At 38.5% G+C, this 144,179-nt stretch overlaps 1 protein-coding gene and 1 long non-coding RNA gene across 10 annotated transcripts; one reads left to right on the forward strand and one right to left on the reverse strand.

Annotated features, from left to right (window-relative positions):
- Nucleotides 1–20,519: 20,519 nt before the first annotated feature.
- On the reverse strand, nucleotides 20,520–83,491 carry CYRIA (CYFIP related Rac1 interactor A). Of its 9 annotated transcripts, none has more exons than XM_062606389.1 (13): nucleotides 83,346–83,491; nucleotides 68,257–68,307; nucleotides 48,149–48,228; nucleotides 47,881–47,960; nucleotides 38,857–38,978; nucleotides 30,247–30,352; nucleotides 29,042–29,178; nucleotides 28,880–28,957; nucleotides 28,498–28,614; nucleotides 28,323–28,402; nucleotides 26,313–26,439; nucleotides 23,725–23,795; nucleotides 20,520–22,575 (listed from the first exon to the last, which is right to left on the reverse strand). In XM_062606389.1, the coding sequence occupies exons 4-13, from the start codon at nucleotides 47,951–47,953 to the stop codon at nucleotides 22,512–22,514; spliced, it is 975 nt and encodes a 324-aa protein (XP_062462373.1). In that variant the 5' UTR covers nucleotides 47,954–47,960; nucleotides 48,149–48,228; nucleotides 68,257–68,307; nucleotides 83,346–83,491; the 3' UTR covers nucleotides 20,520–22,511. The 9 variants fall into 9 exon arrangements, with proteins under 9 accessions (XP_062462373.1, XP_062462371.1, XP_062462375.1 ...); XM_062606387.1 differs by lacking the exon at nucleotides 48,149–48,228 and adding an exon at nucleotides 66,408–66,479; XM_062606391.1 differs by lacking the exon at nucleotides 47,881–47,960 and adding an exon at nucleotides 66,408–66,479.
- Nucleotides 83,492–83,735: 244 nt separating this feature from the next.
- Nucleotides 83,736–87,373, forward strand: LOC134157441 (uncharacterized). The gene is made up of 3 exons (XR_009962328.1): nucleotides 83,736–83,811; nucleotides 83,917–84,078; nucleotides 84,742–87,373. It is a non-coding gene; the product is annotated as an uncharacterized LOC134157441 (long non-coding RNA).
- The last annotated feature ends 56,806 nt before the right edge of the window (nucleotides 87,374–144,179 follow it).

Here is a 144,179-nt window from a genome sequence, read left to right on the forward strand (position 1 = left end):
TGCAAATAGCGTTTGCTTTTTGTACATGCTTATACCAAAGGACCTTTTTTGCAGCCTCACTTTCTGTCCCCAGTTCATGTGTGTTTCTTGGAGCATACAAGAGCCCTGCAATTGCTTGTGCAATGGTCACGCCTGACAAGCGTTTCACTGTTTTACTACCTTCATTGTGTAAAAACTCTTCCTTGTTTCAGATCTGAATTTTCCCTCCTTTAGTTTAAAACCATTACCCCTCGTCCTATCACTACATGCCCTACTAAAAAGTCTGTCCCCATCTTTCTTATAAGGCCCCTTTAAGTTTTGAAAGGCCTCAATAAGGTCTCCCTGGAGCCTTTTCTCCTCCAGGCTGAACAAGCCCAGCTATCTCAGCCTGTCTTCATAGGAGAGGTGCTCCAGCCCCTTGATCATCTTTCTAGCCTCCTCTGGACTCATTCAAATAGGCCCATGTCCTTCTTATATTGGGGGGTCCCAGAGCTGAATGCAGCACCACAGGTGGGGTCTCCTGAGACCAGAGTAGAGGGGCAAAATCACTTCCCTCAACCTCCTGGCTGTGCTCCTTTTGATGCAGACCAGGATGCAGTTGGCTTTCTGTCCTGTGAGTGCATACTGCCAGCTCATATTCAGATTGTCATCCACCAGCATCCCCAAGTTCTCTTCTGCACGGCTGCTCTCAAACCCTTCATCCCCCAGTCTGCACTGATACTGGGGGTTGCCCTGAACAAGCTGTAGGACCTTGCACTTAGCCTTGTTGAACCTCATGAGGTTCAAATGGGCCCTCTTCTCGAGCTTGTCCATTTCCCTCTGGATGACATCCTGTTCCTCAGGTGTGTCAAATTCACCACTCAGCTTGGTGTCATCTGAAAACTTGCTGAGGATGCACTCAATCTGTCTATGTCATCAATCAAGATACTAAACAGCAGTGGTTCCAGTACAGACAACTAGGGGACAACACTTGTCACCACTCTTGGTGCTTCTTAAACAGGTTGCCTATGTACAAATCGCAGCTGGGAGAAGATGCTCTTGCAGAATCAAAGATGCCTCCAGCAGACTCAGAGCTAACTGAACTTCAGTGTTCAGACACAGGTCCTGATGCTTCAGTAGTACATGCATAATAGATCATTTTCAAGTTTATCATCTGCTTGACAGGTAAGAAAAAACTAGTACATCGATATGTATCTGTAACGTAGCTAATGGTAAAAATCTTCATCTGCTGAGAAGTTAAGAAGCAAGAAAAAGCCCTGAACTGTTTACCAAGACACAGGTTAGCATTTATGCAACTACAGCTTCTCCATAACACTGAGCTTTGATTCACCAAAGTTTGAGAGATTATTTCTATTCTTTAATTAAGATTCCCAAGATAAAGTTACCGAGCTCTTAAACATCAGGTAAGGAGGGAAATTGCAAGCCCTAGGAGAAAAAAGATGCTGCAAGGCAGAGTGGGTTTTTCTTTTCTTAAATAAGCATGATAAGAGTGTTTAGTAAAAGTAATAAATGTAAAGAGGGAAATAGACATAAAGAGGGAAACTACATGGGTCATGTAGTAAGGCCATGACGTTCATTTCTCAGCTGTTCCTGCTAAGAAAGGGACCATTTGCTGTAGGTGTAGAGAGTTAAAAGCTGCCCCCTCCTAACCTTGCAGGAAGCCATATGCACGTTTTCACAGCCCATAATTTCACCTACCCCACAGGAGGTGGGGGCTGTGGGCGCATGTGAGTGAGTCCCCATAGCCCTGTTCCTGATGGGAAAAAGATTAGGGCGGCTTGCAAAGGGATGGAGCGACACGATAGGGAAGATAACTCAGTGAAGCGCTGCCCCAAAATGATTTCTTACTGAATTGCCGGCGCGTTGGCCTGACAGCCCCCCAGTTCACTGGGATTAACATCAAGGCTCCGGCGCGGGAGCGGTTCCAGACTGACCGGCGAGAGAGACAATAGACAAAGCTGAGCTCTTTCATCTCGGGGCCGCTGGAGCTGAGCCCTGACAGGTGATGGATGAGCAGAAACCGGCACGACTTCCCCGCGTCCTCCGCAACACTGCGCGGTTTATGGCCTGGCACACTGCGGTCATTATCCCACCCCTCGGCCCCAGCCGGCCCTGAACCCCCTCTCCCCAGGGCCGCTGCGCCCTCAACCCGCGGTCCGCGACGGGGCCGGGGGGTGCGCGCTGGCCTGCTCGGCGCCGCTGCGCGATCGCGGCCGCCGGTGTTGCAGCACCACCTACGGCCCAAGCCGGGGGACGCGCGTGTGGAGGGGACAGACGGACACCGACGGGGCGCTGCGTGGCGCTGCGAGCGGTCCGTGTTCATCACCCCGCCGCGCTTCGCGGCCATGCTCGGACCTCCATCACTTCAGGTGCTATGTGCTTCATGATCGTCACTGCCACCCGACATGACCATGGAGTGTATCCCTTGGGGCTCCTGCAGGGAGACACTTATACAGGAACTAGAGCGTGAGCAGTGGATTCCTCCTGGACCACTGAATTCAGCCTTCCGCATGTCTTGCTTGCCTTTGCAGGATTTTGGTCTGTGCCCATGACGCTTGTCCAAAACCACATAAACGATTCAACTTGGTTTTAGTCTAGTTGCTTCTACATGAGGAAATGCTCACCACATACCTCTTCATGAGCTTGTTTAGCTCTCCAGTGATACAAACAGTCAACTCTATGATTCAACCACTCCCCTCAATATCATCTAAATTCCAAGATGCTCTGAAATATCTAAACTCCTCTTGGATATGTGATTCAAACTCATCGTTTATAACATAGGGGAAAAACAAAAGCAGCTTTAATACTTCTGGTAGCACAACGGTGGTGCTACTTTGTAAGCTAAAACGAAAGATCTCTTACCAGAAAGCAGGAAATTCCCTGCAGATTCACACAGATTTTTTTTTTTTTTCACTCACTTTCTATTTTATTTCAGATAAAGAGATGAGAAGGATCATGAAGGATTAAGTTCAAATATTATAAAAGAGATAATAATGTCATTAATTGGGCTTGGGGGGGGGATAAGGACTGAATGAAGAATGGGTGATCTTTAAAAAGAGATTAATTTAATGAAGGGTTATGTGTATAAAATTTAGAATGCTTACATTGTCATTAAAACTGGTGTAGACATACCACATCAATGGCCTTTTTCAAGCATCAGCATAAGGGTGTGTTTTCTCTGCAAATGCAGTTACTTAGCATAGCTAATTTAGGGGAGGAGGGTATGCTTCCAGGATAAATCAGAGAGGACTAAACTTGATGCGCACATATGGTGGAGTCATTGCACCTGTAGATGATGATGCAGAGACAAAAAGAAGCTTGGGGAAGCAACAAAAAACTGCCTGAGCTTGCTCCTGATAGACTTTGATTGATGTGTATTCCCTACCTTACTAGTCAATACACAAAATCCAATACCTCAGTAAAACACAGCAAAACTGATTAATACAGAGGCCTCTGAGTTACAGTGTTACACAGCTGACAGGTTTATAAATTCAGACTTCAGGTAAGCAATGAAGAATGCATGCCAATAAGCTGAATAATAAAATGAATGAGAAAGCATTAATATAAATGACAGGAAGATGGACTGGAAAAGCAACAAGACAGAACTGTTGAGGTGAACTGCTGCAGCTTTCAAAGGTACAATGGTAAGCTTGATTGTCAGCTTTTGGATTGTTTTGTTTCTTAAGAGTGTCAATTTCCTGACCTCACAAAACACACAGACTTGTTCTGACTAATTTCATGAAGCACTTCCATTGCTGATGAACAGATTTTCTTTAGATTTTGTCAGCACATAAACAGGTCATTTGAAAAGCAATGCAGTAAAGCCATTTTAGGCAGTGACGCTTCTATTTTAAATTATGAAAATTTGGATTTGATACAAAGTTAGAGAGACCTTAAAAAAAATCAAGTCTGGTTGGCATCACATACCAAATGTTACCCTTTGCATCAAATAATCTTGATGCAAGCCATATGAATTTCTCTAAAAAAAACCCAAAACCAAACAAAAAAAGACCAAACCCAATTCTTCTATTTCTATAACTTACAAAAGATGACAGCAGATTGCCAGTAAGGTTCGTGCCTGTTCCCAAACTATTTCTGGAATTTCCACCATGCTGCTTGATGAATTTGGTTGATGCAAATACTCTTTTCTGCTCAGTTTAAGACACAAATTGGTGGTATTTATGAAAATTTTCCTGAGATACTTTACAGAAAGTGAGAGTGGTTCTAATCTCAATGATAAATGGCTTAAGCAGTTTGTAATTTACTGCGATTAACAGATCGTTTTGAGACTCAGGCAAGGTTCCTTAACTGTTACCCTACAGGTTCCCTCCCACACCCCCCTTTAGCTTGCTCACTTCCTTGTGCTGTGATTTCTGCATTCCTGAGACCAGCTTTAATAAGAGTGTAGGGCGGTGGAGCATAACTGTTTGCAAGCACATAAGGTTTGCTTTGAAATCACAGGTGATCTTCACATTTCTAGCAGGCAGAACCTCCATTTGTGTAGAGCTGCTGGATTCAGTGCAAAGAATTTGGCTTGGATGACTGAATACAGCTGAACAGAAGTCCTGGGAGTACCTCTTTTCACCGTGACTCATAGAGGCACTGCTGGGCAGAGTCTAAATCTTACATAACAATTAAGAACCTGCTTGGTTTGTCATACATGATTTTTGATTAAATTTTATTTTTAAACTTTTTCATTAAATTTGATTAAATTTTTGATTATTAGTCATACATGATTAAAATCATACCGTTCTGATGATTTTAATGAAACTATTCACATAGGGGAACTGTGCAACATTTATCACTTTCCTAAGGAACATTACCGTATTATATAACATTGTGCCATTAATGTTTGCCTATTTGAAATGACAAGAATTAGCTGTGTCATAATATTTATTTAAAATTGCCCTGACAATATGTTTCCATAAATTACAGTATCTAATCTTTCTATATATAGTCCCTGTCCATGTGTTGAGGCTTCAACTTGTTCCCTACTGTTCTCACTAATGAAAAACATTGCTATGAGCAATTTTCTATACACATATATTAATTTTGGATTACTGAGATTGCCTAATGAGATTATAATTCTCTGTTAATTATTTCTGATGGAGAATACACAGCACAGAATTTGGAAAACATCTTTATATTGTGATGAAACCAACTTCCAGTAGGTTTTGTCAGAAATATTCCCAAGAAAGCCTTCACAGTTCTGCAAGACATTATCCTGCATAATACCGGTAAAGTGAATTAGTTCAGGTTGCTGCTGACAGCAAAAAACTTTCAATTGTTTCACCCTATCAGGCTCCCACACTTGGAAATTATTACAAGCAATAGCTAGGAACAAGAAAATGAACACAGGAAAAAGCAGAGAGAGAACTTTCTTTTCTCCAAATACTCTTGGCATCTTGAGATGATCATCTTATACTGGATCCTAACTCATTCATCTGGGTGAAATTGCTTCCAGTGGAGCATCTCTTAATGAAGTGGTAAAAATTTTCGATGAATTCCAATTTTTAGGGCACTTCTGGATTATGTTTTATTATGCAGCACTGGAACAATAGGGATTTAAAAGGGAAGGTGAGTTTTCTCCAATTATTTTTGAAATAAGATGTTGCATACCAGTGTGCTTTACTAACTGATGTTCACATGCAGGAGTTCAGCTGGTTGAAGGGAAGGTGGACTTCGCTAGATTTTGGTTTAATTTTCAATTTCATTTTCAGTGAGCCTCTTATTTTTGCTGGTTCCTGTTTGAGGTGCTGCAGCTCTGGTAAGCTTGATACAAATATTTTCTTAAGGTGAATATGGATGCAAGTTACATGTTCTTAAAACTGCTAGGAAATCAGTGAAGATGCTGCACCTTTTACCACCAGCAGTGTTCTGCTGATTATGGTAAACAGTGTTCTGCTGATTATGGTAAACAGCATTGCAATAAGGAAGTGTATACTAAAGCTCTGACTAGCATTAAATGAAAATAAATTTGGCCCTTTCCTACTCAACGTCTGCACTAAAAAGAGCCAAAGCATGAAGTCAAAAAATGTTAACTGATCATTCTTTGGTTATGTTAAACCCTTGGAATAGATGATCTCTCAAGATCCCTTCCCATCCTGTCAATTCTGTGAAATTTAAGAAGTTGTGTGGCTCAATAGGAATGGAGGACCTGAAGAGCTGCCATGATGTCCCTTGTATACGTATGTTGGAGGTTTTACTTAATGCCAGATCTATTCGGGTGAGATGGACTGAAAACTCATTAGCAGCTAGAGCTCTGAAGTGAACTTCTGGAGCACATCTCCTGGTTTAGTATCAGGGGAAAGGAGATGCTTCATATGCTCCAAGACAGCTCTGCCACATGGGCAAGAGAGTTGCTTCAGAAACTCCATTCCTCTGATCTAAATTATAAAACTAATGCAGACACATCCAGATACATTGCTTAATTATTGCAAGAGGGCCTGCTGCATACGGAGGCAAACTCTGCCATGTCACTAGCCCTCATCTTAGACCCAGCTGTGGGCTATTGTGTTTGCAGAAAAAGCCACAACCATCCTGCCCTTACCACACACACAGATCTCAGATGCAAGAGAAGAGGTGGTAAATGCAACTCACATTTCCTCAACTTAATCTGCAGACTGGGTATTAAGGAAGTGAGAAATACATGTCAGATGACCTCAGGTTATGTCTATGCTTGAAAACAACACTTGACAAAGATCATAGCTTGGCTCACACCCACACACCTCAGCTCTCTTCCCTCCAAAAGCAGGGTCTCCTCAGGTAAATGCCTTGCATTGTGTAGCGAAGTTGCACATATTTCTTATCCACTTCCTGCCTTTTTTTGTTGCTGTTTTTTTTTTTTTTTGGGGGGGGGGGTATGTTTTGGGTTGTTTTTTTTTTGTTTACTCTAATTTTTTTAATTTTAGAATTGAGTAAAAACTTCCATCAGAGCGAGGTAAATCCTCTCTCTTCAAAACAGTGGCACTATTACACTCCTACAGCTCTTTTTTATGGTAATCATGACATCATGAAATGGTTTGGGACCTTAAAGATTATCTAGATCCAACCCCTCTGCCTTGGGCAGGGGGAATGACAAAACTATCTGAATTTGTTGTATGCCCTGACAAAGATGCTGAAATGATACTCTGTTTGGGAATTCAGTGCAGATTACCCATCACTTATTTTATCGTTCTTACTCTGAGGACTAGACCTGAGAGCGTGTAAGCACACCTCAAGACTTCAGCACCTAATACTTGGCCTCAGAGACTAATGCACCTAAAATCTTCCACACTTAGCACAAAACTAGTACAATTAAACCTCATACTGCAGATTCTGTATATCTGCAAATTGCTTTTTTTTCATGGCACTGAAGAGGATCCTGCTGATGCCAGGGATCCCAGTCATCAGTGCTTCTAGTGATGGCAGTTCTGTAGGTGCTGTGGCCTCACTGTTAGGCAAAAATTGCCTTCGGTCCTCAGCTTACACTGAAATCTTTCCTGTCTTCTACTATTTTTTTCCTTTTTTTTTTTTTGTTACCATGCTGAAAATAGGAGCCTGTATTTCTACATAGACAATGTAGTTAAACACAGTTCAAAGTATAAACTGCCAGTATTTTGACTCAGAATGCAGTGATTGGAAGGCCACATCATCTACTTGGATAAATTAGAGTTGCTCATTAAATAAAGATATTCTAATTTGTGTCAATTCAGGAGATGTTTTAACATGATGGGAAGAAGTTGTTCCTAAAAAATTAGACACAGAATCCTTGAAGATGGATGGAATAAATTCCTTGCATTTGGTTCAGACAATTTCTTAATTTAAAATCTCTACATCTATGAAACTCTTGTCAATGGACACTCAAATGTCACACCCAGCACTTGTCCATATTAGGAGCATTAATTCCACAAGTATTTATTGTAAATTCATTTGTCTATTAGAGACCTTACAGACTATCAACTTGTCATGAGCATGGCTGCATAGACAAACACACCTATAAAAATGAAAAAAAAAACCAAACCCTACAAAAAAAACCATCCACTACCTAAAACTCCAGGTTAATCCAAAATAATTCACTTCAATTAATCTCATAAAGGAAAAACATACTTACAGTCTACCTTTACAGACAGTACTAATGTGGGAAGGACTGAGAATGCAACAGAAAGCCTTGGGTACAGCTTGCTCGTGAAACATGGTCCCATTTTCCCCAGCCTATTCTTTCCCTCAGACACAATCATTGACATAGCAGTTGAAAATAATGTGACCAAAAAACCCCAAAGGATTAATTTTCAATGCATACTGTAGACTGTGAAGTGATATGACACGTGGCTCAGACCAAAGAACAGGGTGGAAATGCATGAACAGAGCTAGGGGCAGGTGGGGATGACGCCCTTTCAGCCACAGACATTGTAAAGGGACCATGCGATTGCACCCAATAATACACTGAAGGCCAGAAATGGCATTCAAAATAATCTTGGCAAATGGGAAATTCACTGAAAATAGGATTAAATAGGTTAGGAGTGAAGTACTGTACTTAAGTAATATAAATGGCCATTGCAGGTGTATTGCAAAATTGCAAGCTTATTTCTATGCTGACTCTTAGAGAGCACCATCTTGATCCTGTACCTCTATCCTACCTATGTGAATTTTGGGTTGCTGCTCCAGTTTGGTTATGACCAAGTATCAGGGCAAACCAGAGAGATGGCTGTTCTACAAGTCAGGGAACCGATACTCAGCCTGCTGCAAACGCCTACTACAGATAACATCTGTAGTAATCCTTGTGTCCTACAACTGTTTCACCTACAGCCTCCGGTTTCTGCCTTTTCACACAAGGCAGGAGACAAAAAAAAAATCTGTCCTCACAAGTGTAAATCCCAACATACATAACATGGGTAGAAGGCATATGTCTCTCATGTTGCACAGCCACAGCTCAACTGAGGTCCTTCCTCAGTCTTCAAATAATCCTTACTCAGGTGGCAACTCTATGGAAGGGCTCACCTCACCAGAGACCTCAGTTGCATTCCCTAGATAGCATGCTTTCTTATATCTCAGCTTCATATTAATTGGTTTTCACAGACAGGCACCACAAAGATGTACTGTGCTTTTCATACTTCAACAGGGTACAAGGCCTATAGGGTTTCCTATATTGCTCTTGTACCTTCCCACTATGAATGGAACAAGATTATGCAAAGCTAACATGTGAGATTTCTTTTCTTAGGCTTTTACGAGAGGGATAATTTCTTTTCCTAGCATTTAGATTAAAGGAAAGCTTTTTTTTTTTTTTTTTTTTTTCCCTAGAATTACCTTCTGATGTCATTTAAACTAATGGAATTACACTAGAATATAAACAATTTGCAAAAGAAGAGACTCAGGCTCCTAAGCCATGTTTACATAGGCGTCTGAGTGAGGAAAGAAACCCTTTTTCTGAGCTGCACACACATCATTCTCCATGGAGTGTGGTTTGTATAAAGCTGTTATTGTTTCCTCTTCCAACTCACTCAGAGGCCTTTTTGTGTTTTTGCTGCTTCCCCCTCCCCAGTCCAATACACAGCCTATTTTTATCTCTTTATTCTTACTGCTGCTGTGTCCTGCTTCCTTCTTTGGCCTCTTTCAGGATTTAGCAGAGCTCGGACTCTGCACAGGAACAGTATCTCTCTCTGAAACCAGCCTGCACTTTACAGGAACACAGTTAACATTAGCCCAGTTAGGGGCCAGGACCTTCTCTGAACAGATCCTGAGACCCTCGTCTTCTGGCAGCAAAGTGAACCGCAGGATGGGGAAGTCCATGGCTCAGCATTTAGCCTATGTCAGCCATAAATCACACCCCCCTGGTTTTACTCTACAGGTATATATAAAAAACAAAAGAAGAAAACACAAAATGTGTAATACTGGTTTAAGTTTGCTTCCAAAACATCGTTCTGAAGAGCTTATGCTAAAAAGAGAGAAGGGATTTTCTTTCGGCAGGTAAGATCAAGGAGTTATACAACTGACATAAAGAACCACTCACAAACTTCAGTTCTTGCTTGGAACCCATGGTAATTATATCCATCACAGTAACTATTTTTTCTTTTGTTCTTTTCTTACTTATTTTGACTATCTGCTGATAATAATTATATAGCAGGCATAAGGGAGTGAGAGTAACATTTTGCCCACATTCACTTATGCTACGCTTCACCTTTCTCAGATTATATTAATTATAATAAATGGCTTTAGCAAACCACTCTTACAGACAAAGGAAGAAAAACAAATGCAATTTCTGACTCCAGTATACTTATGCAAGCCCTGTTAACCCACTGATTAAATGATCTAGCCTTGCATAATTATTCCTGCTATAAGAACTGGCAAACAAAGGCAAAAACGTGGCTTATCCAGTGAAAAACAGTGCCAGGATATCTTACCCACTAATTTCTATTGAAGCTTTAAAAACATTATTGTTAGAATGTTAGTATTTTGCCTTAATGTTCACAAAATTCAACCAGGATAAATTCTTGTATATGAAATCAATTATGGTGTTTCAGCAGGGGATGAGAGATGATATGTAAATCCCTCATATTTTAGACTGCATGGCAGATTTTGCATTTCACCAGCTGGCTAGTGTTATGTAATACCATTTAATAAAAAGGAATGGTGGCCTTCTATGATGGGGCTACAGAACTGATGGACAGGGATAGAGCAGTTGATGTCATCTACCTGGACTTGTGCAAAGCATTTGACACTGTCCCACATGACATCCTTGTCTCTAAATTGGAGAGACATCAATTTGATGGATGGACCATTTGGTGGATAAAGAACTGGCTGGATGGCCGCACACAAAGAGTTGTGGTCAATGGCTCAATGTCCAGTAATGAGTGGTGTCCCTCAGGGATCGGTGTTGGGACCGGTCTTGTTTAACATCTTTGTTGCTGACATGGACAGTGGGATTGAGTGCGCCCTCAGCAAGTTTGCTGATGACACCAAGCTGTGTGGTTCGGTTGATACCCTGGAGGGAAGGAATGCCATCCAGAGGGACCTCGACACGCTTGTGAGGTGGGCTGATGCCAACCTCATGAAGTTTAACCATGCCAAGTGCAAGGTCCTACACCTGGGTCTGAACAATTCCAGGCACAGCTACAGGTTGGGCAGAGAAGAGATTCAGAGCAGCCCTGTGGAGAAGGACTTGGGGGTATTGGTTGATGAGAAAATGAACATGAGCCAGCAGTTTGCGCTTGCAGCCCAGAAATCCAACCGTATCCTGGGCTGCATCAAAAGGAGCGTGACCAGCAGGTCGAAGGAGGTGATCCTGACCCTTTACTCTGCTCTTGTGAGACCTCACCTGGAGTATTGTGTGCAGTTCTGGTGTCCTCAACATAAAAAGGACATAGAACTATTGGAACAAGTCCAGAGAAGGGCCACGAGAGTGATCAGGGGACTGGAGCACCTCCTGTATGAAGACAGGCTGAGGAAGTTAGGGCTGTTCAGCCTGGAGAAGAGAAGGCTGCGTGGAGACCTCCTAGCAGCCTTCCAGTATCTGAAGGGGGCCTATAGGGATGCTGGAGAGGGACTCTTCATTTGCGGCTGTAGCGACAGGACAAGGGGTAATGGGTTCAAACTTAAACAGGGGAAGTTTAGATTGGATATAAGGAAGAAATTCTTTCCTGTTAGGGTGGTGAGGCACTGGAATAGGTTGCCCAGGGAGGCAATAATTCTATGATTCTATGTTTTCCTTAAAGCATATGAATATGTTCTGGTGTTTGTTTAAAGGACTAACTACACAAAAGGTATAATGGAATACAAACAAATTGACTGATGAACCGTATTTTTTTCTCCACTCAACATCTCTGTCTTCTTGAACCACAGTTACCTGGATTACAATTCAAAGTGCCTACATAAAAATGTTGTAGCACTACTAATAAATTGAACTGGTCTAGTTTCTGGGCAGCGGGTTGACAGGTATGGTTTGGCTATACCCATATCCTTACTCTTTCTCTGCCTTCAGAACTGCATTGTTACACCTGACACAGCAAAGACCTGAGCTGTAGGTGGACCTTCTTGGGTACTGGGGTATGGGGTGCTACTGAAGCATGCCAGGCATCAAGAAACTCGGAACTCACACCCATGCTGTGGCCCCATACAGTTGCACAGTGTCTGTGTTCACGGAAGGGCTTTTATTCACCTTGTAACAGATTTATCTAGACCATATTTCTTTAGCTACTTATAGGCAATCTGTGCAATCTGTGTGGGGTAGTATTAGAAATGCATGGAGGAAAATTGCTGCTTCTCCCCTGCTACTTCTTCCGCTGTATTAAGGAAACTATACTGCTTTGACATGGTCTGACATGTCCCGTTTTCTAACTGGGCTCTTACTTTTAATTCCTGAATTTTAAACTCAGGCACTTGTGTCACTTCTCCTACATGTAAGTACAGTCTGTGCTAAGCCAGCTCACCAAATACCTTATGATGAAGTTCATCAGGCCCAATCTACTCCAAACACTTAGTTAAGGCTGGGGCACTGAAGCACAAACTCAGTATTTAAGGACATTACTTGCAGCACATCTACTACTTGCTATAGGGAAATAGTGAAAAAACACTAGCTGACAGACCAAGCAGCAAGTAACACTGCAAAGGTTTCAATTATGAGGGTTGTTTTCTTGTACCAGTATTATGTGCCATTGAAAGCCTTTCTTTTCCCCCACCATTTTAATGATTCCACAGATTCTTTCTCTAAAAATATCTCCACTACTATCAATCTAGAGTAGAGTAACTCCACTAAGTCAGTGCAGTGGTACCCACAGGAGACAATTTCTGTTTTTAAGTGTTCCAAAGAGCTGAATTCCTTTGCAATACCTCTTGGTTTCACTGACAAGTTCTAGATCCTAAACATTGCCAGTCCTCCTGTCCCTAGTTGTTTGTATTCACCTCTGACGTTCTGATTTCACTGTTTAAAGGGCAAGGAAAGTTTACTGAATAGAAGGACCTTGGAGTCTACAATATCAAACAGCAAAGTGACCTCAAAGGAAAACATATTTCATTAATAAGAAAAAAAGAGTTTCCTTGCAAATCCAGCTTGTTTTACCCACCCAGATCTGTCTTTTTGCTGCCTCTGTGGTAACACATGTTTTATATGAATCTATATTAAGATGAATTTCAACCTACAAATAACTAGATACAGCAATGCAGTAGGAGGGAATTCCTACAAGATGATGTAAAGTTTTTTAAGCAGTAAAATTAAAAATAGCACATACAATCTGACCAGTAGATTTGGATCTGAACCAAGGCAACACATTTGGGAAACATTATCAAGTTTATCAGCGGTAACATATCAGAGAAAATCTGCTTCTGTTTATAAGCCATTTATTATTCATTTTTGACATTTCCCTTTTTTCTTCAACTTTTTTTACCCCTAAGCAAATTTATGTTAGACTTAACTGAAACATGAGATAACAGACTGGTCTTTTATTTCCCTATAAGACAAAAGCAGATCTGACTGGAAGAAAAAAAATAAATACTATGAAATACAAGTACAGAAAAAAAAAAAAGTTTCCAAAGTACCACTGGTAATAAAGGAGAAATCCGCCTTGCAATGAAAACCAAGAAAAATTAAAATGCCTAATAAGATTAAACTAAGGGCCAAATTCGGTCCTTCCCTATGCTGTCTTGCATTTCATGATGTATAAATAGCACATTACGGACTTGTGTCTCATGCAACATACCGTATCTGTGATAAAAAGCTATTTTTTACACCTAGGACACCTGTATTAATAGTGTTGCACCAGCAGAGACTTTTTTGCCCATGGTTGTCAGAATCTCTGCATGTAAGAACAGTTGAGAGTAACTAAGTCTAGCTCAGGGAAAAATATAAATAATTAAAGCAAATTCAGTCTTGGTAAATGACCCAGTCCTATAACTTCACTCAGACAATTCTGACTCCTATAATCACAATAAGCTTTAAATGAAAAAGAGCCATAACTTTACTTGCTTTTAATCTGTCATTGAAATTAAGGTCATCATTAAAAGTCAGTTTAAACCTAGTCCAAAGTCAGCCAAGATTTATGCAGTCTTTACTGAATACAGTTCAAGTTAAAACTCAACAAATTTGAATTCTTTCATGTTAGCTGTTTGCCCATCAGTAGTTTGTAATTTTCTTCAGTGGATTCAAATCCAAAATATCAACATGTCTTTGAAAGCTGTTATTGAACAGTGGTTTGTTCCGATGCTGAAAGCTGTTATTGAACAGTGGTTTGTTCTGATGCTGAGACCTCCAGCTGAGGTGAAGGTTTATTACACTTTGCTTGGATGAGCAAAACTTTTGGAGTGGTTTCAAGAGCAGATTTTCCCTTTGTGTGTTCTAGAATCCACACTTGGACACCATCCTATCAGCAAACATTCTTTGTATCTATCTCAAAAGAAAGCAAACAATAACAGGCCTAAAACAGTGAAGACATTTATTTTATAAGGCAAGGAGACACTTAGAATATAATAAGCATATATTAGTGTTTATTTATTATTTTACTAAATGCTGCAATTTTGTAAGCAAAATTTTTTAGGATCTTTGTGATAATACAGCTCTGGTTTTATCAGTTGTATATTGTTGCTGATGTAAATGCTTTGGAGTACCTATTGAATACTTCCAATTGAACAATTATTCATGGTAATAAAAATTAGCTTTGAAGATTCCTGTAATTACAACAAATTCACGCTCAGATATTACTATGGAAATTTAGTGTAACTCTGCCGTGGCAGAGCACAACCTCATGTTTGGTAAATGTAAGGTAACATGTTTTAAAACATGGTATTTAGAGGGCATTTATTCAAAGTGGATACAGATGGAAGAGACCAGAGACAGCAAGTCAAAAGAGTTCCTAGTAACCCAGTAAGGTTGAACTGCTGAACCCTGTTGTGGAAATTAGCATCGCTAGTGATGCTGTCAGGTAGCTGAGTGCTACTAGACAGAAAAGATGATTTATTAGGGCACACGAAGGAAAAGTTACAACTTGCAGGACTGAAGGAGTTTTGTTTGGGGTTTTTTGTTTGTTGACAATTTGAAGGCTAATGTCTTGAACAGGCTTTGAATTAGATCTTCAGAGATAAACTACATGGAACAAAACCTGAGTCATTTATATTGCTGGATGTGTTGCCTCTATTGCTGTTGCAGAAATCCCAGTACAGGATAGCACAAGACATTGCTCAAAGCAAAAAAACCTGCAGGTGCTGGGAACACTTAGATTCTTAGTGATCAGTGTAAGAGTTGTCCAAGGTAATAACCCAGGATCTCCACCATGGAGAGACAGAGGCATTTTGGGGACTGATTCAGGCCCCCCTGACACAGAAGTTGAAGAAAGAAGGAGGGTTCTTTAGCAGTAGGTCTGTCTGTCTATACTCTCTGGAGGACTGCACATAGGACATATGGCTTTTTCAAGTGATGTCCCTTGAAATGTCAAGTGAAAATTAAGGTTAGAACACCTGCTACCCGTATTTTCTAGATGTCTGTGGTAGGCAGGACTTAAAAGTCTGTGATTTGCACAGTGTATTACGTCAATATGAACAAAGCTGTGAACAGAGAATTCATCTGCTTCAAACAGAGGAAAAAATATATGTTCTGATTTTGAGGAGAAATGCTAAAAACAAATAAAAAATAATGCCATTTAAAGGAAGGGGAGAGAATGTCACTTTTGCAACTCTGATACCAGTACTCTGACCATGAATTTCTTTCTTTGTGCTTTCAAGATCAGTGAGGTAAATGACCCGTCAGTGCAAAGTCTTGAATGCATCCTTCATTTTTATGCTTCTTGACCCATGAAGTCAATAAAGGATGTCTCAGCAAGTTCTTTCAGCAGAAGCTTCTAATACAATTGTGATACAATTGAATGAATGCCCCAGGAGAAATGAACTTTCCAAATAGACACAAAATCCTAGACTGACTTTCCACTAGGCCAAACCCCTGCTATTTCAGGGCCTTTTGTTTTACACAGGAATGGCCCCACTACTACCTGGCATGAAAATAATTGAATTAAATTGAAGCCTGTGCTTCTCAGAGCTAAAAACCACAAATGTTTGCTTGTTAGTCTTTACTAGATGATTTTTATTAAATATGGCATTTCAAATTGTTCTTGGGGTCAGAGAGGACAGACTTTTTACTTTCGGAAGTATGAAAGAACGGAAGAATTTCAAACTTTCCAACATGAACAGTGATCAGCAGCTTGGGTACCTGTGTCAAACTCCATCAAAACTGTTGTCTTCTCTCAGCTCAGTTACACCACACCTCTTGATTCAAAGTACTTGCATATTCAGGTAGTATCTGTAACAGTAAAACCCCAGTTCCTATTTAGGAAATATATATAATGAGGACTACTGATACTTGTTTGAAAAATAATCTCAGATGTAATACTTTTCAACAAAATAACTGAAACTAATTTTCAGATAGCATGTATTTGAGTACTTTTTCTGACTTCATTTAACCTACACTGGATTGTGTTATTTAAAAATCTGGCCAATTAGATCATGAATGACAAAAATAAAGAAAAAAAAAGAGGACCTATTTGCATATCACAAAGTAATTATAGTTTTGTAACATACAATTAGAATAGTGGGTCTCAACGTGAATATGAAACCACTGAACAAAAGGAATCTTCATTAGCTTTTTAAGCCTCCAAATTTAATATAGGAAATGCCACTTTGACAGACTGTGCAAAACAAATGTGACATTCATCCTGTAGTTTTAAAGCACAGCTGCAAATAATTGGCTAAGTCAGTTGTTACAAATAATCTTTCATTGTACAAACATCATATATGCTACTATGAACATATACCTGAGTATGTGGAATCCAAAATAGATCAGAATAAATATGTACATATCATCTGATCCATATTAACAAAAGCCCCTGCAAAATCCTTTAATTAGGTTGGCTAGATAATACAACTGTTCTTCCTCCAAATTAAAAGTTTTTATAGAGATGCAATACCTGTTTCAGTCTTATACTGATATATTCAGTATCTCAGTAATGGGGACCATGTATACCTGTTTGGTGAAGTTCAATTAAGAAACCTAATTCAAGTCCAATGTAATTAATCTGGTTTGGGAAGGTTTCTATTAAAATGCTGCATGCTATTGAAGCCTGAGTTTAATAGTTAAAGTGCCTATAATTAATCACACCCTTGTATGCAATACAAAAAGAAAGCTATGAAATGGATTTTAACATTATTTTTCCCAGACACCCTAAACTAAATCAAGCACAAAAAAAATCATGGAACTAGCATATTTCACACTCAGGCATTTCTTTATTATGAGTTTATTAAAGACACAAATATGAACTGCACAGAAAATTCTAATGGGAGAAAAAATCCAATAAAACTATACCATTCAATTTAGAAATATATCTGAAACTGTCAAATATTAATTACTGTTGAAAAATAATACCACTTTTTTTCAACAACCTTCTCAGAAATATAACCAAAATGAGGTTCAGTTCCCATCTCTCTGAATCTACTGGGAAGACCCCATTAACAAGAGGAGAAGGCAGACGGAGGCTGCATACAGGTGAGCCAAAGTAAGCCACCTTTCATTGTCTCACACCAAAGCACCAAAGAGCAGAGGTTACAGTCTGAGGTGGGCCCTCAGGCAGCAACACTGCACAGTGCTCTACTGCTGCCACAGAAAGGGAGGTAAGGTTAGTAAGAGTCTTTAAGCTTCCTCCTACCATGGCATCCTAAGATTGGGTCTGTACAGAGACAGGGTTCTTCATTTTGGGCAATTTCCTGATCAAAGCACTTCAGAAGTTCCCTGTCTATCTAACATGATCTGACCTTCAGATATTGCCATGTCCCACAACCCCACAGGACAGCGTAGTTTCTGAACTGCATGGTGACTGCACGTCATGTTTCCTGCTTTGTCCTCTTTTCATTATGGATGATCTAAACAAGATGAGGTTGACCACCTTCCACTGCCCTCTTTCAACTTCTTTTGTGTGTCCAGAGGGAACTGACAAACTCTTTCCCAATTTTCAAGCCAGTAAGAGAAAAGCTGTTTGACACATCACAAAAATCCATGGAAAATGTCTTTAAATCCTAGGATTTCACTAAAGTGGGTGCTGAATCAGAATGAGAACAATCATGAGCTGTAACAGCAATTTTGATCCAAGCCACATACAAATATTCTAACCTTTAAGTTTTGTTAGCAATTTTAAACTGTCAACACGTATGCCAAATTCTCACACCCAAGTCTACATATTTAATCATCAATAGCCGAAACATCCAAGACAAGGGAGTTACATTAATGCCAGCTGGATACCAAATTGAGATCTGTTGAAAAATCATGATATATCTGCCTTTTGAACTAGGGATTAGTGCTTGGTTGGCCTATTTAAGTATATACTTACTGATTTTCTAGAACACCTTCTTCACTGTTCAGTTTTAATTTCAAAGCAGTCAAGCAAAAGAGATCCCTGCAAGATCATCATATTATGTCATTGATCTGCACTAGCAGAAGACTCAATTTGCTCAGTAATAAGTAACCTAGGTCAAAGGCCATGACTGATAAAAGACAAAGGGTATCGTTTACACTCATGTCAATCAGAAACAGCTTCAGTGGAATAAACTGAATTAAATTCACTTCAAATCAGTGTGAAAGAATTTTGTGTTTGCAGAATTTGGATTATGTGGCAGTGAGGAATTCACCTTTATTAGTCTGTAGCAGGAAGCATTACAGACTACTAAATTAAAATACTACTAAATTAAAAATCTAGTATCCCTTTTTAACCAAAATGGGGATTATTCTCTTATTGGCAAATCAAATTCATGTCACGGTTTAAATTCACTGGCTTCCACTGCACTATCTAATCTACTTCATGGTGTGAATTCATAGATTCTGTGATTTTGCATTAGATAAGAGAACGGTACTTAGTGTCCTACTTCTTAAAGAAAAAAAGACAAACCCAAACCCCCAAAATGCAACTATTTGCAACAATTAGCAAACTTTGGATATGCAAGATTTTTTATTTCTTGATTTTTGATTTTTGTAGTATCACGCACTTCTAATAGTCCTAAAACACGTGCAATTTTAAAAGCATATACCTACCTACAAGATGCTATACAGGAATAATTTAATTTGGTAATTTAATTTGCCTTGTTTGGGGACCTGGTTGGAAGAATTGCATGGCATACAGCCCCAGAGAGAAGCCCAGGAGAGCTGTCTTATTTTCAAGGAGCATCTCCTCCGAGCTCAAGAAGAGTCCTTTCTGATAAGCACAAACCAAAGAAAGATGGCAAGAGGCCTGCATAGATGAAAACAGAGGTCCTGACTAAGCTTAAACAAAATGTTGCAATTCAGAAGGATCTCAGACCAAGAACTAAATGATTCTCTACTGGTTTTGGCCAAAACCAGATGCAGCATGAAAAAATTATGCAGTATTTCCCGAATGTGCATCCACTTAACTGGCACTGTATTTTTGTAGGAATATGCTGATTCCATTAAACTTCTCCAGAAGTAAATGGGGAGGGTGAAGAGAGATCATTTTGTATGAGGAATTTATGTCCTACTTTGTTTCATTCGGGGTAAATAAAAGAATGCAAACCATCTTATATACTACTTACACTTCAGTTTAAATCTTCTTCTGTGAAATACAACACAAAAAGCAATACAGATGAGACTTTTTGTTGCTTTGTAAATTTTAGTAGACATGGAAAACATCAGATAGTTTATCTGAGTGATGTTACCAGTAAATATAATCTTAGTAACTATCCTTCATGACAGCCACTTAGGAGCAGCAGAGAGTCATAAAATTATGTCATTAAGTCATAAATTATGTCTCAAACCCATTCATTTGTTTGCAGCAGCAAATTCTAGTCTTTCAATTTCATACCATACTGAACCAATATTTTCTTCCACCACAAAACAAGCAAATCTTTAGGTCTATTCTGACCCAAACTAGTCACAGCCATTTATGCACACTCTGAAATGCTGACATTAAGAGGCTTAAATATTGATCATATTACAAATATGTATTCTTACATAATGATGAGTCAAGAAGAAACACTAATAAAATGGAGATCAGTAACTTTGACCATTAGTCTATACAGCTCTTCTTCCTAGAGCAATTAATTTGCACTTATTTTGAAGGTTCAATGAATCATCCTCTGACAACCTTATTGATTATAAATACCTGAGATGGCCACTACAGCCTAGTATGACTGATATGAAGATATAAAAATCACAGAAGGGATTCATGGCCTCTACTCTGTAAAGAGTATCAACGATTTCCCCTGGTCAAGACGACAGACAAGTACAGAATCATCAGAAAAAAGCCAGGAATTACATGATGTGAGGTTATATTGTTGTGGCATAAACTGGATACATAAAGCTGAGCCTACTATATATCAGATCCAAAACTTTAAATGAAATATTTCTCAACCTGTTTATGTTGATTTTAAATATAGACAGCCTCAATACTTAATGTACCAAACTTTTTATTATTTCAAACAAACTTCTGTACAAAAACGTCAGAGCAGGCAAAGAAACTCAGTAACTTTGACTCAGTAACTTCGACTCAGTAACTTCGGCTAACAGCACATGACAACTCACAGAATGCTTTAAGGTTTACATTTTTATTATACAAGTGACAAATGGCTTTCTTCTGGGCTACTTGAAGACTTCACTGTTTGACAAATAATTGCAGGTAAGCATGTATTAACTTCAGTTACCAAAGCTCAACAGAATGAACTGTCATCCACCTAGATTTACCTAACTGTAAATGACTATGAACAAAGCAGGCTTCTCCCCAATATATATTTTTAAATGTCCCCCCATTAAAAATGGAGCTTGTAAACAGTGGATTTACTACCATGAAAAAGCAGTGTAACCACTGCTTCCAGACAAACCCCCCCAAAACCTGGTGTGATTTCTAATTCTGTTCCTGACAACAACATAGTGATCTGCTGCTACAGCTGCAGAAGTGACACGAATGCTGGAGTTGCAGTGCTGTTCAGTATCACAACACATATTAACATTGGCACCTAAGGGTTCTGATTAGGCTTGAGAAACCTCATAGTGGGACTTCTGCTCAGAAATAAACTCTAAGGCAATCTCCAAAGAACTTAGATAGTAATACTGTTTAAGGACTGAGTTCAATGACTCAATCTGTCACAGCACAGACAAGTTTCAGCAGACCAAATGCATCTTCAAAGTTTTAAGGTAATGTTTTTAGAAGTGATATATGCATGGAAATTCCAGTGAGAGCACACAAACCCTGAACTACATACACAGGAATAAGCAAATAAACCTCTGAAACTGTGCACAAGCACTGGAGTTTTCACACATACATGCAAGCAAAGTACACAAAACCAAACACGTTTTCAGAACGTGACCTCTCCAAGAATATTTACAGCAATGGCAGACCACCCAGAAGACACACTGAACAGAGCATGAGCACTCTGCTGCTTTTGGCAAAGTATTTCTATTTCATTTACTGGAAAAATTACTAAAAAGTAAGAACAAACAACTTGGCAAAGTAATTCAAATCCTTGAATTACCAATCACATCCAACTGAAAACCAATGGAGAGCTGTCAGCTGACAAATATTTCTGTGTTAACTCTGAATCATCTAATGAATAATACTATCAAGGAACTTGATGACGTTCCTTAGACAAGCTCAGCTCTTAAAACTTATTTATATCATCCCCATTCTAACACCAATTTGACTCCAGGGAAGTTTGCTGCTACAGAAGAGTATTCCACTTTATACCAGTTTGTATCAGCAAAAGGATTACTTACTAAGTAGACCTGTTTGAGACATAATGTTCACCATTGTATATATACACTGATAAACCATTCCTAGTTAAGTCAAGGCATTAGTATTTTCTCTTTCATTTCTAAATCTAATACAATTACACAGAATTTGCAAAATTTAGGAACAGTCTTAGAACACTTCCTCTGTTTATTTATACTGAACCTGAAAAAGGATATTAATTTCTTCAATTATTGAAAGGTACAAGTTATACTTAATAAAAAAGGAAAAATGACCTCTTTGCAATATGTTTTTTGATGCCAGCCAGCATATAAGCCTTAAAATTAGGTGGATCTCCACTTTTTACAGGAAAGACAAGGTATCTTATGAGAGTGATGAACATTTAGGTATTCTCCTATTCATAAACTGACTAAAAACCTGTGCACGTTCTTAAAACATACCACATGAATTTTACTTTCCTTTACGTTAAATTTCTCTGTTTTTCAAGTTGATTTTCTGTGTTGTCTTTGACATTTCTCTTTATTTGATTTCCACTTTGTCTTCACTACTACTTACTTTGCTAATAGAGAGGTGTTTAAGGATTAAAATGCACAGATAAACTGTAGTAGTTGACGTATCTAAGTAAAAAAGTATTCTAAAAGTCAAAAATAAAGGCTAGCATAAAAACTTAGGCTGTGCTATATAAAGTCAGTCAGGTTATGAATAGATTCATATATTTTAGCAATGTGAAGGAAATGGTTATGTAAATACACACAAGTATTAACATCAAACCGTATTAAATTATGTAAACATACACATCTTCTGTGATCAATACAAACATCTACTTGTCTCAGGACACTACTGCAGCATAGCTCGAATTTGTTTTGAAGTAGATTCATCATTCAGGTGTTTCGTAGTGAACCTAGAAATAACAAGTTAAAACATTTTATAAAATGAACAGGGATTAGAAAAGTCTGAAAACTTCATTTCCTATTTTTGAAATCAATGTATTTCAATTACACAAAAGAAAAACTTACATGTTCCTCTCATCACTGATCACTGGAATTAATAATGGTTAATAGTCTGGTGTTCTTTATCTTCTATATATCCCTTGAAGTAAATTATTGCCTGTTACTAGGTGGAGAACTGCGGCTAAATCCTGCCTAAATGCTGTTTTCCATCCATCTCTGACATTATCATCGTTCTGGGTTGAAATGATCTTTTTTTCCCTCCAGTTAGAAGTCTCAAAAGAAGTAAGATCATGGAAGTACATAAGAAATAGGGTAAATATAAAAGGATTTAGTAATCTAGACTGAATTTTGGCATAGTGTATAAACCTAATTTTAAGCAGCTTTCTTAAATGTCCTGGGAGGACTGGAAAGCTTTAGCGGGGGGGGATTATATTTAAGCCGAAGCATTCTCCACTGCTTATGTTTGTAGGCCGATTGATTACCACACAAACTCAAAACACACCTGATACCTGCAGGATTTAACTCCACATCAATTTTAATTCAAAAACATAGTAAGCAAATATGAAGGTGCAGTCCTCACTCTATTCAAGAATTCAACAGCTAGAGAATTCAGCACAGCTCTCAAAAACCTGGCACTAAGACTTCTGTATCAGCTGAAGAAAAGTCAGACCATTGTGTCTTCCTTCCCAAGATAGCACCTTAAACACCTAGCTACAGGATTGGGATTGCTGCTTTCTCTAATTTCAAAAAACAAACAAACAGGGTCATATTAAAAGGGAAAGAGAAAAGGGTATTATCAAGAATCTGAGAAATAAATTATATACTTCTAAAATGTTCTAGTTGCTTGGGTATTTTATATAACAAAGCATACTTACCTTTTTAGATAAGCTTCAGGCAATAAAGCAAGCTTTAAGTGTCTCTCAAGAAGGACATTATGAGTTCCGTTACTAATAGTGATTGCTTATCAAAGTGAAATGAAATAAACATATTTTCTTAATAAATCAAGCTTCTAAGGTGAAAAGTCTTAAATATAAAGAGATCTGGAAAAAAAGTAAATTGGAATATGCTATGGCTGAATCAAACAATTATTCCATACGTACCTGAGAGCATTCAGAAGCCCTTCCACAGTGTCGGGTGGTTGTTCCTTTAAAACTTTTATGCATCCCTTCATCTGGGAACAGAAGCATGCCACTATTGAACAATAATATATGAATAGCACTAGCTGAAAATAAAGAAACATTTCACCATACACAGGCAGGTTTTTTCACTATTGAATATTAATGCTGCTTTGTATGATACAATAAAATCATAGCTTACTAAAAATTAAGTTAAAATGCTAACTTTTGAGAAAACATAATCTACTTTAACAAGCATTTGTAGATAATAAACATATATTTTATCTTTAACATAATTTCTCCATTTCCAACTTAAATTATCAAGAACAGCTGATATAAGCTAAAAAAAAAAAAAGCAAGCAAGTTCCATGTCATTATTGTTGGCAACTATCAATGAGATGTTTTAACTTTGACTTTTATATATACACTTGCACACAAGAAGGAATTTTCAGTATTCAGTTTTCAGCTGTAAACCTAACTGGTGACAACTTACGATTTTTTTCATAAGTAATGGTTATGAATTTAATCTGAGATAAAAGTCCATGATGTTGATTTTAAACACCACATTGAATGAATATCTTTGTGGAGACGGTACAACAGGCTGAAACTTTGTCCAAATTTGTAGAAATGAAGCAGAAAAACAAGACGTAGAACTCCCTGTCTAGTCAATACAGAGAAATAAGAAATTCCTTTATCCTGTCCAGAATACACTTTCATATATAATGAGTCACACTCCAGAAGTACCTATTCTCTTTCCATTGCTAAGAAGATATCTAATAGCTAATGAGAAATTAGTCTAGATGAATTCCATCTTACTTAAAAGTCTCATTTTCCAAGTCACATTACAGTGCTAAATCTAAAAGCCAGTACGTTCTTTGCAGCTCAAGAGCAACTTGCCTTATAATGGAAGTGGATGATGAAATACATAACTGAAGTCAGGGAATGTTAATTTGCCAATAAAAATTACGTGGAAAATGCAGCTCAGCCTCCTGCACAACGGCCAGCCTAACAGTCCCTGATCCCTGCTCTGTTGGCTCATATCTACCTGGAAGACAAAACCAACTCTGCAACTAATGGAACAGATGAAATTCTCAGGTAGCAGCGCATGTTTTGAAGTGACAGTTACTTTTCCTGAACTAGAAAAACTCAAGACTATATTCACATCACTTGGAACAGGTTTACATGCCCCATCAGACCAGACCAACTCAAAGGGGGTAAAAATTCAAACCATTCTTTTCTGTTTTTTTTAGAATCAGAATCCCTAAAACAGTCAAAAAAGAGAAGTTTTAAATGGAGTCTCCAGTCCTGAAAGAGTAAGGAAAGGGCAATTTGTTCCACTGTTCCTGAAATTCACTTGAAACAGCCCCCCAAGAAGTGACTAGTTTGGAGAAAAAAATTGTTTTTCACAATAAAACAAACTGATCAGCTAAAATATTAAAAGATTTTTTATTAGGAAAGAATCACTAATCTATTGAGGTGAATTACGATTTCTAATCAGTAATCATTTTTAAAAACTGATTCATACATCTCCTGCCTTCTATCTGCACCTAGCTAAGTTTCCTGTAAGGTTACAGGGTTTTAGGATAAATGTGAGAAACAAAGTACACACATTATATACTTGGTCCTATCAAAATTTTACTTGTGCTGTCCCTGTAGGCAAGAGATTGAATTAGCACTCAGGAAGTCTGCATTCAATTCCCAGGCTCTGTCTGCTGCATGACTGAGCAAATCAATTCACCTCTTTGTGACATATCTTTCCCTCTGTAAAACAGAGTCAAAGAGGAGATGCGGTAAAATACTGATATCTTCAGATGAAAAATGGTAACAAAGACTGAATGTCATAACATAGGTATATAACTTATTTTCTTTTGAAGTAGGCTTTCTTGTAAAGGGAAAGAGTGCATCTTGTTTTTCATAACAGCTTATTTCTGCTAAAAGATGAGCTTTAGGTTTCTAAAAACACATAGAAAAGATCAGAATACTTTTTGTGTGTGCTTGCAATATCTGAAATTAAATAATAAGGTTGATTTCCCTGTGACTGCTTATGCCAAAGCTAAACCTGAAGGCTCATTATCAACATTACAACAGTAACATTTCAGTTCTCTTACTTCAGATTTCAGCCAAACAAAGACAGTGTTGAGTATCTGCTTATTTACGGCAGAAATACTGCCACAGATGAGCATTTCAGCGTAAATAAATTACGTAATTAATAAAAAATTATGACCGTAGCACTTACTCCAGGGTAGGTGTATAATACAAAATAATACACAATTATTTTAGTGTAACCATATAGCTGGCAGGAAAACAGAGATAACAGAAAAACAAGTATCTGTGTCTGGAAGAAAATAAAAATAAAAAACAAAACAAAACCAAAAAAAACCCTGATGTTTATTTTAATTTCAAACTAGCTGATATATATATATATATATAAGTATGCAGGTGAAGATAAATTCCAAATTTTGCTACTCAAAAGTAATTAAAATGATTTATACAAAGCCATAAGCTTGTGTTTAAGAAGAGCTGTAGACTAATTTTCTCACATCTACAGAGTATTACCGAAAAGTCATTCTTACATCGATCTTTGACGTCTTTGAGAAAGCTCCCACAGGATGAACGTGGTCATACAGAATAATAACTCCCACCATTACTCGCATGCAGAACATAAGGGTCTCTTCACTGGTGAATCTACTCCTGTACTCTCTGGAAAACAGAACATAAAAAAAGAAATAGTCTTGACTTTGTACTGAACAATTCTACAAATTAAGACTATGAGCACAAGAAATCTGAACTAGAATTATATTTTAAGGTTGAAGATGCATCTTAGTAAGACTTTAAAAATCTCTGAATTGCGTAAGTCCTAGTAAATCTAGAAGAATGGTTAGAAAGAAAGCAAATGAAGATATGTAAACCTCTTCCAATACCCCTTTCACAGTTCAGATCCTCACTTCACCAAGATGTCTGAGATGGCTTCACAGAAGATTTCCACAATTCATGACACATGATGGAGACTGATCGTATTTCTGTTTAACATGAGAAACACAACATACTGGGACCTTAAAGGAAAGCTACTCTTTTTGCTCAAAGTCCTACTTTGATGTGGTTTAGTGGGATCTTATTTCAGCAGCTAGTAAATTCAGGACTTCATCTTGGTGGATCATAGTCATTGATCTCTTTCTAAGTCTAAAAGCAGCTTCAACAATCCAGGTTCACTGAGAATCTGAAATGCAGAGGCCTATGAAACACGACTGTACTGAACTAATTCTAAGGAGTTTTCCTTTGACTTTTCAGTTCCAAAATAAGAATACAGATGGCTCACTGTTAAAAGACCCTTCTGGCTCTAATCCCTGAAACCACCATCAGGAAACAAAAACATTACTTACAGTAGAGAAAAACAGAAATCCTAAAAACCAGAAAATATGACACTTTTTCTAATGAATATTTAGAATATATAATACATAAATTTGTCTACTGTCATTCACTGATTTTCAATATAACACTTGATTGTTTCACTTAAATGTATCATTAAAACACTAAAATCTGCCCTGTACTACCTTTCAGTTTAGAATAACTTCAACTTTTATTCTTACACAGCATCATAACATGAAGAGATTTAAAGGCTACAGACATTTTGATATTGAAAATGCCTGACTAGCCCACAACTAGAACTAAATATCAGATAACCTTCTGGTACATGACTCACAACTTTGTTTCTCTACTTTTGCAAAAAAATGAGCTGACACATAAGGTTACTCTCCAGTTACTAGGATGTCCTGGGATTGAGAGATGAGTCCTACCACCTACATACACTTTTCCAGAACTTTCATAAACAAACACAGTAACCTCAGGAATTCTGTCCTTTATATGGCACCATGAACAAACAATTCAAAGACAAGATTACCTTGACTATCTTGTATGTGTTTTCTACTTAAGTAAACATCTAACCTAAAAAGCACTTGACTAAATGCATAGCTAAACAATAGCAAGCCCACTGGTCCTACCTACACTATTAGATGCAAACACAATTGTACAGTTTCTATACAGATGAACTTCCTCATATCCAGAATAAGACGGCTGCATCCAAACAAATGATCTTTGAAATAGGCTATGTGTATCATTTGTAAAAGCACTACTTGAAAAAGCCAAAATCTTTCCCCTATGCATGCTAGTAAGTGAGCAGCATGGGCAAACAAGAAACAGCAGGCAGCCTAAAGCCCTGTTAGAGAAGACACAGACACTGAAGCCTATTACACTATTTTAGCCTTTTGTTGAAAGGCAGGCTGACCATGTTAAGCTCCCCCTGAGAAAACTGAATTCATTAAAATAATAATACATTAAAATTCATTAAAAATATTATAAGGTGGTTAAAATAGGAGGCAAGGCTTTCTAATACACTTTTATATACAAAGCTTTGCATATAAATGTATATACATGCTATACAATGCTTTGTATATAAAGTTGCTAGCAGCTTAAGGCATACATAAAGGAATTCATTTGGAAGAAACTGTGTTTATCCCAGATGGCTACATAAAATACAATACAAAATTCTCTCACGCAAGAAGAATAAGATTTAATGTAAAACTTACGGTGTTTCCAACATGACTTTACAAACACTAGCCATAGTACTTAGACAGTCCGTCGTATTTTCAATTGGCAATGTTTTGTTCTAGAAGGGTAAAAACCAGCAAAAGTTCAATAAAAGGTCTTGTAAAATTAAAATCAAGCATGTCTGTGATAGACCTTTTCTACCCCATTACTTACTTCTGATACAAAATATGTAGTTGCATTACTCAGTGTTTTCAGCATTGGTGTGGCTTCTGCATAAAACAGGGACATTCTATTGGCCATTTCATTGTTTACTTCATTCTCAATGTCTAGCTGGTGAAAAACGTGAGAAAAAATAGTCAGCAAAACACTTGATGGTAGCAGGAAAAAGACACAGTACATGCTCATGTCAGCAAGCAGATTGTTGCATGAATAGTTCAACTCGATTTGCTTCATGTGAACTGCTGATTAACACTCAGTGTGAAGGACAGAACATGACATCTAGCAAATCAAAAGAAAGACTACTACCACAAACAGTATAAATGCACACTGACAAAATACCTCAGTGTGAGCAGCAGATCAGGTTTTATTTACTTACATGCATGTTGTTTATTCTGTTGCGACTTATTGTCCGTCTGTAGTAACTGAAGTCATTCTGAATTGCTGGGTTTCTCATCTTTGTGAAAGAAAAACAGGAAATAATCAGTTTCAGTCCAAAATACATAGAAAAAAACATCATGTATTACAAGATTTTATTAACCTTAAGTTCATCAAAACGAAGAGTAAAATGTAAGATTTCTGCAAACTCTTTCGCTAGAGCTTGTTCCCGTTCCAGGTGTTGAGTTGGAGTATAAGGTGGGCATGTCAACGACTCCAATAAGCTCTGCAGGGCTTTCTCTGAATAAAAATCAGAAGCACAAATTCTATTCAGTCCAGATTATGACACATTTTAAATATCTAAATATATGTTATTTGAAGGGAATGAACCCTTCAAACATGCAGAACCCTAATGGAAATGCTTTTTCTTACTATTCTGAGAAACATTATTCAGATACCTGACTGTTCAGGCTCTCTGCCATTTCCCCTCCATTTTCTAGCAGTGAGCTCTTTTCTCCTTTTTATCACCCTTTATCTGGGTTCTCTATCAAAAATTCTAGAGAAAGAATTTTTACTGCATTCAGATAGTCAAATCTTTCTCTTTCATCTTTCCCAATTAGCCATCAACTCAGTATAGAGGTTATTCTGGCATCTCTGTTACTAAAAGTGTACTCTTAGGCACTGATAGCAATGTAATTCGGCTCCTGCAGCTATAATTACTAGCATAACTCAAAAAATGAAAGACTTAATAAGCAGAATGTTGTAGAAGAATTTCCTTGCACTGGGAGCTCTCCCACTTCATACATACGTTTTGCATACTGGTTCTCTTCCAGAGTCCTAATTTAAGGAGTAATTACACCATGTTTTGGGTTTGTAGGGATGAAAAAGTCAGTGTAAAACTTTGGGTTTTCACTGTGTGAGAGAGTTTATTAATACCCTTTCTCCCTGAGATAGTTACCCCATTATCCCTGGTTTTAAAATATCTCAAAGTATTATTGTTTTACATTCCTTTTAAAACTCTGAAGTACCCAAATTACAAAAAAATAAATTCCATCAGTACAGTATGGAACAGTGAAACACAGAGAGAGCGACATGCACCAGAGAAAAACTTGACACAATTTTATTGCATTCTTTGCTTGTACTGTAATTAGAGAATACAGACTTATTTTAAGTGTCAAACAAACAAACGACGGTAATTTTGAAATCAAATTAAGATTAAAAATATGCCTTGGTAAATTTAATTGCACTTAAATGTCTGTTCATATTAAACAAATAATAATAACAACCCTTTAAAAGGCTGTGGAAAAAGAAGCTTCCTATTTCTTTATATATAAAGCAACCTAATAGACATAATAAACCAGGACTCACCTAATCTGAGTGAAAACTCATAGAAGCGCTTCAGCCTTACAACCAGGGGACATACTGAATTCCATGCCTTTTCTTGCAACTGGATATCATTGGGGTTTTGTATTGCCTGAAATGAAAATATTACTGTTAAGAACTGTGGTATATAAATAACAAGCAAAAGGTGGTTTGGGATTTTTTAACCATATCATTTTAGAAAGTAAGCATTAAAAAACATAGAACAATGATAAGAAATTACACTGCACAGGAATAGGAAATTACTAAGTTCAACAATTACTATCCTTTCCATCTTTCCTTTTCCCCATAATGAACTGATTTAAGATTATTCATTCCAATACACCACTATATACAGAAATATGTTTTAACATATTCTTTTGGGAGCAAAACTACTGTAGAAGCATCAGGTAACACCTTTTGTCTGATTGCAGAAATAGCCTTTTGTCTGGGTTCAGCAGTAGCAGTCATGTTTCTCCTTAGTGGTAGCTGGTGCAGTGCTGTGTTTTGACTTTCAGCCTGGGAACAGTGCTGGTGATACCGATGTTTTCGGTTGTTGCTAAGTGATGTTTACCCTGACCAAGGACTTTGTGGGGCTCATGCTCTGCCAGGGAGGAGAGAAGGCTGTGAGGAAGCAGAGACGGGGCACCTGACCCAGGCTAGCCAAAGAGGTATTCCATACCACAGCACGTCATGCCTGGGGTGGGGGGTAACTGGGAGTTATCTGGAAGGACACGGGCTTCTGGGTGGGACTCGTTTCTTGGCCGGTGGTATTGTATTCTCTTGCTTTGTTATTTTCTCTTATCATTGTTGTCGTTGGTAGTAGCAGTGGTGATCTGTGTTGTACATTGGTTGCTGGACTGTTCTTGTCTCAACCCATGGGAGTTGCACTCTTCTGATCCTCCTCTCCGTTCCTCTGGGAGCGGGGAAGGGAAGAGCCCTGGGGCGAGGGGGGGGGGGGGGGCGGCTCGATTGCTCTCAGCCTGGCACCACTCACTGGGAGTGAGTGAACAAGCTGTGTGGCTATGGTTTAAACCGTGAGTTCTTTTGGAGCCCACCGTGGGGCACGAGGTGTTGAGATAACGACAGATCTGGCCGGATTAATAGTCATTCGTCACAATGCTGATTTATTGGCTCTCAAGGTTGCTCCTCTTGATCTCACAGTTTCAGTATATCGCATCTTACTTCCATCTGGTATTTGCTGTATTAGTATTTTTCAAGTGTGGGGCTTGGGCTAAGGTTCTTGTCTCATTGTACTTTATGGTAATGACTTGTAATACAATAGAATCATTGATCATGAAACTGATCTGGCTTATGTTCCCAGTGTGGTCACCACCTTTATACTTTGGGAGGAATATAATAGAAGTGCTTAGCAATTACACATCTTTTTTCTCCTTCTCAGGTGCTCAACCTGTGAAGGAGACATCCTTTTACCCTCCCAGTCGTCCCCCAGACCATTTACATTTGAGAGTTTTGAAGTTTTTGAATGGGCTTTTAATGCTGTTGAGACTTGTTTGCTGATCGTGATGGGAATCACCATGCTAGCACGCATACAGAGTGTGTTTTGCCCACGACTGATTTCAAGAGTTAAGCAGAGTCAGGTTTGGGTCTTGTCTGGGGTCAAACGACGATGTAGGAGGACCAAGAGATTTTCCCTGAGGCTGGACAGTCATGAGTGGCAGGGTGTGTGGGATAGTATGGGCAAGTATCTAGGTCAGTGGGCCCCTCCAGTACTTTGGAATTTCACTACCGAACAACTGCAAAATCCAGAAGAATTAGTAAAACACTTAAATGAGGTGTGTGGTCATTCTGGCCATACCAGAGATGGACAAATCATGGCAACGTGCTGGGGCTTGGCCTATGCTTACAGGGCCTTGTTCAACACTATCCAGCACCTTCAACAGGAAAAGAATGTCAGCGGATCTCAGGGCAAAGCAACAGTCAGCGCAGCTACCCCAGCTCCAGGCACAACAGCTTCACCACCCCCAGCGACAAGTACAGTCGCTACTCAAACTTTGGCTGCAATGAACAGCGCAGCTACCCCAGCGGCAAGCACAGCAGCTGCTCAAACTTCAACTGCAACAGACAGCGCGGTTACCCCAGCTCCAAGCACAGCAGCTGCACCACCCCCAGCAACAAGTACAGTTGCTACTCAAACCACAGTGATAATCACTGCAGCCAAACCAGAGGACCAATTCGTACCAATATCGGTTGCCCCTGTGCGCAAGAGAACAAGCAAAAGAGAGGCAAGAAGGGTGAAGCGAGATGAAGAAACAATGAATTCACCACCCGGTCCAGCATCTGATCAGGAGTCATCATCACATGATGAAGAAGAAGAGGAAGAGGTAACTTCTCGTCCTCGGACCTCAACCGAGCTATGGAATATGCGAAAAGATTTTATCCATCAACCAGGGGAGCACATCATCACCTGGTTACTCCGATGCTGGGACAATGGGGCCGATGGTCACGAACTAGAAGGTACAGAAGCCAAGCAGCTGGGATCACTTGCTAGAGAAGGGGGAATTGACAAAGCAATTGCAAGAGAGAAAAAGTCCCTCAGCCTTTGGAGGCGGCTCTTGGCAGCTGTGAAAGAAAGGTTTCCATACAAGGACGACATTATGAGTCGTTCGGCCAAGTGGACTACTACAGACAAAGGCATCCAGTCTCTGAGGGAATCGGCCATCGTAGGGATGATCTATCACATCAAGACGAATAACAGGGATACACCTATAGATCCAGATGAAGTTGAATGTACACGACCCATGTGGCGAAAACTTACATGGAATGCACCGTCATCATATGCCCATTCATTGGCAACAGTAACCTGGAATGACATAGTACCACTAACAGTGGATGAAATGGTTCATAAACTCCGAGAGTTCGAAGACAATCTCACCCCTTCCATCATCTCAGCTGTGAAAAAACTGTCTCAGGACCTCGAACAATTGAAGGACGATCTATCTGATTTATCCAGCTCCTCACGTGTACCAACATACGTCTCAGCTATTAATAAAAGGCGTCCTATTGTTCAAGAGAGGAGATAACAGGAGGTATACGCCACGGGGTACCCTATGGTTTTACCTGCTGGATCACGGAGAAGACATGACAAAGTGGGATGGAAAACCTACTTCAGCTTTGGAGGAACGGGTGAGTGAACTGAAGAGGGGAGCAAGGGCCAAGACTGATTGTCCCATGAGAGCTACGGCTTCAGTCTCTGGTGAGCAGTTTCCCAGATGGAGTGGAAGAGCTGATTTTACTCCAGCTCCTGTGATAACGAAGAATAATCCCTTTCACCACGACATAAGTGTCCAACGCTGTGATGACCATTAGAGGGGCCCTGCCTCCAGCCAGGTGGAGGTAGGGGACAATCGGATTTACTGGACTGTGTGGATCAGATGGCCTGGCACATCAGTCCCACAGAAGTATAAAGCTCTAGTAGATACCGGTGCACAGTGTACCCTGATGCCATCAAGCTGTCAAGGGGTGGAACCCATCTGTATTTCTGGAGTGACAGGAGGATCCCAAGAGTTGACTGTGCTGGAGGCTGATATCAGCCTGACTGGGAGGGAATGGCAAAAGCACCCTATTGTGACTGGTCCAGAAGGCTCCATGCATCCTCAGCATAGACTACCTCAAGAGAGGGTACTTCAAAGACCCAAAAGGGTACCGGTGGGCTTTTGGTATTGCTGCTTTGGAGACTGAGGAAATTGAGCAGCTGTTCACCTTGCCTGGTCTCTCAGAGGATCCTTCTGTTGTGGGGTTGCTGAAAGTTGAAGAACAAGTGCCAATTGTGACCACAACAGTGAACCGGCGGCAATATCGCACCAACCGAGACTCCCTGATTCCCATCCATCAGCTGATCCGTAGACTGGAGAGTCAGGGGGTGATCAGCAGGACCTGCTCGCCCTTTAATAGCCCCATATGGCCAGTGCGAAAGTCTGATGGAGAATGGAGACTAACAGTAGACTATCGTGGCCTGAATGAAGTCACACCACCATTGAGTGCTGCCGTACCGGACATGCTAGAACTTCAGTATGAACTAGAGTCAAAGGCAGCCAAGTGGTATGCCACGATTGATATTGCCAATGCATTTTTCTCAATTCCTTTGGCAGCAGAGTGCAGGCCACAGTTTGCTTTTACTTGGAGGGGTGTCCAGTTCACTTGGAACCGACTGCCCCAGGGGTGGAAACACAGCCCTACCATTTGCCATGGACTGATCCAGACTGCACTGGAACAAGGGCAAGCTCCAGAACACCTGCAATACGTTGATGACATTATTGTGTGGGGCGATAGAGCGGAAGAAGTCTTTGAGAAAGGGAGGAAAATAATCCAAATCCTGCTGAAAGCCGGTTTTGCCATAAAACGGAGTAAGGTCAAGGGACCCGCACAGGAGATTCAATTTTGGGGAATAAAACGGCAAGATGGACGTAGACAGATCCCCACAGATGTGATCAACAAGATAACAGCAATGTCTCCACCAACTAATAAGAAAGAAACGCAAGCTTTCTTGGGTGCAGTGGGGTTCTGGAGAATGCACATCCCAAATTACAGTTCAATTGTAAGCCCTCTCTATCATGTGACCCGGAAGAAGAATGATTTTAAATGGGGCCCTGAGCAACAACAAGCCTTTGAGCAAATTAAACGCGAGATAGTTCATGCTGTAGCCCTTGGACCAGTCCGGACCGGGCCAGATGTAAAAAATGTACTGTACACTGCAGCTGGGGAGAACGGTCCTACCTGGAGCCTCTGGCAGAAAGCTCCAGGGGAGACTCGAGGTCGACCCCTCGGCTTTTGGAGTCGGGGATATAAAGGATCTGAGGCCAGCTATACCCCAGCTGAGAAAGAGATACTGGCAGCCTATGAAGGGGTTCGAGCTGCTTCGGAAGTGATTGGCACTGAAGCACAGCTCCTCCTGGCAGCCCGGCTGCCCGTGCTGGGCTGGATTTTCAAAGGCAGGCTCTCCTCTACACATCATGCAACTGATGCTACATGGAGTAAATGGGCTGCACTAATTACACAACGAACTCGAATAGGAAATCTCAGTCGTCCAGGCATTCTAGAAATCATCATGGACTGGCCAGAGGGCAAAGATTTTGGAATGTCACCAGAGGAGGAGGTGGTGCGTGCTGAAGAGGCCCCACCATATAATAAACTGTCAGAAAGTGAAAAGCAGTATGCCTTGTTTACTGATGGGTCCTGCCGTATTGTGGGAAAGCATCGGAGATGGAAGGCAGCTGTATGGAGTCCTGGACGACAAGTTGCAGAAACTGCTGAAGGAGAGGGTGAATCGAGTCAGTTTGCCGAGGTGAAAGCCATCCAGCTGGACCTGGACATTGCTGAACAAGGACTCATGGATGGTGGCAAATGCCCTGTGGGGGTGGTTGAAGCAATGGAAGCAGAGTAACTGGCAACACAGAGGTAAACCCATCTGGGCTGCTGCACTGTGGAAAGATATTGCTGCCAGGGTGCAGAACCTGGTGGTGAAGGTACGTCATGTAGATGCCCAGTCGGGCCACTGAGGAACACCAGAACAACTAACAAGTGGGTAAAGCGGCTAAGATTGAAGTGGCTCAGATGGACTTAGATTGGTAACATAAAGGTGAATTATTTTTGGCCCGGTGGGCCCGTGACACTTCAGGCCATCAGGGCAGAGATGCAACATATAGATGGGCCCGTGACCGAGGGGTGGACTTAACAATGGACATTATTGCCTAGGTTATTCATGAGTGTGAAACATGCGCTGCAATTAAACAAGCCAAGCGGTTAAAGCCTCTTTGGTATGGAGGACGATGGTTGAAGTATAAACATGGGGAGGCCTGGCAGATTGACTATATCACACTGCCGACAACCCGCCAAGGCAAGCGCCATGTGCTTACCATGGTGGAAGCAACCACCGGGTGGCTGGAAACACATGCTGTGCCCCATGCCACTGCCCGGAGCACTATCCTGGGCCTTGAGAAACAGATTTTGTGGCGACATGGCACCCCAGAGAGAATTGAGTCAGACAATGGGACTCATTTCCGGAATAACCTTATAGATATTTGGGCCAAAGAGCATGGCGTTGAGTGGGTATATCACATCCCCTACCACGCACCAGCCTCTGGGAAAATCGAACAGTACAATGGGCTGTTAAAAACTACACTGAGAGCAATGGGTGGGGGAACTTTCAAGCATTGGGACACACACTTACCAAAGGCCACCTGGTTGGTCAACACCAGAGGATCTGCCAACAGGGCTGGCCCAGCCCAGTCAGAACTTTTACATATTGTAGAGGGGGACAAAGTTCCCGTGGTGCATATGAAGAATTTGCTGGGGAAGACAGTCTGGGTTATTCCTGCTTCAGGTAAAGGCAAACACACTCATGGGATTGCTTTTGCTCAGGGACCTGGATATACTTGGTGGGTAATGCGGGAAGATGGGGAAGTCCGATGTATACCTCAAGGGGATTTGATTTTAGGGGAAAACAGCCAGTGAACTTAATTGTATGCTGTTGCCTGCTGTGTAATACTTTTATAGCTCATCAGCTAGATGTCTCCAGGTCACCAGCGACTAGCCCTGACTTCCCTCCAACCATCATCCCAACAGAGAATGAACTTTGATAGAACTGGATGAGTTCCGCAGTAAAGGAACGACCAGCATCAGCAGGCACCGATCCAATACTGCACACAGCCTTTCCTGCCCTGAAAGATTGTTACAAGAGATGGAACCTGACATCATGGACTGAATGGACTCGGCAGCATTATAGGGATTGGTCCATGCACTAAGAAAATGATCTTTTTCTCTTGGTCTGTGTGTATATGGATGTATATATGTGGGAGAGCGATGGTGGGATCTGAGCATGACGTGAATGGTATGGAATAAGGGGTGGATAATGTCCTGGGTTCAGCAGTAGCAGTCATGTTTCTCCTTAGTGGTAGCTGGTGCAGTGCTGTGTTTTGACTTCCAGCCTGGGAACAGTGCTGGTGATACCGATGTTTTTGGTTGTTGCTAAGTGATGTTTACCCTGACCAAGGACTTTGTGGAGCTCATGCTCTGCCAGGGAGGAGGGGAGGCTGTGAGGAAGCAAGAGATGGGGCGCCTGACCCAGGCTAGCCAAGGAGGTATTCCATACCACAACACATCATGCCCGGGGTGGGGGGTAACGGGGAGTTACCCAGAAGGACACGGGCTTCCGGGTGGGACTTGTTTCTTGGCCGGTGGTATCATATTCTCTTCCCTTTTATTTTCTCTTATCATTGTTGTCGGTGGTAGTAGCGGTGGTGATTTGTGTTGTACATTGGTTGCTGGACTGTTCTTGTCTCAACCCGTAGGAGTTGCACTGGGAGTGAGTGAACAAGCTGTCTGGCTAGGGTTTAAACCATGACAGTTCTTTTATAAAGGGTTTTATGCTTTTGAAATCTTCAACATATTCAGGTTCTCAAGCAACCAACATGTTAACAGTAACTGTGAAGCTGATGCAGAAAAATGTTTGGTTAGCTGAGAAAAAACATAGAATCATAGAACAGTCTGGGTTAAAAGGGACCTTAAAGAACATCTGTCTCCAAGACCAGGATGCTCAAAGCCGCACCCACCATGGCCTTAAATATTTAAAATTTAAGTTAAAAGTTCAAAATTGTACTTTTGGACCAGTTTCACAGAGTAAGATGCCTGTAAAGTGGATGTAAGGTTATAATTTACTGTGGTTCATTATTTCACTTACACAGAATACTATTTTCAACTTCTTCTATAGTGTATTTGACATCTGAATATTTTCTTCCACGTCCTCAACTCTGACTTCTACCATGAGATATATGAAATGAGGCATATGAAACAGTGCTATTAAAAGTGGAAAATTATAGTAATTACTAACAGTAAGCTTAAGAAACAAAAAGAAGTAAAAAATAAAAAAATAATTAGGTCTTTGTATTCAGTGGTACACATAACCTATATTTTCTGAGTTTTCAGATAGACTTGAGAGATGGGCCCATGTGAAGCTCATGAAGTTCAACAAGGAAGTGATTCCCTCCATCTACTCTGCTCTCCTGAGACTACACCTGCAGTACTGCATTCAGCTCTGGGGCCCAAAAGAGGGATGTGGACCTGTTTAAGTGGGTCAAGAGTAGACCACGAAGACAATCAGAGGATGGAGCACCTCTCCTGTGAAGAAAGGCTGAGACAGTTGGGGTTGTTCAGCCTAGAGAAGAGAAGGTTCCAGTGAGATCTTAGAGCAGCCTTCAAGCACCACAAGGGGTCAACAAGAAAGTGGAGAGGGAGTTTTTATGAGTGCATGTATTGATAGAACAAAGGCTACTGCCTTTAGGTTGTAAGAGGGTGGATTTAGCTTAGATATAAGAAGGCAATTCTTCACTAGGAGGGTGGTGAGGCATAGGAACAGGATCTGCTGGGAAGCTGTGGTTGACCCATCCCTGGCAGTGTTACAGGCCAGGTTGGAAGAAGCTTTGAGAAACTTCTGCTAGTGAAAGGTGTCCCTGCCCATGGCAGGGGGCTGGAACTAGATGAGCTTTAATGTCCTCTCCAACCTAAACCATTCTATGATTCTAAATCATAACATTTCATAGAACGTGCTTGTTTTTTTTTCGCTTGATTTTGCTTCCAAAGAACTGTCATTAACAAACATACATCTCTAATTTCTTGTCCAGCTCCTTTGTACGCCTGAAGGTCTGCAAGCATACTTTCCGAGTCCTGTAAAACTGCACTGATCTGATTCCATACCTCCCTTTCTCCATCCGTGGGCTGTGCATCTAAGAAATAGAAAAGCAAAATGTACAAAGTCAAAAGGTAGCTGCAATGCAAATGGCAAGATTACTCGGTTCCACTTAACATTATATCCAGCTTGACTATGTGTAACTCCATTCTGATGTGTTTTTATAAACGATACAATTATACTGCACTGCTATTCTGCTACTTTCAAGTTTCTGCTTTCTACGGTTTTTGTATACTCTGCTTCATAATGACTCTTCTCAAAACGCAGCATTTTAAAGTGAGGCAGTATCATAAAGCAATGTTACTTGGAAATAGATAATGCATCAATCCTTTAGTAAAAACGTTCTTCTTTCATGAGCTCTACAGCTCAATTACAAAGAGTTGTTCACTTCTCTTGCAGCTTGGGGATAAAATCAGCTTTTCACAGGACAGAGCAGGGGGGATATTATGCCACTTTGACTTTCCTCCAGGCTTCCTTAACAACAGTAATTTATTTCTCCTTTTGTATAACACAGATACAGTATTGTTAAAAATAAACATTTTTCTTATGTCAGAGATCATTCCTGTTACAAAAATAAATCCAGCTCTGTCAATGATCAGTTTTCAGGGAGGGAGTGACCTACAGACCTTTATTGTTCAGAGAAATGACATTTGGAAGTAGATCAATTTTCCCATTCAAATCCCATCCAATGGGATTTCCACAGCAGTGTCACACCAGGGAGTGATGTTGTCCCTAGAACATCAACATGCTAGACATCTTCTACCTTCTCTTGCTTTAAAACATCAAGACAACTGGCACTGACTGAAGACTGGATGACCTACATATAGACCTGTAATCAGTATTTGTAGAAACAATCGTTGTCCTGGAAGATTACTATAAAGACACTTTTTTTCTTTCCCTTTAAATGTGTATTTGCATGTAAAAGATAGAACTTTAATTATTATGGAAGAAAAAAGTACTTTGAAGGTGCATCTTAGGACTTAAGGGCTACTTGTCTGAATTAAAGGCAATGAAATACCTTCAGTGCTAAACACACCGATTAAGGGCTACTGTATACATCTCAACATTAAAAGACAAGAAATTTTAGAAGTACTTTTTCTATTTAATCTTCTCACTGTCATCAAGAAATAAGACACAATTTTCCACCCACCTATCATAACTGTGTTCGTTTACCCACCTCCCCTTAGAAAGAAATAAATCACTTCACTTTTGAGTGTATGGAAAGAGCAGCTTTCTCTTCATGACATTTCAGGTTAGGATAATTTGTTTAAATGTCTCAAGTTATCTAGGGACCTCGCATGAATGAGACATATGGGTGAGATTTACATGTCCATGGCTCTGAAGAAACTAACACTTAAAATCTTTCTTATATTCCTACGTCACAGTGAGTCCCATGAGATTGGGCACACGAAACAATCTGATTTCACTTTTGTTTCACTATGGAAGTTTTCTCTAATCTTGTTTAAAAGACAGAACAAGTGAAAGCAAAAGTAAGCCAAGCTTACTCAGCTGGGTTTCACATCCAAAATACTTTACATAACTACAAAAAAACAAAAAATAAAAGGCAAGGGAAAGTAGCACCAAAGGGAAAAACTGTCCCTAACAGGAAAATCCCAGCTGGGACACAGCTGCTGAACCAACCTATTAGCCAGTTTAAGTTTACAGTGTTACTGACTGGTTCTTTCCCCAAGCTGCAAGAAATCTCATTCGTACACAGTAAGGGATCTGTCACCTTGTGATAAACAAAACAGTAAGTACTTCTGAATTTAATGGAGAAAGCAATCTTACTAAGCAGTTACACACCATTCAACAACAGAGTGAGGGAAGACAGGTGTCACCTATAAATCAGTATCTGTATTTTAATAGTTAAATATAAGTTAAATAAAGTAACATTTTCAGTGAATATTAAGACATAAAAGAGTAAGTTATTTATCAGTACAGTTCATAAATGTAAAATTTGCACTTACATCACCTGAAGCAGGGGTTGGTTAACAAGGTGCTTCTAAGGCACTTTTTACAATTTATTTACTTTAAAAAATGTTAGCCTCTAATAAAAAATTTAACACTATAGCCTGCTCAGCATTTTGGAACTTAAAAATTACTTTTATTAACACCCCTATTGTTAGTCTTTTTAAAAATTTCCCAGTTCTATAAGTTGGGGGAAGGTTGAGAATTTGAAACCCACTAAGCTTTCTGTAGGATCCTAGCACGTGGGGAAGTACGAGTAGGAGGAAGGTAGGTGGGTGGAAAAGGGAAAAAAAGGGAAGGGAGAGGAAGAGGGCTGCAAAAGCTACAGAGCAACAGGCTTAGCTTGCACTTGCAGAAGCAGTTTATATTAATGCTGAAAGTGCTGAAAGTGTTTAGCTTACAAATAAGGATTGGGAGGATGATTCAGGCTTTTAAAAAAAAACCATGCATCTTGCTTATGAAATATATGTTATGCAAACAGATGTTCTGATAAGATCACGGCTGTGTTTCAAAAGGGATATATACAAAGATCTCGCCAGAAATGGTCAGCTAAAATACCTGTAATCAATCACTTTGAAAAAGATCTCATTTTGCTGTCAACAACAATAATAGTAATTGCAGCAACAACAACTAAAAAGAATATAGATTTCTTCATGACAGCTTTTGGCTTTTAAAACTGGTTTTCTATTCCAAAAATACCAAAACCTGTTCTGAGTAAAAAAATGCCATTCGTGAATCACAGCATGGAATCAGTGCTTGGCTGTGCTCTCCTCTTACCCCATACCCCATAGAACCAGCATGCATTTAGGCAATTTGAGCCAATTTATAAATAAAACCACAGGCACTGACTAATCCACATTGAATGCAAGTCCTCTCAATAATAAGTTATCAAAATCACCAGACTTACTGCATTTCATGAGTTTTGAGTACTAATGATTAGCATTCAGAGTACACTGTCTTTAATAAGACAAATGGGAAACCCTTTCACCTTTGCCTAAATCTTTCTAAAGCAAATCCTAAACCTGACAACTAAATGAATCCTCTATCAAATTAATTCAAGAGTCAGACCGTGCTTGACTCCACCATATACATTCTACCAGGAAATTTTCACTTAGAAAGCAAAAATTTTATCTCTGGGGAGGAATCCAATTTCATTGGCTCCATCAGAAATAATCAGGATATGACAATTCATCCCTTCCATGAACAAATGCTCTCTTTCCTCTTTACTTATGGTCTATTCCATGTTTTGGATGGGGTTTCAGACTTTCATTAAAAGAAGGTGGAACGCTGGACCCGTCACAATCCATTTGTGGATGCATTAAGTATTTCAGGTGTCTGGTGGGGTACGAATGTGCAATCATCGTTCCTGTTTAGACAAATACCTGTACTTTGTTTTGTTTTCTCCCCTTCAAAAAAAAAAAAACAACAAACCCTAATAGTTTTCTGAACAGCTTTGAGTTTTCGTTCTTCACCAAATGAAGAATTCAAAGAAACTGCAATGAAGGTAATACATTAATACTCATAGGACAAGATTAAATATAAGAAGCATATGAAGCTTTTATCAATGCAAAATCAAGTATAATATCCAAATAATTAATGTGTATGAAAAGGTAAGACAGTGCTAAAAATCGCATCTAATCTACACACCCTTTCTGCATCTGAAATGCAGACCAGACGCATAGAATGTTTTTCTCCCCTCAGGCAAACTGTGCAGATTAGGATTCCCATGGAAGCTGGTTAGTGCTTTCATTTCTGTGAATGTGGAATCATATTTGTCAAAAAAACATCATACCCTCCTGGCCTCGACAGCCTAGCAGAGGAAGAATGAATAAAACAAGATGCTTTCCAGGCTCCACTTTCAGCTCTTCTTCTATCCACTGCTGAAGGTGGCTAAGAATTCCACTAGTCACTGACTAGTTATGAGAGCAGTAAGTCTCTTTTATCATATAATGCTAAAGTCTTATTTCATGTTTGTCACCATGGCAGTGGTTTTTCCTATTCCAATCTGGGAAAAACTAGACAAAAAAGCTAGTTTATGTCCTCAGAAAAGACAAAAGTGACTACAACTACACTGAATAATGCCTTTTAGAGGGTATCAGAACCTGCTACACTCCATACATTAAAGAAGAATAGTATTAGGTAGAAACAGTACCCTACAATGGATTTTTGAATCTAAACTTTCTAAACTAGCTGTAACAAAATGAAGCTCCCTAAATTGTTAATACTTGCTACAGGCATGGTACTGTGCAAGGGATATAAGTGCTAGGCTTCAGCTGTGTGTCAAAGTGGACAAGCCTCTCTCTCTAACTGAGCCATTGCCTCTTGCTTAGGGTACTCCCTACAGCACAGGAGATAAGAGTTTAATCTCCAGCTGGCTGGAAACAGAATCCATCTCTATCCTTGCACCTACAGAGGGAGGGTATTAATACCCTATTATGCAAAAACTGGGCAGTTGCTCTCCTGCCAGACATGTTCTAATAATAAGAAACTTTTAACCATACATGAACAATAACTGAAAAATTCACTAATAATTCTGGGGATGGGAAATCCTAGAAAATAAGTGCCCTTGATTGTTGGAAGTATAAGGGGGATTAAATCAGGATCAGGTAACAAGCCCCCTAATATTTAGGAAAAAAGGGAACTGCTCAGTTTAAGGTTAGAGAGTTTGGTCTTATAAAAGCTGTTTATTATCTGAGGAAAGGATAGTACTGAAGGTGTCATTTGAGAACACCTTCTCCCATAATCTGTAAGCTTTAGTATCCTAAGCTAAAAAATAAAAAAAAAAAAATAATAATTTCACCTCAACCATCAAAGTATTTCCAAGAATTCATGTGGAATTATTTATTTTGCCTGAAATAGGCTCTCTATGGGCAAAAGTAATTTGACAGTAGATTTTCTGAAAAAAAAAGAACACTTGACAAATACTGTGGAAAGAGCTTCAAATATCCAAAATTAATTTACTTGTGTTTTAAACAAGGTTGAAATCAAAAGAACAAAATGGTTCTTGAACTGACAAAATCCATTTCAAGAGAATTTGTCCTATGGGCTCATGAAATGCTGGCATGCACAGACTCTCAAGACTTGCCATCCACTCACTCTTCCTAACATTATTTTTTAGTTGAGAACTAAGAAGGTATTAAGCAAAATAAGAGGCATATAATCAATCCAGTATGTAGCGTTTCAATTAACAATGCCTGTACTAAGATACAAGTCTAAAACAGCAATACAGTCCACTTTCTGGGAATTAAGAGATTCTTTTTCTTTACATTAACCTTTCAGTAGACCCTAAAAAAAAAAAAAAAGTAATTTGGTTGAGTGCAGATAATCTGTATTCACCTCAAGGAAAATGCTTTTTCACCTGCATAGGAAAACACTATTCTCATGTCACTCTCTGAAGTTACCACTGTTCCAATTTGTCACTGTTAGCCTTCAAGGCTGGACTAAATGGATCTTTAAAGTGCGTCTCTTTGCACAGATCCAGAGTAACTGCTTAACTCTGAAATGATTACTGGTGATCATACAGAACTGCTTCTGCTATACTGCATTAACTGAAACTAATGCTGGGTTCAAGCTTTTTCAAGTATGACTATGGAGTTACGAAACATGGTTCCCCATCTGGAATGAAGAATGCTAGCAAAAGATGTCATAAGAATTACAACTAATGTTATAGACAGCTGCAGGAAATGGGGAGAAAAGGAGATAATTGTAAACATTATCTTTTTGGTAGCCTAAACTTTTTGAGGGAAAAATTAAAATAGCTATTAAAAACCCCCCAACAACTGGAAGGTGAAATTTGAAACTTACTTCTTTTTCATGACTTTTGCTCATCCTCAACTATAGCACATGGAAAGTTTTTGAAGAAAAAAAACCACAACTTTGAATTAGTTACGAGAACTTACTTTTCTAAGTTCTGTTTGTACCTTCCCATTTTTCAAGACCTCAAGATTTGCATAGAAGAAATATATTGAAAGGACTAAGGCTAAATATAAAAAACCTCAGGCTGGTGAAAAATATTTAAGGGAAAAGTGAGCATGTGAACAAAGAAAAGCAACTTGTAATTAAGTATATTTTAAAACAAACACAAAAGCCAATAATGGCATTTTTCAAAAGATGCAGTGCCAGTGTCCTCCTGGAGAACAATAACTCACAGTAATTTTTGTTGCAAAGAACAACTCACAACAATTGCCTATGACGTGTATTAGTTAAGGGTAATAAGGGAAAGCAACTGAATAAAAACCTACTACACTAACCTTACTGTGTAGCTTCAGGACTGACCTAAAATATGTAAATCTGTACAAATGTTTGCTATCCTCTCCTGCATTTCTGTTTCCATCCATGTGCCATTGCTGGGGCTCTTCCAACCATACCATCATCCACATCACCCTGATCTGACTGGAAGAGTATTTAGTAAGTGGGGGAGAGAATGTTAAGTTTGGGAGGGGGAGGGGGTGTCTGTTTAATAGCTAGTTCTTAGTACATTCATTTTCCCATGCAGCTAACAGTCACAATGGGTGCAATTGTGTGGTTCTACATTTCAATTCTAGCATAAAGGTATGAGACTATGTGGTAAATCATCACCCATGGGATATCCCCTTTGGAGCAGCACAGAGTAAATCAACTGTTAAATGGAGTTAACACCGTGATGTTTTTCCACTTTCTTTCTATAAACACTTGTATCACTTTTGACCAACACCAACCCATAAAGACTCTGATTTTTGAGGCATGGAAACAGGTTCTATCTTGTCTACTCCTGCAAATGAGGAAAAAGGCTGTGTTTTTAAGCAGTATTTGTGTGGCACATTCTACGCACAGCAGGAAGAAGTATGTTATACACCCTCCTTTTAGGTAGAATACATACCAAATGAAGAGCACAAAAAAACCCCAGCAAAACAGGGCAGGAGTATCCAAAACCTCTGTAAACATCTCAGAAGTAGTAGTGACATATTTGAGATTTCAACTTATGGCTAATGAAAAAGTGCGCAAAAATTAGAAAACACTATGCCAACGCAAGTAACAAAACAGACTAAACAATCAACTCCACATACCCCTTTATGCTCTGAATGGCCAACTGTACTCACCATTTTCATTCATGAACTCAAACTGAAAACTCAGGCCACAGAAAGTCACTCACATCCAGGAAGCATGCAAGCAGGCTCTTATCTATGTCCACTAACTAAAAGCATCCATTCTTTTACACTGTATGATGGCTAATTAAAGGAGATAAAAGCACAAAACTACAGACATCTTCAGTCACATCCCTTCAACACAATACAGATTTCATGCCTTAAAAACCTCCAGAACTTTATTTCACAAGTAAAACATTTTAACCTTTCACTCGCATCAAACTCACTGAAATTTGGAGATGAGTTTTGTTCCTCTCTAGGCAGACATACCTGACTATGTCATGCCCATGTTGCACTAACTACTGGTCACCTCCAGTGGGAGAGGGTGCTTCACCCCATTCAGCTCTTGGCAATGCACTTTCAGGAAATAAACCAAACAACCTCTGCTGCCAAGGCAATAAACAAGATATTTTCCCCTCTCACTACCACCTCCATGCCATAAAGGCTTCCCATTGCCAGACCTCTTGTTCCTGCCAAGTCTGCAGCCTGGGTCAGCAGCACATTCTTACCATCCAGGACATGACGGAGCTCATTAAACCTCGAAGCTCAGAGCAGCTGAAAACCTTAATAATAGCTTGGCAAAGCTACAGAGCACTACCAAAGCCTCCAAATGTTTGAGAGGAAAAAAAAAAATAATGATGTGGTGATTTGGGTAAAGATTTGACACCCTGGGTTTACAATAAAATTCTGAAATGATACAGAAAGAAAAAGGAATACACGGCTCACAGTACCTTCTCTTAAACCCAAACCAACTTATCAAAATTTTTTTTTCGTTCTTCATAATGAGGTAAATAATATCTAAATGAGAAGACTAAGATATGTGCAAAGTTATAGTCATACACTCCAGCTCTCATCCAAGAAAGCATGTCTGAACAACTTCATGAAGTATGTATTTAAATGACTTCTTGAATCAGTGCTTCAGTGTATGTACACACACACAATCTCGCATCATGTCAGTAATTTTCAGAAAAATAATTCAGGAATAAGTGATTCAAGAAAACTTTCAAGGTGATAAAATATGTGTCTATAATCACCTGAAATTGTCTCTTAAACCATACTTCAAAACAAAGTTATTTTAAAAACACTGGCTTCTCACAACATTTTTTGTTGATTTTTTTTTTCCTATAATGAGGCTATTAAGAGACAAAACATCACACACTGTTAGCATTTTAAATAAAAATCATTTCATAGCAGTGGTGAAGTAAGATTAAACCCATATTTAAGGATTTGATAACCAGTTTCCAAGACAATATCTGAAGTACATGCAAGGAAACTGCAACCAGCAAAAGTGAATCAGATATAGATGTGACAAGGGAATTAGAATGTGGAACACTGTTTCGCAAACTGATAACCATGCAATTAAGAGAGATGCAATCAAGCACATACACTTTGACCATTTCCCTTCGTTTCAGAAACTATAATAATCCCACTTAAATCATCACTGAACCAGGCAAAAGTTGTGCCACCTCCACTGCTTATATGTTTTCAGCTTTTTATTTCCAACACATATTTCCATTCAAGGAAGCAACTTAAAGAATTTTTCTTTTTAAACTGATTTGCTAAAGAAAGCTGAGGTCAAGATCATTCATATGTAAATTTAACAATGGCTCGGGTTTTGAAATTAATTCAAGGTAAGATTTTACTTTCATATCTATCTTTCTGTCCCTTCTCAGAATGAATTAAAAGTAATTTTGTATGGTTTATAAATATCAAAAAGCACTTTTCAGTTGAAGTGTAATTTGATTTGTTTGCAAATCCCTTTTGAATTGCTTTATGATGCGTAAGCACATGCAGTTTATTAGGAAATAATAAGCAAAAAAGGCAAGCCAGGCAAGAAGCTTTGCTCACTTTCAAAGTCAAGGAAAAAATTTGGCCCCTGATCAAGCTCTGTGCAAGTGAGAACTTTTAAAAGATTTCCCATTTGGTTCCTGAAAAATAGAAAAGGAAGAGAAAAGGAGTCCTGAGTGAACAAATGGTTTTAAAGACAAGGAACTGGACAGATTGGTTTTGCTGGAAAATACACACTGAAAGCAATCAGATTTTAAAAGTTTTTCCTCAGTTTGCTGTTAAGTCAGAGAAAAGATTCTCTCATGGTCTTGTAATTGTTTGAACTTACTTTCAAAATCCAGGAAAAAATGTGGATAGTTTTCAATTTCCCTGGTAAGGACCTTAAGAAGATTACCCATCCCAGCAAACCTAGTAAATGCAACAAAATCGTCAACAGTTATATATGTAAACTCAGAATACTACAACTAATTACAACTAAGGGCTTGACATGGTCTGCATCGTATATTAAACACTTTGGCAAGTTCTGGACTGTGAGATATATTTTGATGGTTAATTCTGTAATATTTATGCAAGGGGACAGAGAGACTAAGAACTCAGATAAATAAGAGAAATAATTTCTTTAATCAAATTGGAAAGGAAATGTATTGGTATAACAACACAGAGAACAAACAGATATTTATGAGTTTATTAGCCAGAAGAACAAACTCAGAACAATATCTGTATCTGTAAATACTATGAATTCCTGGATTCAAGATTACTGAATACCATTCCAGAGTAAAAAATGAGGTCTTAATCCTTTGTTTGTGTTCTTTAGCAGAAATATATGTTATTTCATGAAAGAAATTCAATTTAAGGGGGAGAAAAATCTGTTTCTAATCAATATGGTTTTATAAAATATTACTGTAAAGATGTATCAGAAATAAAAGCTAAAAAGTTTGTTCCAACTTGTAAAAATGTGCTTATGCATTTTTGGAGGAAAAATAAACAAACAAACAAAACAGAAAAAGGTTCATCCACTATCTTTTTCATCTTTTTTTTGTGTGTTATTCTTATCTTTTATCATCTTGGAACCCTTTGCATTTGAAGTTATGAAAAACAAAAGGAAAAGTGATCAGTTCTTGAAAAGGCAAGTCTCTATGCAAGACAAGAAAGAAGGAGAGTTGAAGTTTTTTTTACCAGTACAGTCCTTAGGAAGAGACATTATTCTGAAACTATGTAAAAGTATATTTTCCTAGGGCAAACTTTTTCTCAGAAGGAAGAAAAATTAAATCATGAAAAGCACATATAAGGATGAAGAGGTCTGCCTGGAGGGATGGAGAAAAATGTAATTTTAGATTTAAAACTCCAACTGAAAACTGATTTTTGCCTCAAAGATAAATATTCTCAGCACTCTTAAACCATGGCTCTTGGGGTTCACATCTGATGCTCATCTATTTTTCAGTTAAACTTTCTTCTCACTTCCGAAGTCAGACCACAAAAAATTATTCTAAGCATGTATATGGCTGATACTCTATATGAGGAGACTAAGGTTTTTTCAAATTCTCCCCCAAGTATGACAAACGTATCATCAACCCTAATGTCTATATGCATGTAAAGGATATATTTCTACAGCAGGAAAACCTAGGAAGGTAATGTAAGTCTTAGAGATTTCAAAGCAGCTCTATTCAGTCCATAAAATGATATAAATTTAATCAATAATCTGTTCGGAGCATGCAGCTTCAGGTAAAACAGTTTTTTGTTAGACAAATGGCTTTTTTTTTTGCATTAAATGCTTCTTCAAAATTTTCTGTCCAGAACAAATCCAGCGAGCAGCCTGTCAAGCCCTTTACAATTAGCAACATCTTGCATATACAATATTGAAACATAAAGAAACATTCTCCATTAGTCATAAAGTTACATCCATTCACACAAAGGAAAAAAAATTTACACTTTTACTTTCAGAAAAAGATCTGCACTGTATGAGCTGCGTCTGACTTTCTGATTAGCCTACAAAGGGAGAAAACATACAAAAGAGCATTGATTTTATACAGCATTAAAACTTCTATCTTCTGTAATTTGAACACTTTCATCACACCGGTGTAATACATTTTATCAGCATCAAGTAAGACAGATAAGATACTGTGCATACATTTATTTTCATTTTCATAACCCTGGAAGAAACAATTTATATTATTATGAAATACAATCACAAGCTAAATTACTGAGTCAGTTTGGATTCTTCACTTACAACTTGTTTTAAGCCGTATCTTACCTCATTGCCTTCAATCTTCGGAGAGTATCCAACCATTTCTTCTACTGCCAAAGTTAGCACTGCATCCAGAGACTGGTTTAGTTGACAGTATGCTTCGAACAGTGAGGAAGCCTTTTTGCAAAAAACTGAGGATATGCTCCCTCATTTGCATCAAGTAGCTTGAGGTTATGCATCCAAGCTCTAGTTTCTGATCCTTCTTACAGAAGTACAGCACATCAGTGCTCTGGAGATTTCTGAGTGCAAGCATTTTTCTTGAACTTTTAGTCTATATTTTAACCTAATTTTATGCCCTTCTCTTTCAATCCCCATGCAGAAACTGATTCAGCCATTTATGTCACAAGTATAAAACAAGAACCCTGCCACAAACTTTATACACTCTCATGGTCAGCCTGAATTTTCCAATGATCTTGAAGGTACTGGTTTGATATCATCCATTTCCAATATACACCATGCCAAAACCCAGTGATACTCAACATCGACATCTAGAAGATATGGTTCAGGTAGCTGCTAAGCACGCTTTACTTCCTTATGATATGAAATAATTTCCTTAGGCTTCCTGAACACCAAAACTAAAAGTAGGATCTAGTTCCAAGAAACTTTCTCTTTAAACTATAACTCATCATTCAATGCTAAGGTTTTAACCCCATATTAAAAGGCCAACCTTCACTTTAATGGAAGTGTTTATAAACGTAATTCCTTGCCCCAAACTGAATTATTTTATTATGTTTAGCTTGCTGCTTCCCAGTACTGGGACCTTCCAAACCATCTTTCCCTGAAAACTCTAGTGATGTATTCCAAATTTCAAGAACTGCGAGTCACTTCCAGGATAATTTTTAATGAGATTTCAAAGTAACTAATGATATAAATTCTGAGCAGATCAGCATTTATACTGTGGCTGCAACAGAAATACAATGAAGCAGCTGATGCACAGAGGCAAACCAGAAAGCCTTCATTTAAGAGCATAAAATTCCATTTCATTAAACCTTGAAAGCATTTTACTTACTGTAAAATCAGTTTAAATGTGGAAATGAGACTCAATGAATATAGAAAAAAAAATATTGCTGCTACAGCACTCTGAAATGATAGCAGCTTCTCTTTAGAGTCCAAATCCCTTAGAATTCCAACTTTTAACAGTATGCTTTAAAAATTACATGTTGACATGACAACGATGTTTGTGTTTTCACGTTTTCCAAACCGTTAAAGCTTATCCTAGGATATTCCATAAGCATACAGAAGAAACTTTCTAAACTAGTTGACAGTTTACTGTTGACAGATAGGAGAACAAATTCCTTCTCCCCCACTAAACCAAACCGCTTACTCTTGAATTGTGATAAATACTACCCCCCAAAAACAAACCCAAATCAGCCATAGATTTTATATATATATAATGAAAATATACTGAGAAGTGCGTATTTATCAGATACTGAAAACCAGTTTTGAAAGTTTGGTAAATGTTCAGAAACTAGGTATTACCAACTAAACATTGCATGCCCAAAGCTAAGCATCACGTTAGTTAACTCTTTGTTTACAAACTGTTTTAAGTAATTACATAGTTTTGAAATGTGGTGTTTTGTACTACTTTTAAATTATAGCTATATTACGACATAAATTGCTAGAGAAATACTAATTTATTTCTTATTCCTTTACGGGACTAATTTAATCAGTACCAACTGAAACTCATCACCAGCACTGTAGCTACACTGAAGGTCTAACAGACAACCTCGTGCTGGTGAAAAAGGACACATTCACCAGCTCACCCCTTTGCTGCTCATCAGTGCTCCTTTACCAGAAACTATTTCCTAACTCTGCCTGCTTACATAAACAGTCTAAAACGCTTTTGTCAAAATGAGCTGGATCAGCAAATACCTACTGCTTAAACTCATTTAGATCATACTAAAAATATGGGGATGGGAGGATTCTCATGAGCAGCTCCAGGTGTTTCAGGGGAAACAGAGGCTCCCAAGTTCAGAGGTGGCAGTGGATGATTAAGAATGGTAACTTCCATAAAAGTTATCATTCTTAGGAGTGATAACAGCAAAGGAATAATAACTTCTAGGAATAATAATGGCACGCCTATGTGGGTAGGGACAGGAATCCAGTCCACAGTCTGAGGAACTGTACTGTACTAAGTGTATTAGCATCTTTAAAGCAGTGGAACTGATCTTACTGCACAAATAATTAGCTGTGGTTTCCAAAAAATACCAACATCTGAATTTAAGATCTCTCAGATCAAAAGCATGACACCGAATTGTTGTGATATTCACCCACAAAGTTTGTTAAGATGCTTGTAAGGAGATATTAGAAGTCCAATATTCAGAAACTGTTTTTGTTCTATTACAGAACAAACCCAAAATGAATGAAGAAACCCTGATTAAAAAACACAGAAATCTCTTAACAACGATAATCCATTTTTTTTTAGAAAACTTGAATCACCCATTGTTTTTTGCTTGGGAGAGAAAGGAAAATAATTTTTAACTGGATTTGCCAACAGTATTACCAACATTTTTGTCTTTTTTTTCCTTCTTTGAAATAAACATATTAAAACAACCTAACCTCTATTTCTGCAAGACTAGCTCCAAGGAAACTGGAATGCTGCAGTGCTCAGAGTCATCCACAGAGCAAAGGTACAAGCATAGACAGCAGCACCTTCCCATAGGTCCCCCCCACACACCTCCCCTACTTCTCACTCATATCATCAGCATGTGAATGGAGTTCTGCAGAGGTCAGGCAACAGAACAGGTTTTATCACTGGTAAGAAACTGGGAATATTATCAACCCTGCCCATGGCAGGAGGGCTGGAACTAGATGATCTTTAAGGTTTCTTCCAATCCTAACCATTCCATGATTACAGCTGTGAAAAGCAGAGTACTGGAGTCAGGAACAGTCAGGGAAGCACTCTAATGTTCACAGCAATGCCATAAAATCACTGGAGTTAGGGGTGGGGTTATCTAGACCCCAAAGCAGGAACAGCAGCAGCTCTGCCATTCTGCACAGATGCTTGTCTAAAGTATTCTTAAAGCTCTTCAGAAAGTAATTTAAGCTCAATCACAATAGCTCATGTTTTATTATACCTGATCAGTCTCACTGTCCTTGTAAATCTCTCCAAAGGGTCCAAATTCCAGTGGGCCACTCAACTCTAGGTACAGTGCTCCAATTATATCCAAGTATGATGCCAAATTATAATGAAGGAATCACATCTTGCAGAAAACTGTGTTTTACACATCCATCACATACCATTTCCCTAAGTTTTATTTTACCCATAGATTTTTTTTTTTGCATTTTGGCATTTCATTAGTCCTGCTTCTATACAGTACTTTATACTGGAGCAGATCATATTGAATGCCATCACACAGCACGTACAGGAGAACCAGATTATCGGGCCTAATCAGCATGAGTCTGTGAAAGGCAGGTCCTGCTTGATTAACCTCATCTCCTTCTATGACAAGGTGACCTGCTTAGTGGCCGAGGGAAAAGCTGTGGACGTTGTCTAACTAGACGTTATTAAAGCCTTTGACACCATTTCTACAGCATTCTCCTGGAGAAACTGGCTGCTCATGGCTTGGATGGGGGTAGTCTTCACTGGATACAAAACCTGACTGGATTTCTGGGCCCAAAAAGTGGTGGTGAAAGGATTAAATCCAGTTGGTGGCTGGTCACAAGTGGTGCTCCTCACAGCTCAGTAGTGGGGCCAGTTGTGTTTAATATCTTTATCAATGACCTGGATGAGGGGATTGGGTGCACCCTCAGTCAATTTGCAGACACCACCAAGTTGGCTGGGAGTGCTGATCTGGTAAAGGACCTGCAGGCTCTGCAGAGGGATCTGGACAGGCTGCACCAATGGGCTGTAGCTAATAGTATGAGGTTCGATGAGACAAAGGGCCAAATCCTGCACTTGGGCCACAACAACCCTATCTAATGCTACAGGCTTTGGGAAGAGTGGCACCAAGAATGAACCTACGCTCAAGTGAAGAAAAAAATGCGCCATACATGTCTTATGCAGGTGAAGCATAAACAGACAAAAAACCAAACCGAAACCAACAAAACTTAAACCCCAAAACAGATGTAAAGAACTGAAAAGTGGAAGACGAGAAGAAAGTTGTTCAAGGTGAAATTAACCCAAGATAAAAGAATCATACCTGCTTTGAACAATTATTACAATTACTAGAAAAGCAACACTTCGAGCCATTTTGCTGTTAACTGATATACAGATTGCAGGACACATAACCTACAAAAAAGGTGAATCAAGTCAAAGGGAGTTAACAAATAGTTTGTAATGACAAATACATTTTTCACTAATCAAAAAATGCTAAAAGAACTGGCCAACAATATTAGTACCAGTAGCCCCAAGGATTAAAGAGCTTGGCTCATGGTTTCACTAAAATCAAAAGGTAAATAAACCCCAAAGGGTTACCTTAGGTGAACTTACAATTTACTCACAGGGGAATTTTTCTATATGCCAACCCTCAAATCTGAACATACTTTGAACAGAACTCTTACATATTTTCAAAATGCGTAACTCAGAAAAGCCATCATGAAAGGATGAAAACCAGGCAAACAAAATATCTGGATTCCAATTCATAGGTCATAATAAATTAAAAATGCCGACAAAAAATGTAGAATGGAAGCCAATTAAGTAATTACAATATAATTATATTTGAAATTGAGAAAACACTGCTGCACTTTGATCCTTCCACCCAAGTGCACAGTAATGTTGACTGAATATGGCATTGCATGCACAAATGCTTGTACACAAAACAGGGACACAATTTCCCTATACACAGTGCATGAAGCATCTATCAATTGATGCTGTTAGGTAACCAAAGCAGGATACTCATGTTTACCAAACTGATACAGAGGAGACAGATATACATTTAACAGGAAAAGAACAGGCCTGGCTAGTTTAAGTGCTTCTTCCTTCAAACCAAAAACACTGTTTGTTTTGGGTTTTGGTTTTTTTTTTTTTTCAGGTGGAGTTTGACCCAGTTCTTCTGAACTCTTCTAAGAGAAGAGCAGCCACATCATCATCTTCCTCTTGAAGTTTCCTCATCCTTATCTTCTCTCACCAAAATCACAGTGAAAAAGGAGATTAACTCCGTTTTTCAAAAAATAAGCTTTCTGGCATTTGAGAAGGTACCTGGTTTCAACGTTTGTGAATATAATGAGTGAAAAATCTTATTCTAGATCATAAACATTCTCAGATACAGAATCAGAAACGGGGCTCTCAGTTGAAAAATCAGAAACAGGGAAAAATATTGCTGGTTCATTCTGCCTATTAATCACTGCCAATTATTCAGCCTTCTGACTATGCTACACAGAATATTTTGTACTATACTCCCAGAAAAGCCAGTGCAAGTGTCCAAGAAGCCAAGATGAAAACTATCATGTTCTAGCTCTTTGTGCAACTATGGGGAAGATATTCCTCCAAGTGAATTTATTTTCAAGTTATTTCTTCTGCCATTTGATAACAGAAATAAGTCTTTGCATGTTAACTTTGTTCTTTATCTATTTTACTTCTCTTTTTAATATATAAATGGTAAAACAGTACATCTAGTATCAGACAAGCCAGACAAGTCCTACAGTGACTGGATTTTTTATTGCATATTTGCTAGTGATCTGATCTGAATGTGTCACTATGTAGGACACAACGCATTCTGCCGTCTAGATCTGATTTTCTGGTTTAAATGGTAATAATCTATAAAATATGGACCTGAAGCAGTCTTTACAAGTATTCTTTTCTGGAAAAGGGGAGAGAAGTCAAACAATAATTTACAATACTTAGGAGACAATTCTGATCAAAGAAACATACTGACATTACTAGAATTAACATAGCTGTGGCTGACTATGTATCAACAGCTCAAGATTTGAGGACGATGAAATGGGGGCCTTTTTCAGGGATTAGTTGCTATCAGTTTAAAACACTTTCATTTGTATGATAATGGTCTTTGCTTACCTCATTACACAGAATATTAAAACTGCTGACCAATTTGTGTTACAATGTTGTTGATGGAAACAGCAAGAGTTTCACATGGAAAAAAATATTCTGAAAACCACTGTGAACAGACAGGAGGAGAGTTTTGTTTTCTTAGGTGTTTATTTAAAATTTCAGGAAAAGGAAAAACTTCCTATGTGTCTCTGGGTAAGGGTACATGATGAAAGAACAGGTACCACCCCAAGACAGCAATTTGAGAGACCGCCTAATCCCAAGAACATGGTAAAAAAGGTGGAGCCATCTCAGTAACAGAATTGCGCAAGAAGCTTCAGGAGGGCTATTTAACCATGTATCTGCACAAGCTCCTGGACAAATGTTCTTTCTAGAACACAGAAGTATTTATCAGAGGAAAGCTATTTTAGACTTGTGTGATATGGGAAGAACCGAGTATGACGATGAAAATACAGGAAAAAATAATTACAACCCACTTAAATTACTAAACAAGGAGAAACCAGCACACTAAAAGACCATGACTTCAAAAAAGCACTTCCAGTAATCTCAGATATCTGAAAGAAAAGGTCTTTTAGAAAGTTGCTTTAAGGGATAAGGGAGCACAGGAAACTCAAAAGTTAAGAAAATACACAGCATGCTATTCAAATGGACAAAATAGAGACTTAGAAATCAATATGCCTGTATAAGCATAGAAGAATTGAAGGAAGAAATATATAAAGATGGAAAACTTGTCAATCTGCTGGAAATGAGAAAAGAGGAAATGTTATTTAATACCATAAATTTCCTGCTGCACTGAAAATCTGAAAGTTATCAGCAGTTTCATGGCAAAAAAAGAGCATGTATTTTCAAACAGCATCTGGTATCTGGGGTATAGATCTGATTTTGTTCAATACTTTTAAAATGTATTTTCTTCTTCTCTGTCACTAATTGAAATAGGCACCAAGATAGAAGGGAAATAAATATTCTGGAAAACAAGATCATAATGCAAAATCACTTTGGTGTACTAGAAATGCTATCCAGAAGAAATTCAGTAAATACAAATGTGAAATAGTCCACTCAAGGAACAAAACAAATCAATCCAGTAATGCAGATGGACTGGTAAGCAGAAAGACTGAGAGAAAAAAAAAATTTAATCATTACAGTGGACAGTAATTTACCATAAGGCAGGTCAGAAAGTTGCTGAACTCCAGAATCTTTCAAAGATTGCTCTCAGTTAAAGTGATGAGGGAACTGAATAATGAGCAAAACCAGATTTTCTCCAAAACACTAATCTGTAATTATGCAGGAGTTACCGAAAGTGTAAATTCTAATGAAACCCCTCCTTTTTTTTAATTAGCTTTTTGTCATTTTTTAAATCCCTTCTGGTATTGTTTTATTAATTCCTATTCTTTCACATTAAACACTGAATTTATTAACATGTACAGGGGCAGACTTGGTCCATGGCATTTTTCAGCATAATAGCCTGTCTTGAAAATTGCATTTGGTTGACAGACAAGCCCATTAGCCCTCTTAATGATGTAAACAAGGAGATTCTTCATTTTTGCAGTGTGCCTAACACTATAAGAAGCACATTCTCTAGTAAATCTATTTACAAACAACGTGGTGTACTTACACAGAATGCCAAACAAGCTTTTGTGCCCTGAGATGAGCTGCTAAAAACCACTGCGACTTTTTTGGCGGGGGTGTATTAACAAGTCTGCTATTTGCAGACCAATAGGACAAATAAGGAAGGAGCACTGCGGATAGTGCTGAATTTAAACTGTCATTGTCATTAAAAATTCGATTTCTTGTAGGTGTAACCGAAGATTACAGTAACACGCTGACCCTGCCGGGCTCCGCAGTAATTAATGGCTCCTGGAAGCCAGTCCTCCCATTGCAGTGCCCTGTGCAGAGCCTGGGTGCGCTCTGCTGCCCCCTGCTGCTCCGGCCCCGCACCGCGCCCCAGAGACCACTCCAGGGGTTCTGACTCCACGCACGGAAAACTCAACGCTTCACGTAGAAACACCTTACTACCCGTGTGCCCAAGTAAAAGGCCACGGCTAGATCCAGTCATTAGTTCAGACTACCAGTCGTTCATCAGGGCTAACCTATGCCTGCAGGCGAATTTTTGCATTCAGACTGAATTTTTGCAGGGGCTGCAGCTCTGATGTCAGGGGATGACTCCACACTTTTAAAACTAAAGCCAAACTAATCTAGGTAGTATTTTAATAACCACATTTCAGAACAAGTACCAACATTAAAGAAGTTACACTGCTTTCTCTTTCCTCCTACTGAAACTCAGAATTTATCATACAATCACAGAATGGCTTGGGTTGGAAGGGATGTTAAAGCTCACCTAGTTCCAACACCCCTACCACAGTCAGGGACACCTTCCACTTGACCACGCTGCTCAAAGCCCCATCCAGCCTGGCCTTGAACACTGCCAGGATGGTGGGGCCACAACTTCTCTGGGCAACCTGTGCCAATGCCTCACCACCCTTAAAGAATTTCTTTCTAATATCTAATATAAATCTACTCTTTAAGTTTAAAGCAATCCCCCCCCCCTTTGTCCTATTCCTACAGACCCTTGTAAAAGGTGCCCCTCCAGATTTCTTGTACCCCCCTGGAAGCTGCTCTAAGGTCTCCCTGGAGCCTTCTCCAGGCATAACTGTCTGCATCTAAAATTAGGAAAATTGTCATTTCTAACAGAATGCTGAACAGCACGTGGGTGACCAGGCTTAGCAGAGAGTGAACAACCAGGGCTGGTGAGTGCTCTTAGCAGGGCATCCAGCCCAGTGTCAAACACATGCTGCACCAGGCCCTGGCAACAGTCCCATGTTCTCCCTCTGAACAGAAATGCCATGTGTATTTGCACTTATTCAAGAAGTTTTGACTAGCATTATTTCTTTTGAGTTAAGAAGAGTAAGATGATAAAAAAAAAATCTGTTTTTTCTTTTATAGTCTCTCACTAAAAACCAGGTTAACATGGGATGAGAGAAGCTAACTTTAACATGCCAGCTATCTGTAATCAAAAATGGAGCTGATTATATCTGCTGGATATAAAAATTAAAATGGAGGTAGTTCTATCCAAGATTTTCTTATTGCATTTGTTGAATACTTCTGATTTGAAAGGCAAATCGTATCTTGTAGAACTAGAAACTACAGAAAAGACACTATACCTAGGTTTAGAGCAAAATTTAGTTAAGTTTTATTTTTGCAAAAAATGATCTAAGAACCCTGTTTTAACTGTAACTAATTAATTGCATTTTAAGTGCAACTAATTCTCCATCCACACTTTCAGGTGGTCTTAGGTCACCTGTAAAGAAAATACAGCCTTGTAAAGGCAACATTCAATAGTTTCTAATAAAATTTCTCAACTAAATAGTTAATTAAAAAATGTTCTTAGAACCTTGTTGAAAAACTGGATTTGTATTAAAAAAAATACACATGCTAACACATAAATATACATATGTACAAACACATGTATACATAGAGTTGCAAATGAGCATGTTTAAGCAAAAATTGATAACTAGTTGCTTGTTACAGGAAAAACAAAAAAGATCAAGACTAAAACTTTAACAAAATCCAGATTTAAATAATCTACTTAACCAAAGCTGTTTGCCAACTCAAAGCCATCTCTTCTAGCTATCCAGAGACATAAACAGTTGCAAAACAGCACAGCATACAGAAAGGAAGAATGCCTCTGTGATTTTGATTTCAGCACTAACAACAGCTGCAAAACACAGGTTCCTCTTAGCTCATGACTTAAATGATGCGAGTTCCCTGGAGGATGGGATAATCCTCAATTATTCACAATTTCACGTCAAACAAATGGAAGATAAAGACTATCTGAAAAATATTGTTACTTAAGCCAATAAATGTCTTTGTATTGTCTTTCAGTCTTCATCATTAATACAATCAGCCTGTAATTCTGCACTGAGACAGGCCTGGAAATTGAATTACATCTTCCTTCTCCTCTGAGCCAATCATTACTTTAATTGCAATTTATTCAACTGACTTTACTAACAAAAATAGTGTAACTGAAAACTTCGGAAAAGCCTGAGAGATTAAGAAAAAAAATGCTTAGTGACTGAAGATTATGAGGGTTGATAGGGCATAATGGGAAGTTACTTAGGGGGAAAAAAGTTCAAAGAACACAGTTTAAAGCTTGAAAAGGAATGTAAAGACCTAAATCAATATATGTCTCAACAGTGCAGAAAACCTCTTCCATAAAAAAGCAAGTAAACTGCGGATGACAGTATTCTCTTATGACAGAACAGATTTTTTTTTAATACAGTGATATTAGAAAAAATACATACATGTACATATCTAAAGAACATATATGTAGATTTATGGTCTCGGGCAAAAAGTTTGAATTTTTATATAGATAAATTTGGTATCAAATACTAACATCCAAAGTACCTAGCAAACAAGAAACTTTATAAATAGAATATATTCAGGAAGTAATAACTGTAAATAACAGTGGTGGAATAGATATCTGGTGTCTATCTTACCTCTCTGATTTTCCAAAGCAGAACTATGCGAAGCCTACAAAGTCCAACTAAAGAAGGACCCAGGCCAGTCCTATAATCCCATTTTGTATATGCCCTTCACACTGCCATGCAAAAAAAGGCATTAACTACTTTCAATCAGGTCCTCTTCAATTCCTGAAGAATCAGCTTGTTCTAGTTCAGAGTTTGCCCAGTCACCAATCTTCCAACTATAAGGGCTAAACCAAAGCGTTGCCTCAACACCAAAATTATCACCTTTCTACGAATTAAATTTCATTAACCTAAAGAACCAGTGCAAGAGGACCAAAATGGTTAACTTTTCCTATCAAATTAAATACAAGCTCCCTATTTTCCTATAAGAAGTTTAAAATTCTGTAATAAATGATTCCTACATTTTAATACACTTCATCCAGAAACTGAACTGGCTATCATAAGATTCCTTTTTAGGAATCTTCTAGCCAGGAGGCCATATTCTAGCCAAGAGGAAAACTCCAATATAAATCCAGATAGCTGTCTGCTACCTGATCTCGTTCTGCAAAAAGGCTGCAGTTAATGCTGTTATCCACTAAGTGGCATTATCAACTCAAACACCTACATCTGACAAAAAGTAATCACAGTACAGTGCATTTTGCCTCCTACAGGCAATTCATTTTATTCAAGTTTGTCATAAATTTAGACATCATTCCAAACAGTCAAATATATTAGTAAATCAGCACTACCAATTTACTTTTCACATCAAGACATTCGCATTCAGCATGATGGTCAGGTTAGAAATAAAACTATTATGACAGACCTACTGAACAAAGCAATCAAAATATTGCAGTAATATGAGCTCAAATCAGACACAGAAAAGTATAATATGGTATTCTGAAAGTAGCTGGGGTTTCAGAAGTGCTGTACATCAACAATTCCAGTATTTCCTGTTGTCAAGTATGAAAGTACAAAAGTCACACCAGATGCCTACTTTACTTCAGATACAGCACTTCAGTAAAAGTAATTCTAATAGATTAGGTAAATTGATGCTACCGATTGCTAGAGGGTATTTTTAAAAATACAATAATTGGGAAAGTAAGTACTATGTTTCACTAATTATTTAAGGATTAGTTTTCAAAATGTTACTTAAGGATTAATAACTGTAAATATAGTTTTTTGAGAAATGTTTACTGGGGGAAAAAAAGCATTTAGGAACAGTATAAATACAAGAAAAAAGTATTAGAACAGAATTCTGATTTTAAAGTAGTTTAACCCCCCAACATTCCTATTGCTTTCTCTGGTCATTTATCACTGTCAATTTGTTCATACTACTGAAAACGAAGCAGAAAAAGACAATTATCAGTATTACTGTATACAAAAATACAGAAAAATGAAATGAACAACTACTTCTGTTTCTCTGTCTCATCAAATCATGTATTATAAGCTTGTGAAATGTCCTATAAAGCACTCAAAATTCTGAGCATGCTTTAATGCTACAACAATCAAGGCATTCCTGGCTTTTTTTCTTCAGTGATTTTTTTTTTTTTTCCCCTTCCTGGCCACAGAGGAATTGCATCAGGACATAGCCCTTTTTCCCTACATCCACCTACGACAAACATTTGCTGCAAGTCAGCGACTCCAAAAACAAATTGTTTACAATTAACTCAAAAAAAGCTATTAAAAAAAAATTGCTTCTTTGTTCCAGTTGGAAAGAGAGACAGCCAGATGTGTGGCTTGTTGATGCTGCTCTTCTCTGACCTCTGAATGTAGGAAGAACTGCAGCTGAGGAAGGAAGTCAGCAAGTTCTGTTAATGAAGGTGAACTTTGTTAAAAAAAAAAAAAAAAAAGAAAATTTCATGACACAAAAATATCTTTTAAAGTGTTTTTTATTTAAAAAATAGTGACATAATTAGTGGTGGACTTGGCAGTCCTTGCACAAAGGTTGGACATGATGATCTTAAGTCAACATAGTTGATTCCATGGTTCTATTCTATGTAAAGATAACAGAAAACCTTACTTTTTGCTATTGGTGGAAAATTAGAACTATCTTTCAGGAGAAGACAACAGAATCTCATCTTTTGCTACTTCTGGAAAACTATACTCTTAATTTCAAGAACTCCAGTAAGTTTCACTGCCTTAAATTAGCAATGCCTCATCAACACCTGCCGGGAAACCATCCTCCTTTGAGAATGCAAAATTCAGGAAAAGCATTTTAATTTTAGGCTCTGAGTCACAGTCTACCACTACAGACCAAAATCAAGCCTGAAGCTGAATTCCAGAATGAGTGTGCCCAGTTCTTTGGAAAACACATCTGGCCAACAATGCAAGGCAACCAACTACAGTTACTATAGTATCTTTCTGCACATTTCTCCCTGAAATATAAATCTGTACAATACCCAGCAATGAATTAACTAGTAACCTGTATTGAAAACTCCTCATTACATGGTACTCCTCATGACAGTAAAGAACACATCTGTATAAGATATTCTGTGAACATAAAAAAAAGAACATTTTTCAAAGTCTGCACAGTAACAGATATGAAACATTACATCTTGTTTCTTGTGAACTTCCAAATATTTTCTGAAAAAATGTCGGAAATGCATTCTGAAGTTCCACAACCACAGTGCTCCTCAATTTATCAAGGTAGACAAGAAGTAGTAGAAGTTAATAGTAGTTAGATATCATGGTCTGCAGTGATATTAAAGAACACAGCGTGGGAAGTGCAAATTCACTCTATAGATTCAGGTTTAGATACTAATTCTGGCACCTAAGCATCAGTCCAGGAATGCAACTTAATTTTGTGAATTAGGCTTAATCTTCAGCGTTTCTGCACTGCTAACTTCATCTTTGCAGCTCACACTGGCTTTAGTAGAAAATTATGCCCAATACTTGTCATCCAGCTACTATTTAAAAAAAAAATGCTTGCCACCCAAAGACCTGAAAAGTATCATCACAGTTCATCTTTCAACTTCTGCTCACTATCATATTGTTTCATTAAGAAACTTTCCTATGTATTCTTAGAAAACAGGGAATTGAAAATGAAAACTAGTTTACTCTCTCTGTTCTCCTGACCCCTAAGGTCATTTAAAAAACAACATTAATAGAACAGCATAGACATGCATATGTACACACAAAACCATTTCTGTGAACAGTTACACATATATTTAACCTAATAAGAAAATTCAAATTATGGAGAATTAAAATAACATTTCATGTCATACTATTCAAAACAGTTGTAAAGGATACTGGTCATTTTAAACACAGCCTATGAGAGTTAATCTTTCTCTTTGCATCAACAGAAATGAAAAACCTCATCATGTAAGACTTTCAACACAGTTCAAACAGCTCACAGCTAAGAGCACAAAGAATTTCTTCTGCTGCGTTAGTATTTAGAAATTATTATTGGCCTGTCAGTGCCACATTAAGTTTTGATTTCCAGAACCTTTTCTTCCAGAAATAAAACCCCTGTTTAGATGCTTCTACGGTCCCCATTTTGTCATAGTCTTCTGAAAGAGTCAAACTTTAAGGTCATTAAAGGCATAACTAAGAGTTTAATTTTGAAAAAAACAATTTGTCTTAGTATCAGTCAAAGGTCTCCAACAGCAAACACTTCAGACTTCAAAAATTTAACAAGAAAAAGAATGCTAAAAAAATTTCCCACCAGTGTTAGCTCCCACCAGTTAATTACTTCCTACGAACTGAATTAATGAAAGCAGTGAACTACACTATGGTAATATTAACTTTGTATAGGTTAAATTTAAAGGAATCCACAATTAATAAATCTCTATTTCCTCCGTTCATACTCATTTCTTATAATTTCCTGTTTCTCTGACATGTTAGAATATCCACTCCTACCATTTTTAACTTTCATTCTTTCCACTCTACTTGTCCTATCTCCACAATCATCCTTCAGTTCATCTTTCTCCCCCCTACAAGGGTGGATATGCCCATGAAGAGCACACATTTTTGAGATCCTCTTCTCTCCAGTTCAGAAAGATCACTCCTCATTTAAGAAGTAGAATGGGCCTTAAACTTTAGTAGAAATGCTATCTTTATAAAATTTAATAGGTGTCATATACATAATTCCTATTTTAAATTCCTTATGATTGTAACAAAATAGAAGGTTGGAAGGCCTTTTAAAAGAGAAAATATAAAATAAAAATAAAATACACAAAGCAGCTTCACTGGTTAAGTATACAGTCCCTACAAGTATCACTCCATTATTTTACAAGGTAAAACAGAATAATCTATACTGCAGAAACTGAAGGCTTTAGCCTTTCATCTTAGTAAGTCTTTCCTTCCACCCCTCACATCCACCTCCTCTCTTGGACTTGGGTTTGTTTGCTCATCCAGTGAAATGAAAAACAGGAATATCACCGTCTTTCAACTATGTTGGTTCCACATTCACCAGAATCCCTTATGGTCTTAAATTAATGAATCTCTGCACCTTCCAAACACCTCCCCAGGCAGTTTTATTTCTTCTGAACAAGCATCCACATGATTAGCAAACACCTTTACTTTGCCAGACTGCCACTGAGATCCCTGGGCTCACTTGGCTACTGCAAACCTGCTTTGACAGTTGGCCTGCTGTCATGGTGGGCTTGGTTTTACCTGCAAAAAAATTAAGTTTTTGTGGTCATTTGCCACAGCACCACTGGTTGGAGGCTTCTCATGGCAGCTGAATTAATAACAGCACTCACTGTTACTGCCCCATCCCTGGAGGTGTTCAAGGCCAGGCTGGATGGGGCTTTGAGCAACTTGGTCTAGTAAAAGGTGTCCCTGACTGTGACAGGGGGTTGGCACTAGATGATCCTTAAAGTCCCTTCCAACTCTAACCATTCGATGATTCTATGACAAAATAGAGTTAGCTTAAGGAGTCCTCTCCATACTCGATGGTTCCCTTCTCTATGAGAAACCACTGGATGGAAGCTACCGTTTTGCATAGCCTTACTTCCAACAGTAAAGTAAGATATCGTTACTTTTCAGATTTTAAGCGTTCCATGCTGCACCCACCCAGCTCAAATGTCATGTCTGCTTCACATTTCCCAGCAGGCCAGAAAGCACTGGCAAACAGCAGCAGGTTTGGGTCAGAACCAGCAGAACTAGTGTCTGCAAGTTGCAGCCCCGGAGCCCCAGCACAGTGCTTACCATGACTTGGCTACATGTGAACTGTGACAATGAGATCCCCCTTCTGTTCGCTATAGTCTATGCAGTAAACAGAAGTAGCCAAAATAGCATGACTTCTAGTATTTCACTAAGAAAGTGGTAATCTTCAGTGATTATGCCTACAGATCAATACCTTTTAGCACATCTCTATCACCCTCTGCTTCCTTCTCAGATACTGAAGTCTGCAGCTGTTCACAACCCTTTCATAGTCTTCCTATGAGACCTTTTCTCAGGGCAGAGAGAAGCAAGAAGTTTAAAGCCACTAAAACAATTTGTTGCTGCAAGTACTGTCACTGATTTTCTTGCATAGACACCAGTACATGTTTGAGTCCACAGTGGCTGATGCAGAGGTCTAAACTGTCATAAATTTATTCCTCTGAGAAGTCTTTGCAATCCCGTAGATTTTCAGCAGCAAAATACCTAAACCAGCACACTCTGAATGATGGTGATGCAAGAGAAGATGCAGACAGAACCGAACTGCCACTCTGGCACTGCACTAATCAAGCAACTACACACCTGATGATAAAATTAAATCAAAAACACAAAGAGACAAAGCAGACTTGCTGGTGTGGTTTCTCTGTGGGACTATAAAAATTTAGGACAATTAAACTGTTACTATTTAAAAGCTCAAATAACACTGGATTCATTCCACAAAGAGATAAATATTCTGTACAAAGTAAGGTCCAGCATACTGCACTCTAGCTTTCTCACAATTCATATATAAAAGAAAGGGGGTACTTAAAAAGACCACTTGGTTATGCCTTACCTAGAAATACAGCTGTTCCAATTCACATTCAAAAATCCAAAGAAGTAATGATGCTAAACATTCAACATCCGCCTGTCATGAAAAATATTCAAGATTACACTTGGAATCACTGTGTTTTCCCCTTCTTCCTATTTTCAGATGAGACTTTCTCTTAAAAAGGAAATATTAATGGAAATCAGAAATTACTCTTTTCAAACTGAAATTTGTAACATCCAAAAAATTTTTGCAGCAGTACCACTCAAAAATGCTGCTGGGTTGAAATGATCAGGTCCTTAAACTAATTTTTGTCCTATATAATTCTGCAGAACATATTCAATTTAATTTGGGTTTTATAGTGAGCTGTTACCAGCACTGGTACTGCATACTGGGACTGGTATGCATATACTGAGAATTAAAAGAAATAATAATGAAAGGTCAAAAATAAGAATACAACTCCAAAGCATTTAGCATTTTACTGCAAAAGCTGTATTTATTTCAAACAATATTTATGTTGAAATAGATCAGGTTAAAGTGGTTTGAAGAAATGAATTTTCCAATCTTGAAACTACTGAAATAAAGAATGCAATTTAAATAGTGACAATTTTTTTTCCTGCAAGTGTTGGTAGAGGGAGGCTAAGAGGAAAACAAGGGGACCACAGGTCCTTCATAAGGATCTACAGGGACAGCTATTCTTACTACTTTTTCAACTCTTAAATAAAAAAAAAACTTAAAGATGCAAATTTGCTCTTAGAACAAACGTGGAATCAGTTTAAGACATTCACTACAGAAAAGCTCACAAGTGCACTTCCATTTCAACCATAGCCTCAACAATGCTAATGTAACTCCAAAAACACTCTTCCCAAAAGCTCTGGGGTTTACTATCCTCACAACTACAACAAAGCAGAGGTCAAGCCATCAGGTCTATAAATCAGCTGAATTAAGCTTTGGCTTTGGAAAACATGTGATTGTGTTTGTGCAGGTATATTTACAGCTATGAACAAAACCTGTCTCTAATCTAACGATGGATTTTTATTCATTTAATTTCAAAACAGCAAAGGTGCTTGATCGCTGTCTAACAATTAGTTTTTGAAACTCATAAGTGGGGCAGTGCAGGATTTTTTTTAACCTCCTAAAAATAAGTTCCTTGCTGCAAATTGTAACAATTCATTATAAAAGCATATTAAATTAAATCAGAATGTAACACTAATTTCCCAAGTAGAGCACCCACATAGGGAACTAATTAGGAATAGCTCCTCTGGGTAAACAAACCTTTGTACCAATTAATAGCTGGTCAAGTCAGGGAACTCCCTTTCTCTAGAAGAAAAATTCTCTCCACTTTTGCAGCAACAGAGGATGCTTAGAACTTATATTCAGAGAGTTTAATGGGAATCTGGTCAAGATTTGGAAAAGGAAAAAAAAAAAAAAGGCTGTAGAAGGTCTAAGAAAACCCAAACAACCAAACCAAACCAAAAGAAAACAAAAAAAAACTAACCACAAATTAGGACTACAAAAGGCATTAGAACAAGTCCCATTCTCTGCCTAGGCCAATTCTGTCCCAAGGGTTTACACAGACCAGAACGATAACAGTAAAATGATTTAAAACAAACAGTGGAGTAAATGAAAAAAAAGTAAATGGCAAGAATAATTCTCAGTTGTTGTTCTATAATAACAAAAGCAAAGAAATAAAAACCTCAAAATGAGACTATAATGCCCAGATTGCATTTTGAAAGGACCAGTTAGGTGCAACAGTAAAGCTACATAACAGGATGCTGTTCAAGGGAGTCTGAGTATTCATTTATCATTTATGACATTCAAATCTGCTAGACAGCTGTTCTGTGAGAGACAGAAAAGTACCAGAGTTGACTCTAACCTGGCTGAAGATTATCCAGATCCTTCCCGATACTTAGAGAGAGGCTGCAATCTGTGGATTTTAAAAATTGAAAGAATCATTATTAATGAAACCCAATTACAAGTCACAAAAATTACTTAAATGTCTTCAAAACACAGTAATTTTTTTTTTTTTTTTTTTTAAAGCAACAAGTACTGCTGCAAGGTATCTTCTTCCATGTGTTTCACCCAAACAGTACAATACACAGGCTGGCAAACTCATAGGACAACACATCAGGATAGTGAGCTACTGTCAGCATGTTTGGAACACTTAGATTCCAGAGAGTGATGCAGCTTACATGGGAAAGAAGCTGGGAAGGGAGCATCAGAGAACACGCAAAGCAGGAACACCTTAGGACAGAGAAAGGACTGGAAGCACCTCATGGAACTCAGAAAACCACCATTTACTACAGAGTGGTGATGTGGTAAGAGTCAACTTCTGACCCTCCTGCCCTGCCAGGTTGCAAAAACCAGCTCTACATACCATTGTTTTCTACAACATTTACTGAAGACATATGAAAACATGACCCTTTCCCTCTTGACACAACAAAAATGACAAGCTTGAGACTTGAGAACACCAGCACTAATTAAATGAGCGTCCCTGAAAAAGTTTCAAAGAGGGCATCCCACTTACCAGACCGTGTTAACTCCCAAGCTACTAAGCATTAGGTATTTTCCAAGCTTTGTGTATTAAAAGTGAACTGGAAAGAGTGGTTATGCAAAAACACAAGATTCATGTTAAACAGAAACCAAAGCAGATTTACTAGCAGGAATGAAAGTGAAGGTGGTAGAAGAGAATGGATGAAAATTCTGAGGAAGGATTACAGGTGGGAAGAAGAAACTGAAAGAACAGAAACAGAAACACTGCAAGCAAAGAAAGAGGACAGTGAAATTTAGATGATTGTCAGAAATAAAAATGGTGGAATTTAGCTTTGAAAGGGCAAGTCTAGCACAGACTATGCTGACATAACATCAGCTGGCTTTGGAATGTCACAACACGAAAAAAGACCCTGTGTCAGTTTGAGAAAGGGGAGGAAACTATTTGTTAGCTAAATACCTTAAATATATTAATCAATTAAATACCTCTTACCAAAGCAGATACCTGTGGAACTGTATTTATTTGACCCATGACCTGATCCATTTATTTGATCCACCCCAGAAGGAGTTCAACAATGCGAAAGGTTTTAGTCACTGAAGCCACAGGCAACTCAGTCTGAATTCATAACCCGTTACCACAAGAAAGAAAACAGAAGTAAAAAGACCTAGTGAGGGAAAAAAGGTACTAAATGTCTGCTTCTTTCTGTAAGTATTAAATGGAAATATGCACAAAACTCGTAATTTGAGAGTGAACAACTACTTCGTTCCCTTCAAATTCATCTACAGAAGTATTTGAACAGAAATGTTTTTCAGGAAAATTAAGTAATTATAAAACATGACTTAAAAGTTTAATTATAGTAAAAAATTGCCAGAAACCTTTAAACTGATCAAGTGGGACAGAAAAAACCAAACCTCTATGGAATAAAAAATTGCTATAAGAATTGAAATAACATAAAAGAACTGTATGTTCATCAGAGCTAAACCTAGTGAGCTGATTAAAAATCTTGAGAACTAACACAAACCAAAGGAAAGGTAGATGAGAATTTTCTTGAGCTATATTTATAATTTCCATATTTTAATGTTAGACCAGTTTGTTCTGTTATATAACTTGGCTTATTTCAAGAAAATTAAGAGTGCTGGTGACAATAAGTGCTCTCACATGACACAGGTACAAAATATACTCACAAAAAGCTTACAGACTGAAAAGCAGACTACAGCACAGTTAATTCAGAAGTCAAAACACATTTTTATAGAGGAAAACTACATTTTGGAAACAAGAAACCAGCAACTATCAAGGAGTTATCTCCTGTTCATGGAATTACAAAAACTTTGTGAATTATACAGAATAGCTGTCCTAAGCACAACTTAAATATTAGCTAGCATGAAATTCAATTTTTAACAAAATACGCATTACATCCTGGAAGTCTGCTTTTTAACCTTTTTTTACAATTTACCCGAGATATCCAAATTTCTTTCAGTCTAGAACAAAATCGATCTTAAATGGAATGTTGTCATGGTTTAACCCCAGCCAGCAACTAAGTACCATACAGCCATTCACTCACTCCCGCTGCGGTGGGATGGGGAGGAGAATCAAAAAAAATGTCAGTCCAATTCATAGAGTTACTACGATGAATAGGTGTGACATGGCATTAAAAAAGACAACTATGGACAGCTGCCAGGAAGTACTTGTGCTTCCTTCTTGTCCTTGTGAAGTTACTGCTTCAAGCAATAACTGGGTGGAACAGGCTGCAAAGTTCACTGAGGTAAGACATTTGGACTGAGATAAATTCTGTCAAGTGGGAAAGCAACTGCCATGGGAGAGAAAGGATAAACCACTCTGACTGAAAAAGCTTCAAATTTCCAGTTTTAGGTCTTTAAAACAGAACTGTTCCCTTACAGGTTGACATAAGCAGTCCAAGATTGATATAGCCAGAGGGAATGAAGAAGGACAACATTTTACTATGTTTATAAAACACCTAAATAATGATACTCCTTACAATATTCTGACCTAAACATGGGGTAAGAAACATGGTTATTAACAACTGCTGTCCTCCTTAGTAGAATTTACAAGTTGTTAAGAAGTGATCATTTCTTAAACACCAATATGATAAAAACAGACACTCTGAAAATCTTAGCAAAAAGCTTGACGCTGCTCTGAAGCAAGGATGTCAACAAGGAAGACAACCACCACATGTTAATGCAAAAGAGAAAATTCTCTTTTACTGTTTTGGCAGCATCCCGTAAAGTAAACTTATTCCTAGTTAAAATGCATTTATAGAATGAAACACAGAAGTCAGTTGGGTACCCTTGGCGTAGTAGTCTGGGCGACCTGCTGGGAGTAAAGCTTATTATCCACCCCGGGATTTAAGCACTCGTAGTCCACAACCAATTTGAGTTAAGGCAAAAGACAGCTGCTACTTTGAAAGTTTCCTGCTGTGTAAGAAATAATTAAGGCTATATGATCAGTGTTCAACAAAGCATAAATAGCAAAGATGCTACATTAATTCTACTTGCAAATCAAGAGTTAAGTGAAGTCACATTACAGAATGGACTACATAATATTGCAGTACAAAGGCGAAACAGAAGAGTTAAGTATGATGAAGTGTGTGTCAGAAGCAAAACTCTGAATCCTAATCCTAGGCAACAACATTATTTCATGTTTTAGAAGTTCTTCACCCAAAAAGTAGAAAGCATATATTCCAAAATGAAATCTATATTTTCAGTATTAAAAATAAAAAAGGAGCAGCAGCAGAACACAACATTGTATGCTCTGAAAAAGCACAGACTCATTGAAGCCTTTGCTACCAAGCTGGTACTATTTAAATATTATGCAGAAAGATGAAAGAGATGTCAATGGCAGGTAATTCAGGGCAGTTCATCCTTAAAGCATCCCAATCAGAACTTCAGTTCTCTCCTCTCACACCACAAACCACAACACGAATTTGCAGCCCAGGAATGGCATTTGGCCCATCACTGTCCGCACAGGGACCAGGAACTAAATTTCTGATTGCCAGACCGCTTTCAGGTGTGGGGATACATGGCCAGTTCACCAGGCAACCTACACCATCCTCATCTACAGAAGAGAGGTGAGAGACAAATGGAAGCACTCCATGGACTGGAGTCAACTCATGACTTGTCTGTTAGACCACACTGCTAAATCATTAAAATTCAGTGGCTTTAACCCTGCTTAAAAAAAAAAAAAAAAAAAGGAAAAACCCCACACAACTGCCCTCCATACCCTATAGTTTTGACTAAATATAAAACCAGACTTGCACCTCCTTCACAGGAAGCAATCAGACAATTAGAAGAGGGCGAAACATCTTCTTGAGACAGGGATTCCCCAGGGAAAACCTAAATATAATGCCAACTCAGGTCTGCACTAGCAGGTTGCTACTGCTCCTGTAGTTAACAGAAGGTAAAGCTTAGGACAGGGATAGGTTTTACACTACCTCCAGGATATATATCCTCTGGTTGAAGACACTGCAGATGCCATCTGCTTACATTTAATTTATTCATTTTGATTCAAAATGACAGCCCGTAATTCTTTATAAATATTTTTTAAAAAACTAGTACTTTCAAAATGGCTAATTACACCTGTATATTTCCTGAGGCTTTTCTTACGAAAACAATATGAAACTCAATTATTCTATCATTTCAAGCTGCTCTGGTTTATTTTTCCAGCTTTCCAGACACAGCTTCTCCTTTCAGGTTGGACATAATTTTTTCTCCTAGCCTTCTAAGCACATAAAGACACTCCTACCACCAGAGAAGCTGCTGAAACCCAGCTTCCTGGAAAGCAGAATCTGAGGCCACATGTATGTCAGAAAATAAAGCAGACCAGGGCACACAGCCATTCTCTGGGCTTGGAAGCAGCAAGCATGGTACAGCTCGTGGCTGGACACCTAAAATCCCCCCGAAAAAGCCTGGCCAGATCCAAGCAGCCTTTTGGAAATGGTCCATCGTCTCTCCTAACCCCAGAACTATGCTTGGGCATTATCTGGGAAAGTGTTAGCTAGCACAGGGCAAAACTGTGTCACGAACAGTACTAAAAACGTAACAGTACAGTCGCATACTGTATCTATTCCTTATTTAGTTCCTACTATGAACATGCATAACGATTGTAAGTACGAAGTTGCTAATTTTCAGAAGCTAATTCTGTAAGTACCAATGCATGTCAGAATTAACAGGTCACCTTTTTCAGGCATGATAGCTTCTTCTGGGTTTAGTATCACATCCTCACTTACGTGGCTGTTGCTTTCAGCCCAAGAGAACAGAACCAAGTAAATGAGTAACAGTTGAGTATTTGCGTTTCCACATATATACGCATGCATACGTATAATATGCAGCACAGGTGAAAAAGTGCACTCTTTACATTTTGGAGTTTTTTAACGTGTTCAGGCAGACTGAAGATGAGCATCTGACTTCCTGATTTCAGCAAGCCTGCACTGCTGTCAGTAGGACACTGGTCCTGACAGCTGGTATAAAGGGCCATCTCTCTATGGAGTGTCCCAATGCACAGCAGCTGAGACTCTGCTTCTCCACATCAGGGTGGTAGGAAAAGGAGAAATTCACTTTAAAAGTGAAGTAACAAATTTATTAAATCCCAACAACGATAACACCGCTAGCATAAGACAGACATCTGTTTCTCACAGAATTTCGCCTACAACCTAGTTCCGATGCGGAAAAAAATTAACAAACCTGCTTGAAAGAAACAGCGACTTTATATCCAGAATTAACATGGTCCTTTTGTTCTGTTCCCAGGATACCTACAGTGACACTAGAAAACAATGATGCTGGGAAATGACTGTGCATTACTAAGATCTTAATTTATTTTCCATCTCCATTTGGACTCCTTCACAAAATGTTCCATTTCGTAAGAAAGTCAAAGGAAATGTTTGAGTCAAAGATCCCCACTCTTCACAGTTGTCAGAGAGAAAAAGAAGTCTCATTGCTATAGGTAGGTCCATTCTGCTGTGATTTCCAAAACATCTTGTGTTGGACTGTGCAAGAAGAGACACAGCTAATTTACATGCCCCCATGACAAACTGCTTCACAGCATCAGTAAGTAAAAGGAACATACAAGGCTGACTAAATGTAAGCTGATCAATACTGTGAATCGTTGACTCCGAGATGGCTTTGAAACACACGTGCAGGACATCAGCAGGCAACATGCTAGAAGATGACAGCTCACGATCATCCTGGTGTGGGCTGCACACTCCGATGCTGAATCAGGAGCCCATGGAATACCACCTATTAGCCCATGGCAGAAGCTGGGTGGAACTTAGAGCTGTTAATTGCTTTCGCTCTACAGAGAAAATATGACCATCATCAGAGGGTGGGCTATGTTTTTTGCCAGAATATGTCAAATGAAGTCAGGCAACTCATGCTTTACTGTACACTGGAAGTCACTTAAGACTGCGCATCAAACGGGCTTGGAGATTTCTCTGGTCACAGAAAGGCACTGAGATCTCCTCGTGATTTCTGAGCAAGTTTTCAGGGCATTACCTCAACAGTCTATTTTCTGGAAAAATGGAGATGAAACTTTTTAATACTGCAAAATTAAGCAATAACCTTAGGCATGCCTAACTACAGTAACTACAGTGATGGGAAAATACCACATGCAGCCATTCTTTAACCACCAGCACAGAAGTGTCAGCAAGTTTGGTGGACAGCCTAATCCCCGAGAACTGGGATTTTTGCCTTATTTCTAAAATAATTTATATCCAACTTCCCTTCATAATCTCTCTACATCAATCTCATACAAACAAAGAAAACAAGTTACTAGAAAATGAAAGGGTTTACTCCAGTGTCAGCAGAAGGAAACACCTTTTTTTGCCAGCAGGATCACATTAAACACGCACAGCAGAAGGTCTTGCACTGCGTACAAAAGCACAGCTACCTGAACAACCTCCCCCTCTCCCTCGTCTCGTGATCCTCCCTAAAGCGAGTCGTATGGCAGCACTTTTCTCCTTTTATGGGCAAAAAAAAAAAAAAAAAAAAGAAGAGAGAACGGAAGTCAGCACCAAGCGACCGAGAGGAGCTGCGCTGCCACACGCGTCCAGAGGCGCTGGGCTGTGCTGCCCGGAGCTCATCCCTCCTGAGCGCATTAAGAATACAAACCCTGCGAGAGGGGTACCATGAATCAACTGCCATTTACTTAATTCACACTTAATTACATGTCACCAAGTGTTTCACGCTGAACTCGTCACTACTGAATGTATTAAAAAGTAAAGGATGGAGGGCATGTAATGTATTTGCATGTGCTTATCTACCACCGCCCTTTGTTTGAATGTTCTGTGAATAGCATGCGAGGCTCTTCTTTGGGAAACAGCTGTAGGGATAGCATGATGCAGAGCAGCAATTAAAATTATAGTACTTCATGCCGCATGAATTTCCATACGTGTCCTCACTGCCCCAGTGCCCACCACCCACACCCAGCTCAGTCCACCTTCCTGTTCTCCAGCAGCTCTACAAGATGGAGTCAGGAGAAGTTAATCAATGATCTGATTTACCAAATTTGGCTTTTTTTGAGACAACTGTGGAAATTTCAGTAGCTCAGTGCTAGAGAAAGATAAATGACATGTAGAATTCTCTATATATCAGGCAAAAAAAGGAATAAAAGTCTTGCTGTTCTTTTATCAACAGAAATAAATCACTGCTCCTCCCTCAATAACTGATACTAGAGTTAAAAGCCTAAATCATGAAGACTCCTACCCAATAGCTAAAGAACTGAGAAATTACAAGGAAACCCATCTCCTTTCCATGCACAGGTGATGGGATAAATAATTTCTAAGAACTGTCATCTCCCCTCCAAGCACAGCAACAGGGTACATCACCCAGAGCCCATAGTGTGCACGCAGCCAGCCACAGGACCCCTCCGTGCATCTTCCAAGGAGCCAGGGAATGTATTTGTCAGCATTACAGGTACCCATCATTAATTCAGAACTACCCTGCTTTCCCTTAGCTGTTTATGTGCAGTCACTCTTAGTTCCACTTGAATACTGTGACTCAAGATTTGACTGATTTGTTTGGGAGATCCTGCAAACAACTGAATTCAGTTACATGAGTTATGCTGCTGGGTCACAGCCCATGCATCAGAACTGAAATACAGATAAGTATTTCCAGGGTCAGAGTCTCTGTCCTTAAAACATTAATTTATTTATTTTTTTTTTTTTAAGGAAGGAAACAGTCTCCCTGGTTCTCAGATCATTATCAACTCAGCTCAGATGGCCAAAACAGCAAAGTTCAGTAGGAAGTTTAAAATAATCCCCATTTTTTTGAAGTCCAATGTTGCTCTTACACAGAAAATAAAATTTGCTAAATACCTACAAATATTTCTTATTGTTAAAGATTGCCATTTGCTCCTTGGAAGCTTTGACATTTTAACAATGTATATTTAATTCTCTTTTGTCAAATTTTATTTCAGTATAAACATGGAATACTTTTTTAAAAAGTAGTATTATAACCTGTAGGTGTCCCTTTGTCTTATGAATAAATTAGAAGACACTGAATAACAGCAACCGCAAAGTACAAACACTTTATTACGATTGTGGTGACTCAGACTGCTAGGATTTGGCAGCCCACAGTGTTCCTCAGCAGCAGAACAAAAGGGGATTTTTTTTTTGGCTGATTTAGTTCAGTAAAGGACAACATGATACTGTCTGTGCCATAATGAATCAAAACCTCACTAAAACAAAGGCGTAAGTAGTCAGACCCTAATCATTTTTTGTCTCACAGTATAAAAATGGACAAGCAGATTATCTATGCTTCTAAGGCCTCTAATATATGTACTCTCTTCCTGTCTTTTAGGAAAAAAATGAAAGCAGTAAGATGATTTAGTTGCAGAGACACAAATCTCCCAGAATACTGCAAGATCATGAATTATTTTCTTTGCATTTTCCTCTTGAAAACAAGAGATGTTAATATTAAGTAATAAATGGATTTTATAACACCTTTTCTAATTAAAAACATAAAGCCCATAGACTTAAGTATTGCACTCTTAACAAAATCTCTCAAGCATTCAGAGCATGAAACACATTTTGAGAGACTCATTTTCCAGCATCCCCATCGTGATCTCATTTGGAACAGTAAACCGTCCCTGTAGTAATTGCTATTACAGAGCTCTGCTGCGGCACAGCCTTGTGAGAGGGTGAGGAAGTGTTCCGGTTCTACAGGGCATTTATGCTTTAATAATAAAAACATAGGAAAAACAGTTACAGAATATCATCTCCCATTTCCTCTGCGACCATCAGTTATTAGGGAGATGATTACAGACTTATTTCCAGAAGCTTCTAAAGATGTAAACTTCTGTCATGAAATCTTTTATCTGAAGGAGTCACCTAAAAGTCTACAGATGATCCTTGAAGCAAAACACTCTGCAATTACAAAGCACTACAGTACAAGGAGTCAGACAGTATATATGTGGGTGGGAGAAAGTGTAACTGAGACAAAATTAGACCCTTCCTGGAAATAAAACATAACAAATTTAACAATGTAGCCTTCTAAAATCTAAACAGGTCTGAGCAACATTTGCAGCAACTCCTCAATAATATTGAGGAATATTATTAGAAATTTTTCCCCTCACCATTGCGTCTCACACCCAATTTTCACAGCATTAAACAAGCACCCTCTGAAAAAAAATTAGGACCAGCAAATCACCTGCAGCAAATAAATACCACTGAACGTCTCTCATGAAGGCTATTTAAACACAATTCTGGAACCAATTTACTGGAGACAGGATCATATGGATCAGTTACCACGGAGAACCTTCCTCCTCCAAAATCAATTCAGCTCCATAAGTGGCACCATCACGCAGCACTTGTGTACCAGCAAACAACCATGAGTAATGATTTTTTGCCCATAGTTCCACACCACTATTAATATGCATGAGAGAAACCAGAAGACAAACTTTCTCCCCATGTTCCCAGAAAGCCATTAACTCAACCTAACCTTCCAGACTTAATCTGGGGCAGCTGCAAAATGAAAATTATAATGATCAGGCTAGGTACCAAATACAGTCACAATAACAAAACGAAAACAGAAAGCAGGCTTTCTTTGAAATGTCTTTGAAAAACAAGAGAACAATCCCTTCCTCACGCTTCTCAGTCTAACCACATTCACTCTAGACAACAATAGTCGTAGGACACTGCTGGGCTTGGCTCAGTTGTCAAAGTATCAGCATATGATGATGGACAACTGAATCAAACGAGGCTCAAACTGTATTCTAACCCCAAAATGAAAACCTTCTCGAGAAGGGAACCTCAGTCTTGCCAAATTATGGCCTTCATCCTCCAGAAGAGCTACACTTAGATTTATTAGTCCATATGAGGCTAGAAGTACAAAATGGACTCACAGAAGAATTTTGAGCATGGCTACAATAAATTTGCATATATAATGGAATTTAAGACAGCTGGGATGGTAAGCAGGATGCCATCTAAGGTAATAGGAAACAAAATTGTGAAAGCTGTAGCTTAAACATCACCTATCCTGGAAGCTCAAGAGGTACCTATGTTATTAAAAAGGGCTGAAAAACCCTCAGGCCTCCCCAGGAGCAAGATACAAAGTCATCCCTTTCACAAGCCGATGAGAAAAGGAGTCATGCAATTTTAAAGTTTCGGATGGCAAGGCATGAGCATGCCCCCAAGCACCATCAAGCAATTTTAAAACATCAGGAAAGTAACCACAGAGGAAGTAAAAGTGGGTGGTAGGCTCTTTCCAGGTTGCGTGGCTGGCTCACAACCACACCTATGTCAGGACAGTGCCCTAACCCACAGACTATAGCCTGTCCTGGACTATCCTGCTGAGCTATGAAATGGAAAAATATTTACTGGATGAAAGAATGAAACATCCACAGAAACCAGATTTCCCACACCTGAATGCCTTCATCACAGAGCAGAAGTCACTTTCCCTCTGGCATAATTAATTAATTTTTTCAGAGTGGCACAATTGCAGGTGAAATAAAGGACAGTGTATGCCACGCTGCTTGTTGCAGTCACTTGGGGAGAGGGAAATGTGAGCCCAAGTTACTTCATGCTGAAAAGGGGACAGAGAACTTCATGAGTAAAGGATGTAACTAATGTACCATCAACTGTAATGAGAAGAGTCACTGCAAATGCTTCTGCTTCTTGTTTGAGTAAATAGCTTGCACTTACTTATTTTCTTAGCAAAACAAGCTTTTCAAATCCCAAGAGAACACTCCCCCATGTCATGATGCCAAAGGCAGTTATACAGGAGAGTGATGCCACTCTCCAGAAGTCACAGCGGTAACAGCTCTGGAGGGATGCAGAAATGAAGCTCTGTGTGTGTGATTTTCTTCACAGTAAAGAATACAAACAACAGTGTGCTTTCAGACATGAGTTTTAAGAACATCAACCTTAGCTTTGGGGCATCTAATTGTAAAATAGGCCACTCAAATAATTTATGAATTCAGGCTGTAATACAACAGGGAGGATTCCTCCCCCTGCCAAATCCCATAAATTATATATTAAAAAAAAACTTCTAACAACTACTTAAAATTTAAGTTAAACCTGTGTGTATCAGAGAGATACAGGAGAGTACAGAATGGCTCTTACCTAAAATGTAAGGAAGTCTACACATCAACTTAAAAAACACCAAACCACCTCCACAGTCCTACTATATTTTGCAAACTCCAGTGCCCAGAGATGACTCAGCAACCCAGAGCTCACCACAGGGGACCAAAATCAAGTTCCCAGTATGCTCTATGTGACAACTCCCATCTTGGACCAGTGCTCTTCAAGTGGTCTGAGGGGCATATATATTCATGAAACGTTTATTAACTCAAGATTTTAACCGAATCAGACAGCACTTGGGACAGGCATAAGTTGCACAACACCATGAGTTGCACTGCTACTGGAAAATTCAAAATGACCTTTTCACACTTTACAAGCTTCACAACCTCCTTACACAGATTTAATCAAAAACAAGCATGCAACTTACACTTTAGCTTCACCTTTTGCACTGCCAGTCATCCAAAGCATGATGTTAAAAGTCAACATGTCCACTGCCACTATGAACAGCCCTACAAAATTACAGTCACAGACAGGAAGTAACCATTCCACAATTAATGTGAGACTGACTCATATTCATGTCAACATGGAGAGCTCAACCATGAAATCATTTCTTACATTTAAAATCCACAATACTAAATAAAAATCCGTGTCTCAGTGCTGCACTAGGTCATGTATGTCCTAAAATGCACTTGTCCTAGACCTATTACTGTATTTTTTCTTGTAGAAGTAACTACTACTACAAGTTTAACCAAGAACTAGTAGCAAGCAGTATATAAAGACAGAAAATAAGACACATTTTTCATTTTAACTGGAAGCGTGAAATGGAATTCTGTGAAAATAGAAGAATTAGGACCTGCACATCTCACATCATTCAGATTGCTCTCATCATCATTCACATGAGTGCATAGCAGCTTCTATTACAATTTTAATTTAAACTACAAAATTCAAATTTATGACTGCATTTTTGCAACTCTCAAGCTGCCCCATATATTAAAGATTTTAATTCATGCTTTCTCTGATTTAATGTAACTGTTTTGCATTCCTAGATAACACAAGTTGAAAGCAGTGCAAAAAGAATGATTGATAATACTGAAACAAATCCAAATACATACTGAATTCAGTACAGAAGAAACACCAAGAGGTTCTGGTTCCTTCAAATCAACATGTATTACCGGTATGCATATTCTGTCCACTGATGTTATAGGTCACATTGACATACTCAGTCTCCAGAGATTTAATAGGAGACCTAATGATGTCTGGATTGCATACAGGTTTTGGATACAGAATAATATTTTTCTGTTTTGTATAAAATGTGAACGGAATGATCAAGTTCATGTGCTATGGCATGCATTATAGTACTAAAGAATGCCAGTGATTGCACAAAACTCTTTTACAGTTGCTCTAAAAACATTAATTAAGGAATATTTTGTGTCACTACAAAAACAACACAGGAGGGTAGTGAAAAAATACAGAGCAGGATACAGTAAAATACTGGGTAGTCACTAAGAAACCCAGAGAGCCTCACTTACACTTGCCATAATTTACATTTAACTGAAACCTTAAAGACCAGACAGAAACTGAAGTTCAAGAATTTTATTCTCAGTTGCTACTTTATGCTTTTTATTAATGTAAGTCAAACCCTTCATGCTATTCCCTTAATTTGTAATGTCATTACAACTTCTCTTTAAAGCCTACTCTAGGAAAGTTAAATTCATGAGTAGTAGGGCTTTATCATTAGTTTTTAACTCAGGCCTTGGGGAGGGGTTGTGGGGGAAGGAGAATTACAGGAGAGTAGAAAGAGTCAAACACAAGAACTTACAAATTCTATTCCTTAAAAGCATAAAGAAGTGTGTTGCTGATGTGTAAGTCTTCCTTATGTATTATAACATTATGAAAGTTAGCATAACAGAAAAAAGGAAGTACCAGCTTGGTTCTTCCTTGTGTAATATGAGTTGGAGTATTTCTGTAGAGTAGCACTGAGCACGTGAAATTCTTTGCCCACAAAGCAACCTCATGTCACAACAGCATTTCATTCCAGATCTCCCCACCTAAGAGTTCACTAAGTCGTTTTCATTTTTTCATGACCTTGCAAATGGTGAGAACAGAAGCACCAATGCAAAAACATCTCTGTCCCCCTTAACACACCCTTTCCGCATGCACATGTAAACTGCGTTTAGGAGCTGGTTGACAAAAAAAAAGAGCAAAAAGATGGGCTGTACAGCAATCAAAGATTACTAGTGTCCTGGGTTCAGCAGTAGCAGTCATTTTTTTCCTTCTTCGTAGCCGGTGCAGTGCTGTGTTTTGACTTTCGGCCTGATGTTTTGGTTTGGCCAAGGACTTTGTGAGCCTCATGCTCTGCCAGGGAGGAGGGGAAACCAGGAGGAAGCAGAGACAGGACACCTGACCCAAACTGACCAAAGAGGTATTCTATACCACAGCACGTCATGCCCAGGATGCAACTGAGAGTTACCCAGAAGGGCTGGGACGGTGGGGTTGGAGGAAGTATCAGTCAGAACTTGGTCGGGCTGGGGGGGGGGGGCGAGTTATTGATTGGCTGGTGGTGAGATGTTGTATTCTCTTCCCTTGTTATTTCCTTTATCATTGTTATTATTGGTGGTAGCAGTAGTGATTTGGGAGTTGCATTCCTTTCGTTTCTCCTCTCTGTCCCTCTGGGAGCAGGGGGAGGGAAAGAAGGGGGGGAAGTGAGTGAATGAGTTGCCTGACTGGGTTTAAGCCACCACAACCAGGAACAGGCTGGAGACCAACCCACATCACCACCCTTGGCAAGTTACTAGCAATGCCACTGAAAGCATGTGAAGTTAGAGCCTTGCTCTGCTACCAGTGAATTATGGAGCACTCGACAGTGGCGTCATGTATTACCAAGACCTTAGCATAACAAAACCCAGATAAACAAAATCAAAGCTAAACGGTCATGAAATTAAATTAGGGGGAAGAAAAATAGGAAGAATAGATGTAAGCATGGTATCTGTTCACTGTAACACACCTCTACATGGACAGTGAGTGATTCACATGAGATGAATGCAGTATAGCAGATCTTGTTTCTTGGCTTATGCCTATGTACATCCCTCTGGAAATACCGCATTTATAACTCCCTGCATCCAACAACGACCAGCAGCTGGAATAGAAAGTTTTCGGCATAATCCAAGTTGAGATAATAATCCACCCCCCCCGCTATCTCCTCCCATACAGCCCAGGCATACTTACTCCAATAAGGCACTAGGACGTGCAGTTTGGCTGCTATCCCCGGCCAGGGCCGGAGTTCAGCCGGGCTTCTGGGCCGGGAGCAGGCAGGGATAGGTCCCTGTACTGGCGCTACGCAACCCTGCAGCCGCGGCGGCTTCGGCACTCACCGGCCGCCAACGAAGACCCAGCAACATCCACCCCTGGGGATGGACTGAGGGCCTGTGCCCGGGGGAAGCTCCTCCCGGCTGGGGAAAGGCCAACCGGGGAACCTCCTCTGGCGCTCGCCCCGCAACCGATGCCTACCCCAAACGCAGCCGGCAGCCGTGGCAAAGCGAGCGCACCCAGCGCCCGCCGCCGCTATGCTACACGAGCTGGCAGCAGTCTGCGGCTGGCGCCTTCCCGGGCAACAGTTGGCTGCGTCCCCCGGACACCCCCTTCCCGCCGCCCTGCGGGGGTCAGGGGCAGTCGCGCCGCCTGCGGCACCGGCCGGGGCGCGGTGACCCTGGAGCAAGGAGCGGGTACAAAAGCGGCGGAGAGGGCAGGCGGCGAGGGGAACCTTCCGGACGGAGAAGGCGCAGGGTCCGCAGAGCTCCGTCCCCGCCCCGCTCCCTGCGGGGCTGATGCGGGGGGCGCTGCGGGAACGAGCGGCAGAAGCGGCTCAGCCCGCTCGCCACTGCGCAGTCCCGGGCAGGCGGCAGCACCCAGCCCCACTGTCTCCCTTTCCTCTGCCCTTCCTGCTTACCTGAACCGCCCGTCGCCGCTCGCTGCTGCAGCGACTCTCGTCCATCCCCCGCACCTCAGAGACAGCCGGCGACGCGCCCCTGCCCTGCCCGGCCCAGCCCAGCCCAGCGCAACGCTCCCAGGCCCGCCCCACGGTGGCTGCGTGCGGCTCCCTCGGACCCGCCTCCAGCCGCCGCGGGCTGGGGTGGGGAGGGGGCACTCTGCGGGGCCCAGAGCAGGAGGAGGGGTCCCCGGTGTGGCTGCGGACAGGGAGAGGGCCGGGCGGCTGTGAAGGACGGGAACGAGAGACGGGGAGCCCGTTCGCTCCGCAGATGCAGAGGAGAAAGGGGAGCTTGGGCGTCTGCTTGGAGATAAAGGCAGGGAAAGGAGCGGCCATCACCCGTGCTGTCCCCCCGCGCCCGGGGCTATCGGTACTGACCCAGATCCGCCCAGATCTGCAGAGATCCCATCCCCTCTCCTCCCAGCTGGTCGGCTCTTATTTTTGGGAAAGGGGGGGAGCCCGGACTGCGTGTGTGTCAGTGTTTGAGATCAGTAGGACTGCGCATACATTTTTCGCATTTTTGGCTTTGCAGAAGGCAGCACTTCCTCAAGACGTCAAAACCAGATCTGAGCCCGTTCGCAGCTCGTGAAAATACTTTGTACTTCCTCTTGCTGTTTTGAGGGTTAAATAAGGTTAAAAGTTGCAAGAGTGGTGGAGCAGCGCTTGGTCTCCCCCTTCCCTAAAAGACAAGTCTGTGAGTCATTTACAGAAAGAAACAAAAAGCCTACAAGTTACAGTATTGGAAGCACGGCATAAAAATATCTAGATATTTGTTCATACCAGGGGTTTGCTTGGCGAGCTCTTTAAATGTGAGAAGCCATGATGCTGACCGCAAAGCCAGTAAGTACAGCTCTGTGCCAGTGAACCAGAGAGCTCACAGCTGCGTTCTGCCTGGGGCGAACGCCTCGAAGGAAGGGTCTGGGTGCACTGAGAGGTGTGATTCTCATGAATAAGGCAAGCTGTGAAGCGCTGGGAAGCCGAGCGATTTGGTAGAGCTGTGAGCACGTAGGATTTGCTGCCGTCTTGACCCTCTGCCCTTTCACACCCTCTGAGCAAGCATCCCAGAGTAGCATCACTGACATGCTTTTAACTTCTTGCCTTTACCCAGGCTGTATCCAGATGTCCTTGAATTGTTCTTTGGTCTGAAAATTCCAAATTTTCTAGTTAGAAAATAATTTGAGTGACATACTTAGTCTATTAAAAGCCTTGGTATCTGTTACTGAAGCACATATTTAATATAGGAACCCTTGCAGCACCCAGCTTAGTAGAACACTAAGCTGCTGGCTTGCATTTTTTATCCTCAAGTCTCGAAGTACCTTTTAAAAGAAATAAATCACATTGCTCCACTTTCAAACAGGAAGAACAGTCACATGGAAAACTGGAACCAGGAGAGAGAACTGAACCTCAGATTCTCAGCAGCTTAATGTTCTCTTATTTTTCTGGGGCATGCCTTCTGACTGCTGTGTAATGGGCATGTCTTTAGCTGGATGCTTTTATAAAAGAAGAGGCAGCTGTCACCGATCATCTGGAAATATTCTGACTCCATTAGTGCATGTTATGTGTATGCACTCAGATTGTCTGCACTGAATGCATCAAGGACAGAAGAATATTTTGATTCTTGATACAGATAGTAATTAGGAGCTAGAAAAGTCCAACTTTTAAATCCTGCCAAAACAAAGGGACTGTTATATATTGATGAAATGAACTGTAGAACATCTACATAGCTTTAGCATCACATACTGCACTAAAGACTGAAGTTGAACAGGCTGTAGTGGCATGGCAGGCAAGTGACACATTTCAGATTCTCAGCTTTGCACAATCATGTTAGAGACCAGGAAATAATTGTTTAACTGGCTACTTTTATATTATCCAAGCCAACAGTAGCTATCTGTGCTAAACTGTTATGCTAGTGGTGGCATGAGACAAATCAAGTTTGAGGCACATCGGTAGGTTTCAGATTCCTCAATGAAGTCACCTCTTACTCCTTGGACTTTGTGAGGGATCTCATATAGTGCCCAAGTTTTGTCTTTGAAGAAGTGCAGGACTCCCATTAAAATTCTGTCTCATGGCTACCAGCCCCATCCCAATGTTTCAAACACCTGAAGCTTTCTCAGATGAAAGAATGCGCTTGCATTTACACATGTGAATTGTGCCTCTAAATGTAGGTATGCAGACACCTGCATGTTATTAGATGTTAATTAGGTGTCTGTTCTCCCATTAGTCAGGAGTAGGGTCCAGGCCTGATGCTTTCATACACTTGTCTTGCATATTATGAGAAACAGGTAGGTGCCTACAGTCAGTTCCCTGGTGAGCCATACAATGGACCATCCACAAAGAGGCTGTGTTATCACAAATCAAAGCTACCCAGGCTCTGTTGACACAGGTCCTGATCCACAGGTAGGATAAGCAGATGTATTCAGGGCTTCTTAAGGTGCACTTGGGTATCATGCCTTGTTTTCTACTGCTCTTCAAAAGCATCAGATCTCTTGTAGGTCCTTGTGACCTATCTCAGGTAACTCAGAATGCCCATTGCTATGCAAATGAATGTGTCTTAACTACAGTAGAACCTTAGACACCTAGCTGAAGACACCTTCATACAGACATCTAAAATTTAAGAGCCTGAATCCCACACTGAATCTCATCCAAACCAGTCTGCAATCTCAAATGTCAGGCAAATTGAACACTTTTTTTTTTTTTTTTTTTTTAAGATTCTGCCCTTATAACATCTGCTGTATTTTGAATGCTGTCACAGTTTTGAGTTTTTTTGGTTTGTTTTTTTTTTTTTTTTTGTGGGTTGGTTGGTTGGGTTTTTTTTGGTTGTATTTTTATCAGGAATGATTCATCAAGTCACTTACAATGTTGGCAGATACTTGAATTTTTGTCTACCTGGAAGAGAATTGTTTAGTCTTTTGTAGAGGTTGATGCCTTGCAAGTCTTGAAATTCATGGCTTTGTGCAAAATTGCACTAACAGTCATCTGGATGCAAACAGCAGTCTCAGAACAGATGGGAATATGAGCTTTCAGCTTTTGATGTTTAGCTTGCTAAGCAGAACTAATGTATTTATCTAGCAGTTTTCTTAAGCATTGCATGTAGGAATCAATTTGTGAATAAAAGGACATCTTTCTTAATGCTCATTTTAGCTTTGCGCAGACTGAAATGAAGAAGGTTAGTATGAAGAGCATTCCTTGGAAAAAGAAAGATTTAAACCTCAGTTCAGAGGTTACCAAATTCAAGGGGAAGTGTCTTCAATTTCAGTGGCCATTGAATCAGGCCCTTAATCATATCCTCAGTTTGGAAGTACTTTATTTTTGTGGTTAACTCAGAAAAAAAAGGATAATGCTAATATATTCTATGAAGTAAACTATATGAATATTCAGTAGGATCCTGTCATCACTTGCATAATTCATGGTACCAGTGATATTGTTTGGAATTGTAGCTGTTCATCACTTGTGAAGATGAACTTCAGTGCTATTTTGGAATTTAGGGACAGAATTTTCTTCTCTGAAATTTTCTGCTGAAAATTAGCAATAAAGCCTTTTGAGACAAACAGAGGGAGCAGAGAAGGGAGTTAATCTATTATTTTATGACTCTGAATTGTGTCTGAAATTGTTTCTTATGACAGAATTATGCGGCTGTGGTTTTGTCAGTATTTTTCTCTCTTCTTGGGACAATCATTAGTAAGGGAGCAGAGATATCTTCTTCATCTCAATTGTTGTAAATATAGTCAGCTTGAAGAGCTTGCTTTCTCAGCATACATTGAGCCTTTACTACAGTAAGCCCTCCAGTTTATTTCTTGTATCAACTGATGCATGACATTGGAAGAAGCATGGGCAGCCTGATCTTTGCTGACAAGGGACCAACCATGACAGATTAGAGCAGCTACGCCACTCACTGAAAATGCAGCAGTCTCAGCTGGAAATCTGACCTGTATTTATCTACCTGTTTGGAAGTCAGTATATAGAAAATAAAATCCCCTTTAAAAGACACATATACATTAAGTGATGGGACTTTGGCTATGTAACTGTATAGGAATGTGATTAGACCCTAGGACTTTTTTTGTGTATGGTTCTTAGTTGTAACTACCTTATTCACATAAACATGGACAAAGCGTAATAATAGTGTTCGTATACACTGAGACATGCTTCTTGTTAATGCTGTAGCACTGAAAATCATAAAAACAATTAGCAGGAAAGTTACCTTTTTAATTCAAAAGTTTATTGAGAAGTAAACACAGAAAATTTATTCATTCTGTGTGCTGCTTCTACAATGAAACTGCAGAGTATTTCAGTGTAATTACATTGTAAAAAATTAGCTCAGATTTGCTTGAAATAATATTCCTACTGCAAAACAAATAGTAATAATTTCAATAGCTCACTGGATATGTAATGTTTCATTTATCACTATTAATAAGAAAATGTCTAAGTACCGAACTATTTTAAGCTGGTCGGCACAAACCCATTTTCATTTGCATCTAGCAAGATGTATCCTGGCAACCGTATATTTTTGGATTCGTAACAATTTATTCTATTCATTTTATTCAAATGAGGTAACCAATACTGCAAAAATCACGAGAATTTGAGATGGATAACTTCTATTATTCAGAGCTATAGATAGAAGACTAGGAATCCATGTGAATAATGAGTAATTTTTTTTTTTTAATAATCTGTTAAACATTTCCTTCAGCCTGTCTACCCAACTAAAATGTTTATCTGACATGGTTCACATACTTTTACTCCAAAATGGAAAGCAGCAGCAACCCAAGCTGTGTCCTGGGAAGTAATGCTTATCCCACACCACAGCCCTGATCCTGCTGTGTTATTTTCTGAGTTGAAAATATTGCAATTTTCCCCAGACTCACATAGAACTTACAGGGGGAAGAGGAAGAGCAGAGGCTGCAAACATTGACCACATCTGACTTGACTGCATGCTGACTTGAAAATTTGATAAGGTAATACAGTCCCTACAGCAAACACTAGGTTTAAGTGATATGTATGAGTTTTTTATCATATTGTGTGTGAATGTCACTGAAAGGACATTTTTCAGAGAAGCCTATCTTCTGATTTGGTGGATATGTGTGAATTGTTTGCATTTGCTATAGAAGAGGTTTTGCAGAAACCTGTATATCTTCAGTATATTCTTTTATTATCAAAACAGTTTTTTTGAGAAGATCTAAGGAGTTCAGCTGGGACAAAGCTCTGTTTACAGAAACATTTGATATAATACCTTCATAAGAGCCAAATGTCTATAAAAAGAATTTCTTTCTTTTTTTCCACTTGTGATGTTCAAGAGCTTTCAGTCTGGATCAGAATCACTGAATCTGCATACTCTTAACAAGCCAGGCCTATATAGTTCCTTCTAAAACAACAATGAAAAATGAAACTTTCTGTAGCAACATAGCTGGTACATTGAACCAGAATCCCGCCAGCTAGTCATCAACATACATGATGGCTACTGTTGTTCCTCTCTAAGACAATAATCTGGATATACCAGTGTATATCCAGACTCAGTTATACCCAGAATAAATTCAAATTTGACAACTGAAATAAATAGTCCTCGGTCACTTTTCCTGTCCTTGTAGCAGAGCTAAGTGTACGTACAGCAAGAATGGGTCAACAGTTTATGAAGCAACTCCTGAGCCACTGAAGTATGCAGGTGCCTTAGGACCCATCCATACATGGTAGTGACCAACACAATATTCAGAATGTGCTTCATGAGATAACCCGTAGAGCCTTCCTTGAGTACAACTGGCTCTGTCAAAACAGAGGAGTACATAGCTGATGAAAATGGAAATTTCAGCCATCTCAGTTTGCCCCATTGCTACATGGCAGTCAGTGAACTTAAGTTTGACTGGAAGCTTTGTTAGGGAGTTGAAAGGTCAGAACTCCATTTGACGATGTATGAAGTGATGAGCAGTTGCTACAGGAAATTACGCAAGCGTGTTAAAAGTAACAGTTGGGTTGCTTTTGTAATAGGAAAAGCGAGGGTTTGAATTGCCCATACAATCTCAGTGTGGATCCCAATACATATACATTATGATATTTTTGCTAACTCCATATACATGAATGCCTTATGTTTATAAACAAACACACATAGCCTCTGACTCAGCCAGAAAGGGGGGGGGGGGGCCCAGCTGGACTACAGGAAAAGTATATTCAGCTCTTTATTCTGGTATATCCTAATTCTTAACTCTGCAGCTTTAAATACTGTAATACTCTGTCTTCCACTCACTATTTGGAAATGATTTGCAGGATCCAGGCTCTCCTTTGAAAGAGCATTAAGTTGTGAATGGATATTATCTTCTCAGTTTTACTGTAATGCAAAGGACATGACCGCTCACAGCTGTTTGTCAACTTCTTGCCTGTGTTTATTGTCTCCAAAGATTTGCTGGGATGATTTGCTAATTGACTATATTAGACAGGTTAGATTAAACAGTTTTACTTCTAGGTCTTTCCTGGGTCATCTCATTTCAACTGAACCATGTAATGATATGCTTACCCTGTCAACTCTGCAGGAAGACATGTGTAAATGTGACAACTTCCAGTGGAGAGAGAGATGGGCAGGTTGTTCTTGGGAGTGCACATCTGCTTAAGCATCCAGCAAACTTAAGGAATTCAAAACTGGGTTCCCTATTCTACAATTATTTGGCTCTTCTGATATAGCTAAATATTTAAAGCACATGCTATAAATTTCATTAAGTCACTTGGGTTTATCTGTACCTGTTTATTGGGTTTGATGTACCAAAATAAATCTGAGGATATATAAAAATCACTAGGTGTAAATCTTTTTTTTTTTTTTCTGCAGGTTGCTTTTTTCCCTTTACCTGTGTTTCACAAATTGTAGGGGACCTATACTACATGCAAAGCAGTAGAAGACTGACTCCTCTCTCTTTTCTGTTTTTATTTGAGATCAAGGATGATAAATAAGTTTAAAATTGTCTTACATATTTTATTCATCTGATAAAAGTCCCCATATTCCATTTTTTTTTTCTCTAAAATCTGAAGAGTCAAGAATGGCACCTCTTTAAAAAGGAGTGCTTCTTAGTCAAAAGTTCAAAGAAAATTTAAGTGTCACAGCACTCAATTTTGACGTGGTGCCAACATGAAAAAAGTCCTCTACAAATCTAGGCATTCCAAGCTTAGGCTATCATTCATCTAGTTTGTAATACAAACAGCACAGCGATAGAAGTGTTAGGAACATTGAGATAACGCTTTCTTCACTTCCAAAAGTGCATTATCGTCTTATAAAAGATAGAATAATTGTAGCCCACATACTATCCTCCTGATAGATGATATTAAAACTACTTACAAAAGGTAAATGTCCTCATTAATAGTAAACTATCTCAGCCTTTTCTGGTATCTAGACTGGGAAAGCTAAACACATTCTCCTGAGTTTAACCTTGCATCTCTTCATGCAAGCATTGAGTTTATATGTAAATGAAATCAAATATTACTTATCTGAAAGATAAATACAGTGGTAATTATATGTCCTGGTTTCGGTGATACTTAGTTGCCATCTGGGGTTAAACCACAACATTATGAAAAGTCAATAGTCAGCAGTCAAGCAGATGTGTATAATGAACAATAATTAATGCTGAGTCAATTATAAGGATAAATGGAAAGTTCATTTATATGGGTAGAAAAAAGACTTGTTTCCACAGTAAGTTGAACAGTCATAGGATCACAGGATCATAAAATAATTCACGTTGGAAGGGACCTCAGGCAGTTTCTAGTCCAATGTCCAGCTCAGAGCAGGATCAGCTGTAAGAACAGACCATGTTACTCTGGTCTTTATCCGTTTGGATTTTGAAACCTGCCAGGAACGGAAACTGTGCAGCCTCTCTGGGAAAGCTGTTGTATTCTTGACTGTCCTTGTGCTGAAAAGACTTCCTTAAATCCGGTCTGAATCTTACTTTTTTGCAGCATACATGCATTGTATCTCCTACTCCTGCCAGACATCATGCTGAAGATCCTGGCCCTGTCTTCTTGATAACTTTCTCATGGGCATGGGAAAGTTACTGTTAGTCACCTCTAATAGTCATATACAATAGCAAATCTTTGCTTCATTTTTCCTATCAGTTGCTATGAATAGGAAATAAATATCTTACACCATCTCACTTTCTTCTGTTTACCCAATAATGTCACCTCTCTTAATCACCTGTTACCCTCCCTTCTGTCTTTTGGGATTCATTCACCCCAAAGCCCCCAAAACCATCTTACATCATGACGTTGCCTTGAGCTTATACTCTAGGGAGAGCAGCTCCTCACTTGCCACTAGCGACAAAAAGTTTCTAGGGGTCAGAGAGAGTGTCTTGTTGCATTGGCATTGCTTTCTTCAATAGCTCTGGTTAGATATTCTGCAGTTCTACCTTGTACAGTTATTTCAGCTTTGTCACTGTGATGCAAAACAAAGTATATCTCTAACAACATAGTATGCACAGTCTTTTCTAGCTCGTTAATAGGTGGCAGCAGAGAGCTATTTCTTCTGTGGCAAAAATTATGTTCATTCAGTTATTAGAAGGAAAAACTGAACACTGAATTTTATAACAATTAATTTTGCATAAAATAAATGAAAGTCATAAAAAAGCTTTTCATCAGCTCCTTACAGATCTCATAACTGGAGTGGAGCATGTTCTCTCCTTTAAGTCTTTCAGTGCATTTTCTACATTTCTTTGCTTATGAGAGATGGCTTACTGCTACTGGTGTCACTTTTAAAATGAGCTGTAGGACTGAATTGAGAGCTGTGTTTCAGTGCAGCCTTAACAAGAAAGTGTCTAACTGCATCACAGCTTCTGTCAGGATGAAAACAGAAGAAAACCATAGATGAATATCGAAAACGCATTAAGAAAGCTCCTGGATAAGGCATTCTCTATGTCTCAAAGATGGCAGATGAGAAAACAACTAAAATACCTTTTCTTGCCATCATTACTAGACCAAATCATAAGCAGATCTATCTCCATTACAGAGTTTGAAATTCAGTTAAAATGTGGGAAAAAAAAAGTGACTTAGGTGGATGCTGCTCTGTCTTTTCCTGAGGTTCAAGATGAGAGAATAAATTTCCTTTCTGTGTGCTTTATTTGTGCGACTAGTGATTACTGATGATATTTTCTCTATCCTGAAAGTTCATCAGTAATAGGGAAATGCATGCAATGTGCAACACATAATGTGCCATTAAGAGTTTTTCCTTCCCAAGCATTAGTTTGTGTCACATTTTGTACTGAACTGTAATAAGTTCTTCCAACCAAGTAAAGCACAGTACAAAGAGGAGGCTTAATGCAAGAGTCAGTGAGGCAATTAGTGTTTTATTCAGACAAGCAGGTTCAATTCATGCGGTACCAAATAAGCACTTCCAGCTCTGCTTCCCTGATAATCTTTACTAGTAATTGGGCACATGTAGCTTGCAGTTTGCTGAATAGCACAAAGATGACGACATGGGCCATGCTGCTGTTTGCAGTCCATTACCCTACAGCAAATGGGGTAAAAAGGGAGAAGGTTAAAAGTTGTATTTTAACCTCTTAACAGCTATGAAACCTGCTGACTTTAGGGTCTGGTTCAGGGTTTCAGTGTCTGGCAGAGAGCAACTTTCAGTTCTCTGAAGGGTTCCTCTCTCTCCGAGGGTAACTGCCATGTGAAGCTCAGCAAGAAGAAGCACAGATATGCATATTCAGTTCTGGGTACAATAGCTCCATTCTCACTGTCAGGTCAGCAGTCAAGTTCAGTGTAACTCCTCCTTCTGTTTCTGAATCGGGACTTTATGGAAATGCTGGGGATTTTTTAATAAAGTAGCTCTGCTGTGAAACCAGTCTGCTCTTCATGACAGCTCTTTGCTAAGCAGCACCAGTGCAGAGCTTATTAACTCGAAATTTTAAAGTTCAAAGGCAGCATCAGGTTTCAGTAGGCGTCTCTCCTCATCTGCTCTTCACAGCAATATGATTTGTTACCGCCCATATTTTTATTACACAAGTAAGATCTACATGCTCTTGCTGTTGTAACACTTGGTCTGTTTTAGTAGCTAATGAACCATTCACACATTCTATTTCTCAAAAGCTAGAGCTTCAGATCTTTAAACTGATTCTCAGCCTTTTTGTACCTAAATTCAGTTGCACTTTATGATTTCTAATCAGCACCAACCTCTTCCATAACCCTGGAAATGGTCATTTTCAGTGATCCATATCGCTGTGCAAACTTAAATTCATGCATCAGAGAGCAAAGAAGAATATTATTCCATGGCTCTCAGTAATTCATATGAGCTGACTTATGGTCAAATCTTGCTTCACAGAATATAATTTCTCATGTCCTTTTAAGTTTTAGTGTAACAGCCTTTGCAAAAGAACTGCTGCTGGTGATTATAATCTTGAGTGAAATCAGCATCCAGAATATTTAATTTTTAAAACAAAAATGCAAAGTGTGCCATTTCTGGTAAGATTCAGATAAACAGATTTCCCCCCATGATTGTTATAGAGACCCTAAAAAAAAAAGAACCCCAAAAAAAAAAACCTTAAAAAAAAATCTTTGCACCAGTTAATGGGAATTTCTCCTTGTTTTATATAATTGCATTGCTCTGAGTTGCAGTCACATGGAGCCCAGCTTTTAAGTGCTGAGGGCTTATGATAGTGTTAAGTGCATGGAAAATGATTTCCTTTAAATGACTCATTCTTGTGGTTGCCGCCTGCTGACAGAGTATCAGCTCTTCAGTTCACCCATCATTGTGAATCCAGCCACTGGCTTGACTATGCTATGAATTTGGTGACTGGGTCTCTGGATCGGTGTTTTGAGGGTTTATGATTGCAAATTTACTGCTTTCCTTTCTCGTCCCGTAGTAATCCTATAGATAGCTGCTGAGGATCATAGTCCAGTCTCCCCAGGTGATTTTCTATTGACTGGGAATCCTTTCTCAGCAACTGTGAGAAGAATTAAGCTTCACTCATCATTAAAAGGGTTTGGAAAACAGTTTTGAGGACAGCCAGGCCTCTCAATAAGCAGAATTCAGTGGGTTAAAAAAAAAAAAAAGGTTATTTTTTTAATAATTTTTTATTAAACGAAATAATTCAGTATAATTTTCTGGGATCAATTTCACATGTGGCAAGTGGAGTCAATGGGAGCTGCATGGGTGTATCTGAGGAGCACATCTAACTGATACATTTTTTCCAGGGTAAACTCAGCTTCTGGAGGTTTTTTTTTGTTTGTTGGGTTTTTTTTTTTTTTGTCATTGTTATTGTTGGTATTTTTTGTCAAAGTTTCCATTTTCTGTGCAGGAAGTTTTCACCAAAAGAACTTGAGTGCCTGAAATGGTATGTGGCATATCATGTGAGGTGGCAGTAAATAGGATGCCTATTAACGAAAGTGAATTTCCTTCTACACAGTCATTATTTTTGTCATGCTAACTTTCTGTATCCTGTAAATATGAACCTCACCTCGAGCAGGAAACACATGTGCACACGTTCTTGTCATTGAAAAAAAATGATAGAAGTCAAAGTTAACTGGCAATGAACTTTTAGACTGCAGTGTTTGTGAAAAGTCACAAACACACCACAAGTTTTATCAAGAAAACATGAAGCATTAAGTTGTAAAGTAAGAGCTGAAAATGAACAATAATATTTATTAGATTTTCTTAAATAAACCTGAGCATTCTGATTTCCTTCAGGCTAAAGCCTTTTTGTACATATAATAGAACCCCAAAACTCCTCTAATAATAAGAATTCAATTTTGAAGTCTTAAAACTTTTATAATACTGTGTTTGCACAGTCCTATAGCTGTCAAAGGCCAGTTTTATGTTACCATGAGTTTATATAGCTCAAATTGCTTGTGAAGTACTTGCATGTGTAAAGTAACCTATGTACATACAGAAAAATTAGGATTATTTTACAGTGCAACAAAAACTCATCACTTCACAAGCAATTGTTCTTGAGGGAGACATTGTATACCTTGCATAGAAAAACATTGCACAGATTGAGTTTTAATGAAGTCTGGGAGTGGAACTTCAGGGACCCAAGAGAGAATCTGATGAAGAATATTTCTAATAGCTTTAATTACAGAAAGACTACTTTCACGCCTTAAGGAAAAATGTGATTCCTTCTCCCCGTTTTCCATTCACAGCTGGGCACATTAGGACTGTGCTGCGTTCTGTGCGCTTCTGTGCAGCATAATGGCCATGGTGGCCTGAATAAATTGTTGAGAGCAGCAGTAACGGGTCAGAAATATCAGCATAGATGCATGTTATAAAGGAAAAAGAAAGAAGAAATCTTACAATGCATTTGAGAAAAATGTAACATTTCTGCAGCAGCTGTCATCTTAAAAAAAAACATATAGGTGATATTTGTGCTGATGAATGCAAGTTGTGGTAATTGGGGATGAGGCTTTAATTTGATGGCTTAATCTGGAAAGCAGTTCTCAAAATCCCCACTATTTCACAGATACCTCAACATTTCATTGGTGATGTTTGCTATGGCCTTGATTTGAGGCTTTGCTTAAAACTGCTGCCATTTCAGAGCAAGTATCTACACCCTTATTTTACAAGTCAAGCCCATTCTAGGAAGCAGAAATAGGTATTTTGCTTCAGCTGTGTGAGGGCACAAACTGCCAACACATTCCTGATGCACACAGAGGGCAAGGCACCTCTACCTGACAGCTTGGCTGCTCCTTGTGATTGAAGCTGGGCCATATCCTTGCAGGTCCTGTGCAAAGGATATGGAGTATGGAGCTTCTCCCATTCGTTTTCTGCAGAAGACGTCTTGGGAAGAGCTGGGATTTTCTGCGTTTCAAATGACATGTCAGGGAGCAGCAGGGTTCTTGGCCACATCAGGTGTGTGGAAAATTGAGGGTGCCCTCACTCTGCAGGCTCAACTCCCTAGTGCCAGAGCCCAGGATGGAGGACTGGGGTCAGCCACAACCCCTGCCATGATGCAGCAGGGCCAAGACCTGCAAAATTCATTCTTGTTATAATTATTCTGTAAATCTATGTCTGTAAGAAATATGATTTTTACTAGAAACCAGGATAATCTAGGCTTGAGCAAAGAGTTTTCTAAGAAAAGCAAAGTTTCTAAATTTTGTCTTCTTGCTGGTTGTGTCAAAAAATAGTAATAATTTTTCTTCATAGCTATTTAAAAATCCAGTGATCCTTTTTAGGACAGATCTGTTCCAAATCTTCATCAGCAGCTGGTGTTCCTGGCAGCCCTGAAATATCTGTTGGGTCATTTAATCATTTTTTACCTCAAAGGCCCGTATGTGGCACTTACAGACATTCAGATGTAACATGGGATCTATCACAAGTCAAATGTTAGTAGACATTTGTAAGCATACACATCAGTTCTTGATCAAGCTTGTATGGCTTTTCTTCTTTGTAGGTATATACTTTCAGTTAGCTTTTGTTTATACTGCTGAAAGAAATGTAACAAAGTGTAGGGCTGGTGACCCAACTGCCACCAGAGAGGTCACTACAGAGAAGGCTTCACTGTACAAAGAACTGGTAAATATGGGTTGTGGCAGCTTCTATTTAATCAGTTCTAAAAAGCCCTTGCAAAAGTTCTACTGAAATTGGATCTTCTTTAAAAATAAATAAATAAATAGCTGCACATCCTAAAATGCTGACTGTAGGAAGGGACATTAAGAAGATGACATGTCTATGTCATAGTCAGTGAGTATAGCCCTCAAGAGTCGTTGCACATCTTTAAAATTTCACTGCCGTTCTGGGTTTTGGGGGTTTTTAGTTTTGGGTTGTGTTGGTTGTGTTTTTTTCTATATTGGGTCACCTTGTAACAAAATCAGACCAGTTACTGTAGCAGGCTTGGGTTGCAGGAGGTATTCATTCCAACTATGACGATATTTGGAATAGAACATTCCTGGGAGGTCTACTGGCTTATTTCAAGATGTTCTTTTTTATCGAGACTTTCATTTGAATACTTGCTTAAATTTTGGTGTGTTCCCTTGTTTTTTCTGTGGAAAATCTAGGGTGCAAGATTCACGATGGTAAAACCACTGAAATATAGCTTTTCCAGAGATAGAATAGTTATAGGTGATACAGAATGCATGGAGATACAATAAAAAAGCCATGTTAAAATAATCACTAATGTGCTTTAAAAATAGAGCTAAAAAAATCCTAAACCACATAAAATCACATAAAGTTTCACACCTCCTTGAACACAGGTTATTTTCTATATCTCATTTCCTTTACTTGCTTTTCTGTCTCTCTTTGTTTTCAATTCCTGTGAAGTAGCAAAGAGTTAAACACAGCTAAACTTTGGTCAGTATGATGTCAAACTGTTGCAAGTTCCAGGCTCAGGGAATGGGGAGCAGAACCAGGTCACCCAACTGCAAGCTTCAAAGAGATCAGTCTTCTCATTATGAAGGCATTTGAGCAAAGATAAACAATACTTCCATAAAGGCTTGTAAAACACAGTTTTAATGTAAATATAGGAACACATGTATTTATGTAATGTTTAGATTCTAAAGGTTTCTCTCATCCTTCATCTGACTAACTTGTAGCTGCTTCACAGTCCTCTGGCTAAGGATATGTACGTACCTCCTTCAATATTAAATCTTCAGGCTGTGGAAGAGCTGGTATTTACCTGAACTTCAGGATAGTTCTTTAGAACTGTCTTTGAAGGATATTCAATGATTATTCAGTCCTACACATCTTTTCCTTCTTTATGGGTTTCTTGGTCCTCAGTTCCATCAGGAAGGTGTTTTGACTTTCCTGTCATTATGCAACTGTTCAAGCCACTTGAGTTTTAGAAACATGGTGTGCTTTTGTCATGGACATATGCAGTTATTACTGCCTAGTAGCAAACGTGGCATTTTCTTTACACTGAAGCAGTCAGTTTGACAGTGAAGCCTACTCATCCTCCTCATTCCTGCTTTCTACTCCTTCTTCTCCTGTTATTTGCTGGACTTTCAGATTATGCCAGTTATTTTTATCTCCCATAATTTCACTGAACTGCTTACAAGGAATTGTATTTGCATAACTGAACATTTGATGAACTGGGGGAAAAGAGAAGGGGATTCTGCCATGCTGAACAGAAACATTTAGTAAAATATTCACCCCAGCAAGGCCTTATTCACATTTCAGTCTTTGTTTAGAGAATGCAGTAAATTTAGATTTAGGACTCCTAGCACCAGATGAAAATAAAATGAATACATGATAACTATTCTTGTATAAACCAGCTGTGTTAAGTTCTTTTAATGATTAATTTATGTGAGGCATGGACATTGCAATAATAGGTTTTGTGCATAGCAAGTCATTGTCTATCTGATCCACTGTATATTGTGTCAAATGCTTGCCATTCTCCCATGTTCAGCATAGAGATGGTCAGAAAGACATAAAGCCAACATAAATTTTGTGTCTTATGTTCAAGAGTAACTCTGCAAAAACATGATTATATGCCTGGTTTTAATCCAAACTAGTTTAAAATTCTTGGGTGATCAAAAAATGCTCAGTCAAGTATTGATAACAGTATACCAGTTTTCTGAGTGTGAAACTTTATTTGAGACTTATAAATAATAACATGTGAAATGACAATCACCTTTTATACAAATATGTAAGTAGAATTAATCTTTCTGACTTCTGACAGCCCCAGACACTGTGGTAACAAGTCACTTGAGAAGGAATGTAACTCCTCCCTCCAACTCTGTCCTTGAGGCATATTGTATTACATGATTCATCGGACCTAACTTTGGATGTGTGCACCTGAGCTAGCCACACTTTATAGACAATGAGGAGAAATTGGCAAATTGGCATGTGATTCGTCTGACCTGTTTTAGCCACATACTTTAGGATGAGTTAATTGCAGTCTAGAAGTATGTCGTAGTCTACTTGACTATAAAACTAGTCTATAAGACCTGATCAGATGAAGATGTCTAAAATAGGACAAATGAATACCATTTAAATTTATCTGAAAGCAGAGACCAGACTATGTAAAGCATTCCACAAAGGAAGCAGGGGATGGAGAATGGGGGGTGGAGAATGAAATGGTGGAGGGGAAAGGATTGTATCTTAAAGCTACACAGTGCCAGGAAAAATTATAGGTGTTAGGTGCTTGCTGAGTAAAGGGATTCATAAATACCAGATATCCTCTACTCACTTGCTCAAACATAGGCATTCACTGCTTTTCAAGATGCCGTGGTTATTTGAAAGAGTTGCAGAAGTTTGTCAAATATGACATCAGTGATCCAGGCCATTCTGGAGTGGCAGTGAGGGACTGGGTCAAACACTAAGATGTATCAAACAATCCGACATTTCAATGTGCGTGCAACAACATCAGTTTCCTACTATCTTTGTAAAAACATATCTAGGGTGGGATTCAGCTCCAGATAGAGACATCTATGCTTAGGTTTCTACCTGTAGGAGTCTGTACATGTAGTTGGTGTCTAAAAATCTTGTTACAGTCAACAAAACTTGATTTGCCCCTGCATATAGGTAGATAAAGGTCTATGAGATGCCCCAGAGGATTGTACCTTGCCCCCAACAGCTGCTATAGAAACACAAGTCTTCCAAAAGTCCTGTAATTTCTTAAATAGCAACAGATGGTAATTTTTGCAATGACTGAATTATGCTCAGGATGTCCAAATCTGGATTTGAATCCCATTCCTACTGTGCTACTCAGTAACTGCAAGGGAGAAATCATATTTTATAAAGTCTAAACAATTATCTAATTTTTTTTTTTTTTATTATTATTCAAGGCTATATACTTCAGAGAAGACTGTCAATGAAAGAGACTTAAGTAAGGTAAATGCACTGAACCTTCTTCGAGTTCCTGTCCAACATAACTAAGTTGTATCATTCTGCATATAAATTTATATATCAATTTGCATCACTTGCACATTGACCTCAAATGTTACCATGTAGGAATGTTGTTGCTATACGTCTGCTTTGGCATGTTTAATGAATAAATGAATCTCCCACATCTTCAATAGCATCAACTATAACAGCCAAATTTAGACATTTTAAATGTGGCATTTGGCCCATTACTAACCTCTCTTTATTGTTTGTGTTATAGAATGTTTTTTTTCTGTGCTGTAATATTTGATAATCTATATTTTGAAATGCTTCTAATGACCCTAAAGGAGAGTAAGAAACAATGCAAAAAAGCCCACTTTTCCTGTCCCATAAATATTCTTTTGTTTCCAATCTCCAAAACATTAATTTTCCTTTTAAAATCATACCTTATGTCACCTGTATGTTTTTGAATGCATGTCATGAATTGCGAGAAAGATTTATATCTAATTTGTGGCATGTTTTATAACATCTTGAGTTCAGGTAATATATTCATTTTGCATGTGGCAATTCCATTCTAATGCAGTGGCCAAAGGTTTTTTTGTTGTTTTTTTTTTCCATAATTCAACCCAAATTTTTTCTAGATTTAGTTTATGTTCAAGAGACATGTATTGTTTACTGTTTTATTAATAACCTTTAGTGTCATACCGATAACAAGCACTGGAAAAAATGCATGTTTTACATAGAAATATAATGCAACTGAATCCAGAGATTTCTACATCCTGTCATCACTGACCCTTGAAAAAATACCGAAAGGTGATTATTACAGGTGAAGACCTTGCCCACACAGCATTTTTGAACATAGTCAGAATTCTGAATATAAATAATCCTTAGATATTATTCTCATATGAATACTGAAAAATAATAAACTTTATGAGCGTCTTAAACCTATTACAATATTTATTCCTCTACTTACTGTGTTAATAATTCAATCACTAAATAAAGATTCAAATCTGGTTTAAAATTTATGCATGTTTGAGGCAATTTACTCTGTGTTAGTGCAAGTGCATATTACATATCTTGTTGCTTAGAGACATGACAAGACTGGACTGTCTGCAGATCATGTGTACAAACATGTATTTCAGGGTCCTGAGCCAATCTTCTAAACACTATGTCTGTTCCCCCCCTCCCATCTCTCCTTCCTTCCCAGCAAAAAGATACAAGCTGAGAAACCCTTTGCCAAGATTCACCTTTATTATTAATTTCCCGATTTGATAAAGTACCCCAACTCCTTCATCCTACTCCCTTTTTTTTTCTGCTTTTAGGAGGATAAAATAATGGCTGCAAAGTTTTTTCGTGTAGTTGGGTGAATGGACATTCGATCAATGGTGTCATAGGTTTTTAAGACTGACTATCGCTGTGGTTTTCACATAGTGGGTGATTATGTGGGTGTCAATCTCTTTTTTTCCAAGTAAGAAGAGATAAGACAAGAAAAAGCAGCCTCAGGTTGCTCCAGGGGAGGTTGAGGTTGGATATTAGGAAAAATTTCTTCACTGAAAGCATTGTCAAGCATTGGAATAGGCTGCCCAGGGATATGGTTTAGTTACCATCCCTGGAGGTATTTAAAATGTGTGGTGGCACTGACATGGTTTAATGGTGGACTTGGCAGTGCTGGGTTAATGCTTGGGCTTGATGATCTTAAAGGTCTTTTCGAATCTAAACAATTCTATGATTCTATTAAGAAGAGGATGGAAAACATTTTAAATGAACAAATCACTAGTTTTTTAGAAAGGCTTCTTGCCGTGCTTATCAAGTTTGATCTTTCTTTGTCAAGAAATGCATATGTACACTTTATATCAAAACATTTTCTTTTTGTGCATGTTCCAAATACATAATATAAATAGAAAAATAATGGTAATATTTAAAGAATCCAAAAGGGATGGATTTCCAAGATTCCTTGAAATTCATCAGGGACGTTCCTGTTATCTTTGGCTTTATGTGAAAACAAAGATCTACTTGTGGTGAGTGGCAACTCAAAACTTGAAGAACAACTGTCCTAGGCCTGTGTTTCAAAGATATACTAAAAAAAAAAAATTTAGCTAGACATTTTCCCACAAGTAAGAAAGTTTCCTGTTACCTGTATTGACATAAAGTCGGGCCATATATTAAATGTGGGACAGACTCCTCAGCAGGACTTCTATGTTGAACTTATGATTTCTAATGAGGCCAGAATTGAATGGCTTACATTTTCCCAGTGAAGTCAGTGAGAATGAATACCTTCCTCTGTATGCCCTTGATAACAACAATGCAGTGAAATTGTAGGACATGCCCTCCCTCATTCAGGAATGTGGAGAAGAAAGCTACCTGAGCTTTATGGAGCAACCCACCAACAGAAGAGCCAAAATTTTCTAGGTCTGAATAAGCATCTACTGTCTTAAGTTTCAACCACCAATGCCAAGCTGAGTGTATTGGGTGTGCCTGAGAAGCTCTTTTGATCCTCCTTTCTCCCAACACAAAACAAATTCCTGTTTGCCAGGATCAAAACATGGTACTTTGTGTCATGTTCTGGGAAGCTTGGGTAAAATTACTTTTAGGCTCTCGCAAATGTGTAAGTGTCCATACTATAGAACTCCTTCCTCTTGCAAAATATTTTTTTCTGGCCATAACAAATAGTGCAGATGAATTTTCAAAGAAAAGAAAAAGGTTGAGAAATGCTGTGAGGAAAATTAAGCATTATTTCCTGAACCTGAAGACCTATAACAAAAGTTTAAATACCTGGCAATTGTACTAATGGGTTCTTGCTTATTCTGAACCAGACCAGCTGTCTTTCTTTACTTCCAGTCCCTGACTGCCTCCTGGTAACATCAGTGCAGATATGTCATTGCTCAATGTACTCTGTTTCTACTGAATCTGTTATTTATCTAACTTTTTAATATTTTCTGATAATTTATTACTATTATTTTTTATTTTTATAAGCCTGTATATGCATCTTTTACTTTTTTTATAATCTCTGTTAACCTATTTGGTTTTTAGGACGCATAGAGTAGATCAGGTTGCGTAAAACAGTGCCATCTTGTGGCAGTCATCAGTCGTATAGCAATTTCCTGATTTTTCAGTTACATTATAATTCACAGTCAACATTTTCAAGAGTGTTAATTTTTGTTATGAGGTAATAAGCACCCTTAATTTTAAGGTCTTCACGTTTATTCTTGAAATATTGCCCCCAAAACCACCTAAATACATTTCCCCATTCACCCAGGAACATTTTTGAGATCTTTTATTTCACTTTTGACAAAATTTTTCATACTGTTAAGTAAAAAGAAAAAAACCTTGCCCCTTCTAAAAGACTTTTCAGGATTTGAAATTAAGTAAACTGCCTAATCATACTATGGAAATACGCGGTTAAAAGGGAAACTTAAGAGGTTGCACTGATAAAAATGAGGTTCATGGAAAATTATCTTACTGAAATGGGTGAAGAATGTCCTGGGCATTGACATACTGTAGACAAAGCAATAAATATCTAAATTACTGAAATAGTTTCCACAATAATATCTACTACTGCATCCATCTATCTAGCTGGCTATGTTCCCCCTCATCCCTGAACTGCCCAATTAACCAATTTTCCCCCTTTTCACTCTGTGTTGCTCCTAATGGGAATGTTAGCACCTGGGGAGAAGGAATCTGATTCACTGTTTATAATATGCACTCAAAATAAATTACAGGATTAGAAGGCAGGCCTTCTCTTGACTTCTGTTCTCTTCTTGACCTTGAGTTAGAAAAGGTAGTGTGAGATTTTCAAAAGCACTTGGCCTTGACCTAGTTGTCCTCTAATTAAATCATTCCTAAACTCCCACTCAGTACGAGGTCATTAAGGCCATCACTGCAGAGTTTAAAATTAATTCTGTTGCTTATTTATGCTTCAGTTACTCCCCCTCTGCAAAATGGATGTAATAATTACCTGCTCTGTAGGAGTTCTACAAAGCTTCATAAGTGTTGGATAAAACTAACTGAGTGCAAAGTGGTATGTATTTCTACTGCAGTTGCGTTTGCTGTGTATCTGCCCACATGATATTTTGCTGTACAACGCATAGGAGGGATTCTCCAGCTATAGAATTTCATTGATATTATCTTAAGAATAAATAACATGGTTTCCATGATATGATTATTTGTGAAATAGTAACTGCAGTTAACTACAGTTTTTATCTGGAAATTCAATCCAACACAGAGACATTACAATTATATTATAGAAACAAAGTGCCCACCGGTTTTCAGTTTATATGCAACTGACTTGTGTGTATTGTGCAACTGATTTGTCTGTATTGCAGTGAAGCCTGAGAGCATACTGGACTGTCTTAGTAAGATCACAGCCATCAGGAAGAGGGACATGATTACTGCTGTCTGTTCAGTGTAGTACTTAACAAAACTGCATTTTTAATAGTAATGGCTTTAAACTGAAATATGGTAGATTTAGAAAAGATCCTTTACTGTGAGGGTGGTGAGGCACTGGCACAGGTTGCCCAGAGAAGCTGTGGATGCTCATCCCTGGAAATGATGAAGGACAGGCTGGTTGGGGCTTGGAGCAACCTGGCCTAGTGGACTGTATCCCTGCCTGTGGCACAAGGGCTGGAACTAGATGATCTTTAAGGTCGCTTCCAATGCAAACCATCTTACGATTCTATGATCTAAAGTACTGTGTTCAATTTTGTGCTCCCAAGCACAAATAAGACAGCAATTAATTGAATCGAGTATAGCAGAATGCCATCAACATGATGGGGGGGGGCGATAGACATGGCATGAAGATAGATGTAGAGAGATGGGCTCGTGCAGCCTGGAGAAGAGCAAGCAGATTGCTTTTTCAACTGTTTAGTGGGCATTTGTAGAGAAAATGGAGCCAGATTCCACTTGGAGGTGTACAGCCTTCAGTGCTAGAGGTAATGGGCACAAGCTGCAGACTGTTAAAATTCCAATTAAATAGCAGAACAAAACTAATTACTCTGACAAGGGTGGTGAAACACTGGAATGGGTTGGCCAGAGATGCTGTGAGATCTCCATCCATGGATGCAAAATTTGACTTGGCAAAGCCCTCATAGTTTTAAAGTTGGATTCAGCTTTGTAATTGGCTCTACTTTGAGTGAGGAGTTGGACCATATGACTTCCAAAGATCCATTTCAATCTATATTATGCCATGACTTCTTAATTCTATCTCAGTAAATGTGTTTTAGTATTAACATGAGTTAGAAGAACATTTTTCTCTGGCAGTGAGAGCATTGGCTCCTTCCATCTTTCCATAAGTCTTATTTTTGTTTCCACTTCTATAGGAACACAGTGGTAATAACACTGTGCAATCTGGAAAACAATAATGCTAGTGCTGTTGATTTCATTTTTTGAGTATCAATAGCTTAAAATGATTTTCCACTTTTTTATTCTGTCCCCCAGCAATCTATTTCTTTATTTCTAAAATCCTTAATATTATCATTTGGAATAGCAGTAAGAAAAAAAAAGTAGAAGGTATTTATTTACTGTAAGCACTGTAAACTGTACGTTCTACTTGGTCTGCATATCCCATGCTACCAAAGGAAAAATAAAACCTGGAAATTTTCGTGAGGTGATTTGTTTGTCACGTGTCTTTCTTGAAGTAAATGGCTTGAATTTTGGGGCATGTGGATAGAAATGTGGTCTGTGGTTTGTTTTTTTTTTCCTGTGGTTTTCTTTTCTCCCTCCCTCTGAACGATTTAGTCTTGCCTTTGCCTTCGCCTTCAGCAACACCTCCATTTTGCTTCAATTTACAGGTAGGAATCAGCATATTTGTGACAAATCCCCCCTGCAATTGTGGAAGAGAGGCTTCCTTCTTTATCATATTTCCTCTTCAAGGTGTAGCTCAGACAAGGCTACTTTTGTATTAAAAATAATTCATACAGTTCTCTTTATAACTGTACTCAGCTCCACACTGATAATAATTGTATGTTAGTGACAGCACAGATAATAAAAATATATTGCTATTTTTTCCCAGTGATTTTCATGAAACTCCTGTCTTAAAACTAATCTTCACAAAATTAATGTAAAAAAAGAAAAAGAAACAGCTAATAACGACCAGAGTTGGCACTTTAATGTGGAGTTTACATGCATGCAATTGGTAAGACATCTAAAGTAGGTGTCTTGGGGTTTGGAAGATGAGATTGTGTTTTCCTCATTCATGCCTAATAGTCTGTAATGGGGAAGTATTGGAGTCAGTGAAAATAGACCTTTTGGAGAAATTTGGTTGGAATTTGTTAAGGAGCAAATATGCCAGAGTATGGCTGCTACATTACAAGGCAGGGTTATAAGCCTAAAACAAATGTGGAAGGTTAAAACCCTATTTTTACATCTATGTCTTCTAACAGCACGTAAACATGAGGGCTGATAATTAGGATTAGAGTTTGCCCATTCACCGGCATGTTCTGGACAGTGCTTGCTTGGTGGTAAGAGCAAATTAGTGCCTGATACACAAGCATGCAACTGTAAGACTGACCACTGATTTATTTTACCACTTCAACCACAGCACAAAATCCGTTGACATACTGAGCATCTCTCCAGTGTTTAGGAATAAATGATAAAACATACATCAGTCGCCTACATTTATGAGGATTGGGAGGATACTTCTATAAAATGCGTTGTCTTTGTATGTGGCGGCAAGATCTGCCTCACTCAGCAATTCTGCCTGGGGATGGGTATTAGTGTGAGCTGGCACCATCCAGCAGATGGAGCTCAGCACCACAGAAAGAAATTTTAAAAAGAAAAGGAAGGCAGAAAAGCTTTTTTTTTGTGTGTGTGTGTTTTGTTTTGTTTACGTTTTCTTGTGCTTTACAGATATTTTGGTGTCTCTTTCGTGATCACCCTGCAGCTAATACTTCAATGTCGTTGGTAAACAGTCATAATGAGTTTTAGCTGGTGAATAGGTGAGGTGTTGATAAGCTGTTGACAGGTCTTCTGCAAGCTCCTTAATGGCATCCTGGGGGATTCAGACTGCTTTGAGATTCGTATAAACCAGACTCCCTCATAATGTGAGTAGAAATGACAGTTAATTGCTACGGAAAAGCACCAGAATTTTTAAGAGAAATTCTGCACATTCTGTTGAGATTTAGTCCTAGTATAAACTATTCACTATACTACATTAAATATTTGGCATAAGAATCAGATATTTTAATGCTTGAGGTCACTATTAACAAAAATCCTTAGAATATTCCTTGGGATATTGATTAGAAATAAAACTAAAAATAAGTCAAACATTGTCCATATTTACAAGTTACTTGCTTCCCAGTAAAATCAGATATTATAAATGAAAGACAGATACATCTCAGATATTTGTTTTGTCCTTGTATAAGAAAAAAGAGCATTGGGGTCTGTTGTCAATGGGATCTGACAATGACTTTGAAAGTGCTGAGCAGATTTTTAGGAGGCTGGACCTGTTACATCTCCATGTGGAAGGGACAATGCAGTGCTGTGGAGTCTATGTAGAGGACACAGACTGGCATTTTATTATCTCTAAAAAAACCCGTGTTGAATGCTGTGCCCTTGCTGGTAAACACAGTGAAAACTACTTGCCGTTTGTCTGGTGTAGAAATATCAGGATACTTCCTCAGGGATGGTCATTCCCTTTTTAGTGCACTGCTCTGCTCTCCCATGAAGGATGTAACTTCATGTTTTATTTTGACCTTTTAAAGACATCACTGTGTTGACATTTGCTCCTCTTTTTCTTTTCCTCCTCCATTAACACAGAAAAAAAAAACATGTTATAATCCCAGGCCCAGCAGAGAGATCAAAGGCAGATGCCTGAAGTTACTGGTAATAAAAGAGAAGCCACTGAATTCTCTCCCTTCAGAAATCAGGTTAATCTCAGCTCTCACTACATTTGAAATGTAAGAGGTCATTATTCTGGTCTAGCATCTTAAAGTTTGATATGTAAATAGCACAAACAGAATATGAAGTGATAAAGTGTAGATTTAAAAAGCAATTTCTTTTTCTTTCTTTCGCTAAATAAAAATCTTCTGAAGTTAGAGACAGCTATATTGCTCCTCCTGCCTTGGATAGGGCTAAGAGTGAGTGCAGAATCCTTGTGACAGCTTCTTGATTTAAATAAGGTTTTCTAGGACCTAAGTGCCAGGTACAGTAGATAAATTGCTGTGTTCCAAAGTAATCCATAAGATAAATTAACCTGTGTAAATCCCCAAAATCTGTCTAATTCCAGCAAATGCACTGTTGGCATATAAAACCTGATAGAAAAATATACCAACATAAGACCCTGTAGAAAATTGGGATTTTGACAAGTTTGTAGCTAAAAATATGCTTTTATTTGCTTGTAATATATGTATACATATAGAAACGTACTTTTCAAACAAAAAGAAATGTTACATTTTCAGTAATGACATCTACAATTTATATAATATTGCACTGAGGTAATTTACTCTTAAAGGTGTCTTAAATGCCAGGTCTAAGAAGTGTTTCACTGGCAGGAGTGGATAATAATATTTTTATTTTTTGGGGGGGGGATGATAGTGAAGGAGTAGGAATAAAAAGTAAATTAAACTCCTTTATTTAACAAAATCCTGACCTAGCTCCCTATATGACGGGCTGCCCACAACCATATAGCAATGACTAGGCTATGCATTCACATTTGATCTGAGGGGCAGAGAGAACCTAATTTGAGGTAGAGTTAATTATATTGGAATAAACTAAGGAATAAACTACCGCCAAGCTTATCCTAGGATTTGTCTTGGGTAGATGTTGTTGGAGATTTCAAGAAAGAAGCAGGGAAATGAACAGTGATGCAATGTGGAAAATAGGTCTCGGTGCTTAGCATCCCTCCCAGGGCATGTGTCATTCTCCCAGCTCAACCCTTCAGACTCCATCCCTAGTCAATGGAAGATTTAGGGACCCTTACGTTAGTGGCTTAAAGTGACCAGAGGTGCAATGAATAGATGAAACAAAACTAATTCCATTCCATTCCAGTCTAGTCTAGCCTGGTCTGGTTTGGTCTGGCCTATTCTTCATTTAATTATAGTTTCAGCATCAAGCATAATCTCATTTCATAAGGATGAGTATTAATAGCAATAGACTTTAAGAGTAAAGTTATAAAGCTACTTTGGGTTAAGGTAGAGACTGAATCTAATCTGTGGTTGTTATTCCTGAATATCAATGTATTTAGAAACCCTCATTAGAATATTTTATTCAAATTAGTCCACAAATCAGATAAACCTAAAAGTGAATAAGAATCTTTTATAGTGGAAGGTGTCCCTGCACGTGGCAGGGGGTTGGAACTAGATGATCTTTAAGGTCCTGTCCAACTCTAACCATTCTATGATTCTGTGATTTCAAAACAGGAATATCCAGAGGAGTTGCTGAATTAATTGTTCGTGTAGACAAGCCTTCAAGCAGCCAGTAAAATACTGAAGAGTGTCAAACAGTGTGCTGAAAGGAGGGGAAGAAAACATTAAATAGAAATACAAATGGAATCTGACAAGAGGTTGAATCTATTTATATCTGACAGGGTGTTAATATCTTATGCAAAAGAAAACACAAAGCTGTTTTCTTTTTCTAGATATTGCGCAGAAACAAGTTTAATAGAAGCACATTCTATCTACAGTGCTGTGTTCCTTCTCCAGCTAAACTGGAACAGTCTTAATAAGTGAAGTCCAGATCATCTTTATTATCTTGCATAATTCCTCAGGGGAATGAGGGAAGGCTGGTGAGCATAATTCTAGAGAAAATGCCTGCAACAGCATGCAACAGCATGCTTTGTGTCCTTCTAGTGCTGACTTCTGCTGGCCTCTAGTCAAAAAACAGTGGACCTTTTTATTAACAAAGATGAATCTTTCAAATAATGCCTGAAGGGTTAATGCTTTATAACCCACAGGTGCAGGTAGAATTTTACAGCAGCTTGGCAGTAAAAAGGCAGGATGTTAATACCTGAAAGTGTGTGGCCAGTTACTAATGGATCAAGCAAACCACCCCTATAAGCAAATTTTTTTTGTGTCCTTGCAACATAAAACTAGGCTTTGCATGTTGTGATAAACCTCTTAGAAATTAAAAGTGCCTAGTGTGAGTCCTTCTGGTCTATTATGTTCTTTATGTCATGAAACAGGCTGTAGGCTTATGCTCAGCTGTTGCTCTGATTCACACAATGGTTTTAAATGGGATGGAGAAAGTCATCCTCTCTTTTCATCAGTCCTCCTTCTCTCTGATGGCAATTTATGGCAACCACTAGTACAGCTCTTGGATCTGAGTTGCTCAAAAAATGATTGCCACAGTTTTTTGATGTGAATTCATGATCCAGATAATCAGAAATTGGTTTGCTCCTGAACTATACTTTAGAAAACACATCAGATTTGTCCTGCTAATACCATACAGATATTTTTTCAAACTATCCTGTAGAGATTTTCACTTTCTTTAACTCTAAGGTGGGCATCCTTTTAATGCAAAATATGGTTGCTACAGCTTTTCAGCATGCTTGTATCCCATATGATTAAGTACATGAAAACATACTGTAACATTTATAAATGACGACTCTCATTTATCTAGAAACAGTTTATCTGGCTTGCAGATTGGACACTGGTACTTTCTCTGCTTGGACTATTAATTATGAGTCAAAGCATAGTAGCATGTAAATGCATTTATATTGCTTCCAAAGCTAGCAGCATAACCACTTAGCAAAGCCGAAGACAACTGCATGTAGGTAACAGACCTGTTACCATAGCAGTAAACTGTGTTCCCGGAAGCTGGAGTTCTCGAGGTTACAAGGAAAAGACACATGGCTCTATTCCATGTCAGCTCCTGTCCAGAAAAATTTATTCATTTTGCCTGAACACAAGCTCTGCAGGAGATGTGCTTGCTCCTGCAGATCCTCTTGTGGGTGTTATTTCTAGGGAAAAAAAAATTACAGAGAATTCATTTCTCGCTTCTATAGCACACATGGAGTTAGAAGTACAGAAACAAAGAAAAACAGTCTGTATTTTTCATACTGAACAAAATTATGTTTTCTTACAAAGTACTTAGCCTTAAAACCAAAATCCTTTCAATGAACAAGGTTTCAAGACTCATACATTCACTCTTTTAGACCATTCAGTGTCAGCATTCTCAGAAACACTTTGTCTTCCAGAAGGGAATATTATTTTCCATTTACTCCTACATCTCTTATTAAACTGTATTTTTGCTACAGTTCCAGCATTAGCGGGTAGATAAATTGCAGTTTTCTATAAACACTGTGGCATGACAGTTTCTTAGAATATCACCATTATCAAAGTATGCTGACCAATATATGTATCAAATATATATGTAATTGCTGCCCACCAAGCCCTGCATCTTTGAGAAATCATGTGATTACAGGAATTATGCGGCTTTTATAAAAATGTTAGCTCTGAGCTCTCTTGTTATTTGAAAACAGGCCTAAAAATATGCACCTAAAGGGTGCAAAACGGAGACTAAGTAAAATGACAAATGTTCACACCTCATTTTATGGAGAGTATTACCAACATACACAAACTGTGTCATTTTAAGCTGCTTTTTATGTTGGGGTCATTAGGTTTGTACTTAAGGTTGTATGTTTAAGAACATGCTTTACCCAAGTATAATTTTAGGACCAAGACAGAAGGACTTGAGTCCTTGAAAAGTTTGTGGTAAGAAGCTTGCAGCCAATCTCATATGGCAAAGTGTGAAGCCTGGAGCTGAAATAAGTTAACAGCCTCTATACAGTTTGAGCCTTTGGGGTTTATTAAAGTGAAGTTCATAGAATTAGTCCTCTAAAACTGCTGTTTCCTTTAGCTGATTTCTTTCTCCAACTTACTCTTTTGTTCACAGAGCAGTCTCATGATTATTTGATAATTCTGTTCACAGAGCAATCTCATGAAGCATGCAAGAAACGTGTATAATAAAGCTGTCTTGAACAGTTGCTTGGTAACTCTATGTATTAAAATGCTTCTAATATTCAAGCAAAACATGGATTACAGTAATAAAAATACAGGGATACAGCAGGGAATCACTAACAGCTGTTAGGGATTTAACACCCCCATCCAGATGCTTGAAGAATACATGTTGTACCAATAAGCAATGGATTATTAGCTGTTTGAGTAATTGCTTTGGATTCAGCATAATGATGAGTTTTCAAAAAGTTTTGCAATTTTTTCATGATTTTTCCTTATTATAAATATCTAATAACATATTATAAAATTTAAGGTAACATTTTAAAATTATTCTCCCATAGAAAAGTTTGAAAATCTAGATATAATAAAGAAATAACAGGTATTCCTACAGAATTCACACATCCTATTCAGACCTATTGTTTTGTGTTTGATTTTCCATACAAAGATCATAGCAAATATCTGCTCAAGGATGGTTAAGGGGGGAAATGTCTTGAAAAGTTGCAGTACTTCTGTGAGTGTGTGTGCTGTTTTAAAAATGCGTTTTGTACTGAAACAAACTTTCTTTAGGAGCGTGAAACAGGATTTGTAGGATTTCATACTCACAGACAGACTCATCCTTGCAAAACCAGCAAAAAGGGTATTAGGGTTCCTCTTTTACTACCTAAAAGATGAATTATTATAGCATTTGCCTGCAATGACTGTACTGAAGCCTTGCCTTGCTCTGGAGCAGCTGTGAAAGCTTGCCACAGCCTGAGATGGAGCATCAGACTGGCTCTGGAGGTTGGAGGTTAGGACAATCCCACAAAAGTCAAACATCAGCTTTCTAATCCATGCTCCAAAGATTATTAAAGCGTGTTTATACAAATTTTTAAAAAAGTTCTAAACTACAGGTAGAAATTAAACTGTAGTTAATTTTCTAACTTTTGAGTTGCTATAGTAAGAAAAGGGGAGGAATAGTGTCACTACATTAATTGGGTGAACACTGTAATTGGAATTCAGTTACTTACACAGTTATCTAGTACCATTTCAGATGACTAGGGCATCCAAGGTCTGTGGCTGCAATTCTAGAAGGAAAGGCATGTGCCTTTTACAGGTCCTGTTTCATATCTATTAGCCCCTTGTAGATGCCTTGTGGTCAATAATGGCCTCATAATGAAACAGGTTTCAGGACTTTGGCATATTATGTTGTGTTCCACAAGAAAGGAACACATCAAAGGTGTTTAGGTGATTTCAAGAAGGATGAAAGCTTTCAGTAATACTTATTTTCTGGGACTTCAGTGCCACAGTGTCTCAAGCAAAATATCTTTTTGTATACATTATTAATATATTTGCAAAATTATCCAGTAGAGGTTTCTTCCCCAAAGTGCGTTATCTTCTACTATTACCAGTTAGCATATCTGGTAATAGTGATAGCAACACAAGAAGTATTCCTGCCATCTTTTTGAAGACTATCCCATAGGTGATGAGCCATGGTTCCTAATTTTTCTCCAACAGCTTTTTCCCAGTTAAAGATTCAACTTTTACAATGGGAAGATGTCCTTAATCTCTATTGGCACTTTTAGAGAAAGTGAGCAGTGGAGAGGCTTCTAGTTTGGGTTCAGTTTTCAGTTTTTCTGTATTATGAAACATTACTGTAGCAACATTTTTTCCATTTTTGTCTGTTATGATGAACACGTATATAGCGACAAGCATAAGCACAGAAGTGAACTGAATGAAGTCCCTAGACTCCTTCTACTGAATGCAAAGAAAGGGTACATTCTTTCAATGTGTTTCATAGTTGTGAGTTATGTGCCTCAAACAAATGGGATGATTTATATTCTGAATACATGTACATGTGTGGTCTCACTCAGATGACTAAACACAGGATGTCTAGCATCATTTGGGAAGTCCTACTCTGTCCAAACATCTGCATGACCAATACAACACATGACTTGGCAAGACTTGCAACCTCCTGTAGCAGCAGCTGGAGGCTTCTCTAGGCTATCTCAAATGGACACGAATACGTGCATTCAGACAACTGAATTAAGTCTGTTGTCTCCCTGTTTTGGGCAGACAGCAAGAGACTCAAGTCAGGCAAAATAAATATGACCAAAATCACACAGAATCAAATGGAAATGATGTGGTGGATAGCAATGTTGTGCAGATGTAAAAGTTTCATAACATAGACAAGAACACTTCATTCTGTCCTGTATTCTTTTTGCAAAACTAATAATCTGATTACTTTGGGGTAATAGCATGTCCTAAGAAATTGTGATAGCACTGCAACCAGTGAATACTGTGAAGTGTAGTATTTTGAATTTCCTTCATAGACATATGATGTCAGTAATACTGGAAATGGAGAATGCTTTCTAAATTTCACCTGTTCCCTCTTCTAACATTTATTAATGATCCTTTCCATTTTCACTATTATCCTCTGCTAATAAATAGTATAATTGCAATGTCATCAGCATTAGACCTCCCATAATGCTGAATAGGATGCAAAATAGTAGACAACAAGAAATAGAGACCAAGATGCTATAGCTGAAGGGTAAAAGAAAGAAAAGACAGAAATGTAAACAATACTTAACTATCCCTTGTAGTCACCCTTTTAGAGGAGAGGTGCTGTGCATACACAAAATGCTACAGCAATAGGAAGTCACCTTAGCGTTCTGAACTGTTATAAAGATTAGAATTTAATTATTCAAGTGAATACAAAAATCAAGACTTAGTGTGCATTTACAGAGGGACAAAAATAAAACTTTTTATAATATTCTTCTGCATATTAACTATTAAAATATTCTACTGCTCCACATTCTTGCTTTTTGCAATGAAGTCTAATGATGTTATGTATACTAGAAGTTACAGAGCAGATGATGAGACTACATAGAAGAGAATATAGTATTTGTTATAACACTACTGAATTTCTATCCAGAGCTGCTAGTGTTCAAAGCACGAATATCACACCACATGGTGAAAGTTGTTTTATGTCTCAAATGATGAGAAACGCATCCTTGCACAACTCATTTTACAAAATAGCTAGCTTAGATTATACTATAGGGAATTGGATGCCACAGATATTGCTTTTATTTGCTGGACAAAACTAATTCTTATATTTTATACATCATAGCCATAAGATCAATTGTAATAAAAAATAACTATTTTATACTTTAAAAGTTATTAGCAAATAACAAGATTTCCTTTGGTAAATTTAGCGGCCTATTAGAATCAAGGAATTAATATTTTCCTAGCAATTACCATGGGTGGTTTAACCTTAATAAAATACTTTGAATATAAAATAATAGTCATACAATGGTTTGGGTTGGAAGAGACTTTAAAGATCATATAGTTCCAACCCCTCTGCCATAGGCAGGGGCACCTTCCACTAGACCAGGTTGCTCAAAGCCCCATACAACCTGTTCTTGAACACTTCCAGAGATGGAGCATCCACAGCTTCTCAGGGCAACCTGTTCTAGTGCTTCACCACTTGGCCTTGTTGAACTTCATGATGTTGGCACTGATCCCCCTCTTGAGCACGTCAAAGTCCCTCTGGAGGGCATCCATTCCCTCCAGAGTGTCAACTGCACCACACAGTTTAGTGTCATTGGCAAACTTGCTGGAGCTGCAACTTATAAAATTATTTTCATTACATGATTACAGAAAATACAGGTACTATTTATCAATTTTATTCTCAATTTTACTTAGGAATTTGTTCTCCTTGTGATTGTTTTTCATTGTCATATTTACAAAGCGTTAAGTTGTTTGAGTCTAGACTTTCATCAGTATGCCATGTACAGTCATCAGATAAATTATGGTTTGGCTATCTGCTATCAATGTAAATCAAGGTATTTATACTCATATATTGAATCTGACACAGAGAAAGGAGATTTAATTAACAGTTCATGAATCATATCAAGTTGCCAATCTGGTATATCTATACAAGAATGCTTTGATCTAATCTGAATTTCTGTGTGCACCAACCCTAACTTCCTCTTTTTGCCACTAATCACCAATTGCTTTGGTACTATGACAGATGAAATAAATCATATATTTGTAGTAAAAGGCACTGAGTAACTTGATTGTTATTTGCACCTTCACAGTTTGATACCTTGATTTTATTCTCGAATTGTTGACAAATTTTACAAAAAAGCTTTGTTGCAAATGGCAGTTGGGTGATGCTTGTCTGCAGCCCAAACTGTATATGCATCAACAGCAACATGGATAAACCTAAACCTAGTTTGTGCAGAATACTTTATTTGGTACACTTCATATGGTTGCAGACAGAGAAAAAAACAAACCACAAAACATAACCACAAACACTGGAATATTCAGTGTTGTTTGTAAGTCATGCATGATGTTATTTTTACTTCTGAAGTAGAAGCCAAAGAGTTAATTTAGCATTAATTATTTCTAATAAATATCTCTTCTTCACTAAAATCCCTATTCATACTCTCTTCAATACTCATCCTGGCTGGGGTCTAACTAAGCTTAAGAAACCTTGAACATTGCTTTAAACAGAACAGAAAATTCTCTATCCAACCTATAAGATTAACTTTGGTCTTCCTAGTCCTCATTATGTACATTAATCAGAACATCATCATTATTCTTATCAGCACTTTCTTAGAATTAGCTATGTCTGAAAGCTAGTCTTAGCATTCTGGAATATTTGACCCCTCCATTATGACTCTTTGCTGTGGGAACTGCTGGGTAATATGCTGCAGCTCTGCAAGAAACATTTCGTCTATGGAGGAAACAGAAATCATAAATCTTTCTTCATCTATGCCAAGGAAAAGAATTGCTTTTTGGTTTTTGCCTTTTTTTTTTTTTTTAATTTCTTCTACCATGGTCTGTATACAATCTGTGATACCTGACATTGAAGCTATAAGTCATTTATTAAAGACAGAGAGAATTATAGGAAAGGAAGCAGGACAACATTCCAGCTTTAGAGTGCTAATGGATAGATGCTTTTGTAGTTTGTGTCAAATTTACTGAATAATAAGAGAAATACTTCTTGTTTCCTTGGTAACAAATTTCTGTACTTACAGCATTAGAATCTGGAAGTCAAGCACAGTGTAAAAACATACAGTTTAATAAATAGTCCAGGCTGAATTTCTGAATTTCCTTCTAGAACAGAGTGGAATAAATTTCTGCGTTGAATCCCAGTCAGTGAGATTCTCATTCTTCACAAATCAGAGGTCTAAGCATTTTCATGAAGATTAAGGTATGAGAATATAGAAATGGAACTGCCAAGGTTTTCTGCCTTTTTGGATGATCTGTATGTTTTCAGATGTTCTTTCCTTGAGATGTGCGAGTCAATACTGTTCCCAGTAGGTCCAACTTGTAATACATTTGTTCCAATGTGAACTTTAATCAACTTGTTGCTCTAGAAGTAGATGAAAACATGATCAATCCCCTGCCTTGGACAACCAGAGAGTTTTGGTGTGATCAAGGAAATACATAGTCAAATTAGGTAAAAAAACCTTGTAGATTATCGAGAAGTCCCACCTGAAGTGTCCAGAAGACTGTGAGCACCAACAATAGTGACACAAATCATAAACCAATAGAAAATCGAAAGCCAAATGATCTGATCATCAGTGAGGTATTCTTTAGTCAGTCCTGCAGCTAAGGACACTGAAGAGTACTGGGATAAATTAAAATGGCTGAAAAATTACTCCAAGGGGGGAAACCAAACAACCCTGCACCAGGACTATGAATAGGACAGCAGGAACCAGTACACTCACTACCAAGCCTCCCCGCAGGACTGCACCATCTCTCACATGGAACAAGGAAGTCATGTAGGAGCCTCTTAACACCTAGCTGGCTCCTTTCTCTCACCACCATCACCACAGCATAGGGAAGTCGTGTAGTAAATAACACTGCATATATCTGTGATTTAAGTGCCTTAGTATGCAAATCTATTTACCCTCCACAATGTAATTTGATTTTATATATGACATATTGGGTTCAGCTGCAACAGTCATTTTTCTCCTTAGTAGCTGGTGCAGTGTGGTGTTTTCAACTTTAGCCTGAGAACAATGCTGATAACAAAAAATGTTTCTAGTTGTTGCTAAGTAATATTTACTCCAATCAAGGACTTTTCAGTCTTTCATGCTCTGCCAGTGAGGAGGGGCACAAGAAGCCAGCAGGAAGCAGAGACAGGACACCTGACCCAAACTAGCCAAAGGGGTATTCTATATCACAGCGCATCATGCCCAGTATATAAACTGGGGGAGTTACCCAGAAGGCCCAGATTGCTGCTCGAGTCAGTCTGGGTATCAGTTGGCTGGTGGTGAGCAATTGTATTGTGCATCACTTGTGTTTATTGTTTTCTTTACCTTTTCCCCTTTTAGTTTTATATTCTTTCCCCTCGTTATTTCCCTAATCATTATTATTGTTGGTGGTCGCAGTAGTGGTTTTGTGTGATACCCTAGTTACTGGACTGTTCTTATCTCAACCCATGGGAGTTGCATTCTCTTGATACTCATCTCCATCCCTCCAGGAGCAAGGGGGAGAAAAGGGGGGGAAAGTGAGAGAGCGGCTGCATGGTTCTGAGTTACCAGTTGGGCTTAAACCATGGCATATATGTAGTCTGGAGTTACTGGGCCAAAGGCATGGGAAGCAGATCTTATACAATAGCAACCTTGAATAACTAGCAAAAGGAAATAGAAGGTGTTGCACTACTTTGGTAATTTTTTGGAGCTGAATGCTAATGAACAGCAGTATGATCTGAGTAAGGAATCAAGTAAAATGTGCTGACATTCTGACTGCTTGCTCTTTGAGAGGAAGACAATTTAAAGACATCTTTTCACTGTTGTTACTTGCATTAGCATGATCTGTTCAATACAAACTAAAAATTTTCCAGTGTTTTGCAAAGAAATGATTTTAATTACTTTTTATTTAGATGCAAAAAAGTTAATAAAAAAGTTTATCAGATTCTGGTTTATGTAGATGAAGTATATAATTAAGCAAGGACAAAATGCCAAATGAAATAGAAATTATCAGTGTGATGGAAAACAATCTTCCTTTCAGTTATCTAGGCTGACCCTTACATGTTGGCTGCAGAGTGCTGAGCATTATTTCTGAGCCCTCAGTATCTCATTGGCATTTGTAACCTTGTGCATAGAGCTATAATTTGCAGTAAATCTCAAACAGGGTTATATTCAGAATGAATTCTTATCTGTAGAGAGCAGTGAATAATGATGATAATATACTGAGCTTTCATGCTAGCCAGTAAGAAACATAAGTTATTGCATAACTTCCCTCCAAAAGATAAAGGGGAAATCAATAGGTAGGAGAAAGCAAATAATAAATATAACTGGGATTAGCATGGAGAAAGATCTAAAAGAAAAAAAAACAACACAAAACCCCACAACTCAAGAGATAATTAGATAATTACCTGAAACACAACGTCTTTTTGTTCGATTCCCACTTTTTTCTTACCTATTTGATGTGGCGAATCAATCCTGTAACAGTACACATACCCCTTACACAATTCTGGGTGTTTGCCTTCACATACACCCAGAAGAACAAACATCTTCTTCAGATCCCACTAGAAATTAGCTTGAATATTCTTCAGTCCCATCAGGCCCCAGCGAGGGAATGTGACATGAGAGCAGAAGCTGCTGTAGTGCTATTCAGTTTCATCTTATAAAAATTAGACTGCTGTTAGTGAAATGCTTGCAAGTCTTAAAACAGAAGTACAATTTTTGTCTGGTGAACATTATTCTTCTATGGAGACATTTCCAAGAGTAGGTCTTCCCTCTCTTCTTGTTTGCTCTATCTGTGCAAATAAGATAGGTCAGTCACATTCTTGAACATGCAGCAGTCTGTGTCCTTACAGCTGATCTTCCTTATTCCCATAAAACAGAGCGTTCAAAACAAAATGCTGTTATTGTTCATGCTGCTGGTATGTGCTAACCCTGAAGTATGCTCAGGCTTTGTCTGAGGGAGCATTAGTAAGCTGGAGTCAAAGGCGTGCATAGACCGTAGCAATTTAAGAGGATGGATGGTTACATGGCAGATGTTTCATGTCAGAACAAAACTAGAATGATTTACATTGCCTGTTCTCTGTAGAAAATATAACCAAAATAGAAATGTTCATGCAAAAGCTCCCATTCTTAATTGGAAAATGATTTGGCTAAATTTTTATTAACCCTTTTAAGAACTCTTCATCAGTATTTTCCTCCATGGTTCCATTATGTTTGTTAAGAGGAAAGGACATGTCGTCCAGCAAATGGGGGTGATATTTAAAGTAATTATTGAATGCTTCTATCTGAAGATGTCAGAATTGCTTCATTTCAGATAATTTTTTGATTTGGAGGAAGGAGTACCAACTTCTTTTTGTGTGTGTGTGTTGGAAATGCATCACATTTCAAACACATAGTGTCTTTCCTGATGTCAACTTGTCTGCTGGCATGATCTTAAAACCATTTCACAGAAAAACTTTGCTTATGGTGCACTGGAATAAGGAATACTCACAGAACATTTTAACCTGCTCTTAGATATTGACTTTAGATGCAGCAAGAGATCTGACATAGCCTCCAGCTGCCACAGAAGTCCATCCTGCATCTGTACACCCTGACATATTAGTCAGTGTAGTTTTTTTGACATCAAAATAAATCCTGCTTCTACTAATTACTAATTTACAGGTATATATCTAGTCTCTAGAAACAACATTCATTAAAAAAAAAAACATGAAGATATGAACAGTCCAAACACTGTTAAACACAGATCAGGTTAGTTAATGGCTAGAAATAAAATGGCTACAAAGGCTAGAAAAAAAAAGGTTCTTAAGATAAAGCAATGATACTATAAAACAGTTATAAAAGCAAAAATTAATACAGATATTTAAAATAATGCTTTTTTATTCTGATATATCAATCTTACCTTTCTTTCATTTTTTTATTAGCTTTTATACTAAGAGGCCTAAATTTAATGTTATTTCAATCAGGAAGTCTGGTACTAATGATACCTTCAAAAACACAATTTTGCCAGTGTAAGCTGTGACTACACTTCAAGCTATATTGTGCTTTTAAAGGAAATCTGGTGTAAGGGAAATCACTTCCTGCAGACCAATATTCTTGACATCTTTTTTCTGCAAACATGTGAAAATACAGGGTGTAATCTTGGCTTCTCTAAAAGTAGCAAGTATTTTACCCTTCAGATTCACACAGCCAAAAATCCACCTGCAATTTTGTAAGTGTTGGAGTGAACTTCTGCCATGTGATGAACATGTTCTGTAGTACACGAAATTACGATTAGTCTTGATAGAATCACAGACAAATTTAGTGGAGCTATGTTTAGGACTGCAGAGTTTATTAATTTCCCTCCACTCATGGCACAGCAAAACTAAGTTGATTTGGGTTGCAAATGTCTCTGCTGAATGCAGAGGTTCCCCCCCACACTCCATTTATTTTAAGAGTAGCCCTACTTCCTAAAGTAGAGCTAAGAAAGACTTTATTTAGTGCACATCTACAGTTACTTGCATGAATGTATCATATCACGTATTTGGCCTAAGCCCGTACGTTACATATATCTGTCATTAATTATGCATGTGATATTAAGTGTATTCCATTGCTAACATGTCAAAATAGAATTACAGCATTTACTAAGAAGTAGAAAACAAAGAAAAGACAAGATATGCAAATGAACCTGTTCAAAATCCAACTTTATACATGGCAAATACTGGATGGGTTTTACAGATATAGTAAAATAATAATTACCCTCTTATTTAATTTGAAATTCAGCGTTGTATCCACCTACTCCTGCAGTTCTGCAATGCCACAGTTATATGATTTTATAGGCAATTTAAATTTCTACATTTTACTGACTACTGTCTATGGGTAGAGTGACAAATGAGAGGAAGATTTGTGTCATAACTATATTGCAAGGTGAAAATATCCAGCCAGATAAAGTCATTTGCATTCACTGCTATATTGGAAAATTATGAGGAAATTAATATTTGGAACCTCCTTCAAATTCAAAGCACAGCCTTCTGGTGCTATGTGCTGTAACAGAAAGGTATTTCCAGAATCATACACTCCTGACAGGGAAATACTTCAGAGTTGTTCTGTCTTATAAATATATAATAAAAGCTCAGGGCAACAACTGGTGATACTGTATTGTGTTTATATTATATTCAGGAAAGCTTTGCATTGAAGGTTAGATTAGAAATTGCAGAGGCTCCTGTAAATGACTGTCTGAAATGAATTTATGAAACTCTTCAGTAGGAAAAAACCTAATTGGATTGGAAATGCTTGGGAATTTAGGTGTTAATTTTGAGGTGTTCAGTATTTATAGCTGCTACTACGGTGAATTATAGTATCTCCTCCTCCATATTGTCACACTTGTTACGGCTGAGGTGTGCTTGCAAGACAACTTAGAAATGATACTACAGGAAAATAACCAACTCACTCTTTCTAGGGAAAGCTGTTGATGGTGAGTTGCCTTCTCTATCATCTGTGATTTCCATTATTATTTTTTATTCAAATTTTTCATAATTCAGACCTGTTTGTTTTTTTTTTGTTTTTTTTTGTTTTTTTTGTTTTTTTTTAATCTACTTTGCTTGAAGAGATCCTTAAAACATGTTATTGGACAGCTATTTAATATTTCTTAGAGTTCGTATGTAAGGGGTCCTTCAGGTTTAAAAACCCTTCAGCTCCCATTCTACCCCATCACTTTTCTTTCCCTCTCCAACTTACAGCAAGAATATTCATGTCACTGAGATATTGTAAGATAAATTATAGCAGAGAGATACTTAAACTATATATCTTTTTCTTGCACATTGGAGGATATTTAAGTTAACATCTGGCAGAGAGAATTACTTGGAAGAATATCACGTCTTGAACACAGACTGGGTAAGATACAGATGATGTTGGCTGACAGTAGAGAGCATTTTGAGGAATTTGAATAAGGGAATATGTTCCTTTCTCACTGAAGAGGTATATTTTAACAAAGCCACTCACTGTAAATACAGGCAAAGGAAAACAGAAGTGAATTCTCTCACCTTTTAGTTGCCAGAAGATATTTTTTACCACAGATGCAACCTTCCATGTGGTTAATTTTGCCTATTCTATTCTAAATTTCAACAGCTAACAAATTGTTCCAAAATGAGTGATAAATGCTGCCATTTCATTACAGTAATTTTAGGATTTAGTTACTGTTTTCTGTGTGAGAAAACATGATGAAACCATACTGAAAGTCATACTCTATGCCTTAAAATAGCTGCATCTTCATTTCCAGGTAAAGTCAAAAGTTATTAAAATATACAAAATATTGCATGACTTAAGTTATTATTGGGCAGAAATACGTTGGCTGTTTCTCCCTTGCACAGATGAAATATGTGTAACTCAGAAGCAAGGTTGTTTCAGCAGTAGCCCCTTACATGGATACAAATGTAATGAGCATATTATAACTGTGTGGCAATAAATGTAAAATCATAGAATCAGAGAGGTTTGGGTTGGAAGGGACCTTAAAGTTCATCCAGTTTCAATCACCCTGCCATAGGCAGAGACACCTTCCACTAGACCAGGTTGCTCAAAGCCCTGTTCAACCTGGCCTTGAACACTTCCAAGGATGGGGCATCCACAGCTTCTCTGGGCAACCTGTTCCAGTGCTTCACCACCCTCATAACGAAGATTTTTTTCCTAATATCTAATCTAAATCTCTGCTCTTTCCATTTCAAACCATTCCTCCTTGTCCTATCACTACATGCCCTTGTAAAAGGTCCCTCTCCAGCTTTCCTGTAGGCCTCCTTTAGTTATTGGGAGCTGCTCTAAGGTCTCCTCAGAGCCTTCTCTTCTCCAGGCTGGGCAAGCCCAGCTCTTTCATCCTTCACAGGAGAGGTGCACCAGCCCTTTGATCATCTTCCTGGCCTTCCTCTGGACCCATTCAGACAGGTTCACGAGAATGATGTTTCATTCCTTATAAGCTCCCAGGTATTGTGTAGGGCTATGCACACCTTTAATGTGTTTCTTCTTTTTATAAAAGCATTGTTCTTTACAGATACAAATAAAATACAGTGTATACATTCCTAATTTCAGGACCAGATTAACTGTTCAGTTGATTTCCCCATGTAAAATTAATTGCGTTTTCATAACAGCATGCTTCATGTACTTATAATGCATTGCCCTTCAGAAAAAAAAACAACACCCAACTTCACAAAGGTTTATAATCTAAACGACTTCAAGGTAATGTGCTGGTAAGTACAGAATAGCAAAATATTTAGTTATTGACAGCAATTCTTGTCCTTGAAATCTCAGCTTTTGAGGCTTATTCAATGTAGGAGCCAGAGGAAATTGTCAAGTAGTTATTGTTCTTTGTTCAGTTTCCATAGCAGCAATAAGAACAAGGTGAGTATTACTTTTTATTTTTTCATCTTTACAAACCTCCCTTTTCCCTTCACAATACTGGAAATTTCTGGAGATCATAACTCATCTGCCCCCAGTGATACAATTGCTTTGTTCCTACCTAAGAAGAGCTGTGTTGCAACAGATATTGCTTGAATACATGTATATGCTTTAGAATTTGTCATTGCGTTTATTGATCTTATGTTGTGACATTGTGACGTTTACCTTTAATGAAACTATGATGATGCGAACATACTTCTCCTAGGTGCTAACTAATGTTCTAGTATCCTTTTCTCCCCCAGTAAGGAAGAAGCATTGATGTCAATGATGTTGTATCACAGAAGAAAGTTTAATGAGACTATGCAGCTTTACAGCCATCTCCAAAATGCTATTTGCTAAATCTTAAATAATGGCAGCAGCGCTCTCAGTCTGACTTCCACAGAGCACGGCTAGTACTGATCAGCATCCATCCAGTTCCACATGGAGGTCTGAGGTGAGTCACATCCTACACCCTGAATGTTACCTGAATGTTATGGAAGAAAAAAAAATAATCAGGAGCCAATTCATTGTCAATGAGTTTGTTAATTTACAGCAAGAACTGCTGAGGCAAATAGTGATGTCTACTTTCATAATAAATTTAAGTTGTAAGGCAAAATCAGTGACATCTTTGCCAGGATAAGCACCCAAGCTAAGGAAACACATGGGAAAAAAACCTTCATTCTATGGGAGAACTTTGTCATTTATTTGATTGATGCCATGGTCCATGAACAACTAGTCATGAGACACTGTGGTTTTGATATGTGTATAGTTTTAATGATATATGAATACTGCAACATCACAACACCTTCTTACCAGGCAAGCTTCTGTCAGGTAAGCTTCTCCCCAGGAGCTGGGGGGAGGAAGGGGGGGAAGTGAGCAAGTGGCTGTGTGGTTCTGGGTCGCTGGCTGGGCTTAAACCGCAACAGCTTCACTTTTCTTCCCAGATATTAGCCCAAAGTCTGAGGAAGAACCAGTTAGCTAGCTCTGCTGTGTTAGCTGACAGGCAAAAGAGCCTCAGCAGCGTCCTTAGCAACCTTCTGTCCAATTTTTAATGAGGAACTGAAGACTGTTTTGTCTTGCTAGGACGAAAATATTCTTTTAAAAAAATCTCTTCAATCACTGAACATTTCTAAAAATGAACTTTGGTAAACGTGATGTGCTTCTCCTTCACTTTACTGTGAACTTGGTGAGACAATTTTGGAGGTGCAAACAAATCATTCTTGTCACCCTCCTCAGAGCAAGATTTGGAATCTCATAAGTCAGAATGTGTTGCACATCAATCTTCAACAATTTACTTGAGGATACAGAGTTAATATCAGTGCACAAAGTGAAGTCTCCTTTTTGGCTAAACTTTTTCATGTTTTACAAATTTCATATAGAAACTGTTCTGACATATTGCAAAATCTAGGAGTCTGAAATAACTTACGTTCCATGATAGGAAGACCTGTAAGTTAATCTATAAATAAACAAACCAAAGCTGATGAAGAGAATAGAATAGGCCTCTGGCTCTAAATCTTTTTTCACTTGCAAGTAAGACAAGTAAAGATTTTTTCCTTTTCTCCAAAACCATCAGACTTAAATTTGTGAACTTTTCTTCTACTGACTAGCACTTCATAATGTTAAAGAAATTAATGAAATCAACTACATGTGTACCAAAGGCAAGGACTGTTCTGCATAGTTGTAGGAGCACAGTGTGTAACCATAAAAAAAAAATTTGAATTTGGTATATGTTCAAAACTTAAACCATGCTAATAACTATAGATAACCTACTGATACCCAGTGTGTACTTTTTCAAAGTAGCCCTACAGCTTTGAAGTATTTAAAAACACAAGTTTAATATGTAGAGCTTAGGGACTAGTGAGTATCAGGAGGGCTCTTTCAGTGAAAGACAAGCACATATGTTCCCTTTGAAAAACTCAGTGGAATCCAAAACACGTCCAGCTTCAGTGCGTAATTCCCCTGAAGCTAATGGCTTCATTGACAATTGCAACTCCATCAATTCTCCTGGCTTATTTGAAATGGCTCATATAAGCCCAATGTAATATGTACACTTAAATTGAAAATGTCCCAGTTGTGCAATAGCTTAGGCAAATACTCATGTACCCAGTAGCCATATTTTAAACAGGCAACAGGAGAAGGCATTCAGCATCACTAGTTTCAAAGGATTATGCTCTGAGCAAAATCCATGTAAGAGTTGAATGCTTGTGGGAAGAAGGAAAAGTGAGGCTTAAGTCAAATCTCAAGCACTGTTATTAAAAACTGGCAACAAGTAACTCAGGGTGTTTCCTGTTCATTTGGATATGAACTTTCACAAAAGTAAGAAGTCACTGATGTAAGAGTTCAACAGACTGACCTTTCTCTATTTTCACATCACTGTGTACTGTGGAAAATAAGTGAAGCTCTCCCATTATTCAGTCAGGCCTATACAACACGTTAACTCAGAGGTCTTCCTAACTTGCTATTATTCTTTCAAATTCATTTTTTGCTTTCTTTCTGACATATTTTGCTATCTGCTAGGAGTAGATTTATTATCATGGGTCATAATGTCGATACAAAAAAAATCTGCAGTGAAAAAATCCTCTTTAAACTATCAGAGTTCAGCACACATGGAAGTAACTAATTTCAGAAAATGACTGGTCAGATTCCACCAGCTTCCTCCAGTCACTTGTATGCATCAATCTAAAGACCAAATCCCAGTTTAGAATCTCTGACATTCCAGCTCAGGGCTGTGAATTGAGAATTCATCTCAGAGCCCTGACAGTGAAGCTGGGCTCTTGCAAAGTACCACAGATTTGGAAGATATTGGAAGATACATGACTGTGTTGAGTAACGTTTGTGAATCTCTTGCTGGGAAAAATGAGAAATGGCATGCATAAGCTGTTAAATAAGCAGCTCAATCTTGAAGGAAATGGGTGTGTGTAAATAAAAAATAATTACCTAGTGCTCAGTCATCTGTTCTTAGATCAAATTTTAATATATAAAAACAACAAAAAAAAGCAAAGACTGGCACAAACCCCAAATTTTTCCAAAATTTCCTCACAAACTATATTTCCTAATGTCTACAGCTCCAGTTTTCCATGTTTTTTTTTCCCTTTCATTAGCTGACTGGAATATTTATTTATATATCATAAACATTGAGGAAAAAATAGTAGAAGAATGAACAGTTATTTCCATGCATAAACTAGAGACAATTTCACAAGAAATAAGAGGAATGTCAAAAAGGCTGGCAGATTGTTCTGGAGAAGGAAGTGCTGGGTAAAAAGAAAAGACTAACAGAAGCTGAGAAATGGAGAATGAGAAGGAGAGAGAAGGGAAAAGACACCCAAACCTACCCCCCCCAAAAAAAAAAATACAATACTCCTCACCATGAACCTGAATGGAGATATATGTTACTCTTGCTTAGTAACACTCTTGATGAGAAATGTAGACACTTAATAATACGAATCACAAGATAAAGAAGCAAGCTGCCAAACAGCAACATCCGTTACATAAGGTCTGGGACTCTGTCCATCACAATCTTTCATTAACATTACACTGGCATCCTCTACTTTTAGGGCATTTCTAACTGTACATTCACTCTCCCTAGTCCAGAAGCCTCTGGGAATTTGCATTTCATATCACCCAAAGTAAGTGAGCATGCAAAATTTAGTGCCGGATCCTGGATCTGGAATCCACTTTAGCAGTTTTTACACATCCAAATGTGAAAACAGCTATTGTGCCACTCACATAAACAAAGATCATGCGCAATTTCAAGACATGCAGCCAGAAATGTTCTGAGAGGCTGTAGCCACGTCAGTTTTTCTTTCTAACTTCTAGTTTTCAAAAAAAAAAAAAAAAGGATAACGGCAAAGCCAAGTGAGCAAATTAAGGCATCAGGGATGCTGTGAGAAAGTGAAAGACGGAAGAATCTTGTCTTACAGAGAGAATATCTGTAAATCCCATGCTGCTCTCCCTTCTGAGAATCACACCCTGATTCCTTTTTAACCATACTGGAAATCATCCAGTCTATCTTGGGCAAATATTCTCATTGCTCTTCCTCAATTTTTGTCCCCCTTTTTTTTGTTGTTGGTGGGGTTTTATTTTTGGTTGGTTGGTTGGGTTTTTTGTTTGTTTGTTTGGTTGGTTGGTTTTGTTTTTATTTTAATCTAAACACAACTGAGACTAATGTTCAGGATTTTTTATTTTTTTTCCCCCAGGGAGATTTCCATTAGAGAAAACAAAACCAGCAACCGCTAGGCTATTACTGAGCCAGTCAGCTAACATGCAGCTCTTGAATAAATGTGAAGTCTATTTTAAGAAAGATAAATATTTAAATCTGAAGTTTCTTTTGAAATTTATATTTTGTATCAAATATTCCAAAATTTATGCATCAGAGAACTTCCATCAAAGCTGGAAGTGTTTAATCAGCTTTGTTGGAAAGACAAATTAGGTAAGTTCATGTAGCTTTTTATTTTTACACCATTAATCTCAAAATATTTGGCAAGATTTCATCAAAAATCAATTAAAGGCTTATAAGAGTCTCCCCAGTTTTAGAAGAGAAGAGAGAGAAATACTTTGTTACAGATTAAGGTATACACATAGAGTAAGTCATAGCTAGGATCTGAACTCAGAAAACTTGATCCTATTTCCCCATTTTTTCCATTGCTGCCTATGGAACTTTACAATATTTGCAGGTTGGTTTTGGCTAAATATTAAATGAGTCCTTGAGTGATGACACCTGTACGTAAAGAGAACAATATTTTTTTTTAACTAGATCACAAAGAAGAGGGACTTTTCTCTGTAAACTACATAACGTTCTATCAGAATCACCTTTTCCTTGAGAAAAATCCTTTTTTCAAATACTGAATGGGTGAAATGAAATGTCAAGCTCATCTACTCTTCAATATGTATCCTTGTGCTACAGCAACATGAGCAAAAAGCTGAAGGCTTACTGACAGCAATATAATCTCCTTAATACTGAGGCTGATCTAGTCTGCAGAGAAAGGGATGGCTGTGGTGCATACAAATGAGGCAGCAGTGCATCTGGAAAGGTTGCAGTGAGTCTGATCTGTCTGTCAGCAAAGGAGTGAGATTGTTCACCAAATATCACAGCCTTCAGCTTAAGAAACCATGTACAAGAGGCAAAAAGAAGATAACATCAAGGATGTTATCCTTCAAGGATGCCAGAGAGACACTCTTCATCAGGGACTGTAGTGATAGGATAAGGGGTAACAGGTTTAAAATTAAATGGAGGACGTTCAGGTTGGATATAAGGAAGAAGTTCTTTACTGTGAGGTGGTGAGGCACTGGAATGGGTTGCCCAAAGAAGTGGTAAATGCTCCATCCATGGCACTGTTCAAGGCCAGGTTTGACAGAGCCTTGGGTGACAAGGTCTAGTGTGAGGTGTCCCTGCCCATGGCAGGGAGGTTGAAACTAGATGATCTTAAGGTTCTTTCCAACCCTAACCATTCTATGATTCTATGATTCTAAGAGTGAAGAATCAACTATGTTCTCCATGCATGCCCTGATTAAAGCGCAATAGGAAACCACTCAAAGTTCAATGAATAGACAAGACAGTCAAGACTGGTAGTCAAGGGCACTGCCAAGAAAATTTTTGCCTTCATCCTGATTCTGCCAGGACGGTGGGAAGCAGAATGAAACCATAGAATGTTCAACTATTCCACATATGATTCTTTTTCCTATTCTTGATGGGAATCATGAAATGCTTCTTGAAGGAATTACAAAGCTTATCCATTTGTCTTCATGGTTGGCCAATGGTTGTAGTCAACAAACCAGCAGCAGATTCTGAGGAATTTCTTAGCATATTTAGAAACTCTTAAAAAAGCCTAATTCTTTACAACCTATATGCAAAATATACTTAGTAGGGACTATACATATTCTATTTTACTCTTTTTTTCAATTACTTCAATGCTTTTTTAATGTTAATGTTTAAAAAAATATATCTTTATCTTTTTTAACATAAAGAAATGAGGAAAAGATAAGCAGGTGCATATAATGACTGCAAAATCATCTGGTCATATCTTTATCCTCTGGTGCCTACCAGGTCAGTGATGAAAAAATGGATTTGATCCCACATGTAAGTCAAACAGCTGAACTTCTGTGCCTGGCTTGGAAAACCTTTAACAAATAATAGAACAGTGTTGCAGTTTTCTGACCACACTGTAGCAGGAAAGATTCTCAGAGGAAGGTCCTGTGGATTCCTCCACTGCTCTTGTTATGCCCTGGCATATGGCTGATGACAAATTAAACATGGAATGACTGATGTCGCTGAGTGCAAAACTATAATTTTTCCTCAAAAACTACACTAGGTGTTTCCCCAGACAGTCTTTGTCCACATACAGTAACATGATAAAAAAAGATAATAAACAAACAATGCAAAATTGTAATATACTCACTGGCTAATTTGGGAACTGAAGCAGGTTTCCAGACATAAAGCATAAAATCACAGGCACATACAATGATATGTGAGCAGCATTTCAGAGTTATACAGGTTTTTATCTAGAGACAATTAACTGTGCCAGGTACTGGTCACTGCTACCAGCCCTGAGGAAGATGCTGAATGGGCAGTTACAGCTGACCAGACAACTGGGGTTGCTCCCTACTACATGGAGCAGTAGTTCCCAACTTCCTAGCCTTTTCTTCCTATAGTACCTAATGCAGCAATCTATTCAGCTCTGGTATCCATGTTTTCTCAGGATAAGAGAGCACAGCAAAGACAGAGTGTAGTAGGCAGCATGAGTCTGGTGATATGGCTTATGGACTTAAATATGCATGATAGACAGTAAGGACAAGAAAGCTGAATCAAGCTTTTGCTTGAATCTGCAAGTACAGTAGTGCTGCTTGCAGACAACTGCTGTTGCCTGAAAAACTAAACTTGTAATGCATTTTCCTTGTAATGAAAGGTGCATTCTCTTACTCATGAGATTTTTTCATTGTTATTAAACAGAAGTGGGCTGTAGTAGGTATAGAGTTGCAAGCTCTCAAGAGGTCTCCAATGAGAATCAAAAATCCTTGTCACCCAGTACACATAGGATACTCTCTCCTAATAGCTGGGCACTAAGTATAGTTTTCAGTTCTCAAACAGTGAACAGCAAACGCTTTTAACAGGCATATAAGAAGTGCCGTGTCTGTAAGTGCCTTTTGACTTATTGATCATGACCCAGAACTCATTGATGCAAACCACGATGCAAATGCAACAGAAAAGAATGGAGGCATCCTGCAGTTCCCTGTAGATGGCATCCTTTTCCCATAGTGATTTCCTATTTATGAGGCAAAAGCATTTATCACTTTAGACAGGAAAGGTTTAGGGAATGACAGGTGGAATCCCAATAAACATGAACAGCAGAAATAAGACTGGAAATTTTTCTGATATGCTTTCTCCTAGCTCCATCACCCTTGTCTTTGCCCACCTACACAAGTCTTGTCTGAATTTTTATGATGTTCAGACTTTCAGTTCAGGGAGTGTCATGTAGCAGAATTTGCATTTGCAATCCCCTTTCCAGGTCTGATCTTATGGTCTTTTATGTACAACTGAGCCCTCACTGCCTCTAGAGAAGTGTTTATGAGAGATTGTGGCTTCTGGCAGTGCTTTCACCAAGGTTCCTTTTTTTTCTGATTTTCTTTGTTATTCAAAGTCTTGCATGATAAGCTAATCAAGAAAAAACAAAACCACTGAAACTCCAGAGGGAATTATTGTTATTTGCATATCTATTGTTTTCAGAAGGCTTTCCATGTATGTCTTGTTTTTACTTGTTGAATCACTTCTTTTTTGCTATATTTTTTTCTTGTTTCTATACGAACAATACATTTCTCTGAGTTTGTATTGATACAAAGTAATAAGGAGGTTCACATTGTTGACATTAAATTCTTGAAATTGTTTTGTTCAACCTTGGTTTGTGTGTTCTGTGAAGTTTAAAAGGCAAAGCAAGCTTTAAACTGTACTGCATTCACAATATTGTAAAGACATCTTCACAAAAAATTGTAAAAGCTGCTTGTTCCTGCCTGCTATTACTGATGACTGACAAAGTTCCTGCACATATATATGTATACACACACATATATATATACACACATATATACACATACTGTGCTTTTATACCAGCACAATATGGTTTATAGTTTCAAAGACAGAATAATCTAATTAATTTTTCCCAATGTGCAAATTCTTTAGGGTAGTTTTGTTCAACAGTCAAGTAACTGAGTCAATACCTAAAAAAGAAACAAAATAAAATATTATAGAGGATAAACATATATGTTAAAGACAATATCCAAAATTCTAACTCAGAAAAAATTCCTTCTGATTTCTGATCTAACTGAATGATGCTTAGGATTTTAAAGATTTCATTTTGAGGCCCTGTGCAAAGTTAGTTTGAAATCAAAGAACAGAAAAGCCTAAAAGTGTTAGCCTGATGTTTCATTAAAGAACCAGGTGCTGACTTCATGGAAATAATTTATTGCTTTACCCAGATAAAGGGTCTTGAATTTAATATTGCCTGGGAATCTTGAATTCAGTATTAACTGGGGGTCTTGTCCTGAGATCAGGTAAATTATCTCTAGTATATTGACTTTATTGTCATAATGTAAATTTGCCCTCATAAAAATTGAGTCATCACCTACAAATCTGCTTAATGCTGTACCAAATCTTTGCTCAAAGGATAATAATTAAAACATTTGAATTCAACAGGAATCATTAATTTCCTGCAATAAAAGACTGCAGGTATGCCTTCAGTTTTCACATAATTTGTTTTTCTTTATGACTCTGTTCCCACTGAAAATTAGTCTAAATTCAGACATTAGACTACATGCCAACGTCTCAGTTAACTAATAATCTGCCTTTAATGATAAACAAAAGAAAATCTGTGTTTCCCTTTTTTTCAGTAGACAATTTAGTAGTGCATTTAATTGGGTTGCAACACACTCCATAAATTGTACCGTTAGCTGAATTTTGTTCACTTAGGGTTAAGGTTAGTGAACATCAATCCTGCTTGCAACTCTGCTGTATATAGAGTACAACAGATTTACAAGAAGTCAGTTTTTGCTGCTCCAATAGTGCTAGCCAAGTTGCACTTCACACTACATGACAAAGTGCAGCTGAGCTCTCTACAACATTTTTATCCTTAACAGGGGGGCCTTGAGGCATCCCAAATATTGCCTTATATGTCTACACTGTTAGTTACTCATGGCTTTTCCAAATGTTGAGCAGGCAGGCTAAATTTACTTTGTCTCAGGCAGAATTCTAATTGGGATTTGGTTAACTTTTCTTATGTAATCTACTTCTTTTCAAGAAGTCTTTCTGTAACTGCAATGGCAGCTAACAGTACATAATGACTCAACATGGTACTGCACAGATGACTCATTAGATCTGCTAAGTCCATCAAGGTGATGCACATTCTCTCTTTCATTGTCCCACCTAAAGAAATACAAATCACTCCCTTATTTTCATCACCTGAATCTGTAACTCACAACCACAGTAAATATTTCTTTATTCTGAATAATTTTGCTGCCAAATTTATACTTGCCACTTCAAATCTCAGTATGTCCTTCTCTGTGATCACTCATATATTGTCTCGCCTCCTTTCATACAGAGGAAATACTTTTTTGAGAAAATAAATGTCAAAAATTATCTTCAGAGAAAAAAAACACAACCCAAACCTAAAAGCTATATGGTACCTACATGAATTGCAGATGCATTTGTAGTATAAGCACTCTTCACCAAGTGTAACATGGATGAAAAGAAAATAACATTCACATTGGTCTTTCCCTGGGTGAAGACGAAAGTGATCCAGTCACTCACAGCCTGTAGACTTACAGCCTAACAACAAGGGCACTGGAATGATCATGGATGGTATTTCTTATTTTCAGCTGATGCTGTCAAGATAGCGCATACTTTGAGTTTTTATCACCTTCTGGACAACTGTCTGAGGTACGTGGATTCTTAGGCTTTTTGGATTTAGGACAGCAAAATACATTTATAGAATAAAAGTTAACTTTAAAGATAAGTTTTAAAAATAAGGTTCATTGAGTAGCTAGCAAAATGTGCTAGCAGCAAAAAGGGAAGGTAGTCACAATTTTCAGAGCTTCTAGGTGTATCAGCAGATACTCTATTTAATGCTGAGAAAGAAAACAAAGCTGTCTCACACACATACAAAATCTCAAGCAAAAAGCCACAGTAACTCATTACTTTTGGAGATATCTTAAGTTTATCTGGCATTTAGCACAGAGAAAGGACAGTGTTTGGGTGGAAGGAGCGGGTACTGTCTTCCTCTGTGTTTTGGTGTGGTGCAGTAAACCCTGAGGCTGCCTTCCAGAGCCAGCCCTCTGGCAAACAACCCATGTCAAACACCTCAGCACATCAGACTGGGCTGAATGTTGCTGCAGGGTACTGCCCCTGATCAGATATTTGGCCTTACTCCTTGGGGCACCTAAAACTGGTAGTTATGATGAAACCTAAATTCAAGAGATTGGTGAGAAATTCAGACCACCTGTTATATATGGTTGACAGATCCTGGGAATAAGTCCTGCTTCTGAGGAAATGAAGTAACCATCTCAAAAATAAGCATTTAATGTTAAACTCCTCCGGTCAGTGTAGGGAGAGAAGTGTCCCTTCCTTCCTATTAGGGTAGGTGACCTGTTCTTTGCAAATATGTATCACATACCATAGATTAGAGAAAAATGCTAGAAGACTGAATTAAATCTCAGATTTGTTATTGGCTAAATTTCAGTGTGGTAATTCCCTTTCTAAACTTATTGAAAAATTTGCACTTTACTCCTTTACTTTTCTGTACTTTGCTGATTGATTTGAATTATTAATTTTAGTTCATTTAATAACATATTTGATAAAATAGAGTGAATTGATGTTTCCTTTAAAATACAACAGCTTTGCCACTGCTTTCAGTGGGGACAGGTTTTTATGTGTATCTTAGATCCACCTTCAGTAAGGGAAATAGTACTTTTGTGGTAACCGAAGCTAACATGCCCCTTGGCTTCTCATTCATTATTTAATCAGCGAATGGCTTTTATCATAACAGTGTTTGCCATTTACAAAACATTTAGAAATGTCCTAAATTAATGATGTTACTCCTGTTATTCTGTTTATGTGTAATTTGGGGTACTAATAAGTGAATTAGCACTATAAAGCAGCTGTCAATGGGGAATTTAGATGACAATTATATAGATTTAGTGCTATAAAAAGTTTGGAGAACATCTTACACAAATGCACATTTGCATGTGCAGCTGCCAGTATAATAAACCAAGGACCCTCTTAATTATTTTTCCAGTCTCATTAGGGAACACAAATACTTATTTTATCAGCAAAATCACCAGATAATTCAAAACACACAGGTAGATTGAAAACAATGCAGAATTAATTACTTTGAATTCAGAAGTGCATCTGGCTCAATATGCTAGGAACAAACCAAGAAATCCACTGTGTAACAAGCATTGGTTCTTATTGAACTTGCTATCGAACAGCTTCAGTGCTGTATTACCACTTTATTTCATAGAGATGTGTGCTTAAAAATTCTTACATACATAATGTAAGAAGACCCTGGTCTCTGTCAGAGGACTTGCAGTTGGGTCTGATTACTGAGTGGACAGAAAAATATTGGTTGGTGCTATGGGCTCAGCTCAGCATCCATCAGTATCATTGCACTACTGAAGGAAGCGGCTCAACTGCCAGCACTCATGTAAAAAAGCATTTGCATGAATTAGGATTTATTCACATAAACACAGGCTGAAGGACTGGGTTATGATCTGATAGACATTTTTTATGAATAGTTTGCTAAGGAGATCACAAACTATTGGAGTTTCATATCACACTTTAGTAGTTTAAAAGCAGAAAGTCTGATTTAAGCTCATCACCAGTGTTGTTTTTACAGTCATAGAGTCATAGAATCATAGAATTATTAGGGTTGGAAAGGACCTTAAGATCATCTAGTTCCAACCCCACTGCCGTGGGCAGGGACACTTCACTCTAAACCATATCACCCAAAGCTCTGTCCAACCTGGCCTTGAACACTGCCAGGAATGGAGCATTCACAACCTCCCTGGGCAACCCATTCCAGTGCGTCACCCCCCTCACAGGAAAGAATTTCTTCCTTATATACAATCTAAACTTCCCCTGCTTAAGTTTTAACCCATTACCTCTTGTCCTATCACTACAGTCCCTAATGAACAGTCCATCCCCAGCCCCTTTCAGATACTGGAAGGCTGCTATGAGGTCTCCACGCAGCCTTCTCTTCTCCAGGCTGAACAGCCCCAACTTTCTCAGCCTGTCTTCATACGGGAGGTGCTCCAGTCCCCTGATCATCCTCGTGGCCCTTCTCTGGACTTGTTCCAACAGCTCCATGTCCTTTTTATGTTGAGGACACCAAAACTGCACACAATACTCTAAGTGAGGTCTCAAGAGAGCAGAGTAGAGGGGCATGATCACCTCCTTAGACCTGCTGGTCACACTCCTTTTGATGCAGTCCAGGATACTGTTGACTTTCTTGGCTGCAAGTGCAAACTGCTGGCTCATGTTCATTTTCTCATGGACCAGCACCCCCGAGTCCTTCTCCACAGGGCTGCTCTGAATCTCTTCTCTGCCCAACCTGTAGCTGTGCCTGGGATTGGCATCAGCCTACCTCACAAGCGTGTCAAGGTCCCTCTGGATGGCATTCCTTCCCTCCAGGGTGTCAACTGAACCACACAGCTTGGTGTCATCGGCAAACTTGCTGAGGGCACACTCAATCCCACTGTCCATGTCAGTGAGGAAGATGTTGAACAAGACCGGTCCCAACACCCATCCCTGAGGGACACCACTCGTTACTGGTCTGCAGCCGGACATTGAGCTATTGACCACAACTCTTTGCGTGTGGCCATCCAGCCAGGTCTTTATCCACTGAGTGGTCCATCCATCAAATTGATGTCGCTCCAATTTAGAGACAAGGATGTCGTGTGGGACAGTGTCGAACGCTTCACACAAGTCCAGGTAGATGACATCAACTGCTCTGCCCCTGTCCATCAGCTCCCATACCCCCATCATAGAAGGCCACCAAATTGGTCAGGCAGGATTCCCCCTTAGTGAAGCTATGCTGGCTGTCACCAAGCCCCTTGTTGTTTTTCACGTGCCTTAGCATGCCTTCCAGGAGAATATGCTCCAAGATTTTGCCAGGCACAGAGGTGAGACTGACTGGTCTGTAGTTCCCTGGGTCATCCATTTTCCCCTTCTTCAAAATGGGGGTTATATTTTCTTTTTTCCAGTCATTGGGAACTTCACCTGACTGCCATGATTTTTCTGATATGATGGACAGTGGCTTAGCAACTTCATTGGCCAGCTCCTTCAGGACCTGTGGATGGATTTCATCAGGACCCATTGACTTGTGCACATTCAGGTTCTTAAGATGGTCTTGAACCATATCCTTTCCTACAGTGGGCCCAAGGTCTTCATTCTCACTGTCCCTGCATCTGCCTTCCAAGACTTCGGTGGTGTGGTCACAGCATTTTCCAGTGAAGACTGAGGCAAAGAAGTCATTAAGAACCTCATCCTTCTCCAAATCCAGGACAGTCTGTTCTCCTGAGAGCTTCGGGAGAGGGCCCACATTGTCCCTAGTCTGTCTTTTATTTTCAATATAACTACAGAATCCCTTCCTGTTATCTTTCACATTCCTAGCCAAGTTTAATTCTAACTGGGCCTTGATTTTGTGTATTTTATTGTGATATATGTTTGCTTAGGGTGGGTACTTTCACTTAATTTTGTGTGTAAAATTTATATTATTTTCAGAGAAAAACAGAGTAGATGATACTGGATTTTGATGTTGCTGACATACAGATCATATAATTCAATTTTGTAATTCTGGGTCTGGTGACTGAGTGTGGAAAATAAGTAAATCTCTAGATTTAATATTATACAGAGATATTTCCTGAAGCATAGTATTTATTTCATTTTGAAACAATGGGACAGTAGATCTCATTAGTGCACCTGAATATATTGAAGTAAGTCAGGCTGAATTAAGGATGAAAAAAGAACTGTTCCTGTTCCACTGCCAGCATGTTTAGTGATCCTGCACACACAGAGTGACCAACTCTGACCTGACAATTCCTATTTATGTGTGAATGTACATGATAATTATTAATGCTGGCCTCTGCAGCAGTGAGGTTTCTTCTTTCATTAGATGGGATTTTATTTTCACCAAAACTTATGACAGTAAGATTTGACAATTTTCTTTCTTACTTCTAGATTTGATAAGACAACTGTATTATTTCTAGTATCTCACTTACTGAGGATATGTACTTACACAGCACTTGTAAGCACACCTGCCAGTCATTCCATAAAACTTCACAGGAAGAAGCAAGGAAAGCAACAAGCGGCAGATGGCTAAAAGCCAAGAGATTCAGAAAAACCTAAATTGGCAGAGATTTTGACATTCACTGGCTATCTATTTTATAAATATTCATTGGACACCTGATACGTTCTCCAGACAGTAAACTGTCTGCTATTTGGTTTTATATTTTTGCCTAAATGAGTTTTAAATCTGTTAGGGTTATGGTATTAACAAAAATAACCTGAGAGTGCCACCTCTGTTACTAAAATGGTTACTAATTTTTTACCTGTTATCCTTGTGTGAAAATACTCTGAATGACTGGATAGATGCTAGCAATAAGAAACTATTTTTATTAAAACAGGCAGGCTATGCAAGTGCACAATGTTATAGAAGATAAAAAAACCCCCAGCTTTTGGTCTGTGGCCCTGTAATTTCCCCTAATCAAAGGTAAAAAACGGTCAGACTGCTCTTTTATACTACTGCTTAGAATGAAAGTTAGAATGTTAATACTGTTAGAATAATAATACTGTTAGAATGAAATATATCTATATGCACAATGAAGTGTTGCTCCAGCAAGATCAGACCAACTGCTCTTTGACATCCACACAGTGCTGTGGTGCTGGAAGTAATGTTTGCAAATTTTCCTGGGGTGTAACACCATGCTGATACAACTTTGTTTCCATTTCCCAGAACCAGCTTGACTGAAACTCTGATGAAGTCTCTGGACTGCATACATTTCTGCAGTGTTGTAGCTAAGAGCATGCCACCAGAGGTGGCCTGGCAGTGATTGCTAGAGTCTCAAGCTAATAGTGAAAGCCTAACACGCAGTTTTCAGATTGGTTGTTTTCTCCTTTAAAAACTGTTAAGTCTTAAATGTTAAATAGAAGTCCATGCTTTTTCCAAAATTTTTCCAGGTGAATGCTAAAATTGTTTGAAATTTAAAGCAAGAGTAAGTCCAGTAAAGAAGAAAGGCAAAATATTAAATGGTTAATCCTTTTTTTTTGTTTTTCTTGCCAAGCTGGACACCTTTATCATAAAGTACACTTTAATATTCTACTAAAAGAACCTCAAAGAAAAAATATTACTGTTTATTCTTTAACAAGTCAGTGCTGCCACACATGAGTTTATGCATACAGTCTTTGCCCTTGTGGGCTGTTTGAGCTCAGCTTGTCTATAGAGCCCATCCTTTCCTTTAGCAGAAGAGAAAAGGTCATTCGATGAAGGAACCTGTACATATTCTCTGCCTGGCTTTGGTGGTATTACATCACTTCAAAGGAAATGTGTTTTTTTTGGGGGGTATGTGAGCCAGCTACTTCCCAAATATTTGGAACTCCAAACATGTTGCACGCAAACATACCCATTACTGCAATCCAAAGCACAGGGCAAAACCCCAGCTGAATCCCTACAACTGACTGCAAAGATAGGTTTGACATACTATAAAGATGCCAGTACTATGGACTATCATTAAATTTGCCTTTCAGGTTTTCTTAAAGGCTTCTTTTCTATGTGCTTTATGCTAACCAAAGCCTTATGCTATCATAACTCATGAATATTTAAAGCAGACATGATCCAAATTTTTGGTCCCCATTATTTGTTCAAAAGCACAATGTGAAATAGCATATGAGATGGGGATGGAACTGAAAATGGGCATGGGAAAATGGTGTGAACTGAAAGATGATGAATAGCATGTCTGTTTATTGTCTAGGAAAGGTCAGTATCAATAGTATTTACTGGTTTAATTCCAGTAAGAGAGTAGTGATGTAGAGGTTCCTTGTCTGTGGCACAGAGATATTCTACTGTATTCCTGTATATCAAAATAATTAATGGAGAAATGTGTTCGTCCCTAGGTTTTACAGGAGGAGAAGCAGAAGTGAAGTGACTTGGGTATGGCCATACTATATTAGGCTAGACTCAGGATTATTATCCAAATTTTCAGTTACAAGAGTTGTGTGGATGTGAGGGGAATCTTACTCTTTCACAAACAAAATAATGGTGTGTCCTGGGTTCCGCAGTAGCAGTCATGTTTTTCCTTTGTGTTAACTGGTGCAGTGCTGTGTTTTGACTTCCAGCTTGAGAACAGTGTTGGTGAAGCCGATGTTCTCGGTTGTTGCTAAGTGATGTTTACCCTGACCAAGGACTCTGTGAGGCTCATGCTCTGCCAGGGAGGAGGGGAGGCTGTGAGGAAGCAGAGACGGGGCGCCTGACCCGGGCTAGCCGGGGAGGTATTCCATACCACAGCACGTCATGCCCGGGGTGGGGGGACTGGGATTACCCGGAAGGAAGGGGCTTCCGGGTGGAGCTCGTTTCTCTTGGCCGGTGGTATCGTATTCTCTTCCCTTGTTATTTTCCCTTATCATTGTTGTAGCTGATAGTAGCGGTGGTGATTTGTTGCTGGACTGTTTTTGTCTCAACCCGTAGGAGTTGCACTCTCTCATCCTCCTCCCCGTTCCTCCGGGAGCGAGAGCCCCGGTGCGGGGAGGCAACGGACACGGACCTCGATTGTTGTCAGCTCGGCACCACTCACTGGGAGTGAGTGAACAAGCTACCTGACTGGGTTTAAACCACGACATGGTGCTATGCTAAAGAACATGAGACCATAGTTACAGTTCTTCCTCTGTTGTCTGAGCACTTGGAATTGAGAAGATAATAATAAAAACACACAACCCATTACCACAGTAATGGAAACAAAACAACCCGAAAAGTAATTTAACTGAACTGTGTCAGTTTTGCCAGAGTTAGTATAAAACTTCTATGAAGAAAGGCAAAGAAATGTGCAGGTGCATAAGAAGAAAAAGTCACTTTGCTGTGTCTCAACAGCAATCTCAGAAACTCCCCAGTACTGATGATTCTACACGAAATTCAGGTGATGAGTGATAAGAGTAAAGCTGGCTGAGTGAGTGGAGGAGATGGCAATGGATTTGCAATACAAGAAATCTGGCAAGCACAAAGGTAGGTTAAAAGGAAATGCTACAGTGTGCCCTAAGAGCAATTCTACAGCCCCATTAGCAATTATAAAACATGGTAAAGCTCCTTGCCTTGTCAGGGTGGAAACATAGCCATGCTAGACATCTGTCAGGGTCCTCTATATTTTGGTGTTTTCAGTGACTTAGGGTCTCCCACACTGAATTATATTTATACACATGATCTTTTGGATCCATTTGTTTGAATAATGTCCTGGCACTGATGATGGCCCTTCTTTTTAACAGGGAATGACATCAGGGTTTTGTTGTTCTGCAAAATGACAGTAATGCAAATAGACCATTCATCTCCTTTCCCAGTGAAATTTATTCTTTTATTCAGTGTATAGTGCTGAAGGATGAAGCATGATGAGAAGGTACAAAAGAGACAAGAGGTCTGTTTCTATCTCTGTCACAGTCTTTCTGTACCACCTGGGGAGGTTACATATTAAAATCCTCAACACCGTCTCATGTAATTTATGGTCCGTTTTGCTGTTTCCAGACTGGAGCAAGGTATCTCAAGATCTGAAGTTGAATTTGTACTTTAAAGACACTCAGGGATGCAGTTCTGCACGTGTGACTTTTTTCCCATTTGAAAATGGGAGATAGTACTTTTCCAAAAGCAACAACTGATGAAACATTAAGGAACAGAAACAACAAGTAACAAATCACAAGTATTTTTTCTAATATACATGCTTCTATACGATTAATCCCTCTGATCGAATGGCTACTCCTCAACAGGAAAATTACTCCTATTTCAGAGTCTACTTAGGCTTTTTTCTAGAAAGGAAATTAAACAGGAGCACTTGTAAGCAACAATCTTAGCCGGCCATATTTAATTAAAAAAGTCCAGTTTTTACATTGGAATGAAACACAGAACTTAAAATGAGAATTCGTATTTAAAAAGACACTAAATATAATAATGATACCTTCAGCAATGTCTCCTTGGCTCATCTTTCTGTCAAGGTGGTCCAATTCTGCTAATCTTTTTACTTTCAAGGTGAGTTTGCAGAAATAATACTGTCCTGGGTTCAGCAGTAGCAGTCATTTTTTTATCCTTCTTAGTAGCTGGTGCAGTGCTGTGCTTTTGACTTTCGGCCGAGGAACAGCGCTGATAACACGGATGTTTTTAGTTACTGCTCAAATGTTTACTCTGACCAAGGACTTTCTGAGTCTCATGCTCTGCCAGGGAGGAGGGGAAGCTGGAAGGAAGCAGGGACAGGACACCTGACCCAAACTGACCAAAGAGGTATTCCATACCGCAGCACGTCACTCCCAGGATGTAACTGAGAGTTACCTGGAAGGGCTAGTTCACTGCTTGGTCAGGCTAGGTATCGGTCGGTGGGTGGTATTGTATTCTCTTCCATTGTTATTTCCTTTATCATTATTATTATTGGTGGCAGCAGTAGTGATTTGTGTTATACCTTAGTTACTAAACTGTTCTTATCTCAACCTGTGGGAGTTAACATTCTTTTCGATTCTCCTCCCCATCCCTCTGGGAGCAGGGGGAGGGAAAGAAAGGGGGGGGCTAATGAGAGAGAGACTGTGTGGCTGATTTATGGCTGACTGGGTTTAAACCAGGACAGATGCTTAACTTGCGCTTGATCTTTTGAGTGCGTTAACAGCTTTGGAGCCTTGTAGTAGAATAAGAATGGAGGAAGTCTAGAAAATATGTCTGACATCATACCATTTACAGAAGCTTAGTAGAGTATTTATCAAAGTACTGGCTGGTTTTGCATGGCTTTTTTTTAAAGATCAAAAGACATTTAAAACATTCTATGCACTCAAAATAATAAAACTGCAGTCTGCTAATTTAACTTCAGTACTTGTCAGTGTAGTCATTTCACAGCTTTTTTGATTTCATATTCAGCTTCATATGAATTTGTCAGGTGAATGTAGTTCTCTTAGCTGCCATTTATGCTAGTTATTAAATGAGTGCATACTGTTTCACATGCAAGTTTTCTCAGTGCCAGTACATGTTTTCAACTCCAATTTTGTGTTTGAGAGTTTTTAACAATGTTGCCAGAGCTTTATATATAATATTTAATCACTGAAAATATCAAAATAAAATTGATTTTCTGTTGGGCTGTTATTAACATTAATGCTCCTGAGCTACAAGAAGATGCTATAGAACATATTTTTACCGTGAGCTAGATGGTATTTTAATCTTGTAGTCACACTGTGTATAATTGGAAACAGGTGGCTAAAGCCCCACATTCTATTCCAAAAATGTAATATTCCCTCCATTCAGATATGCCTAAAAAAAGTCTAAATTCATCCTATTACATTTTGCCAGCTGAACATTGCAAAATAGAAGGCAACATACAGTGTAAAGCCCAAGTATTTAAGCATTTAGCAAAGCCCACATGGATTTCAGGTAGTTCGGGATCATACAATGCACAGTTACAATATCATAGATTTTAAGCCAGAAAATACTACAGTGGCCATCTATTCTGACCCCAGATTTTCCTGGCCACAGCATTTCAGCCATTTTTGCAGTGGAGAGGTGATTACTTCATCTTGCAGAAGGAAAGCTGATTCTGCAGAGGATGGTGTTTTGCTCAGAGACATTTGGTT

This window comes from Pezoporus occidentalis, unplaced genomic scaffold, assembly GCF_034315485.1.
Source record: "Pezoporus occidentalis ecotype Australia unplaced genomic scaffold, CSIRO_AGI_Poc_V1 ctg96, whole genome shotgun sequence".
Classification (NCBI taxonomy): Eukaryota; Metazoa; Chordata; class Aves; order Psittaciformes; family Psittacidae; genus Pezoporus; species Pezoporus occidentalis.

Coding starts and splice junctions, on each gene's coding strand:
- CYRIA (XM_062606390.1), bottom strand. CDS start 47,953: ATGGGAAATCTTTTAAAAGTTCTCACTTGCACAGAGCTTGATCAGGGG. Junction 28,403..28,497: donor CTACATATTTTGTATCAGAA/GTAAGTAATGGG, acceptor TTACCCTTCTAG/AACAAAACATTGCCAATTGA. Junction 23,796..26,312: donor CAAAGACGTCAAAGATCGAT/GTAAGAATGACT, acceptor TTCTGTTCCCAG/ATGAAGGGATGCATAAAAGT.